Source organism: Parus major, chromosome 1 (assembly GCF_001522545.3).
Source record: "Parus major isolate Abel chromosome 1, Parus_major1.1, whole genome shotgun sequence".
Lineage (NCBI taxonomy): Eukaryota > Metazoa > Chordata > Aves > Passeriformes > Paridae > Parus > Parus major.
In genome coordinates, this window is record NC_031768.1 from 62,388,271 (window position 1) to 62,532,449 (window position 144,179).

General features: G+C 40.5%; 3 protein-coding genes across 6 annotated transcripts in view; 2 read left to right on the forward strand and 1 right to left on the reverse strand.

Moving 5' to 3' along the window:
* The first annotated feature begins 27,127 nt into the window (after nt 1-27,127).
* On the forward strand, nt 27,128-69,279 carry RNASEH2B (ribonuclease H2 subunit B). 4 transcript variants are annotated; one of them, XM_015638461.1, is made up of 11 exons: nt 27,128-27,234; nt 38,185-38,256; nt 41,178-41,285; nt 43,541-43,617; nt 46,172-46,292; nt 52,628-52,692; nt 53,888-53,993; nt 57,128-57,206; nt 57,997-58,039; nt 63,104-63,184; nt 65,148-65,891. In XM_015638461.1, exons 1-11 carry the CDS (start codon nt 27,183-27,185, stop codon nt 65,253-65,255), a joined length of 912 nt encoding a protein of 303 aa, XP_015493947.1. In that variant the 5' UTR covers nt 27,128-27,182; the 3' UTR covers nt 65,256-65,891. The 4 variants fall into 4 exon arrangements, with proteins under 4 accessions (XP_015493947.1, XP_015493956.1, XP_015493966.1 ...); XM_015638470.1 differs by having other exon boundaries at nt 46,175-46,292; XM_015638480.2 differs by lacking the exons at nt 63,104-63,184; nt 65,148-65,891 and adding an exon at nt 67,382-69,279.
* Nucleotides 69,280-105,413: 36,134 nt separating this feature from the next.
* On the reverse strand, nt 105,414-109,748 carry C1H13orf42 (chromosome 1 C13orf42 homolog). Its single transcript, XM_033513946.1, has 3 exons — nt 109,335-109,748; nt 106,472-106,619; nt 105,414-105,655 (listed from the first exon to the last, which is right to left on the reverse strand). The coding sequence occupies exons 1-3, from the start codon at nt 109,746-109,748 to the stop codon at nt 105,414-105,416; spliced, it is 804 nt and encodes a 267-aa protein (XP_033369837.1).
* A 27,041-nt stretch (nt 109,749-136,789) lies between these two features.
* The window catches only part of FAM124A (family with sequence similarity 124 member A), a 42,432-nt gene continuing 35,042 nt past the window's right edge, over nt 136,790-144,179 (forward strand). The window contains exon 1 of the mRNA XM_015628093.2: nt 136,790-136,914. Within this exon, the coding sequence (XP_015483579.1) occupies nt 136,856-136,914 (59 nt within the window). The 5' untranslated portion in view covers nt 136,790-136,855. The remainder of the gene's footprint in view (nt 136,915-144,179) is intronic.

Genomic DNA, 144,179 nt, shown 5'->3' on the forward strand with positions numbered 1-144,179 from the left:
TCCAAGCTGGCCTCACATTCCTGCTTGTGCATCACCTCCTCCGTCATAGTTGTGCAGAGAACTGGGGTGAGAAGATGATCTAGGTTTAAACCTACCCAGCAAAAACACTTCAGATGGATTCCCTCCCTAGGAAAGCTAATTTTGCAGATATGGAGGCTGCTCTGCTAGCATAGGGAGGATTGTTGTGAGGCATAAACATGTGATGGAATATTAGAGATTTCTTTCCTTAGCAATACTTTTGCCAATTCACAGTGTTCATCAGACTGTCACCACAACTAACCTAGGAGTAGAAATATTAACATTAGCCAGTAATTAGTGGGACTAGGTATTTATTTATGAAAAACCACAAATAAATATAGTTCTGTGTCTTTAGAAGAGGGGCCATGAGAATGATTTACATTTTTCTCGAAGTCTAAATGCCTGTTATTTAGCATGGAAGGGAGTTGCTACAGGCTCGATCTCACCTGTGCTAGCCATAGTTCACTTTGCAGATGTGCTGAAGGATGTTGCACATGTTAGAAGCAAGTGACTATAATTGGACCTTCTGGGAAACATTATGGGTCACCTAAATTCAGCAAAGAGTCCAGAGGGAGAAAGCTGAGCTTTAAAGACCTGAGAGACTTGAGCTTATGCTGAGCACAGGATATCAGGAGGAGGAACTGACTCTTACCAGAGGGGCCTGGAAAGGAGCCTGGCTTGGTAGGGAGAGACCTGTAAGGCTCCTAGTGAGGATGTAAGCTGGCTAAAAAGGTGGGAGGGAGTTCTCTGAAAGGTTTTGAATTTGCATTAATGAAGCTGGCTTTCAAAGGGGAAATGTTCTTGGGAAAACAGGAAGAGAAATAGGTTGAAGCAGAGCCAAAAATTAGGCTGGGTGAATAGCAGAAATCATAAATCTGTGCACAGTTTTTACCTGCTCTTGAAAAATTCCAGTCATGAAAGAAAACCAAACTTTCATGCTTGATATCTGCACAGCAACACATAAGCAGTTTCTATGGGTGAATGCTCAGCTGAGCAGCTGAATGAGAGGCTGGCTGTTGGTTAAGTTAGTGATTGCAAACAGAGAGCTGTTTACGTTCACAGGAGAAGAATGGCATACAAATATCCTACTGTTTGAGAAACAAGGTCGGGTCGGGTGAATAAAATGGATAAGACATTGTTTGTATAACAAAAGGGGCTGAGTAAGGACTTCAGAGGAGGGTGTGGATGAAGTTACATAAACAGAACCATTAATAAATCTGCTGTCAGTACTGTACACTTGCCACTTATGCATGTGGGCTGGGCAGGGGGCCAAGTGAGTACACATTCATCAGTAGATTCTTAATTTTAGCAGGATAAAACTTTAGTGTACCATTCTAAATGGAGTCCTGTATATTTTCCCTTTTGTCAATGGAAAAAGAGGCAATCTCACATGGGGACATATTCCATTGTCAAGCTGTCACAAAATTCCCTATAAAGGATGTTTATAGGTGGGTGGCTCAGAGTAGGTGCCTCTTTTCTAGATGGCTGAGTTAGGTAGATGAACCCCAACCACAGAAAGTACTTTTCTTCAGAGTCTTTGTGGAGTTTTCAAAATGTAAAACTAATGCTTGAGAAGCTGAATTGCAGTCACTAATATTGATCTGTAAGTACATTTCCATGTCCCCAAAATTATTTATTTCTACTTCTACCATATTTATGATGGCAGCTCCAACTAGATTTGACCAAAGAGGTATTGTTTTGCTCTTGATGCTCCCACGATACATGAGTTCATCCGAGTCTCCTGTTTGAAACAAGCATGCAAGGGGCCAATTCACTGAGCACAATTTATTCCAGATCCTTTCAGAAATATACAATGCTCTTGAGCCTGTACAGATGTGTAGCCAATAGGGAGCTGTTTGGCTACACAAGTTTTTTATATATTTTTCAACTAAATCAGAAATCCAAATGCAAAAGTCAGCACTCAGATGTCTACGTGGATTTGTGACTCTCCTGCCTGAGTTGTGAGGTTATAAACCGAGGGATTAAGTTCATATGTACATTTTTTTCTTTATATGACAGACCTAAGATGAATAATATTGCTCATTTACAGAATCAGAGAACATTTAACTGGGAAAGGTTTCTTTAAGCCACTGAGGTAAAACCATGGGTCTTTTGAAAGGGGCTTTAAGCTGGTTTTGGTAACCCACGGTGTCAGCATTTTTCATAGGAAGACATCTCTTCTGCTAACTCTGATGATTTCTCATGTGTGTTTTTCAGAGCCTTGTCCACTCCAGCTTAAAAATACCCAGAAATGGGACATATGCTGGCAATCCTGAGGCATGTGCTAACATAAACCAAAGTTATTTAGTAGAACTGTAATACAGGTCATTTTATTCAGTCCTTACAGAAAGCTGTATGTGAAAGAAATGGAAGACAGTAGAAAAGTGATGCCATTGGCAGTGAGCACAAAAACACTCAGGTTGCTTCAGCCCACAGAAATGGGTTCAAGGATTATTATATCTCAGGATGTACACATCAAGTTCCTGAATCCTGCCATGCCCATCCCTCTGACCTTATTGCTGTCCTCATCATCAACCCACCAACAGCTAGTCAGGTGCCCAGCCAAGTACATGAGGGTTGTGTCACGCTGCCAAGCCCTCATGCCAGGAAGGGGCGTCTGGACTCACCACAGGAAGTCCAGAAGCAAGAAGGTGGATGCAAGCCTGAACTTCTGTCCCAGTGGAGCAAGGATCGGTGGGGCTCTGGTGGATAACTTCCACCCACTATTTGCAATCATAGTTTCAACTGAGTTAAATAGTGAATTGCTGTGTTCCTCCACCCCTGCCCCTGCTGCTGGAAAACCTCTCTGAGCTGGGAGGGCAGCACAGGGCACTCAGTGGGTAGTATAAACTCTCTTCATACCTGTGTACAGGCAGCACAGCTTAAATCCAGCAGTGATGTGGAATATGGCCCAGTGTGGCTTACAGGTAGATGGTCCTTGCCTGCTGACATTAACTGCAGGCAGCAGACACAGGTATGCAATGCCACTTGCTAGTATTTCTGTGGTGCTAAGGAAAGGAGGACCGGGAATTAATTCCACTGCTGGATCCTTTATTTACCCATACTACTTACTAGTTTATTTTCTCCCTGGCTTTGTTTTGGACCCCAAATAACTCTGTCCAAGATATCACTCAATTGTGGTTTTAGTCAAGCCTGTGCCAGCTTTGCTTCACTCCATTTATACCACTCCTTAGTGCTATTCCAGCAGGCTTTTCATTGTCAAACTCCCCCATATGCTTTTATGTCACAGCCCAGGGCATAAAACCTGACCTCACAGTCTTGCTTTAAAAACAACACTTGCAGGCTTGGCCTGTATATTTTTGGAAAGGTTAGGCTGAAAATGTTACACAGACTAATGCTGACACCTAAGAGCAAGATGTGCTACATGAGGCCTGCAGGAAATCCTGAGCCAAGGTGGCATGGATGCAGTTTTCTTGGGAGAAAGCTTCTCCCATGCCTTTTAAAGACTAAAGCCAGGAGTTAAAGCCAGTTAGTGCCTGCTAAATGGACACTCTTAATCCAGTTAGACCTTTTCCCAGGGTCCAGATTAACAGAAACTAGAGATTATATCTGTTCCAATTTTCAGATGATGCTCTGACTTCCCTTTAGCTCAAGGTGCTTTTCAAATGAACCCTAGTTTTCCTTCGAATAGTGTTTGATCATATCACTGCCAGAACATATCACAGACCCTACAGCTGGGGCCGTGCTGGTACCTACATACGGAGTAGTGGTATGGAGGTCAACAGCCCATGCTGGTAAAGCTTCACCAATCCCTAAATCTCCAGGCCTCACCGTTGCTTCATCAGAGAAGAAGGAAGGCTGTGCCTTTTACAAAAGGCTGGAAAAATCCATGATGAAGTGTCAAGGGAAAAATAGGGTCAGTGTGGAAGAAAAATCTTATATGTGCAGTTAGCTTTTCAGTATAGAAAAAGTGATGACAGCCTGTTTGCTTCCATCCAAATCCCTCTATCATCTAGTCTTGGAGAGGACCAGTGTCTCTACATGGGGCACACTGTATTTTTAATCCAATTATATTATGGCTCAGTCCCTTTCCTACAGCTCAAGTTAAAGCACTAATACAATTAGACAGCAACTGAGTTTAACAGCCATAGCCATAAACTTGATGGTTTGCATAATTTAGTTGGGAGTTTCCTTAGAGATTTGCTGAAAATACTGAACTTTGGGTTTTGTTTTTGTTTTTCTTCCAAAGGTAAAAATGGAGACTATTACAAAGGCTATAAATACAAACCTAATTTCTCAAGAAAGAGGTGCAGTGCATGTTCTTATTTTGCAAACATGGTCATGAACTGCTATTAAGTTCAGTGTGGCTTTGCATCTTAGGTAAGAGCCTGCAGTTTTCAGGATTGGGTTTAGATCCATGGAAGTGCATGTGAGCCCTTCCACAAATACAGCATTATCTGTTTTCACATTGTATTTTTCAATCAGAGGTGTGACAATCAAATGTAGAATTTCTAGAAAAAAATTGAAGAATGTGAATAGAAAAGAAAAAAGAAAAGGGAAAAAACCACAAAACACAACTGTCAAACTGATGGCAGAAGTCAGGGATGGGCTTACAAGGAAAGGTGAAAATGATATGGCTGTCCTGTTCACATTATCACCAGCCAGAGGAGCAGCATGACATGGGAGCAGTTGAGTAGCTGCAATGTAGGCCACCTCCCAGATCAGAGCTATATCTGGCCCTGAAAGTACCTCACAATATAGTCCTTGCAACAGGAAAAAAAACACCTCAATTACACACAACTTCCTGGTGTTTGCTGTAGGTGATTTGCTTTTTAATGTCATTATAAATTAACATCCCACTACTATGATATGAAAATTAACCCAGATTTCATTTTCTTTTTGCTGCTTTGTTAATTGAATGTAATATGGTTTGGAGAGGTAAGCATTTAAAAATCATAATTCAATTAAATTGCCACTGCTAAGGTATGTCCCTGACCAAAGAGCACTGAGTTCCTTAGAGTGGAAATTTAGACAAAACACAATATCTCATTTTTATTCCATGATTCTATTAAGGCAATGTGCCTAAAAGGAATCAGATTCTATTAGATGGATTATAACAGGATTATAAAACACATATGCATGATTTGGTCCTGTTCATAAAAGGCAAGAGGTTGTCATTTGCTTGAATAATTGGAGGAAGTGGTTAATTTTCTTGTGTAGATCTTCATTCATGCACGTTTGAAATTGTAATGGGCTACTGGACATTTTACAATGAATCCTCTGTATCTTCACTCACCTGAATGCCCCATGGTCATACTGAAAGTTAATTGGAAGATGTAAAAAGTCTGGGGGTATAATTTTCTATTTTTCATTACAGGCCAACAAAAGGGAGGGGAGAAAAAAAAAAAAATAAGGAAACTTTTGGTTCTGGAAGACTTCATTTGAACCATTTCTAATTTTGCTTACCTATAGATTCATACCATGTGGTGGGTTATTTAGAGTTTATATTATGGATGGTTATAGTTATTCAATGTAAGAACATTTGTAAAAAAGATGTGCTCTGGATACAATACATACTCTATCTCTTCCCAAGTAGAAAAAACTTATAGAAATCTTCTCCCTCACCCCTCACAAAGATCTGGGACTCTCTCCAAGTATCTGTCTGCTTTTGCTCTGAATTTTCCACCCAGAGGTTGTGAAATGTATGTAAAGCTAATTCTGTAGGTCATACTCATGGCAGAGCTAGAACCAGCCAAACAGGGCTCCTAAACCAGACCTAGCAGTCTGCTCAGCAGGTGAGTGGGGAACCAGACAGAATGGCCAGATGGATGTCAGATTTCTGTGACTTCATCTTTGGCTTCTGCAGAACATGCACTGGTGAATGAGTTTCAGTTTTGGGCCTGAAAAAAGACGGCGAGGAACAAACAGTCTGGGTCAGCTGCAGCCTCTGAGGAGAGTGGGGTGCTGTAAAGGATCCAAAGACATCCCCAGAGGGCTGACAGATGAGACACAGGGTTGTGGCAGACCAGCACCTGTCTAGGGCAGCAGCTGGAAAGCAGGAGAGATACAGCAACACATCTCAGTCACCATTGTATGGTTACATTTAAACAACAGTGTGCACTCTTTAATGTTTTCTTACACTGCCTTGAACTTTGATTTTTCAAGTGATTTTAAATAATTTTTAACTGGCTGAATAAATAATCTCAAATGAAATATTTAATTAGACTTTTCCAAACAAAAACTATTTTTTAAAATTTCTTTTTCCTTTTCTTCAACAAAAGCAGTACTTTCCAGTGTAGGTTTTTGCAGAGAGTACTGTTTCTTGTCTGGAAGGTCAGCCCAGCAAAAAATTTCCAACAAGCTCTATGTTGAAAAAGTGGTGGGGTTTTTTCAGCCTCTGAGACCCTGAAAAGTACAGTCAGGGCTGCTGTTGCTTTTCATAGCATTTCATACTGGCTCATTTGTCTCACTGTTTATGTAAATAGGAGAATGCTAAGAAGTCTTTTCTGGACCTTCGCATCTCAGAGGTCTGGGACACTTTTTACTCCTTCATTTTGAAATCAGAGTGAAAGGATCTTTTCTCCTCTCTTTTCACTTTCTTTTCATCATGCCAAAAGCTGTCTTGAATTATGTAGATTTTGTAAAACTCCTTGAAATGTGTTTATATAAGAACAAACCGTAAAAATTGAAGTGAAAGGACCAAATCCTGTGCTGCACTTACTCTCCATTGATGAGGTACTTAGGGAAAGCCTGAATGGCAGCATGTGAATAAGGGCAGAAGAGAGATTAAATTATACTCTAGGGCAGTTGAGGCACCATGGGCAGGCAGTGCAGATTCCAAACATACTCCCTATGGATCCTATATGTAAAGGTGGACGGTTCATTCACAACGCAAAATAAAGATTGAATTTCTTGCCCACTTTGCATGGCAAACTCATGAGGTAGCTGACAGTGTTTCTGTGGCAACCATACTTGTGAAATTTGTACACTGCCAAAGAAAACACAACTCATCTTCTCTTTATAACTGTTTTCGTTATGGCTGGTGCACTGGTGCTGCCCAGTATGGCATGCGTGCTGGGCTGCGGCTGGGGAAGGCACTGGGTGACAGAATGGGTCCCCAAGCTCTGTGGTCCCCAACATAGGAAGGACATGGACCTGTTGGAGTGGGTGAGAGGAGCGCCACAAAGATGGTCAGAGAACTGAAACATCTCTCTTACAAACAGGCTGAGAAAGGTGGGAGTGTTCAGCCTGGAGAAATCTTCGGGGAGACTTTACACTTGCCTTCCAGTACCTAAAAGGGGGCTCAGGAGACCTGGAAAAGGACTTTTTACAGGGGCACGTAGTGCTAGGACAAGACAGAATGGCCCTAAATTGAAAGAAGGTAGGTTTAGATTAGATATTAGGAAGAAACTCTTTACTGTGAGGGTGGTGTGGTCTTGGCACAGGTTGCCCAGAAAAGCTGTGGGTGCCCCATCCCTGGAAACGTTCAAGGCCAGGCTTGATGGGGCTTTGAGCAACCTGATCTAGTAGGAGGTGTCCTTGCCCATGGCACAGGAGCTGGAGCTAGATGATCATTTCCAACCAAACCGTCCTATGACTCTATGATTCTTTATCCTCCTGGAAGAGAAGCTTGCAGGTTTTCAAATGCCCTCCACAACTTTGTCTTGAAGGCCACCAGAGTCCTTTTCTTTAACATCCTCTGTCCCTGTCATTGCCAACCAAGTTATAATCATATTTTAATGGGTTTTTTTAAAACAAAGCTGGAATTACTAAAATTTACTTTTTACAAACACTGCTTTCTGACTAGTCACCGAGCCCCCTCCTCTTTTGCCAGTGTATGGATACAGAGTTTCTAGGTGTAGAAAACTTGTAAACCCCAGAGACTTAGAATCTCTCCAAAGAAGACAGACAGTCTAATTGTTCCAAAATTAAAACTTATACTTTAAATTGCCAGGGGCAGATCCACAGTTTATGGAAGCAGATGTGCTTGCATAGGCATCTGTGGGAATTCATGCCAGAGGAGGAACTGGGTCTAGAATTTGATCCATTTTAAAAAGATCCTTAACAAAACAGATCTCAGTTTATGCTTCTGGGCATAAAAAAGCATATACATTTAATTTTAAATATGCATTTAATTTATTATTATATCAGAAGTAAGTAGGTAACATTTTTGGGGGGTGAGCTTTTAGCATTTATTCTGTTTACTCCAAAGAAACTGGGAGGTCATCTTTGTAGGAGACCTCTAATGGAAAGCATAAATATGCCACAGCAGAAGTCATGAAGCTAAAATAGCTCATCTTCTGATTATCCCCTATGAAATGACAGCTCAGTCATACCGTTTACAGTACTCCCAGAGTGTCCAGGGATTTTGAAGCAAGACACCGCTCTATATCTTACTCTAATTTACTGCCCAAAAGTAAATCACGATGGCCAAATCCCTACCTTCCCACTCCACGTGGCAGCTGTCCTGTTGGGGAGACCAAAGAAGCAGCTGGCTCTAAAAGCCTGCCTTGTAATGACCATGAGGAGTACCTGGAAGACACAGCACTCCCCAGCCACACCTGACTGCTCCTAATCACTCCCACCCCAAAGCCACACTATGGGGACTGTAAGGGACCTCAGCCTTCTGCTGGGGAAGAGACAGGAGCAGACAAGGGTTGCATGACTTTCTTGCCCTCCCACGATCTGTTCACCCTCACCATGTCACCACAATACCTTACCAGCACAGGACTGACCCTCTCTGGAAGCTCCCCCTTCCTGCACAGGGCTGCTCTGTGCAGAGATAAGAAGTTTCCCTACTCTTTACTGTCTTATAAACAGAAGATAACACTTGGCTTTATGAATGTGACTTTGCCTGATTTTTGAGATACTGACACAATGCATATTTGCAAAGACTGTTCCTTCCTCTGGCCATCTGAGTACAGTGTTTGAGAGAATATTTATGTTTGGATATGTGAGATCAAAGACTTGGGCAAACAAAGGCTTCAACAGAAAAATAACAAATAGAAGACACTTGTAAGAGCTGAACACAGTTGAAAGCACAATGAATATGAGGATAAATACAGGTTCCGGTGCAGCTGTATGCTTGAAGGAAGAGATCAGCCATAGACACAAGTCAGGCACAAAGGCAGAGTGCTAGAAAGTGTTTACAAAATCATGTTTGCCAGGGAGTGCCTGAAGTAGGATCTGAATGGGGTACTGGGAAAATCTGTGCATAGATGATCTCAGCCAGCAGCAGAAAAGGCAATGAACATTCCTACTGAGCTCTGGAAGGACCTAGAACAAGCCCCAGAGATTGTGTTTTCCCAGCCTGTCAGAGCACAGAGTCAGCAGCTGTGTTTTGCCAGTGTGCTAGCCAGCACAGCCTTTCCCCTCTGGTACCAGGGGACTGTCACTTTTCAACCTGTTTCTGGCTGACAGGCAAGAGATTTCAATGGAGCACTTTTCTGCAAGACAAAAGGGCACACGGAGTTACTGAGAGATTATGTCAGTGGATTTGCAGCTGATATTTGCATGCTGTCTTTTCCCCATGGTAGCTTATCTCTGTCCCAACAGAGTCTAGTTACAAGGCAAAACTGCAATACAGCTAAATCACTTCGGGGAGAAATCTCCCCCAGATCCTTACACAGGTTACAGTGGTAGCCCTCAGCTACCTCTCAACATAGATTCTATTGTTTCATTCTTTCTGAAAAAAATAGCCTAGCAGTTTGATTCTTTGATACATTTTGTTTTCTGTCAAACCTTCCAATTCATTTGCCCAAATGGAAAAGAAAAAACCCAAACAAATAAAAAACCCCAAATAAACAAACAAACAAAAACCAGGAAAAAAAAACTTCTTTCCTTTAGCTCTAAATAAATATTTTGGAAGTACATGCACCCTAAGCCTGTTCTCTGAGATCTCTACTGGCATAAGTACTGGTAAGTTCTAGAGAATGGCATAATTTGGTAATAAATTAGGAAGACAGGTAGACTTTCAAATGCCTGACTTCATGCACTTTTAGGCTTATAAAGATCAGAGATGGACAATACCACCAGAACTCATGTTGCAAACAGCAGTAACTGTGTCCACAGAGCAAAATAGTGGAAATAAAGAGACAAGGCACATATACATGCTGAGAAATCATTGCTGAAACTAATGCTGAACACAGCAAATTAGGCATCTTGAACTAAGGCACACAGAAAAATAAAAACAAGCAGAAAACAGAGGAAGAGACATCTTTCAGGAATCATATATTTTTCCCATGAAGGATCCCGTTCAGGTCACATACCTAGGAGCTATCTTGTTTACAGGAATCTGTTGGTTTGGTGCCTTGATGCTGATGGTTCTTATCTACACACTGCCTGAATGTCTGGTGGTTCTGGTTTGCATTTCATAAAAGCTGTTATTCTGAGAGCAACATTTTATTTGTGACCCATTTTGTGACCCATTGTGTTTCCAATTTCCATTGTTTTCCCACTGAAAACCCTTAAAAATACATTATGTCATTTTTTGAGGGTAAAACTGTAATCACTCGACTTTTTTATGCATGCTCACTTTTCTTATTGTTTCTCTCAGGGATCTTCTGTTAAATGAAAAATAACAACAAAATACAATTGAACAGATACTATTAAATGCTTATTATTAAATACTCAAATTTTTAAAATTACAATGATAATACAGTTAAGTGTTAGCATAGAAACCCTATGGAAAATGTGAGAGAAGCAAGGATGGTTTAGTGCTTGCACTTATGGAGCATGGCCTTCTCAATATTTCATTTGGAACAATAGGGACATGGGATATGTAATTCCACAATAAAGATAGGTGATAAACTTCTTGTTCTTCAAAACAGGGTTCAAAACTCTTCTTCCAGAAACTTCCTACTTTGCCACTCCAGGTAGGATCTGGATCCTAAAGGTGTCTATATGCAGGGATTTATCTGGGAGCATGTTGTGTAAGCTCCCATTGCAGTCAGCTGAAATCTATTTACTACTGTCAATGGAGTTCCTAAAAATAGGTGTCGGGTTGAGATTCCCTGGTTCCACAAAGAGGTGTCTGTACAGGCTGGCAGATGTGACAGAATTAGGATAGGTCTTATGGCAAACCAGAACCCTCCAGCAGCAGGATGCTATAAAGAAACTTTCAAAGGGTAATGATACCCTATGATGTACAGCAATGGCTAAAAAAAAAAAATTAAAAAAAATCACAATGTTCTTTCAGACTAGGGGCTGCTCTAGCACTGGTGGCAATCCCGCTTTGGGAAGGAGGTTATACTGCATGACCAGGAAATGTCTAGGCACCTCTTCCAATTGACATTTCTATGATGTTACAGGCCTGGCTTACTCATTCCTATACAATATAACACCTTCATAATCTCTTCATGAGATCTGTTCCATTCTTGAGTGGAACCTGAAGTCAGTGTTAACATTTTTCATGACTTTTTTTTTTCTTGAGTCTGAGTTGGTTCAACAATTCCCCTGGCCATGGGCTGTATCTCTACACTTGTAAAGGGTCCAGCACACCCTCTATGCCATGCAAATTACAATGTCTCAAGATACCGCAACTATTCGTCAACTGGATCTAATTATATGGAGGCCTTACATGAAGAAATATCTCACCAACTCAAGGAAATGCTAAGAACTTAAAGTTGATCATATATTTAAATAGTCTTCAGAACCCAGGTAATCAAAAAAAGAGCGAGTATTGATTTTAACTAGACTAAGACTCTTGTTCCATGAGCAGCAAATTCTTCCTGGTGGTGACAGTTCATTCTATTTATGTGATCTTTTGACAAGTTTGAGCTGTTAGGAAGTGTGAAGCTGTGATGCCACAAATGGAACATGACAAGGCTGAGCTTAAGCACAAGGTCCAGTTGTCCCCGCTTCTTTGCTGTTAGCTCCTTTTCTGCCTTAGCTCCAAATAGTTCTCCCCAAAGCAAACATAAGAGAGAGAGGAGCTGTAAGCAGGGTAAATGGGCCACTGATTGCTTCTAACCCTCTTTCATTTTGTAGTAGAAACAGCACTTGTGAAATAAGCCTAGAGCAGCTTGGGCTTAGAGATTTCACAGATTTACCCAGAAAATGCAGGCAGCAGAGGAAAAGGGGAAGGAAAGGTGGATGATATCAGAGCAGTAGGTGTGTTAGTTAGAAAGCACCTCAGGGCTTTATTGCATGGTGTTATGGTGAGTACTTGTACAGTTAGAAAAGCTGCATCAGCAGGAATGCAACAAAAAGGCCCAGAATAGGACATTTATATCTCATTTATCCTTTTCACCTAAGAAATTAATTTCAGAACAGAGTGAAATAACTGGATGTAATTGAACAGGCATCCAGCTTAATACTTGTGTTTGTAACATTTGATAACTTTTTTTTTTTTTTGAGAACATGGTGTTGGATTCTCAGTTGACTCATTCATTGTGTAAGTATCCACTAGATTTCCAACCACTGAGATTTATTTCTTTTCATTAAAAGTCCACATTATTATTTATATAGTCAAGAACATAAGTAGTGTTGAGAAAAGTAAGTATTAAACTCTGAGAAAAAATATTCAAATCAATAATAACAGAAGAAAATAAAAATATGTAGTACATATTAAAAATTAAAACAATTGTTATAAATATAATGGCCTTAAATGTTTGCTTTTATGTGACAGATGTTTTTAACAAAATGTCTATGTTGGCAGCTTGAGCACACTTATGATTTTAATTTGTGTAATATTCCCTTTTAGTATTGATGTCTATTTACAACATCTGTGAAGGGTCTGCAACCTGAATGTGACAGGGAAAAACTAACAGACTGCTATTGGAATCTTTCCACTGGGTCCATGTAGCAGACTATTAACAAAAATCTTAAATAGCTATTCTAATCATCAACAGCAATCTTACACAAATTATATCAGACCCAAAGGACCCGATTAACTTTAAAATGCCTTACAGACCTGAAACATAAATTTTGCTCCTCCTACCTTCCTCTGTAGAGTCAAAATCAGATCATATCACAGGCACTGGTTTTAGCTAGGCACACACAAAATCAGTTTGCAAGGCAGGCTGCATACACACAGGCAGGGTTCCACTTTCATGACAAGGAAAGCACATTTCTGAGTATTAAAATTAAATGTAATCCTCCTTTTTTTTTTTCCTGTTGCTGTTCTATAAATCTCCAACTGGAATTCCCATTCTGTAACAACCCTTTCAAACAGCTGGATCTTGGACAACATCCTGGCATAGGGAGGCATTAATATGTCATTGGAGTGATACCACTGATAGAGGCAGATAAAGGATTTCTGCTGGAGGAAAGCCAAGTCATACCAAGACAGCTTCATGTAATAGGAAAGTGTAAATGAGAGAACATGAGTTGGGTTTTTTTGCTATTAATTTCTTAATATTTACACCAAAATTTGAAATGCTAACTGTTATTATTATGTCCCAGAGGTCTTTTCCACAGAGTTCTTGCTTGTTCACGCCTTCTAAGTCAGGAGCCAAGATTCCCCCACCTTTTGCCACTTAGGCCCTCTCTTTCCCTCCCCTCCCACACATACCCTTTGTTTGACCCCATCTATACTACAATAACTATTTAATTAACAACAGTTGTTAAATTCGTTTATGGCCTGACCTTGTAAGTTTGGCTGGCCAGTTAAGATGGAGCCAAACTGTTTTATATCTCAGTCACAAAAAAGCCTAGGTAGAGACCTCAGCTAAAGAGCTTTTTTTAATAAAAACTGAAAACCAAAATGCAACAAAAGAAGGTCATTCCATTTGTATCCCCCATTGGCCCCATTCACCGTGGCTATCCAAGCTGCATTATAACCAAGTCCTTGACAACAGAGCCCGACAGTCATTGACTCCTAAAGTTTTCTATTCCTCATGCAGTAGAGGAGAAGGGGGACAGTCCTTTGAAGGTTTTTATTTAAGGCAAAGCTTTTTATTTAAGGTAAAAACTTTTCTTCATTTCTAACTCTGTTTTGCTTGACATTCGGAAGTTGGGTCTAATTTCTGTCAGGACAGCCCTAGGGTCTCTGACAAATCTGGGTCTCTGATGGGCACAGCTGCTTCTGTCTGAGCTTCTGATATGATCCCAAGGGTAAGAAATTTCTGGTGTTCCCTGCAGTTACTCCTTTCTCTCTCACTAGACATATTTCACTTCTCTGTTTCTATCTTTTTACCCTCCTTTGCCAAAATCCTCCTTATTTCTTGTGGGTTTATTTACAATTGCTCTTTCCTTTTTCTGCTTTTTGTCCCTCAGAATTTCCACATTAAATCACTTAAGAGTTGAACACAGAAGTCTTGGTTTAACAAAAAAAAAAGGTGTTAGCTTTGGTTTACCTATCTACTCCTAAGTGCATTAAATGTGGAAATCCTGCAAGGCAGAACTAAGGTAGCCTCCCCAAGGACTGATAGTGTCCTAGATGAGTTCTCTGTAATTCATAAATTATATATTGCACAAATAAATACAGTGGGATTTTCCATATTTCTTACGCTTTCTTCTTTTTCAGAAATATGCAGATAATGGTTTTGGCACTTTAGTATTTTTAATACCTCAGTGGAAATACCTTTCCCTGAGTCCAGGATGGTTCCCCAAGTATTCTGCTGCTTAAGCAAAACTGACTTGTAAAATTTTATTTCAACTGTGTGAGGAAAAATGTGACTGCAGATGGGTCTAGAGCCAGACCATAGAAGACTTAGAGCATATTTACATGGTGGAAAAGAAAAGAAAAGAAGCAAAACCTGGCTGCAAGTGAAGGAACTCACCCGTTTTCCCTCTGAAGGCAGGTTGGTTGTCGGTGGCAAGGAGAACTGCTCTTCTTTGTGCCAATGTCACTGCTTACAGAAGAGGACACAGCACTCTTGTGGGTGCTGTCTGTGAAACAAAGCCAGCCCAGGCAATCAGAGATTTATTAGTACTTTTCATGCATACCTTGGCCAAACTGGCACTTAATTTTAAAAAAAACAACAAAACAAAACAAACAAAACAAAACAAAAAAAAAAGGAACAGAGCATGGGTGGACAAATAAGACAGGCATTCCATACTGTGAATGTCAAGGTCTTCAGACATTCACTGAAGAAAACTAGGTATTCTTACTCTTAAACAGCTCAATTCTTCTGTTGTGCAACTGAGTTCAAAACAGGTTTCTTGTGAAATCTCATCTACTTCCCAGTCACACTTGTGGCTGAGCTAGCACAGTGGAACTGCCATTAGAGTATCTCCTCACTCCAGATTCACACCAAGAGGACAAGAAGGCACAAACCTTCATTTTATAGCATGCTCTTTGTTATTCAAATGTGCAAAAGATTTCAGGTTGAAATCAGTCAGATTTTTTGACTACAGGCTCCACCAGTTTCTTCTTTTCTTCAAACAGACTTATTTCAAATTCTGTTACTATCCCTTTGAATCAGCAGTTGTCCTGCTCTTTTTGTGTAATAAGCTGTACATATTCCAAAACAGTCAAAGATAATTAAATCATAAAACAGTAGATCTCTGATCCACCTGAGTGTGAATGAAAAATTAAAAACATATTTTGGAGAAAGGTTAAGGAATCGCATCAGCCACCAGTCTGGGTACTTTCAGAAGACACAGGTATATTAGAAAAGCTGAATTCAACTGGTGATACATTGCTTTTCTACAGAAGTTTGTGTTCAAGAAATTTTCATCTTCTGTTCAATTCACAAACAATGTTGATAACAGAATCAGTTCCTTTACCTGATATGAAACTTTGGACTGAACTCATCTACATTTTCATATTAAATTGTTCCAAATAGACACAAGATTTGAACTTGTATTCAACTATTCAAAAGAAGCTTTAATGAAACTAAATTAAAATTTATTCTATTTTTGCAGTATTTTTCTACATTATCTGAGCAATATTAAAGCACATAAACCACTATATTAAATACACATGTCTGCTAATTGCTATTACTTTTAGCATAGCTTCCCATCATTCCCACAATGGGGCAATCTGTCCTCCTCATCTGACCTCCATGGCCAGTTTCAATCAAATTAGAAACAACAAGACTCAAATTGGAGTCTTACCTTAGGTTTTTAACTTGACCAAACATTTAAGAAAACTGAAGAATAAACTGTCCTAGAGCAAAGTTTCCCTCTACAGTCAGTGGAGACAGGTGAATACCTTTGGATCTCCCTGAAGGCAGACCTCATCTGCAAAAATTAGATGCCTAGTCTCAGAAAGGCAGTGATCTATTCTTGCTTTGGTAGGGCAGAAACACTGAAATAAGGCTGGCTCTCTGGCTTTCTTGAATTTAGTTAGGTCCCTCAGTTAGGCAGGCTTGAACCCCTCTCAGGCATCTATAAAACAATGAAGTTTTTCTGGAGGACAGAGGTCCTCAGACAACTTGCCCTCACTGAGACAGAGACACAGTGAGCTCAGCTATGGCAGGGCCTGGGTGCCAAGAGCACACCCCAGCTCTGAGTAAGACGCAGCATGTGATGAGTCTCAGCTGGCTCAAAAAATGCAGAGGACCTGGGCAGGGGAGCTGGGGTTATGATGAGGGAGGCTGAAGAACAAAGACAGAATTCCATAAGGAACAATTTGTTCCTTTTAGAATTGGTTTGCATTCATTAGTTCTGCTGCGCAGAAAACAACTTATTCAAGTGTGTCAGTTGCTTTTGTTTACTCTTGTAAATGCCAAGTGCATTCCAAATTCAACTGCTGGAGTAATGGGTAAGCCTGTCCTTACTGTACCAATTTTTTTCCAGGACATCAAATGAAAGTCTTCTGTTGTACAAATCTATCTTTCAGGGGAAGATTTGCTGATATTGCAGTCCAAAAGCCTAACTCTTACAGGAACAGCCATTGCACTGACTCTTGCTTACATTTTTAATCTTTCTTTGGCCCCTGGCCATACTCTAAATAAATGAAACATGCCTGTATTGTTCCATCCAGCAGACAGATGATAAAAGGTCTGTTTCAGACTATGGGCAAGTCGGTCTTCAGCCAGTCACTTCTAAAGATATGGAACAAGTACAGCAGTCTTTAAGTTTAATACAACCCTTTCACATTTTAAATCAATTTACAATCTTTCTTTGTAATCAGTTTGGTTACTTCCCAAATCCAGTACAGGGGATGTTTTATTGCCAATTCTTCATTTCTGGTATGATGTTCTTGATAAGGGCTATGTCAAAGACAACAATTCTTGATCTGTACAGAATCTTTGAAACAGCATCTCACACAGGTCCCTTGTTTCAATAAACCTATGGATGGTACATAAACCTTAACAAGTTATTCTTCAATTATCTGCCTTGAAGGTCACAAAATACTGTTAATGATGTTCCAAGTAACAAGGACCCTTTGCCTCCTAGAATTTCCCTTGAGAACACACTTGGCTGAAATAAAATTTTATATATATTAACAATATAATCTTTTTGCAGTGCTCACAAAATAAGACTTGCATTAGTGAAGACACAACACTTCATAAGCCAATACATAATTCAACTGAGAATACTGATTTTCAGTCTGAATTAAAAGTAACCTGAGAGTATAGCTAGTTTCAATATGATTAACATATGCAGCAAGCTAAGAATTCACCAAATACCTAATTGCAAGTAAGATTTATTTTGCACATGAATTCAGGAGACTTTCAAAAGATAAATAAAAAACTGTTGTGAAATGAAAAGTTTTGTAAGGTACAGGACCTTAAACCATTAACTCAGAAACAACTGAAAATCCTAAATTCTTAGGTATATCTCCACATCTCCAAAGAAAAGACCCCTTTTTCTTCCTAAAAATTTCTACTGTCAGAAAAAATACATAGTCAAGGATTCCTGCATGCCTGGCTGTCTATTTGGAGCAATGGTGATCACTTTGCCTGGGCTGGTAGTTCTGGGTAAATGGACACCATGCATGCACCAGTACCTGCATTCATCTCTGGTTGTTACACAGTCTGTTTCTCACAGATGCAGATCTACAGTAAGTTTTCTTTGTGTGCATTAAGTCTTACACTTCCAGAAATGTCAAGCTCACAGTGCATGAACTGGCCTTGCCCATGAAATCTTCACCCGCAAGTCCTTGAAACAGGTGAGCCTTTGCAAGATTTATGTGACTACCGATCTGTTGTGCCTGCCTGCAGTGATCCTATCTGGCAAAAATTCTCACTGGGCATGTTATGAGCCATAGTAAAGCATGTCTGTGTCTACCAAATCAACCCAGAGTGACTTTCATGGACCCAAGGGAAGAAGCATGATGCTGACACTGTACTCTTCTCCCAAAAAAGAGTGGCCCTGTGTGGTGGGCTGACCCTGGCTGTATGCTAGATGTCCACTAAAGCAAATTTGTCATTCCCTTCATCAGCTCAGCAGAGGAAAGAAAATACAAGGAAAGGCTTGTGGATAGAGATATGGGCAGGGAAAAATCACTCAACAATTACCATCATGGGCAAAACAGATTCAACTTCTGTCAATTAATTTATTGCAAATCAAAACAGAGTAGGGTAATGAGAAATAAACCCAAATCTTAAAACACACTCCCCTCACTCTCCCTTCTTCCAGGCAAGGCTCAGCTTCACTCACAATTTCTCTACCTCTGCCCTGCCAGTGGCACAGGGGGATGGTGAATGGGGGCTGTGGTCTGTTCATCACACCTTGTCACCACACATCCTCAGCAGGATGACTCACTCCCTCTGCTCCAGCATAGTGTCCCTCCCACAGGAAAGAGTCCTTCACCAACTTCTCCAACATGAATCCTTCCTACAGGCTACAGTTCTTTACAGGTTGTTCCTGTGTGGGTCCTTTTCATGGGGTGCAGTCCTTCAGGAATAGGCTGCTCCAGTGTGAGTCCCCAGGGAGGCCCAGGTCCTGCCAGGAGCCTGCTCCAGCACAAGCTTTCCATGGAGAAGCCTCCTTTAGGGCATCCACATGCTCTGGGTGGGGTCCTTCACAGGCTGCAGGTGGATCTCTGCTCCATTGTGAACATCCATGGGCTGAACAGTTGCCTCACCATGAGCTGCAGGAGAATTCCAGCTCTGGTGCCAGGAGCACCTCCTGCCCTCCTCCCCACTGACCTTGGAGCCTGCAGAGCTGTTGCTGTCACGTAGTCTCACCCCTCCTTCTGCCTGCATTCTTTTCCCCTTCTTAAGTGTGCTGTCCCAGAGGTGCTACCACTGTCACTGCTAGGCTCAGCCTTGGTCAGCAGAGGGTCTGTGCTGGAGCCAGCTGGCACTGGATCTCTTGGACATAGGACACATTCTTACAAAAGTGACCCCTGTAGCCCCTCCTGCTACCAAAACTTTGCCATGCAAACCCAAATCACACTGCTCACTACTTACTGGGCAAAGTCTTGTTGTCACTGTCATTGTGCTGGTACAGCATCTGGGAAGTTTACTACTTGGCACAGGACTAAGCTTGGAGTTGCTACCAATTAGACAATACAGATGGTTCCTGGTCAGTGTTTGAGGCCATGCTCTAACCCTGTTTATTTTACTTCTCCTGATATCACTCACAGTACAGTAAAGAAGCCACAACCAGCAGTTATGTAACAAGCAGGAGATTCTGTGGGAACTGGTTACTCCAACAGTGGAAGAAATAATAACTTCTCTTAAATACATTTCTTCATCTGTGTTTGTATTCTGCGTTAAATGAGGCTTCTTTCACTTTAAACTCAGGTGTTTCAAACTCCTCTAGACCTGCCTGTTCTTTCTAAACCCGCTCATATCTGTGCCTTCTGCTTAGAGCTCACCCTGCTTTCACTTGTAGGCAGAGTTCAGTTCTCACACAACCACTACGCAGTCCACACTTCTGGCCCTGTGGAGGGATTTCTGTGCCTGACCATAGATGGGCATAGGCAGATAACCCCTTCTAATATACCTTCTAATATATTTAGGTTTTAGAATAACAACAAAACAATGTTCCAAATTCACCAATGAAGCTTATCTTCTAATGAATTTGTAGGTGATTGCATTTTCCTTTGAACTGTGGCATAAGCTCAAGTTCATGTTAGACATCACATAATCCATGCACATGTTAGCCATTTTACAAATGCTATTATTGAAAGCTGGGAAGCTTTCAGGAATATCTATACCTACATGTGTTGTGGTTTAACCCCAGCTGACAGCTGAGCACCCTTGCAGCTGCGCACTCACTCCCACCCTCCTTGGTCATGAGGAGAATCAGAAAATCTTCAGCCTCATGGGCTGAGGTAGGAACAGTTTAACAATTCAATCAAAATAAAATATATTAATAATACTAATAATATCAATTATAATAATAACAATATTCATAATGCAAAAGGAGAGGGAGAGAAATAAACCCCCCAAAAAACAAGCAGTGCTCCATACATTTTTGCTCACTACACACTGACTGATCCCCAGTTGGTGCCCAAGCAGTGATCTGCCGCCTCTGGCCAACTTCCCACAGTTTAAATACTGGCCACGATGTTCTGCAGTATGGAATACCCCTTTGGCCAGTTTGGGTCAGCTGTTCTGACCACATTTCCTCCCAGGTTCTTGTGCACCTGCTGGCTGGCGGAGCATGGGAAACTGAAAAGGCCTTAATTCAGAGTAAGCACTACTTAGCAACAACTAAAATGTCAGTGTGTTGTCAACATCAAGATATATTCTCATACCAACTTCAAAACACATCACTGTACCAGCTACTCAGAAGAAAATGAACTCTATCCCAGCTGAAAGCATGACAACAAGAAGGAATAATTAAGAGAGAGAAATCTTGGCTATGATGTTGATATTCCACTACCTTACAGCATTTGAACATCAAACTATGATTAAGGCATTTAGAATTTGTGTTTCTTTATCTCATAATCCTCTTCTTCTCTAAAAGGTCACTAATGTCATCTGACATACCTTAAGGTATCTGACACATGTACATGCAACTAGAGGTTATGACAAAAGACCTAAGGAAGACAGTGCCCTACTGGACCAGAAGTGGGTGGCCAGGTGCTCCCACTCTGCAACCTAATTGAACCTACAATCAGCAAATGCCATGAATTTTAGAGAGCTGATGGGCTGTCCAGAGATGGGCATCTGTTTTAGGGGGAGCTGAATGTCACCTGAAATATGTTCCTTTCCTCAGCCTGGGTGTGCACTCTCATAAAATATGAACCTGCATCAAATGTGTCTGAAGTCAGTGACCACTTACTGAGGGAGGACTCTGACATGAATACAAATAATATGCTCCCCTAAGCCTCACTTCCTTAGGAGACTGCCTATAAACACCACTCAGACTTTCCACAGTTATTTTACCATTGCTGTTGGTTCCCTGTCCCACTCTATAGATGGCAGAGAACAGAGGCCTTTTATGGCAGCCCCAGTGACAGAAATTCAGTGAGTCTTCTGCAAGACTAAGTCTGGGTTTGAAGTGCACAAACTGACCATCATTTGTGCTTCTCAAATTGGCACACAGTATTTGCTAGGAAAGAAATTAGGTCTGCATAGAATTATCTCTCTGTAGACAGTATTATAAACAGTTCTGTTCCTTGAGATTACACCTGGTGGGTTTTCTACAAGAGCATAAGCATGTTGGTTTAGACTTGTATGTCTGAAATCAGAAGTTAACCATTTTAGGTTTCTTAATTAACCATAAGGGACATCTTTAATGCTGTCTTAGTTGTTGCTGGATAAAAGAATTATGAATATGTTGCTTTAATAATAGAATTGCTGTTAGTATACAGCAGGGAGGGAAAAATAGCACAAATAAAACTATTAATCACACAGTGGTTGTTCAGAGAGAATTCCTCAAGCTGAAGAAATAAGAACACCACAGATCAACAGAAATTATGTGTTTAAAGATGTTTGAAGAGAAGAATAAGTGGCATTTTCTGAACTAGATAGATAGTATCCTAGGATTAACAGTACTTTAGTATACACTAGGATACTCTAGGATAAACAGTATTCTCACAAATGTCTGAAAAATTTAGACTTCTGTTCCTCAGTATCAAAGGAATGAAGCCTCAATAGAACAATGCACAAACATATGCATATACATATTTTATATGGAAGATATATATACATACTTAAATGGTTGTGTCAGTATAGACATATACATGTACAGTGTATCTATCCATGTGTATAAACTGTGGTAGAAAGGTATTGTTAACATTTTTTTACCTTGAAGATATGACATTTCTAATCATTGATACTCTGGAAAGAAAATTGCAGCATCAAGACTGTCAAAGTACTTTTGGCTAATAATAATAGCAAGAACAACAACGATAACAGAGCAAAAATTAAAGTAATAATGCCATCACACAGCACTTATGAGATTCACTGTAACATTCAATCTTAAGTGTTACCTTCTTTCATATCAACCTGAACAGTTTGTTTCATAGCTTTTATTCATGCTCTGCTTTTCAAGTGAACATTTGCTTTCTGAGAATGTCCTAATGGGGCTGAGAAATTTGTTGAAATAAACAGTAAAGGAAGGCATCATTATAATGTCTGCTACAATGCTTTTGTTGCGACAACTTTTAATCTGAAAATATTAGAACAGTCTCATATGTTTGGCATTTAGAAAAAAAATATTTCAGGGGCATTGTAGTTGTTGGTGTGTTGGTTGGTTGGTTTTTTGGGGTTTTTTTGGTGTGGGTTTTTTTTTTGTTTTGTTTTGTTGTTGATTGGTTGGTTTTGGGGAAGGGTATTGTTTATGGTTTGGATTTTGTGTGTGTGTGTTTTGGCTTTTTTTACCAGTCATATGGTATTATGGCATTATGTCTGAGTCATAATGAGGATATTTTGAAGTAACTTACTGCTGTGGATAAATGTATCAAGCACATTAAAGAAGTGTTGCTACTGTTCATTTCAAGCCAGCTCACAATCTGTATACTCATTCTACTTTTCTCTCTAAACAGTATACATCATTCTAGCAGCTTCTATAAACAGACCAAGGTCTGCTTGCTATAGCAACACACCTCCAATAAGGACTTTTCTAGCTGATTAAAGAGAGGAACAATAAGATTTCTGAGATCCAGCATACTCGTGTCAATAAATATCTGCTTGTGCTAACCCCACAATAAGGTCCTCATCCATCCTAGGGTGTGTTGGATGCACCAAAAACAGGAAGAAAGGGAGAATTATAACAGTGATCACAACTGTATGTAAACTGGGGCCTGTCCCAGTACAGACAAAAAAAAAAAAAAAAAGGTAGTGGGGAAAAGTTCTTTACTTTTTTTCTGAGGTATCTTCAATATGGATCTTCCTCTAGATAGGTGGGCTAACTCTGACATAAACTTATGAAGTAGGCCAGATGGATGCTATTCTGTTTCTCTCCATTTAGCATAAAAAGACACTATATAATCTGTATAAAATTAGGCAATATGAATCCCATGGTTTCTGTGGGTGTGCCTACATTTTCCTATCTAATTCTGCTTTCTTCCTTTTCTTTCTCTTAATGCCATTTGACCTGACATACTAGCAAACTTTGGAACTCAACAGGTTTCTTCTATTAAGGACAAAAATTATAATTGTTACCTGTAGGTGCACAAGGTGATGCAACCTTGTTTAGTGCAAAGGACAAAGTGATTTCTCCTCAGAGCAGGTTAGAATATTTTTCACCATTGCTTGAGTGCCTTTAAATGAACACTGTTATTTTCCTTAAAATGGACTATTTTCAATAAGAGAAATACTTGCTTAGACAAATGCTGTCATGAAGAGCTATTTAAAATAATTCTTTTCCAGCTTGATGGATTGACTTGAAATTTTAGTTAGAAATTCAAATGATGTTTTATAGGTTTGCAATGCTGGTGTGTGTTCTTTCAGGTCAATGCCATCTCTGTGTCTGGCCTCCATATTTTCAATTTTTTTCAATGCCACACATGCTTTGTTTTGAATAAAACCAAACAAAGCAATAATTTGGCCTGTGATTAACTCAGAACAGTATTTTAAACCAGATAACTTAAAATGAATCATAATTATCATGGTACATCAGCTAAAGTTCCATTTATCATTAAGCCCTTTTCTGGGATTAAATATAACCCTTACATCCCCACATACAGGTGGCCCTTAAATGTGCAGAGCAATGGATTTAAAGCTATGCATGTAAATGCTTGAACCACTGAAGCATAAAGTAGATAAACCTGTCCCATATTTGTTGAAACACTGTAAAATGAAACAAAATTATGTGGAAATATTTTTTCGCCTTTTAAACAACAGCCTTTACTCAAAAATGAATCACACTTCTTTCTATACAGTCTTTTGTTTCTTGCTCTGAGCAAAGTTTAAAACTGCCTTCACTTAAAGGTAGTGTACAGGAGGAGGAAGGAGTAAATTCTGCAGCTGAAGGTGGACAAGAGGTAGCATTTCTTTGGCACCAAAAGTAAGTAATTTTTGTTTGGCAAAAAGGGATTGCTTGCATTTGCACAAATATTTGCATTATAAGAAGCAGGCCTAGCAGAATGAATGAACAGACAACATGCAGGTGAAGTCTGAATGCAAATCAAATGGCTCTGAAATGTGGAAAACAATTGTCCTCAGATTCGGCTAGGGCTAGTCCCATATTGGATGCATTTAACTTTCTGGACTTAATGAGTCATATGGACCCAAATGAGAATACCCATGTGCATGAAATTAAGATTTGAGTATTTAAAATGATATCACTGCAGCAGTTGAGATCAGCCTAGTGTTTTAAAAGTCAGCATTTTCTTTCAGGGGGACACTACTGCAATTTAAAAGTGTTGGCAAGACTGAAGGTAAAGTATTTAATTCTTAAGCAAGTAAGATTCTAGTATCATCAGCTTTTGACTGAAATCCCTAATTAGTTTATCTTTTGCTTATAATGATATAGTATATCCTCTGTTTATAAAGGGGAACGGCATATATCAAGTGTGCATGAGTAACAACAGAAAATTTTAAATATTTAATATCTATAAATTACTGGATAATTTTTATTCCAAAACTGATGTCATTCTAGAGCCTTGTCCAGGCCTATTTGAGAATTTCCGTTTGAGACATTTCAAAGTATCTGAGAAAAACATTTCTATCTGAAAGTTCCTGGAAAAGGACATTATAGATCCCAGGGCCAATATACATCTAGAGATTGTGGGATTTGCTCGTAAATCAAAAGAAATGAACAGCTGAAATGTCCATTCAGCTCAGTTGATGGTAGGAGTACTCAGCACCTCTGAAAATTAGTTTGCTTACCAGGTGACTAAATAAGGATCTGTTGGTGCTTTGAAATATGTGAGCTTAATAAGTCAGTTTTGTAAACGTACAATGTTTGCTACATTTCCATCACACGCTACAGTCAGGGAGGAAATGGCAGCTCTGGAACAACTGCAGCTTATGCTTCTAGACTTGATCCTGACACATGCTGCATCTGGAGGCTTGCAGACTTGGATTCCTGGCTTTTCCAGAGCTTTGTTAAACTCAGTGGTGTACAACATGCTAAGACTTGTCATTTTCAGGACTAGAAGGCAAATCTTATGGAGAAACCTTTTTTTCCACATGGAAGGCTTTACTTCTAGGAAGGTTTCAAACAGCAATCAACTCTATTCTGCTCTTCCAGAAGTATTGTGCAGATGACAGCACAACTGATGAGCTTCTTTCTCTCTTTGCTAACTCAAGTAGTGAGCACAGTTTTACAAGACCCATCAGTGAATGGTGCAATCCAAGCATATACCACAGCAAATTGCAATCACTCTGAGAGGAAGTGATTTCCCTGGGGACTTCAAAACACATGGTCTTTGGCATTTAAATCTTGCCTTACTTCAATCAGTGGAAAGAAAAGTCAGAAAAATTAAAATAAAACAAATTTAGATTAATGTAATCTCAGTGATGAAGGTATATGCTCAAACTTCAGGAAATTATTTTTTCAGCCTTACATCAGCTCAGCTGTTTTGCATATGCTGGCCTGGGTTGGTTCTGCTCTGTTTTGGGGAATAGATGTTAGTATGTTTTTAATATTGATTTCATATCTCTGAGATTTACAATTGATATGTATACTTTAGTACTTTTGATAACATAATATTTATTCCTAAATCTCTGGGAAGGTGGCCATCAATCCAGTCTTGTGTGGGTAAAGCTAAGTTTACATACACATTGTACATACACGTGCGTGAAAATACGCATTTTGTGTTGTGGCTATGGCTCCTCAGTGTGATCTGGAGGTAAAGATCCTATTTACCAGGATCATGCTGTACACTGGGTAGGATGCCAGCTATGAGAGAACTGTGGCTCTGCCCTCAACCAGCCTTGTAGGACTGAGGTTCCATTGAGTGGCCAGGGCTGGCAGGCACCACTGGAGAGGGTTTATTCCTCAGGGCTTGGTCAGCTACAGTGGTGGCCCAGAGCAATACCCAGTCTGATTTTTAATACCTCCACTGATAGAGACACCACGGTCATTCAGGACAACCTGTTTGGCTAAAGACACGTTTTCTTATGTTTAAATGGAGTTTCCTTCAGTTTGTACCATTTGTGTCAAGGCCTGTTGCACTGTTAGAAAGAACAAACTGCTACAGCACTGACATGCCATGAGACAGAACAAGATGTGCCTGGGGAAGGGGACCAGGCAGAGGTAGGGCAGCACTTTTCCTGGACAAACACACTTGTTCTCATTCCTGGAGATAAGCATAACCCAGTACAGTTTAGGCATGGGAATTATGAAGCCAGGAAGCAGGCATGGATTGTAAAGAAGTATCAAGCCCACTGAAGCCCCACGACCCATTTCCAGAAAGAACTGAAAGGTCGGACTGCACTTGGTAACTAACTTACATGGAAAGTGAGAAACCTGTTTTCAGGATGGAGAAAACCTACCTACAAAAAGGTACCCCTCCCAAGCCTGGGCAGCGGCCCCTAGGACCATGAGCTGGATCAATGCTGCAGTCAGGAGTGGTGATCTCTTTTCCCCTCTCCTTTCCTTTTTCTTCCTCTCTCTCTTTCTCTCTGTCCCCCTTTAACTCACCTCTTACTTTCTCTCTTCCCATTCGCCCTACCCCTATATCCAAACCCACCGCCGTGTGCTTACACAGTAGGTCAAGGACTAAACAAAACTACTTCCACGTTAAGTGTGCAATTCAGTAATACAACTTTCTGATTGCTTGCGGACCCTGTCACTTCTGTCGCTCCTTCGGAGCCCGGGCGCTCCGTTCCCCCGTCGGGGCGGGGGAGAGGAGCGGCTCAACTGCCGCCCGCTCGGTGCTTTCCGGGCAGAGGAAGAGGCGGAGCCGGCCGAGCCATGGCCGCGCCCCGCTGCCGCCCGGCCCCTTCCCGGCCCGCCCCGCCCGCCATGTTGCCGCGGCGGGAGCGGGAGCGGCTCGATCGCGGGGCGCTGGGAGCATGCGGGGCGCACGGAGCGGGCAGCCCGCGCAGTGGGTGCTCATTGCCCCAGGTAACCCGGCGGGGTCGCTCCGCGGACGGGCGGCTCTGCCGCCCCGCAGGCCGGTGGGGCAGGAGGCGGGCTCTCGTCCCCGGGGACCGGGGCAGGTGGCGGGGCTGCTGCGTGCCCCGGCCCCGGCCCGGTGTGCTGAGGCCGCTTTGGGACACGGCCTCGAACGAGGCCCCTCACGGCGCCCGCCCTCCCCTCTCCGGGGATCCCGTTTCCCGCGCTGGATCAGTGCGTTTAATTTACGCGTGTCATTAGGGCTTTGCCAAGGGCTCTTGCCACCCATGTCCCTGGTGGGGTCTCGCTGTCCTCTCCCCGGAGCTGGCGGCCCGCCTGGCCTCCATCCCCTCAGTCCCTTCCTGCATTTTTTGAAGGAAACTGTTTAGTCCCTAAGCCACAGCTGTCAAACAGACTTCAGACCTAGGCCAGAGGGAGATCTCAGCTCTTTATTCTGAAGCAGCAGAGCTCCACATGGCAGCTCTGCAGTTGTGATATCCACTGTGCTGTGGAGGCTTTCTCTCTCCAATGCTGCTCTGAATCAGTGGGAGGATGCTTTTTCTCCTTTACATGTATTTCTGCCTAGTACCAGCTGTAAACAAACATCACAAAATGTTTTGCTATTGATGAGCGAAACAGGACGTGTTCAAATGCCACAACATAAGAGGAAGGAGACATTACTGTCTTTTTCTAGTTTGGTTTTTAAGGAAATGCAACTTCCATGATTAGCTGTGGGCCAACTTTGTACTGTATTTCTTAGCTCACCCATAACTGAAAAGCGTTAATAACCAAACCTGATAAAAAGGAGGAGTTCTTTGGAGTAATTTTCTGAGCTTTGCCTATGATGATGTGAGAAACACTGTAAATAGCACCACTGAAGGAAAGGTATAGCAAGAGCTTCGTTCAGCAAAAGTTGAAAATAAGGCAGGAGCTCAATTAATGAGTTGTGCCCGTAAGAAACCAGGCTTCTCTAGTTACATAAGAAACAGAACCAGTTGTTATGATTTCACTGATTCCTCTCTTCCTCTAGTTTCAATTTTTTGGTTCCACCCTTTGGTACATGACATGTTTGATGCCTAAGAAAGGAATTTATAAAGTGAGGAATTCCTTTTTTTAATATTGACTCTACGCAGACTAGGATTTAAAGCTGAATCTTGTATCAGATGACTGGCTATGCCAACAGATGTCCATACTGTGCAAATATTTACAAATATGCTTAGCTTATGCATGAGTAGTCAGTTCTGTGCAGTAAGTTAAATTCTTCAGTAAGTGTTTGCAGGATTGGAGCCAGAGCTTGTAACTTTCATGAAGCCAGACAGTTTGTATTACCAGCTATGCCAGCACAGCTCTGACAAAATTTATATAGTACTCCAGACCTGTAAGAAAGTTTATTAAGCCTTAGTTGAACTTCAAAGCACATAGTGATTTTTTAAAAAGTCTGTGGCTGATAAATTCAGAACTCCACAGCTGATGAGACTTGCCAACCAAACAAAACATTTCATGATTTTAGTTTTGTTTTAGCATTATTTTCAGAAAAGCTTTATTAAGTTCATGTGTTACCACCTTTCAGAATTTTGCATTTCATAACTGCGCTGTTGAATGAATCTCAGAAATTTTTCATTGGCTGCTCAGCTGAATGTGTAGTAGGAAAACCTGATTATTTTCTGGAATTAAGATGGTTGCAGTTGGATTTAGAACAAAAATGTCCTTTGACAGTAAAGTTCTATTCATATGACAATCTCTATCTTCATAATACCTGTATGGCATAATGATACACACATACGTAAAACCAACTGGTGCAAGTAAGTACAGGATCTGTTTCTGGATGTGAGTTCAGTGCCATTTGTTCCTGAGTCTACCAAAAAAAGCTTGTCTGCTTTGGTATTGAAGGTTATGAAATTACTACTAATTTCCTTCTTTAAGTACACATTTATATGCTGTTATATTGCACGGACAATAAATTGCTGCTCTGCCATTCAGAGCATGTGTGATGACTGAGAAGACAAATTTTAGTTTTATTTCTGTTTCATAGTTTTTATATTGGTTTCAGTGTTCTAGAAACAGTTCAGAAACAAGGAATCTCTTCTGTCAGGTAGAACTGCGCATGTTCTTTGTTGAAGTCATGATTCTGGCTAGAGGAATGCAGTCAGAGTGGATTTTTTACCAGTGGTGTGAACTGTTTTTAGAGGGACAGCCTGTCACTTTCTGTAGCAAGTGATTAATTTTGTCATGTTTCCAGTACTGTAAAAGTTTGGTAGTTAGTGGTCCTCTCATGCCTGCACATCACAGGACAGAGCTACAAACCATATGCTCAGCAGTTACTTTGCATGGTTTGTAGAGAAGGGTGAAGGTGGGGAGGGGAAGCAGGACTAACAGGCAGTCTTTGCCCTCACCAGCCCTTCTGCCACACCAAGGCACTTGGGCTGTTTGGCATGGGAGAATCACACAAAGGGAAGTCCAAGTAGGAAAGGGAGAGCCTCAGTCATAACTGTAATATCTGAGCTGACTGCTAAGCAACTTCAGGGTGAGATATCAAATTTTACCTTTAGATAAAAAGGTATTTCTTATGTACAAATTTACCAAGCTTGCCGTTGGCCTTGTGAGAGGTCTTGTGTTTCTGTTGATACTTGCTTTTTTTTTTTTTTTTTTTTTTTTTTTTTTTTTTTTTTCCAGAAAGACAGGACAGTTTGACGTGGGAATACAATATTTTTGTTTTCCTTTTATAAGCGTAGTGGTTCCTTGGTTAGGGATTGAACCACCAAGGACAGGACAAAGAGGGAAGTGGTGGGAGAGGACTTAGGAAGTGCTGCTCAGGCAGGATGAGAAGCGGGTGGTAAGCATGCCAGTCACTCCAGGAAGGCTGGAAGCTGCTGATACACATTCTGCAGCCTTATTGGGGATGTATAGTGAAAAGCTGAGGAATGGATGTGAGTGGCCAGGAGAAAAGAGTGAACAAACAGATGGAGGTATTGGTTGTGGAGGAAGGTGAAAGGACAGAAAACTTGGTTGTGCTGGAAGCAGTAGAGCTGTGCATGCTGGGTTTGAAACAGTAACTGCACAGTGGATATACAAGCACCAGATTTAGCCTGGGGCAGGCTAGGCTCAGAGCTAGCAGTTTATTAGTTCAAGTGCTGTGCCATGTTAACACATCTCTGCTGTTTCCAGAACCAGCTTTGCAGTGCAGCTGCTTTCAGACAGTGTCTGAACTAATAAGTCCTGGTGGACCAAGCTGGCTCTGTGTAGACCCACTTGGGTGTTTCTGTGCTGTGCTCCATGTTCCAGGGGATTTTATTAGCTTGGCTGGAAATCTGGATCTGAGCTTGCTTTGTGCAGAGTAGTTGACGTCGATGGTTAAGAAGACCTCCCGAATCTGGAGTTCTGTAGGAATCATGGTAGAGACACCAAAGTGCTAACGAGTCCTGAAGGACCACACGGGCTTCATTGGCAGATGGCTAAGTTTCCAGATAGTGCTTTCCTGCATTTCTAGTGGTCATTGGATAATCAAGGCTGTTACATTACCCATGTATCCAAATTCTTTATCCCTGAGAATGTAGAAATTCCTGTACTGCCTTTCTGTTGTTGGTCTAGCTACTGAACAGGTACAAGAGAAAAGTAGTAGCTCCTGGGGATTAAACCTTGGCTCTCTCACGGCTACAAAGTTACTAATGATGTACTTTAATGGAGCAGATTCTGCTGTATTTACAGAGTATCCATGTCCTTTAAAAAAAAAAAAAAAAAAATTAAAAATCCTGCTACTTTTTAATGTGTGTGTAGGAAATTTCTACCTGCCTTTTGAGCTGGGCCCATGGAAATACCGTTTTTTATGTGTTCTCTGAAAATCATAAGAGCTAGAAGTTATTTTCTAGACTGAGAAGTACTGCTGAGACCCAGCAGTATTTTAGGGCTATCTAAGGCAAAAGATTTTTAATTTTAGTGCTGTCTAAATCTAAAGGCAGAGCATTGGAAATCTCTCAAATACTGTGGTAAAGTCACTGTGTCCGACATAGATGTGATCTGGGCTCTGTGTAACAAATAAACATTCTTATGTAATGGCTTCAAACAGGTCTTACCAAAATCACGCTAGCTGCTTAACAGGATTGGTGTGAAGGACAGTCTCTTTTTCAGTATTCCTCAAGGATAGGTGTTATGTCAGAACTGGAACTATTTATATCCTTCACTGGTTTTAGCAAAGAGGTCAGGAATTGAAGGCAGTTTTCTAAGTCTGGTGTTCCATTCTACACCGAAAGTTAAGACTGATGTATTTAATATGTTCTGCCTTTGTCTGTGTTAGGAAAATAAGTAGGGGTTAGCTGCGTGCTGAAAATTATTCTCAACCTTTATTTTTCTGAGCTAGACAAGTTTAGCTGAGCACATTTTTTCAGTCTGCTGTTTTCTTAAACAGTAAATTGATTAGCTCTTTTATTGTTTTATGGGAACTGCCATATGAATAGAACTGGAAGGGTTGCAATGGGGGAGGGAAGTTTAACAATCCTATTATTTTTAGGAATTACTTATTCAAAAATAAAAGGAGCAGTTTCACATTAGACTTGGCAAATTGTTTGAACAAATCTTGTATATGCCAAAAGTCAAATGGAGGCAGAAATAAATGGACTGTGATGCCAAACCATGGGGCATCAGCACGCATTAAATTAATCCTCCATCCTTTCAGTTGAGACTAAGGAACTTTTGTCTCCAAGCAGTAACCGAGGAAGTATTTGAGTTGAAAATTTTGGGTCATAGTGAGAGAAGGCATCATAGCCAAAGAAGCTGTGGAATACTTAATTTGTGAAAGTAGTTTGCTTTAAAAACAGAAGTAGACAGGTTTTGCATAATTTTTTTTTCCATCCTTGCACTTTGATACAAGCTTTCATTTAGTGTTTAAAAAAATTAAATTTATCTGCTACAAAATAGATCACACTGCTGCTGGGGTGTTAGGGTGCTTGAATAAAAAATTGTAGTGAGCGTCAAAATTGAGCAGAATAATTGAACATTAATACTTTCCAGAATAATCTAGGTAAAGAACTTGGAAATAACGTTTGCAATAAACAAATGTGTATTTTTTTTTAACAGCTGTGTCAAAACATCAGAAAGCCTATATGAAATATGTGCACTTATTTATCTACCTTTTTAATAAAGGGGATGTGAACATGCTTAATTTAGGAAGTTAGCACTCTGTGGGCATATTTTACTAAACCTCCCCCTAAACTGGCATTTGCATCTCCTGAACAAAGCCTTTTGCCTGCAGGTAATTTGCACTTTTTTTTACATGTCATCTCCTAAAAGGCATACTGAGCTCTGCTGTGAATAAAGCAGATATAACTGGCAAGCTAAGGAGCCAGAAGGAAGCATAGCAAATAAAATAACTGAAAAGAGATGTTTTAATGTGTAACACCATCTCCCACTTCTGCTTTCTGCCATCTGGCTTGGAAGAGACCAACTTATGCCAACTTAGGCCTCTCTGCATATGGGAATAGGGCTGATTCAGCCAGTAATACAGCTGCACCAGTGCTGACCCTATAAATATTGAGAAGGGAAGTCTGTAGTTTTTATCCTTTCAAGTGATAACCAGTTCTTGAACTTCTCAAGAGTGACCTCCCCTTTATTCAGCTGAAACTCTGCACGTTCTGCCAAGCATCTAGACTCCAGTAATGGATGAATTAGTACTGTCCATTGCTGCTAGTGAGTCCATGAACAAGTTTTTTTTTGGCTAAGAAGTGAATTGTGCCAGCATAAGGGGAAGCCAAAAGATGCTCTCAGGCTTACGTCTTAAAATTTAGCTGTACTGCCCAGCTGTGTCCCAGAGCAAAAGACCATTCAAACTGTCAAGTCACATTTCTTTTTGAAATTGTGGTCAAGATAGAAAACGGTGCCATTTTAGATACTGTGTTTTATTGCAGAATGTTCTAAATTATGTCACATCGAACAGTGTTTCCTTGGGGCACCAAATAATAAATGTCATGATTACCAAACTGATAATCATTCTCTTTCACAATAGTTATGGCAAAAGTCCCCGTACTGAAGCGAGTACTATGTACAGTCAAAGAAGGAGTAAGGTGGTGAGGTAACATCAATTTTATATAAGTGAATAACAGCTAAGATTATTTCCAAAACTAAAGTGTGAGCAAATACAAACCCGTACCCTCTCTGTAAGCACCTGCAAAATATTGGCCGTTTGCAGAGGTGAATCGAGCTGCGATCTGTTCAGTGCTCCCCTGAGTACTGTGAGCCAAGGAAGCAACAGTGTAGATCTGTGGCTCATGTCCTGATTTCCCAGCTCTGTAAATTCATATATGATCTGGTTTTGTAATTCATGTGCACTGGTCAGACACCTGTGTCACATGTGGAGTAGGATATATTCTACACCGTCTTGCTCCTGCCGTGGGTTCTGCCTTTTGTTCCATTGAGCTTACTGATAGGATTGAAAGTTGTTTACTTCTTCATTGTGGCCGGTTACTTCTCAGCTGGATGAGTGAACTGAGCAGACTTCCTGTGGGGCCATGAGATTGCTAGTTTTGGTGGAAAAAACCAGCAGAGATGCAAAATAAGAAGGGAACCAAGTTGGGGACCCCAGAACTTTTCTGTGTGCTTTTCTATGACCTGTGATCTTTGGTCATTTGAAGCCATTTATGAAACTGTATCCTCAGTCTGTACATACCTGAATTCATTTATTAAGCTTGCAGCTAATTACCTTGTAACTTAGAAAAATTTCCAAAAATTTGGGTGATACAAAGTATTGGATTTATCAATTATTTTTTCACTGGGCTTTTTTTAGGGCATGCTGCACAACAAAGGGCATGGACACTGAATTAAAGCCATTTTCTTGAGGGTTGAGATTCTTAAAAGAACACAAATAAAATGTTTATTAGATCTAACCTATCTGTACCCTTAGGCTACATAGTTTAAAGTCTTCCATAAAATGTCTATTTAATGGGCTCCATCATAATGTCTCCATCTGACACACCTTTCATGCACACTTAGAAGTTAAGAAGGGAATGGAAAAGACTTGTGTAGGTGACGTATGGTTTAATATCTGTTTTTAAATGTAATCTTAACTTTATATTTCCAGACTTAAATAGTCCTTTTTCTTTGCAGGGTGGTAGTGGTTGGGAAATTCGTGCTCTCAGAGGGTTTTTTCCTCTTACACATTTGACAGATATTTACAGCCCTTTTGCTTGCTTGGCTGGCAGCTTTTTGCATAGGAATTCCATATAACTTGATATTAGTCTGTCATATATAGTATTCTATAAGTATTTTTTAAAAAAAGAAGGTGAATAGACTTTGCATCATCCACAACAGTTTCATAGCTCTTAGTGGGAGTTTTACATTGTTTTTCAATTTATTTATGTTGCTGTACCAGGTAAGGCTCTTTTGTTTTAATGACTAGATTCATTAGTGCCTCATATCTATTCATTGTGGAAGAAATTATTGCCAGAAATCCTTTGAAAGCTGGTTCATTTTCACTTCATTGTGTGGATGTATTTTATAGAATTTGCCTGGTTGTATGTCTGACCTCCATGAAATACAATAATCTTTTCTCCTTTTCTTCAGCTGCCTCCTGGAAGTGTCTGCCTTCTGTCTTCCCAGGCAGTTTAAAGAGTGACATGCTGGCTGAGATGCCTCCTTGAGACAGGATTGATTGAGCCCCTCTGTACCCTTCTATCAGTTTTTTATATCATTGTAGTGTATGTTGTCCTAGGAGAAAATCACTAATGACACGTGTTAGTAAGCTGACCTGACTGTGAGTCACTGTTGGTAGAGAGTGTACTGGGCAGAAAGCTCTTACCTCTGTCCCCAAGGTATTCTTGTAGAAGAACAAGTTTCTCAGGGCTGAGTTATAGGAACTGTTATAATAAGCATGGTGGCGATCATCTGATGTTTTCGTTTAGAATTTAACAAAACAGCTCTTCCTGTAACGTTATTTTTTTTCTGTTTCTTTCCCGGGAGGTGATTTCTTAAAGCTGGAGGTGAACCTTAAAATTGAAAAAAATATAAAAATCCCGACCTACCTTAGCTCTCAGTTTTGCTAGAAAATGGCTATAGTACTGCTTTCTAAGAAGTCTGTGTTTACTTAGCTGTAAGAGATCCTTGCTGAAATACAAGGACTGATAAATGTAATGGCATTAAAGAAATCCAGTTACCTTTCCTGGCTAAAGTCCAGAACACAAATAAGTTAGGTTTGGACACCTAACATCAAAAATCCCTTGCTCAGCATTTTCCTAGTCATGAAGTATTTAAATTCAGATAAATAGGGCCTTCTTTGCCCTTAAGGCCATATTAATACTGCATCCAGTTTTCCAAGCAGGCATTCTCCCAATTGCCTCTTTTTTTTGTCTGCCAACTTGACATATAGTAAAGCCAATCTATAACAAAAATATACTTCAGATGCCCTTGGAAATGGAGTGGAATATTGCCTACATTTTGAGGCAACTGAACGTTAAAGAAGCTCAAAGAAACTGCTTTTGCCTTTTCCCAGTCCTTCCCTTCTCCCTTTGTGTCTGCATGTCCCTTCAGGCAAACTATTTTCCGTGGCAGCTGTGTGGAGAGTGTGACATAGTGAGTCTGATTCCAACGCCATGAGATACTGGGACAGCAGCCTGCAACTCGGACAGTGTGTTAGGGTTTGGTCCCTGCTGCCCTCTGTGCAGTGGTGAGCCCCTTGGAGCCTGAGCAGCACCAAAGAACTCCGTGGGCAGAGCTGTGCTGCTCTTTGCATGGGGAGGAGCTCCTGGCAGGGGCAGAGGGCCAGAGTAGAGGGTGCTGAGCCTGGGATAGCATGGGGCAGGCCCAGATGAAGGAGGGTGGTTATCTGGGTTGGGAAGGTAGAGGATTGATGAGGAAGACAAGGGACACCGTGTCCCTTGGGTTTGTTATGCTCCTTAGGTTTAGTGGAGACGGATAAATTCAGTGTGTTACTAGCAGGTTAGGAAGAGAACGTCTCAACCCAGTAAAGATGCAAATGTCATTAAAAACAGCAAAAAGTTAGGAAGGATTGTTGACTTAATCGCTGACAAGATGCAACTTCAGGCTCAGCTGGACTCATTCCCAGTGTTCATCAATCTATGCATGAAGAAAGCAGAGCAAGTGAGCGCTGAAAGTTCCTTTGGGGTTTTTTTTTGTTTTGCTTTTTGTTTTAAATTTTGAAACTCACATTTACTGTGTATATTTTAACATGTTCATGTGAAACACATCAAAGTAAACACATGCAGTGTGTTTCTTTCACTATCATTAATCACTTCAGTGTTTTAAAAAGTAACAAAAAATACACTAATGTTAAACTGTGGTCAAGAATTGAAATATACACAGCTCTAGAAATTGGAAAGTCGTCTTTGCCAGGGCAAATGTAGCTTGACAACCATGTGTTTATGTATCAGCATATAAAGGAAGTCTGGCTAGCAAATACGGACTTTTTCCTTTAAAAGCCCTCAACTTATATTGAAACTTTTTGAAGCCCTTTTTCAAGCCACCTGAAGACTCAGTTGAGTATTGGAGGGGAAGAAAATTACTTTAAATTCTCAAAACAACTCTGAGGATTATTACCCTCCAACACATTTATCACTAAACACAGTTGTTTTTTGTGTCCTGTGTGTGTCTTTATCTGGGCGCCTTTTGTTGATGACACAACTGAATAACAAGGAGTAGATATGAAGATTGACCTATTTTTTTTATTTTATTTTTTTTTTGCCCATGAGGTGTTTGTGAACAGCCAAGTGTAAGAAGTCCACTTGTCCTTTTCAGATATGTTGGAGCTTTCAGTCAGGGAGGAGGACAGGTACTTTTGGTTGTTTCTACTTCCCTGTTTGGCAAACAATTGTGCCAGCTCTGTCTTCCCAAACCTGCTGGATGTTACTGAAAGGGGAAGGACAATGTGGCACTTCTGTTCCTGTGAATAATCGTGCAGTCTGCCTCTACTGCTCCTCTGCTTTCCTCAGCAGCACCGTAACACAAACATCAGCCTGATGTCTGTCAGTGCACTCTCTGGGGTCTGGATACTCATTATATGTGAAATGTTTTAGTAATTTTCCTTGCTCTGATGAATGCCTGTATGAAAAGAATTGGGGCAGAACTGGCAGTGTGCAGGCTAAGAAAGATGATGCTGTCATGGTGCTCTTTACTGAGATGTGGGAAGTTGTTTTCATAAATATAAGTTAGACTTTCCCTACAAAGAGAACTTGGCTAGAGTATAATTAACTGGGGATACTTATACATGTGTTTTTTTGTACTTGAGTCAGCATCCTTGTGGTAGCTGTTTCCTTCTTTTTTCAGTTTCACAGAAAAAATTGTACTTCTATGGCTCTGCTTTTTATTTTCTGTTTGTTCGAAGATGCAGGAAAAAGAATAACTGTAAGGGGCTTCAACCAGAGGTGCTGCATTCTCTCAGCTTCTTTGTCTTGTGGAAGGAATGAAATGCAGGCTTTATTTTTCAAGTTTATATATAGCAGATAAATAAGTGTGCTTGTTTTCCACAGAAGTAAAAACTAGAATAGGCTGATTCCTGCATAATCTGACTTTGTGAAAGCTTTAAAGGATAGTTTTCTTCCCATATTTTACCTTTTGCACTTCTTTAGTGTCCATGTTGTGCTTGGCCTAACTAACCAAAGCATTCTTATTGTCTTTGTGACTAATCAGGGCAGCATATCAGTTCATCTTACTTAACTGGGATGTCAAATTTAGGAGCTCTCTTGCCTGAAGGCTCTCTAGGGGGAAGTGGTTTTCAAAATCTAAATCATCCCCAGGTGCATATCTTTCCTGTGACAGATAGAGAGTGCCAGGAAGTCTGGAATCATAATTTAAGTGTCTTGATCAGGTAGGATGAATTTGGGCTGAGGCATATAATTTTTAGGCAGATGTGTGTGTGTGTTTTCAAAAGTGTCAATCCAATTAATTCTGAATGTCTTGGAGAAGCAGATGTGAAATGCTTCACAATTTACATGTTGATAACTTTTCTCTCTCCCCCTACAGAGGCTGCTATTGACCCCCCTAAGTCACCTGACAGCGAACCCTTGTTTACAAAACTGCGCAACCCAAGCACAGGCAAGTTCTGGAACTGTGACATCAGCCTGATAAAATTCTGGTTGATATTCTCCACCACCAAAAGATTCATATTTCGCAAAGCTGAAATAATGATGATAGGTAAAAGTCTTAAGTGCCAAAGATACTGCTGGTTATGCCAGATGTTTAATGCTGTGCAAACATTTAGGATTTCTTTTATAATTTTAATTGGTTGAACTGTTTATTCATCAGGAATATTGGCAGCACAAAAAAGGGGTGTAATTTAAGTTCTATTTTTAAGTGCATTAGTTTTGGGGAGCTTACAGGGTTGGGTGTTGAGTCCAAGCTTTTTTTTTTAAATCCAAATTTAGGCTTCTTAGCATTCATCTTATGCTATAAAATAAATAGAGTTAGAAGAAATGATTCAGTTGTACTTACCAAGCTTTTTAGGTCTTTTAATTTTTAAATCTAATTTTCTTTTCCTGGCCCAGATCATGGTGTCTCTTTTCTCCTTAACAGAGCATGAGGCACTTTGAATTCAAAATACATTGGAAAGACCAGAAAATGCAGACAATACAATGACACCACCATTCCACAATTACTTTCTTGTTGTCAGATTATTCTTTTTGTCAAGGGTTTGTAATTATGCTATGATTAATTAATAATTGGAATATGTGATACTGCAGCAGAAACTTGCAGTAAGCCTTTATTAGGGTTAATACTCCATTTGAAAAACATTTTCATGCTGGGTCTTTGTTTTTTTTTCTTTGCCTAAGCTCGTTTCTTTTCTATAGATTAAAGTTTTATGGTTTTGGACTGAAATTGACTGCTTGTATTTATATGTATTAAAATATATGTGTGTAACTGAGTCTTCAGATGCATTTTAGTGTCGCAGTATAGGAACCATACTTGTTCTTGAAAGAGGAAAATTGTCAAAAATAATAATACAGAATGTAAAGTCATTTACTCATCATGTTACCTGTTTTTTGATTGCTCACATTTACAGTGAGAATGTAAAACCACATCTATTTTCCACCTGTGTTATTATTGCCTGGTGTAGCATATTGGCTTTGTAGTTTGTTATGTTTTTTAAAGCATAGATGTTAATTTGGTTTTCTTTGTGTAAAAAGAGATGTTTACCTTGTAGAATCAGGGATCTTGGAAAAGTTTTCCGGGGAAATCCTGATGTGTACTGATTGCTTGGGTGTGTTCCTTTAGAATTTACAGGACCTTATTTATAGGCCTGCATTGACTTTCAGTTATGTAGCCTGTTATAAATACAAAGTCTGAAAATGAAAGAATTGAGAACACACTATTAATGTATTTTCCTTACCTTTGGGTCTAACAGGTGAATTGTTGATGCCTGATACTGTATAAGTAGGCACTGAAGGACTCAGCACACTATAGAATTCATGCTAACCACTTTATTAAATAAAAGTATGCTTTGTCTTTTATATAGACAGGTAAAAAGGAGAAAATTTATATCCCTTACAAAGACTATGAAGTAGGATCAGATTACAGTTCGGAAGTACTACAAGAAGCATTGGTGAAGTTGTGAGCAAAGTTTTCCAGGTTCTCCCTCCATCCTCTGGAGTTCCTGTCTAACAATACTGTAGGAAACCTGTGGTGGCTGTCCTTTTAGCATAATGACATAAATTAAGGAGCTCTACTTAGTTAATAAGAAGGGTCCTCTTCCCAAGATTTCATAGCTCACCACCGGATTTGGCTAGCACACTCACTGGTAGGAGTCTTAAGTTGTTCAGTCAGCACTTCTATGAGTAGTTTGATGTGGTGTAGACCCTTGTTGAGGGTGCACATGGTAATGATTGAAACCTCTGCTCCCCCTTATGACTACTTGTTGCTCTTCTCCTCCCCTACCCAAAAGTAAAATTATTGGAGTACTGAAATTATATCCTTAAGTGAGGTTAAACATCTGGTCAGCCTTTTGGATAAAGGGGGAAAAAAATGCATTATCAGTAATTTTTTGGAATTCACATGTCTTCCCATTTTTGCTGACCTCCCTCTGCACCTGGGGATGTCTGGGGGTGTCTGCAGACTGAGAAGAGCAGTGCTGATGTCAGCTTTGAGGGCTTACACTGAGGCTTCTCTGAGCCAGCCCATGACCTGCAAGTCACTGCAGCTTTGCAATTTATGTGCTCTGAGCAGGACAGTCTTGCTGTAGTTGCTCTTGTTTCTTGAAGATGGATTGATAACCAAGATAGAAGCAGTCCAGCCAACAGATTCAGCTGACTACTACAAGCTGGCCCCTTCTGTAGCTGTGGAATCTTTCCATTTCAGATATGGAAAATGCCAGTCCTATTTGCAATGTGTTTGTCCTCCTTTCATTGTAACCCAAAACTAATGTGAAATGGCAGAGCTGTGTTATGGGATGACCTAAAATAAAGCTTTCCTTTTCCTTTCCCAACTATTAAGGTTCTGATGGACACTTCAAACCAACTTCTTCTAGCTTCCTTGTTTACTTTATATGTCTACCCATACAGAGTCATCACAATCCATTTTGGTGCACAAAAAAAAGAATATTTCAAATTGTCCTTTAAAGGTTTGAGGCTTTTGTTCCCCTAATGCAGAGTATGATATCCTCAAGACAAACATGATGGAAGGAGAGGGAATTGTCTTGTTTTCCATCTTCCCCCTTCACTGCAGAAAAAAGCTGATTTCTTGAGTGATTTTGATTTGGGCTTGGATCAAAGGCTTTGTGTTGTAAGATGAACTATTCACACATCTTATTTATTGATTCAAATTCAGTTTCGTTTATAGAGCTGGTAAATGAACATCTGTATATAATAGTGGGTTTTGTCTGAGCTCTCTTTGTAGTGAGTTTATGTAGACTGTGTGTATGTTTGTGTGTCTGTATGTATATAAGGCACATTCTTCAAACATATTGGGTATTCTTTTGATTTTTCTGAAAGCTTACAAACACAAACCAGATTTCTTTTCAACAGGGGAAGCAACCCTTTACTTATTCAATAGTGGTGCACAGCAGCTGTTTGAAGTAAAAGCTTTTCACGAGGAACGTCGTTCCTGGTTTATAGGTCAGACTGTTCAACAAGGTGAGCTGGATAATGTGTCTTTCCCCCATCTTTAACTGATGTTTGTACACAGACCTTTCCTCTCTCTTCTAGTAAATTTACAGGTGTTTTTCCTAGTTGTTTGGGACATGCTGCATCCTATCCCCACCTTCTGATAAAATCATTTACCATATGGATTTAACCAGGGCTGAGGGCTTTGTCATTTCTCTTTAAAAGGTTGCCTTTGGCAGCCTCAATTAGACAGATGTTCATTTGTCATTTTTTGAAGGGGGAAGGAGGGGTAAGTAATTCAATTGTGTTCAAACTGAAGTGCCATAAAATAGTTAGCTTTCCTTGTCAATCACACCAGCAAGTCCTCTGTGTAAGTTAATATGTATTATCCTATGGGAAGGAAAATAAAAGGCTGGAAGGCCTTAGCTAGCCGAGCAAAGTGGTGTGTTAGAGCTCCAAGCACTGGAGTGTACGGTCTTTAAATTACCTCTGCAGTCCCCAGCCTAAGTGCTGGGTTCTTAGGAGAGGCCTGCTGTCCAAAGCTGCCATTTCAGTGTTCTCTCTGAAAGGAGCTGATCTGTACTATCCTGGACATTCTCTGACCCTGCTTACCTGTCTGAAAATGAGGAGGAAACTTGTGTAACTTGCTTGTGACAGCTTTCACAATCCCTTTTCAGTAAGGATGTTAATGTAGCAGTGTTTCTCTGCCAGCATGCCACAGACCAACATGTCCATAAGTATTAATTCAGGAGATTAAGGTATATTTATTTTATTCCTTTTCATTAGAGAAAAGTCCATTTATAGTAATAAATAAAAGCAACCCTTCCAGACATACGCCTTCTTTAACGGTAATATCCCAAAGTGTGTGCTAACTTTTAAACATCCTCTGCAGGCACATAAAGCAGTGCAAGCAGTATGTCTCTGAGCTTTTCCTTGCTCTGTCTTGGGGGTGAGCCAACAGACTGGGTCTGCTCCCTGCTCCCAATTATGTCCATGTTGTGTTCTCTCTCCCTTTCTAACCTTTATTTTGGCCCTTGGGAAACTCTTGCCTTAAGAAATCATGCCCTCAGTTTTCTTTAAAAAAGACAGTGGAAAAATTGCTCCTGAATGTTAGGGCTGCTGTATCTCTGTAACAGTGAGGAGAAGAGCAACACCAAAAAATCTGTGTGTTTGCAGTTAAAACAAATTGTCTGGTTATCTGCAGAGAAGGACACAGGTCTTCATATACCTCCAGTGAGTCTGAATCTTTAGAACCACCAAAAATAACCCTAGAGGTTCAGTGAAAAGCATTTAAATGGAAGCTTTGAGAAAGTGGCTAGTGGGTTTTCCTTCCAATTTCAATTTCAAAGCTTTTGTGTTTGTAAGTAGTCCTGATGCTTGCTTTGCCTCACAGAGAGCATCATGTCGTTAATACACATGGTAGGTCAGATATCAGCTTTGCCCAAACCACATTCTTCCCACATGATCTTTTGTTAGTTTTAGGGACATCATAATAGGATTTCCTTTGCTTTAATTATCTTAATCATGTGATTTAAAACAAAAAAAAATACATTTATTTGCTTTTGGTTTGCTAATTGCTGTCAAATTGTCATCAATTATTTGGTCTCATTAGTGAATTTCCTTGATGTTACATTGTTTCCAATTATCTGCAGTTATACAAAAAGCCTGACTAAGCCATTGTCCTGCAATGAACTCCAGATGGGCAGAGGTGTCTGTTTCAATGGGAGACCATGTTCTTCCTTTGTGTGTAACCTTGAATGCAACACACTGAGCCATGTTTTCTGATCTAAGTTTATTTTGTTCCATTAGGAGACTGCATCAGATTCTCTCTTTACAGATGAAGACAGCTCTCACTTAATTAGCCCTTGAAATTCTTTCTTGTCCTGCCTATATCTTCTGCCAGCACAGTGTTGCTTTGCCTAGTGTTAGAGGTGGAGTATTGCTGAGTATCTCTGGTATCCCAAACCAATTTCTGTTGCCCCCAAATCTGCCAATAGATGGCAGCTTCAATTTTGCTGGTTTTAATACAGTCCAGAAAAATGCAAAACTCAGAGTACATGAAGCAGAAGTCCTGAAGTAGAGCTTGTGCTTTGGTTTGACAGGGTAGAGAATTGAGTTATTTCTGTATTTTTTAATATAAAATAACAAATAGAATTTTTCTGTTTGTTTTATTGAGATATTGGTATACTTATTTAAAAAAAAATATTCACACTCCTAAAAAATATCCTAAAGACCCAAAAAGTTAATATGTTGTGTAAGCTTACTTTTGAATGTCTGTCACCTAGATGGGCGCCTCCTGTTTGTTACACCAATGGACCCCTTATTTCTGATACTTTACTACCTCATAAAGGCAGACAAAGAGGTAAGCCTGCTTTATTATTTTCTCTGGGACTCTCAGGAGAAAACATTATTTCTGACTTCAGTTCTGCAGAAGTTATGTTAATTTTACAAAGAGTAGCTTCCATAATAATGGAAATCTAATTTGCATTTAAAGCAGAATTACTTTAATACATTGAAGTATTTTTGTTTGGATCAAGTTTTTTGGTTGGTAAATTATGTTACAAGTGTCAGCTTTCAATCTCAACAAGCACTAATCACCTTCTTTTTCAAGAGAAGAGAATCTCTTTTGTCTGTTTCTGAGAGTCTGTCCCAGAACTATTGAATTTAAAATGCTGACATGTCACCAGATCAAAACAAACTAGTGCCCTTTCTGAGACATCAGTAAAATGGTTATTTTGGGAAAGGGAAAAAGAAAGAAAAATTTGGGTATTATGGAGGAGGAAGGAGGAACATTTCTGTGCCAGTTTGAACTTGAAAGGAAACAACATTTGTAGAGATGCCATGCCATGAGCAGCAATGGGATGACTGACTATCCAAGAGTTGAGTAATTAAAAAATGGCTTCATTGATTTATCTTGGGTGTTGCAAAACCTCACCTAAATATCTGAAGTATATCAAAAGTCATAGGCAAATTTACTGATATTTTTTTTTATAAGCAGCCTGAGAAAAAAGGGGCACAAAATAAAATGGAAATGTTGAATTTTTTATTGTTGTTTTTTGCTTGTTTGTTTTGTTTTGTGGAGACATTGGTTTCACTTTATGCATCCTAAGAGTTTTTGCTCTAAAAGAATTTCTACAAGGTTGCTTGCTATTTTCTGCTTTAGACTGCATGTGGAGAATGCAGGAGAGCAGGTGTTTTTTATGGTGAAGATATAAAGTCTTCCTATACCTTTGTAATAGTAGCTTACTGTTCTGTTATGATTGTTTAATTATTTGAGGTATAGGGTGTACAGATGTATTCTGTATTTCTGTGGTCAGGATGGTCCATCAGAAGAGGTCATTCATTCCACAGGTAGTTCAGCTTGTTCCCTGGGCACGACACTCTGAATTCATCATCCCTCTGAAAGCTTTATATCAAACTTAAATTAGGGAAGTAGTAAATCTCCTCTCTATGTGGAGGGGTGTTGAGGTAGCCTGAGTAAAGGACAGATGCTGCTGCTCTTCTTGTGCATGGGAAGTCATGCGCTGCCCTTCACTTTTTTGGTACATTGTTTTCTGGTTTTCTAGACCAGGCATGATGCCAGATAAATGCACAGAGCTGTTTTGGGTCCTAAAAAAGGGCAAATGCATTCCTGCAGCACCTTGCCTAAGTCAACGTATTCTAGTCTTGTGTCAAGGTTAGCCTGAATGCAGCACAGTCACTTCCAGCTTGAACTAGTGGATATCACTGGATATCATAGAATCATCCTTTGCACTATCCTTTGATTTTGATAGTGTGATGCAGGATTGCTTGGTGTGTCTCTGAGCAGAGCCATCTCCTGTACAGCGCCTTTCTTGGCTTGGGCTCTGTGCCCATGCATGATGTAAATGCAGCTGTCTTGCTTTGGGACACAAGCAGGTAAGTTTTCTATAAGGAGAGCTTACTGCAATTTTATTTTTGTGTCTCCTAACTTCTTTTTGCCACTTCATTTTGCTATTGTGTCTTTTCCCTTTTAAGGAGAAAGCACCCTCTAAATACTTTCTTTGTTCTGCTTTTTGTGTGTTTGTTTGGGATTTTTTTCTTGTTCTTATTGTGATTTAACAATAGATGGTTACTTTTATTAAGCCCTCTGAGTGTCTAGCAAGAGAATTAATTAATAGTGAAAGCAGTGTACCCCAAGTGGGTTTTTTCATGCTGACCCATATAATGAGTTCAGCCTTGGCTTCAGAGACTGCACACTCTCTAAGCATGAGAAGCTCATACAGTCTTTGTACTGATGCACTAAAGGATCTTTCCAAAGGGAAAGTTGCCAGTTGTGCCAAACCATGCTGAATGATTATGCATTGTTTGGCAATGGCAAAATTTGTTTGATGGTTCTGTCATGTGTGGGGCTATTTAAGTTGTGCCAAAATCACTTTATTTCCCTACTCTGGCCAAACTGGAATTGACTTTGCGGAGGTGAAAGGTTAATACTGTGTTCCAGAAGCTGCCCTTCTCCTTTGAGATTTATCTTTGTGGAAGGAAAAGCAAAATTTGAATGGAAGTTATGACACTGGATTTAATCCAACAGGTTTTGGTCTAAAACACTATTGGCACACACTGACTGCTGTGTCTTATGTCATCTTCCAAAAAATCCCGCTGTACTTCACATTAGTTTCTCCCTGTGTTGTTTTAAATTTGGCCTTTTAAGTGCAGTGTTTGAAGAGTTCAGCATTTTGCAGGTATTTACTGGTCTGAAATAAATATTTATAGCTTGCTTTGTAATCAGTTTCTGAACGTGTCATGTGTTACCATTCAAAATACGATCTTCTTTAAATCCTTTATTTTAAAACTATGGCCATTGCATGCATATATATTTATATACATATGTGTAGTGTGTATTATATGTGTCTTAACATTTTAGTAATGCTTTTGTAATCCCTTTGATGTATTTTCAGCAGCAAGGAAAGTTCCAGCCACTTGATCAAGTTGTGCTAGACCCAGAATACCCTAGCTGCCCATTGCTGCTGAAGTGTGCAGATGTTAAACAGTACATACAGCACGTAACAGAGGAAAAAGGTGAAAAAAAGGGATGGGAGGAGGGAGGAAAAAAAAAAAAAGCCTCAATTTGTTAGTGTCACCTCATTACAATATAGATTTAAATACTTTTTTTTTTTTTTGCTTTACCAAGCAACCAAAGTGCTGGACACAGCTGTACTTTAAAAACAGAAGCTTAAGCTTAGAGCTTGTCATTGCAGTCTTGTGAACAGAAATGTGTGGATCTCAGACTATCTGCTGCAGCTCTGAAAAACTCACGCACTCTTGTTGCTAGCTGTCATAAAAATGATAAACCAATCAGAGCTGGCTTCTTGACATCATTGTATATGTTGTGAACTCTCTTTGACTTGGATCAGAATTTTACTTCTCTCTAAATTCTTTATTTGGTGTAAGATAGTCTGGCATGGAAGTGGTCCATTTTACTTTTTTTCATCCTTTGTCACAAAGCATTGAAACAAAAAGTTGAAAAAAATCTGGAGAAGAATGAGTGTGCTGCTGAGAAAGGAGAATACAAGTTTTCTGGCTTTGCATAATTTAGTGTTGTGGGTTTAAGCTTAAAGACTTAATTGTTTTAAAATACAGGAATTGATTTGGATGCGTAAGTATATGAGAAAACTCAAATGGAAAGTTAGCAGGCTATCAATTCCGTACATAGTTTCCTCAACCTTTGCTCAGAATTCCCTTTGGTGTGGGGGCTTTCATTTTATTTGAGGACAATATATGCTTTCTAGGGAAGGGACAGGAACATGACATTATTTTTGCAGGTTTGCAGGTATGCAAAATGTGCAAGACCTCAGTTTTTATTTTCAGTCCTTTAAACAGCATTCTACTTAGGCTTGCTAACTCCATGATACGGAATGGAGATTTTCCTACATGCACATGGAGATCTACAGGAGAACATACAGGAATCTTTTGCACCACCAAGTGCAAAACTAGTTAGTTGTCTGAGTCTTATGCACTAGAGCTTCTCCAAGGAGTTGAGGTTAAAGAGAAAAGAACAAATGAGAAGAAATACTATGACGATCTGCAGATAATTGGAAAGTGGCTTAAGGAAAGGTGATGAAAAAATAAAGTCTGCTAATTAAGAGATCACACCTCCTCCTAGCTGCATAGAACATTAAGGTGTTTGTGTGGGGCAGAAGTTGGAAGTTAGGTGCACAAGTTCAAGTGTTTTGGGCTTGATACGGTACACGTGCAGTAAGGTAGGCAAGTTGCATTTGAACTTCAGGGCAGGACATGTTTCTGTTGAAAGTGCTCACTCTCATGAGGGAGCACAAAATCTAGGCAGCAAGGCTGTTGTCACATTTTGTTTGGGACTGGGGTAGTTGGAATTGTGTGCTTCCATAAACACATAATTGTGAAGTAATATTGCTATTCCTCCTGCATTTCCAAAAGAACCTACAGAAACATTTAGTTACATTTTGTATAATTTGGACCAAACCATCTTTTTCTTTGGGTGAGTTCTGACTTCTGAGAAGGCTTCTTTAGGACAGATGCATCTGAAGTGCAAAACCCTTTTTGCCTTCTCATGGAGTGACAGGTATTTCCATTAAAAAGTATTTTTAAGCTTTCAGGCAATTGCTGTGTCCTAGAACTTGTCTAACATGTGATAAGTGGCCAGGGTGAGAGAAGACCTATTAAACTTCTGTGTACAGAATGACACAATAATCAAGGCTGGAAGAAACCTTCAAAATGGTCTAGTCCAAGTGTCAATCTAGCACTACCATAATCACTCCTAAACCATATTTCCAAGTACCACATCCAGACTCCTCTTGAATGCTTCCAGAGACTGTGATTCCACCACTGACCTGGGCACTTTATTCCAAGGCCTGACCACTCTTTCAGTGAACACATTTTTCTAACATCTAATGTGAAGGTCTCCTGGTGGAACTTAAGGCCTTTTCCTTTTGTCCTTTCACTTCAGACATAGCAAGAGAGACTGACTCCCACTTTAATGCAACTCCTTTCTGTTTCTGTTAGGTGTAGAGAGCAATAATGTCCCCCCTGAGCCTCACTGAGAGGAAACACCCCCAGCACCTTCAGCTGCTCCTCATCAGACTTGTGCTCCAGACCCTTCCCCAGTTGCCCTTCTCTGGACACACTCCTACCCCTCAGTGTCCTTGTAGTGAGGGGCTCAGAACTGAACACAGGATTTGAGGTGTGGTCTCACCAGTGCTGACAGGGACAATCCCTGCCCTGCTCCTGCTGGCCACACCATTGCTGATAGGAGGCCAAGGGTGCATTGGCCTCCTTGGCCACCTGGGCACACTGCTGGCTCACGTCCAGCCACTGTTTCAGATGCCTTTCCTTTCCCAGATTCCTTTCTGCTGAGCAGCTTCTCAGCCCCTGCCTCCAGCCTGCAGTGTTGCAGAGGTTTGTTGTTTGTTGACCCAAGTGCAAAAGCTGACATTTGTCCATGTTGAACCTCATGCCATTCAGTCTTAGGTCATCAATCAAATCTTTCCAGATCCCTCTGCAGAGCCTTCCTACCCTGCAGCAGATCCACACCCCTGCCCAGCTTGCTCTCATCTGTGAGCTGACTGAAGGTGCACTCATTCCCCCTGTCCAGATCTTTGATAAAGGTATTGGATAAAGAATTGGCCTTGGGATCACCATTAGTGGCTGGCTGCCAACTGGATGTAACACGATTCTCTGTGCCTGGCCATCCAGACTGGCTTTCACCCAGTGAAGAGTGCGCCTGTGCAAGCCATGAACTGCCAGCTTCTGTAGGACAGTGCTGTGAGAGACAGTATCAAATGCTTTCCAGAAGTCTGGATAGACAACATCCACAGCCATTCCCTCATCCACTAAGTGGATCACATTGTCATGATGCAGGTCAGGTTGGTCATCCATCTGAGAAGGTGAAAAATGGTGCCACATCCTTTTGGCTGTCAAACCTAAATCTTCATAGGAATTTATGGTAAGGTCTGGATTATTTTTTTGAAGGAGCAACTTCCTCCAAACAACAATATAGCCTTTGGGCAGTATTTATGTTCCCAAAACAAAAAAAATATTTGCTATAGAAAAGATCTTGTGTCTTGATCTAACTTCCGTACCCATTCTGATACTGTATTTGCAGTTGTTATCCATCAGAGCATCCTCCCATTAACTGTATTATGCTAGACAGTAGTGAAGATGCTTCACTGCCTGTTTTTTTTTCCATTTTAGGTAATATATTATGTATACTTATAAGTTTGTGTCATTTTTCCAGCAATTTATATTAGCTTTTAAAGGTGTGTTCACTTCCTGGGTTTTGTTTTGAATTGCAAGGTGAACAATCTTTTGTCATGAAAGCTGTACACACATGCACACATCAGCTTTATGTGATGTTCTTGGATTTTCCCAGGCATGTACCTGCATGTATGTGCTACTTCTTTTCTTGCTCAGGTTTGGATTGGGTTACAGTTGTTCTTAGGATTTCTTTCTTTTTTTAGAACACCAAGAGTACTGTTATGCAACAAACCCATTGGCACCTGCTTGCCTGTCATGCACACATCACCTTTCTGTTTAATCCACTTCTATGTGTTTCATATTCTCATGTCTTTTATTGCTTGTAAAAAATACCAGCATTATGACTTCAGGTACTCACTCTTTTCTGGCTCTTAAGACCTGTTGTCCATTTTGTAGCCTTTCTCATTTAAGGAGTAAAGCATTAGGGTAAGAAATATCAGTTGTGTTAGGGCTTCTGCAGCTCTGTTCTGCTTGACAGAACTTCACAACATCATTATTTCACTCTTCATTTAGCCTTAAGACATTTAACATCTGTCTAACAAATTCTTACCCCAGAGCACTCACAGTTTACGCTTACTGAATTAGCAGAAAATCCACCTTCCCTGGCCTCATTCTTGAAGGGCACTGAAAATTCATTTAGCTGAATTAAATTCTGAATTACCTGCTTTAGTAGTTGTGGAAAGGGTGTGTTACAGCTCACTAAGGCTATGGGTGAGGCAGGTTGTTTGCTAATAAATTCTGACATTGGATTGAATGTACAGTAGAGAAGGGTTATGAATTTCAGTTCCAGAGTGTTACTCTTTGTTTCATTTTGCAAGGCAAAAGCTGCACTGTGATCTTGTCTGATGTGATTAACATGAAGAGCCAAGAAAACTTACCTGATTAGAATAACTAAATAAGATTGCCAAGCTTGTATTCCCAGAAGGTAGGAAAAAAGGGGCCATATAAGTTTCAGAGTTATGGAAAACACTGAGAAAATGGATTTTAAAATGTGCTTTAGGCAGTTTGCTCAACAATACATCAGGGAAACTTCCAAGTCTACATAGCGATTACCCGATCACTGAACATATTATTTAATTGTAGAACCACTTATATTCCATCTGTATTTCTCAAACCCAATCTTTCCAGATGTCTCAGACCAGTTTTATAGGCACCAGACACATTAGGGAACAAAAGGCTTTCCAATATATACTCGTATTATCAAACCTAGTCACTAACTCTCACCAATATCAAATGTGCATCACATGTTAAATCCACGTTCCAGTATTGAATCCTTTTGTCAGCAGTTTGTGACTTTCATAACTCACTTTAATTCTTCAGAGGTCTCAAATATTGTCAGTTTCTAGAGTTTAATAGTCAAAACTGTCAAGCACACAAAATATTTTCAAACAAAGTGATCTCTGAAGGGTTCAGTGTAATTATTTTTCACATGTTTTAATGAAAATGGCTTCACAGTTCTACATTTCCTTTCCCTGAGTCACTCTGAATCATGCTGTTGTGGGGGAGTCTGCCTGGGAATCCAGACTAGAATTACTTTACAGCATGGGTTGGGGATGATGCCCAGAGGATGTCCCTTCCTCGAACTTTCGTAGATAAGAGAGGAATCCATGAATTGTACTCACTGTACTTGAACCCAAACCACGTTAGCCCTTTGAGAAGCAGGTTCAAGTATCCAGTGTTTCTCCATTTTCTGTTTCTTTTCTTCCAGAGCCATTTAGAAGCTTCTAACTCCTAAAACCTGCAGCCAACAATGTCACGGCTAATTGTTTTACCTGCAGCTCATCATAAAGCACAGTGTATATTAGTGTATTTTTTTTTCATTTTTGCTCTGAAGAATTTTTGTATTTTGCTATTGTGCATCTGCTGAGACAGATTTAAACTTTTATCTTACAAACAGCTTTCCTCGACCTCTCCATACCCCCTGCCATGCACACAGAAAGAGCACATAATAGTTCACTATTTGTGTGCAATTTGGAAGAGCCAAGATAAACCCCAAAGAAGGAAATGCTGAAGGAATCATAAATAATATGTTGTTGTTTGCCAGGGGAGAAGGAAAATCCATGAAATGAGTGTTGGAATATGACACTATATCAGTAAATGACATGAAACAGATGTAGGTATTTATGGGAACAGTATTCAGGAGATTAAAACTTATTGAAATACCTGTTAAAGGAACACTGAAGCAGCAGGCTCCAAAATCTCCTGTGGAATCTTATTAGGCATCTGATTCCATTTCCCAAATGTGGCTTTCTGTGAGTGAATACTGAATTTTTATACTGAAATTCCCTGAGCCTTCATAATTTTCTCTTTTGCCTGGGTGTTTTGAGCTTGTGTGTCTCCAGATAACTGATCACATGTGAATAACAAGTGTTCATGATGCCCTCATTATCACAGGGGAAGCACTCTCTGAAATTCTTATATCATCAAGTTAATTTGTGTTGCTCCATAAATCATGAGTGAATCATGTACGTCCTCCCACAAGGAGTGAGTTTTGCTATTTTGGATTCTGTATTTTTTTTTAACATTATATTGAATTATGTAAAAGGGGGATAGAAGTAAAAATTCTGCTTTAGTCACTGACATGAGAGAGGAGAAGTGACAGGGAAAGGATTTGTTGAAAAAGTGGATGGTTTAGCTTCAGTAACCAACTCTGTCCTGGCCCCTTACTAGGTGCTGGAATTCAGTACCTAAAAGTTTAAGATAATCTGTTTCAAAAAAATAAATAGTGGAATCAACATTTTGTGTTGTGAACTAGGAAGTTAAAATCACCAGTGTGGTGACACTGGGCAGTGAAGTGAAACTACAAGAGCTTAGAAGAGTCATAGTGAATTTAGGGAACCCAAAATTACACATAAATAAACAAAATCTGTGCTTTTCTGGATTAGGTACTAAATAAAGAACTGTTAAATTGTTCAGGCTTGTTCATATCAGCTCAGTCTGTTTTACCAGTTGGTTTGGTTTTTTATTTGCTTCCAATATTTTTGAAACTTATTGCCCTGATATCAAACATGTGCAAGATGCAAATTAACTTTTATATTGTATCTGCAAGTTAAAAGATTTTAAAGGTATTGAAAGTGCAATCCAAACCAGACATAACTTTTTTCCCCTTTCTTGTTTTTTCTCAGAGATTGGCAGTCAGAAATTCCACAAATACAGCCAAGAGAAGACACTGAAGTGGTTAAAGAAAAAGGTATTGTGTTTATCTTTTGCTTTAAAAATTGCTATATGTTTAAAATGGAAATGCTTATTAGCTTGTTCATATTTGCATTGTTGCAGTTGAAGGAATGTGTCCTGTCCAAGAAGGACAGACATCACAGCCAAGTTGTTCCACTTGGGAATGTGATCAGGCGTTAGAGATGTTAACAAGCTTGTTGCATTTCTCTTTTTGATGGGACTGGCCATGAAAGAGGCTTATGGGGTGGGGGTAGGAAGAAGCTGTCAGCTTATTTCTGTAGCCTTTGCATAAGGTGAGGGGCTTGCTTTTGCTTTGTCCCTTTCATAGATGGGCAAGAGGAGAATTTTGATTGCTACAGCTTCTAAATTCTGCCAGCTTTGAAGCTGGCTAGAGCTGTCTTGGTTTTGTGCTACAAATGTGTTTCCTGAAGTTTTGGCAGAGTTCACTCAGAATGGTCCTGGTTTGGTTGCTATTATCCTGATCCAGCCATGCTGCTGTTCAAGAGGTCTGTACAGTATGCCAGAAATAAACTAGTGTTACAGCTGAACTTGATGGGGTCTTTGTTCTGGTATAAAGAAGGTGAATTTCATTTTACTCATGCACATGTGCCCTCAATACAGTGCCACTCTAGAAAAAGATGGTATGCATCATATGATGAAGAGGCCTTGTCATTTAGATTAATCAATGCAAGCACAAAATCTGGTCCACTCTCTGCAGTGATTAGGCATGGGAGTGAATACCTGTTTTGCAATGATTACCTGAATATTTACATGGGAACAGCTACCTGTTTGTGTTGTTGAAAATATCTTCATCTGGCAGTTCTCTCTCTATTGGATCTAGCACAGTAAAGTCCTTAATCCTTGATTTCCACCAGGACTGTCTTTGCCATCCTAATGAGCTCAGGAGTGCTGTCTGAGCAGGTGCATTTCTCACCTGTATAATCATGGCTGTTGGGTCTGACCAGCTCAGCTCATCTTAGGGTGATGCAAAAGTGGTGCTGTGTTGCCACGGCAACGTGTTCAAAGACATGCTAGTTTCTTTGGGTTTTTTGAGCTCATCTGCTAGTCATTACAAATGTATATTAAATTTCACCACAGTCCATAACTTGAGTGTTTTATATGCTTGAAACAAAATTACAAGAGCTTTGTCACTGCATTAACATGTGCATAACAATACTGATACAGGCATTTCATTCTTTGGTTTTCTGTAGGTTAATCAAACAGTGAAAGCACTTAAAAGCAACAATATATCAGTAGGTGAAAGGGTGCTTGCAAGTACATTTATCAACAGTAAACAGATTACAGATGCTCAGGAAGGTAAGAAAACTAAACATAGTAATGAATTCTATTTTTGTGAAGTCACATAAGCAGAGATAAAATACATGATTAGAAAGTAAAATACATTGAAATTGGCCTTTGCAGTAAATTTATTCCCTGTACAGAAAATTCCGTATAAGTTGTGACTGTGTGGCTTGGCTTTTCCAAGTTCTTTGGTATCTTCATCAGATGACATTGTAATTAACAGTAGGTCTGAGCTGGGGTTCTCTTAACTTCTCCACAGTTCAAGGTGGAAACATTTTTCTCAGTGAAATATATGCTGAATTGCTTTGCTGAACTGAGACTGTGTTAAAGAATAAATAATATAATGAACTATATTTATAATATATATGAGTTCCCACTCAGTAGTCTGTGTTAGAACCTGATTGCTTTCATTATTATTTTTATTATTTTTATTAGGATGCATGGGATATTAGCATGTTGCATTCATAGAATTCTTCAAAATGGTGAAGAGATCTTACGAAGTCATGGTCACAGAGAAAAGGCTCCTGGTCCAAACATTACTTTATGCAATTAATGTATGAGTTGGATGATTTTTGTGGATGCACAAAATGGTGTTTTACCAGCCTCAACCCACTACAAATACACAAATGTGTCATTATTAAGGTCAAAATTTTAATAATAGGTATATTAAATTGTAACAATCCCGTTACCAAAAAGTCTGGTGGGAGCCTGTTTGCTTCTATTCACAATTTTGCTGGGAAGGACAATGTCCTGAATGTTACTGATGTGAAATTCTATAAACCTGAAAATGGAGTCGGAATAAAATCTTCAGATGTTAATGAAAATTAAGAACAGTTTAGAGCAAGATGAACCAAAGAAAATTTTTTTTTATTACAAAGACATTCAGAAGTCTTCATGCTGTTGAAAATTAAGAAGAAACAGAGCAGCTTGCTGACAAAGTGGAAAATGAGCTACCAAGTAATGATATTAAAGGAAGCAACATAAATGAGATTTAAGAGGCAAATAGACAGTTTTATAGAACAGAGATTGTAATATATTGTTTTTAAAAAGAGACAAAATTGCAAAACTTGTGACTTTAACTTCACAGTAGCTTTTCGTTTTTTTCCCAGCCCCTACTTTTTTAAAGAAAGGGGAAAGTTTCAAGTTTAAATCTCTCTGATAACCTGGCAACAACTTGACTATGCTTAAATACTTTTTCTCTGAAATTTAGAATTAAATTTTAATCTGCAGTGGTTTTTTTTCCACCGTGCTCTTTATTTATAGTGACATGGTTATAATAGTCTTTTTAAAAAACTTGAGTTTTCATGTTTGACAGAGCCCCATTGAAATTTGGAATACTGGGGTTTAAAGTAGGTGAGTTTTGGAGGTACTCCCACTGTGGCAAGGTGAATGACAGGAAGTCAAATGGACATTACTCAACACTTATTTCTAATAAGACTCATTTTCTTGTCTGATCCTTTCATTGCTGTGACAGTGCAATTTATTTCTGTAAAGAATTGCTTTCATAGGGGTATTATGAAATTTCAGTACCTTAAAAATAGGTGGGCATATGTAGTTAGCATCTACAACTGTAGGGCAAAAATAGGGGAGGATATAATGAGAGCAGAGAGGTAGTAGGGGAAGTTTATCATATGAGACTTGATTATTACATTCAGAAGAAGGGAGATGTGCAAGTATTCCTGATGTTTGACAAAAGGTTAATAACAAAGCTACACTAGGGTGAGAACACAGACTCCCTAGGAGGCAAATAGAGGTATTTTTAAATTGGTAAAGGAAGTCAGTGAAGATTGCTTCGAGTCAGAAATGGAAAGGGAATGGATTTTTTATTTAGTATGAAATAATAGCAGTTGACTGGGACTCACCATTCAGTGTCATAATGCAAAGAGTGAAATGATGGGAATATTTTTCTTAAGCAATAAATTGGACATATTAAGTGCTGAGGTGAAATTGTCTTGCATTGGAATTATTTCTTGTTCTCTCCTGACCCTAAAGTGGGGTTAGAGAGTGAAAAATCTTTGATTAACTAAGCAGTGAAGGAAGGAGAAGTGCAGATAGGTGATAGTAAGAATTTATTATCAGTATAGTTGAAATGTGTTTGCTGCTGTCAGTTTGTTAATGCTTTCTCCTTCAATGCCAGTTTACATTGGGCTTTTCAGGTTAAAAAAAAAAAGAAAATGGAAAAAAGAAACAAAAGAGAAATTTATCTTTGGCACTAAAGAACTAGTTCTTTTTTACCTTAAGGTTGGTATACCTTGTGCTTCTGAACTCTCTAAGTGCATAGGCATATGAACACATAAACTGGCCTGTTGGAGTTGGAATTCATAGGTGAGATTTTACCTTAATATCTATCTGGGAAATGCTTCCTGTGCATGGGTGCAGTTACTCCCTAGCAGCCTCAACAACAGCAAGTTTAAAAAGTCCAGCCCATGATCAGTAAGTGCTTGTGTAGAACGTGACCGGAAAAGATGTGGTTTAGGACTTCATGTTATAAAAGGACCACTTTTTTTTCCCCCAGTGTCTCAGAAAAACATTTATAGCAGGAGTGCCCTGTACTGAAAACAGCTTCTAGTAGTTCATATTTCCACAGATAATTATCCTGTCTTGCCAGTGATGTTTAGATAGGCCTTGGCATTTTCTATAAAGTACTGAAAATTAAGTACAAGACTTTGAAATAGACTCATTGTCTCATCTAATTGTTTTCAGTTGAAGCCAGAAAATGTTCTTTAGTACTGAAGCCCTTGCCAAATAATTGTAAGATCCAGATGCTTTAAAATTAATGATTGCATGTTCTGTTGAGTCAGCTTTTTACTTTTGCAGGTTTTTAAAATTTAATTTCTCCGGAAAAATACATGATATCTAGTACTCTCAGAAAGTGAAGAGCTTTTGTAAAGTACATGCAGCAGATATTAATAACATGTGCTGACAAAGTGAGTGCAGTAAGTCTTCGCTTTTTAAATAAACCTACAAGTGTCATATAACATAAACTACTCGACACAGAGAAGCATCACAGTGTATCCATTAGGAGTCTGTTACTATTGATTCAACCTTGTGCCTCATGGTAGTACATGCAACATGGCTAAAGCAACAGTGACTGTGTAACATGAATATTCTTTCTCTCCTCCTTTCCACTCCCTGACCTCTTCCTGAAGATTATGTACGGTATGCCCATGGGTTAATATCAGAGTATATTCCTGAAGATCTGAGTAAGGAGTTGTTAAAATACTTGGGGTAAGTATTGTTCCTGCTAGCTTATAGTTTTCATGGCGTGGATTAATGTCCATTTAATCACTTCTGTTGAATATTAAGATTTATTCATCAAAGTTGCAATGAATGGCACAATGAGATTATATTTGCCACACTTTAAATGTGATTTTTCAAATGTACATTATGGGGGCTTTTTGGCTTTCCTGTGGTGTTAGGGACTGTGAGCTGGGGGAGATGTAATATTAAAGTCAGATATGTCTGTTACCACCATTGTGTGATGAAACCTTGAGTAATGTATCCTATTTTAAAGCAAGTGGGAAGAAAGTCCAAAAAAGCAGTTTGTCCAGAATTGTCAAGCACAAATAGCAGAGCCAAGAATTGAGTCTTTATCCCCAGTCCTCTTTCCTTTTCCCTCTCACTTAGTGCTGCTTGGGTTTGACATACTTATCTCACCTGTGTTAGTTTGTATTTAAATCTGGAAGGTGAGCCAACATCCTCATCCTGATGTTCTCTGCCAGCAGCAGGCTTGGCTTGGATCATCACTAGGACTCTGTACGTACTCATCAGTTCAGTTCTGTTCAAAGGCTTCTGTTATGGTGGCCTTTGGGAAAAGTGTGCAATTTGCAGCTTGAAGCCTCATAGCTGAACAGTTTCATAAGTCAGATATACAGTCCATGAGCTGCTTTTTTTTGCAAGTGTTTGCCATGTGTGAGTAACTGATAACTAAACCAACTTTGATGAAGAAGGATTTCCAAACTTTAGATTGTGCAATTCTTCTGTCTTAATTTTTAATTTAAAATCTTTTGTTCTGCAGGCTCCCAGAACTTAGAAGCCCAGCACCAGAGCCACCACTGAAGGTAGGAGAACATTAAGATATGGATACATGAGTTTTAAGTTAATTTTTCTGAGCTATTATTGAAATTGGACCAGACCAAGCACTGGGTACAATACATTAAGTAAGGTGAAAGGCCTTGTGAAAAGCCAGTCTAAAATAACACAAGAAGTTTACCAGGTCACTCATATTTTTAATAAAGGAGTATTTTGGTTGATTTTCCTGTTTAAAAAAAAAGGGGAAAGAAAAAGAGAAGCATATTTTATGGTTTTGGTCAACAGTCTTTTTCATATGTGTTTTGCTTATTTAGTTTTATTGAGGTTGATGGGACAATATGACCTCATAGGTTTTCTTTCATATATAATTTTGGAGGACCCTGAAAGGGACCTCCTGGGTCATGGATTCCCAGACAACGGTGTTGGATAATCTCTCATACACTGACCATTCTTCACTTTGAGTCTCATTAGGATTTTTTATTTCCATTACTTCTCTTGGAAGAGTGTTCTATAACCTCATTCCTCTGATGTTCAGAAACCTTTCTGTAAATTCCACCTTGAGTTTCTTCTTGGCCAATTTATTCCCCTGCCCTTTTGTGCTAACTTTATCATTGTTTTTTGGAATTGAAATGGCTCCTTGCCCTCCTTAACATTAGTTTTCTCAGTGTGTAAAGGGAAAACATATATGCTTTGTGTTTTCATTTTGAGAAGCCAACTTGGTTGTGTAAGATGGGTTTTTCATTCCCTCATTTTGGAAATTTCTTTACAGCTATTCCAAGATGAATTCAATTGTTTCAAAGCAGGTGACCAGAAAAATGTGTAATTATTTCTTATAAAACCTTTACTCATGCAATATGATAGCATTCTTCCCTTCTTGTCTTAACTAGAAATACTTTGTCCCATTACAGACTAGAATCCCATTTGCCTCTATTGATGTGGGATCAGATAGCTCTCTGCTGTGCTGTGAATAGTTAAGGCACACAGTTGGGTTTGGTTTTTTTTCTACTGCAGTTTTTACTTGATCAGTTCTCAGATTTATAAGAAATTCATGCAGTGAGTTTCTGTGTACATGACCTTTTATTTCTTCTGTACACTTAATCTGGTTTTAATGTTTTCAGTCTTGAAGGTTCCCTGACTTTTTTTCACAGTGTTAAAAGCTCTTTAGGTGTTCATAATGCTACTCAGTGGTGTACATTCAGCAAAAGTTAGCATTCTATTATTATCTTTAATTAGTAATTAACTAAATCTCCATCTGATCCAATGACATCCCTTTCTGCATTATTTGCCTTTGTTTCCCTTTTTCCCAGTTTCTCACCTACCTTAAACTTCTTATGCTGTATTTGTTTTCTGTAATTTCAGCTGCTTAAGTGGCACCATGTCAAGTCCTCTGGCAATCCTTCACATTCTGTCACCATAAAATGTGTTATATTTGAGAAAATAAAGACAAGTTAGTAGGCATTGCCTTGTTTATAGGCTGAGACAGGCTGAGAGAGTTGGGGTTGTTCAGCCTGGAGAAGAGAAGGCACCAGGGAGACCTTAGAGCACCTTCCAGTACCTTCAGGGGGTTACAGGAGAGCTGGCAAGAAACTTCTTGCAAGGGTATGTAGTGACAGGACAAGGGGCAATGGCCTTAAGCTGAGAGAGAGGGTAGGTTTAATCTAGATGTGAAAGTAGTGAGGCACTGGAACGGGTTGCCCAGAGATGTTGCGAACTCCCATCCCTGGCAGTGTTCAAGGTCAGGCTGGATGGGGCTCTGAGCCATCTGGTCTAGTGGAAGGTACTCCTGCCCAGGGTGGGAGGGTTGGAACTAGGTGATCTTTAAGGTTCCTGCAAACCCAAACCACTCTATGATTCTGTGTTTCATTTACTCTTTAATTATTCTTCCTTCTTTTCACTTTTTTCCCCTCTCTCTTCTTGTGACTCCTACACTACCACTTTTTCTTCATTCTTACATTAGAGATGGGTCCTTGGCTATTCTGCACTAATATGGTCCCTGCCTGATAGAACATAGGCCAGGTTCTGCCTCTCATCATGTAATTTCTAATGCAGTCTTCCAGCTGGATCAGCATATTGAGTTTGACTTCTATCTTGAATAGAGTGGTTTCTATTCTCTCTTCTGTCCCTGTACATAACCTCTTCATCTTTATTGAAAATGATTTACTGAGGCAAAGGAGTTCTTCCATTTTGGGTCCACACATAGGTTAACTTTAATATATATCCAATTCCTACAGTATAACAGCTTCACTTTCTCTTTTTTAATTCTCTTTTTGCCTCTGTGGCTAAACAACCTTGTGCTGTTTGTTTTAATTTCCTTTCCAAGGTCTAACTCTGCTTGACTTTTTGGCAGTTCTTAGTCCCAGTATTAGCTGACCCTTAAACCAATCTTTTTTTTTTTAATATTTCTTTTTCCCCCAGTCTATTTTTTTCCCCATCCATTGCAGAATTCTGCTTACACCTAGTGTCAGTTGGATTTTTTGGAGGATGGATGGGGGTGGTGGAATATTTGTGCATCTGTGTGAGCAAGGAGCCGCATTTATAGTGTTTAGTCTGAGAAGCTCTTTCATCCAAGATTTTCACCTTGTTTGAAGTAAAAGATCCAAAATCACTTTTTCAGTCTTTTTATTTTACCTTCCAAGTGTCTTCCTCGCACATCAAGTCCCTTTGCTCTGCCTTAGACAAGTAAGGCATACGGTTTGCAAAGTTTGCCCCCCCTGGAACCAATAACCCCACTTTCGATTATCCTTTCCATTTAAGTTAAACTGGGCAGCCTTTGTCTGCTGAAATGAAATTACATACCACGCTGGCCTTTCCTACAATGTCCCTGCTACTTGCCGAAACAAAATCTAAAATAACCTCATTTCTGGCTGGTTCAGTGACTGTTCTGTTTAGCAGCATGTCAGCTAGCACATAGAGGAATAATTGAGCCCTACTGTTATTAATAGCGTTTGTTCTCCAATGGATATCCATAGCTATGTTATTTCCATGTGGCTGGACAGTTGTTCTGGCTGCACAGTTACTTGGCCCTTTGATTCAGTTAAGAATTATCTTTATGCGTTGTAAGAAATATTAAGCAGACATCAGGAGCCAACTGATAGTCATTAGCTATATAAGCATGTTAAAACAACTGTATTAAACTGCATGTGATGTACATTCCATATTGTGTACGAATAGCTTTTATACCGTTGGGATAGTTCTGAGAATCTATTTTTAAAAACAGTTTTATTTCAGCAGTTTGGTTGCAGAGGAAATGAGGCTTAGAACTGTTCAGTTGTTGGGCAGTGAGATTTTGCTGAGGATCTGATTAATTTCCAGAGCACTGACCAGGGTGTGTATGATGTTTCTGTGTTTAAGTCTTTGCAACTTCAGAGATTAAAACACTCCTTTATTTCACAATCTCAGAGGAGCAGGGTAGGCTTATACATGGAAACTTCTAGTCTCCTTCAGACCATTTTTAATCACTTGTGTTGACATGTCTCTTCATGGGGGCAAGGTGTATTAACAGACATAATATATGATTATTGCAAAATAAGAGGTTTCTAACAAGCATTTCCTGTTGTGGAAAAATAATTGCAAGTTGGGACATCACATTAGGCTCTGAAGTAGCAAATTCAGTGATCAGCCAAAAAGCAGCGACACATTCTCTTTCTTGAGCAAGAACAAACTGGGTACAGCCTTCACTTTGTGATTTAATGATTAAATCAAAATTGCATGTTCTTTGTATTAATGTTAAGCCATTGATCTTGTGTTGTAATCATCGCACTGTCCACAGTGCGATGTCCTCAGCACAGGGAGTCTGGCCATTGGCAGATGATGAGAGACATTTACAAAGAATATGTAGGCTTTGCTACAACTAAACAGCAAATGTTTTGCTGAAATGCAAACGTTTTTGTTGTAAGTTTTAAAAACTTGTTTATCGGATTCCAAAAAGAGGAGAAAAGTAATTCTTCATTAGATTGTCATTTGAAAATGTAATCACAGCACAGTAAACAGCCTCCTAAAGAGGCTGATCCAGATTCCACTGAAATCAAAAGAAAAGGCTGCAGTTGGATCTGGTTCTAAGAGCTGAGAAATCTAGGCTGCAGACCTGGCTTCTGTGCCAAAGAGAGAGAGGGAGGGGGAGGGAGAGAGAGAGATATCACAAGCACCATAAACACAATGAATAAAACAGGATCTTAAAATGTATGGTACCATCCAAGTTGCTTGCAAAATCACTCTCTTTGGCACAAAAGCTGGGAAGGCCGCGGTCTAGATTTCACAGGATATTAAGGACAGGGTAGTAATATCAGATATATAATAATAATAAAAATACAGTGTTGTAAAAAACTACATACTTTTTTTCCCTTCTGGAAACATACCAGAAAGTTTTCACCTTTAAACTAAACACATGCTCAGTTTATGGAAAGAAATATTCATTTTTACAGCCTGATCATGTGAAGTGCCGAGAAGCATTCACGTGCATTATTTCTGAAGTTAGAAGGCACACACAGCACGTGCAGAGTCAAACTTCTTAATGTACTGTTGGATCCAAGTGATGAAGCAGTCAGTGGAGCTGGGGCAGTGTTTCACTGTTGCCAGCCTGTAGAAACAAATTAATTCTAAAGGCTGTGAACAAACAGACAACAGACTACATGATGATCTAGTGTGATGATCTAGTGATCACCTAGTGGTGATCCAGCTTGTGTTGGCAGATAGCTACAACACTGGAGTTGCTGCACAGGTCCATGAGATCATGAGCACCACACTTCCTTGACTATCAGGCACTAACTTCCAACAGCTGCTCCAGAAAGTTCTCTAAATTGACACCAAAGTCACAATCATGGCTGATTTCTAGCAGTCGTTCTTCAGAAGGCTAGGAAGAAAATGCTTCCCCTGACACTGAATGCTCTCTTCTGAATGCTGTAAAGATGGTTTAAATTCACATGTAGAGAAGACAATTGCAGACAGAAATCTTCCACTTTTGCTGCAGATTCTTCAGTTGAGTGCCAGTCCTATTTTGGTGCTATGGTTACATTTTAAAGCCAAAGCTTTGAACTTCCATGTGTGTACATCATAAAAGTGGTTGACAGAGCAACTTCCTCACTCTAACATTTCAGAAAAGGAAATTGTCAGATGTCCCTGTGGAACCAGGAGAAGACTATACTAAATTTAACAGCGACAATCTGAAAACCAAAAAGGTAAGCAGGCCTTGCATTCATACATGCTTTGCTGAAGTGTAGATTAATAGCAAATACTATCACAGAGTGCTTAACTTTCTCCTTCAAAACACATCACAAATAAAAAACAAATACAAAATTGTCTGTCATCTGTAATTATATCTCTTTGAACTTTTCTTTCAGGCTTAATCTGACTGACAGTTTTAGTTTCCTATTCTGAACTGTTTTATACTATTACTGCTGGGCTGTATTTCAGCAGTGAACATTTCAGTGAGCCTTGCAGACTCAGACGCACATGTTAAGGTGCTCAGCTAATGTTTGCAAACCTCTTTGAGATCTTTAGATGAGAAATCCTATGGCTTAATGATAGCAACTGGTAAATTTCAGTTACTCAAAAAACAAACGAAGATTGCAGCATTTACTTAAATTCCAAGGGACGCTAGGACAGGCTTTATTTTTACCTAGAAATATTGCTTGTGCACTTACTTATGTCAACTTAATGAAGTTAAATCAACACAGAACTTACTGATTGCCAGCTCCAACGCATGTTTGGAGGCCAATCCAAATCTGAGTCCAGCGGTGCCTGCCACTGTACTATTCCTAGGAGAGCAACAGAGATGTGAAAAGAAATAGATCCTCTCTGTGTCTGCCAAAGCTGTGAGGCTTGTACTGGCTTATTTCTCTGAACATTAAAAGAAAATGAATCTTCCTCCAATCCATGGGGAACTGAAAAGGCCCGCTGTGCTGGTCTTGTGACCTTCAGTCTATTGCTGACTACTCGTTATCCCTTTGCAAAGAGAAGCAGCTGGTGACAGATGCATTCCTTCCTCCCCCCCAAAACCCCAGTTTTTTTGTTTATTGCACATTTTAGTTTGGAAGTAAGAGGATTGCCCCCTAAGTGAAGGTGATAAATCGTTCAAAATATGCATATTTCCCCCCTCCCCACAATATATACTATTGCTTTTGAACTTAGCATAAAGATAGAAATAAACTGAGGAGAGGTAATTCATTTTAACATTAAATATTATTCACTTCTGAAATAATGAAGCACATTGATGAGAGAATCTGGGAAAGAAAAGATAGCCCTTGGACTCTGTACAGTATACTACTCCTTTTAAAATACTTTGGCAGTGGTTTTGTTTGTAGAGTAACACAGACAATCATACAGTTGTTGCCTATCTCCATCGTATCCATAACCAGCTAGCCGATCCCAAGTACTGTTATTGGGAAGTCCTGCAGACTGAGGAGTGTCATAAAGAAAGGTCAATGCAAAGTTTTCATAATAGGGAAAGCAGCTAGAGATTTAAAACATAACACTTTAAAATACAAGAAAGAAAAGAGGTCAGCTCTATAAAATGTGGTTCATAAAATGTGTTTTAGGTGTAGATGTCTGGGAAGTTGTCCCAGTGGCCTCAAAAGTGCTTTGCAAACGTTAGTTACCTTCTTCATTACTAGTTCTTACATCTCTTTTCCCTTTATTTCACTGTGCATTGAGTCTTTGATAGTAAATCAGTGTGAATTATTCATCATCCGTAATGCAGGTCTGTAATTCAGCCTGCTGACAGCATAATCATGAGATTGAGTTGGAGGGTACAGAATGCATCTGTTCTATTGCATGCATTATTCCTCTTAATCTACACTCAAGGATTATCCCAAAGAAAACATTTGATTTGGGATACGTCATTCTGCAGAAAGGAGAGATGTTTCACCTCCTTGTCCTTGTAGTTGGTTTTCTGTCTTTGTTTGAGGTTAAGTAAATCATGACAAGTATACTTCAGTTTGAATAATCTCAAATTTGTTTTTTAACGTTTTCTTCCTACAATTCAAAGCCTGCATAACATTATCTTTATGGCTGTACTACTAAAAAAATTCTAAAAAAGCAATTCAACTTATCGCTTGACTTCTGTGTTTAGGAGTTTGTAGCATCTGTTTCCCTCCTATGGAGATGCTGTTTAACTGTTTCTGTTTATCATTTCACTCACAGACAAACACCAAGATGTCTGCAGCACAGAAGGCTCTGGCCAAAGTTGACAAGAGTGGAATGAAATCCATTTCTTCTTTCTTCAGCTCCAAACCTAAAACATCAAAATAAAGACTTGTTCTTCAAAGAATTTTATACAGTGGTTATTTTTATGTTAAGTTAAAGATGTCTCCTGGAGTTTTTTGTTAGTATAGTGTATTCAGGGCATGTCTGGGTATGTGGGGAATGTGATGGAGAGGTCTGTGAGCTGGCAGGGCACAGAGCTGTTGGGTCTTGGTGGGACAAGGCAGCACCATGATATCAGATATTCCAGCCTGGATTGGGAAGATGGCTCAGCTGCATTAATATTGTGCTGTGAGCTGAGAAGCAAGGCTTAGCAGGGTACCGTACTGTGCTCCTTCTAGAGCAAGCCTAGTCAAGCCCACCACAGAGTTTTCTCCATTACACTTCATTCTAGGCTGAAAACTTGCCCCACTTCAATGATTTTTTTTTTTTAATTCATATGGAACGTAATTTTTTTTAAATTTTCTGAAGTTTTTTACCCACTATTACACCAAAGTAGGATGGCACCATTGCATTTTTATTTTGACCCAAATATTAGCGCTGATGCAAGCCTTGTCATTGTTGGCGTTTTATCAGAGCAAAGACACTCTCTGTATGGGATTTGGGTTGTTTTCAATCTACTGGAAACAAATGGCAATGAATGTCAGTGTACATGTAATGCAATAAAGTGCTTTGTGTAACAAACTTGTGTTTGCTGTATGCTTCAAGAGTTAGGTTGGGTTTCAGCACATTTTTTAAGTGATTTTGGTATTTTCCTGTGTATAAATTTTAATCCTTAAAGACTTCTGGCATCTCTTTGGCTTTACGTGATAAATCTCTTAGCACATAGCAATATAGGGGTATTTTTATGTTTAGTTCCAAGGTCAAGAGGTCCTTACGAAAATAATCAGGGAAAAATTGATTTAAAGGCAAGAATGGGTGGGGTGTTTTTTTTAAAAATCCTGTTTGGCGTTGGATTCAAAATCTTAAGTATGAGTGTCTTAGATAAGGTTTAGTTTTACAAAATTTGCACAAGGTAGGACTGTTACTCCAAATGCACTACCCACTCTTTTCCGTGTTCTTTCATCATTACACAATATTCCTGTGTATTTAGAGGGATAGCTGATGTTGCAGCTTCCCTCAATCACAGAGCTAGAAAAATCTGATAGAAATGAGAGGCCTTTGTGCTGATTTCTTATCTGAGGTGCCAGGTTTTATTTTTTCTTGCTCTATACATGCCTTTCACATCTTCTACTGTGCTCAAGGACTAAGTCTAGAGTTCTTCCCCTGTGCAGGGATGCATTTTGCTTTTGTGCCACATCTCGACTTCAGCTGTCAGCTATGCTGTAACTTACCAGTATAATAATTTTATTAGTGACTATGCTTTTGGTTGAGCAGGAATTTGTGCATGACAAAAAAAATAAGCCATTTCCAAAAACCATTAGAGCTTTCACATGAAAACAAAAACTCTTTTCCTTTTGGGAAAGCATGAAATGCATTTAGTAACCTTGAAACTTCCTCAGCTTGTAGCTGTAAGAAGTTATGAAGAGCATATGGTGCCAAGTGCATAAAACAATATTTCCTACCACAATAAGGATTTAAATATAATTACCCTGCCTGGCCAGCAGTAGCAGCAGGTCATTATGAAGTGCTGCTTTGCTATTTCTTCCTTGATTAGCATAGTATGGAGCAATATGCCAGCACTATTATAGAAATGTGGTCTTACTTTATTTCATTTTCTGGGTTAACATGACATCTCTACATGTTCATGTAAATATCTGATGAGCTGTGATGCTTTTATAGTTGTTTGTTTGGGATTAAGCAACTCTTAACATTTTCACTCTTTTAGACTGCATAGCAAATGGGTTGACATTAGTGGGCATGGAAAACATGGAAATACAAGCAATGACTAAGGGACCCTTAGTAAGGGTCAAACTGGCACATCATTTCCAGTCTTAAGTAATAAACTTAGTTCTGTTTGTAGAAGTGGTTGGTGATTTGAATATTTGCAGTGGAAGAGGTGGCATAGTTGGCAGAATTTGCATTCAAGATCTAAAATCTGGAAGGGTTCAGTTTGCTTGTTTTCAGGTGTTCAGTTGCATCTGACATGATGTTTATTGAAACAAAATTAAATGCATGGATGGCTATTTGAGTAAAATAATGTTTTTGACTAGGGTTTTCTCTTTCCTTTGTAGATGCCTGAGAAAAGACGTGCAAAGAAGAAATGAAAGGGGCATAAGGAGACTCGCTTATATTATTGTAACTTGCCACGATCACAAAGCTTCTTTTGAAGGCTTTTTTTACACACTTTCTGAAAAATAAATGCTTGACATCGGGCATCCCCCGTTCCAAGAAAAAGCAAATCTCAGCAGATTAGCATTGTTAAATATGCTGTGTGTTAAACATACACTGCTTCAAATTTTATAGCTTAAACACGATTGGTCTATCGGGCCCTTCCAGGAAAGCACTTACGAGAGCATGCCTAATGTTAAGCACATGAGCAGCGATCCTGAAGTCAGCCGTGTTGTTCATGTGGGTAAGTGCTTTGCTGGATCCATGCCTGAAGCTCTGTTAGGTGCTGAGCATCCTGATCCATATCCAGCAAAGCACTTACATCCATGCTTATCTTGAAGTGGAAGAGCCAGTCTCATATTTGTGCATTAGTGTTCACCATAAAATCTCTCTTGGCACAATGACTCATATGCTTAAAATTAAGCACCTGCCCAAGTATTTTGCAAGGTCAGACCAACTGCATTCTTGAGCAAGTCTTAAAATACTTGATTTTCTATGAAATTTTTTGTGGTACTAATTTTTTTTAATTGAATGTATGTTTATAGTGACCATAAGTAGAAGTTTTAGAAGCTGTATAGCAAGATATGTTTGTATAGCATGTTCTATGCAGTTTTCTATTTTCTTTTTCAAAATCTATTCAAATTCAAAAAGTGGCTTTTTTGGATGAGAAGTCCAATGTTCAGTCATAAAATCAACCAAAATAGAAAAAAATCCAATGTTGACTCTTTTTAGGACATTTACATTTTTAAAAATAATTTCACCGAGTTTGATTTACACTATTTTGTCCAATGCTGACCTGTGTTACAGAAGGTGTCACCTAGCTCAGTTGTGTTAGGTGTGGACAGTCTGACTCTTAAGTGCTAAAGCTTTGGGTAGGTTCTGTGTTCAGAAGGGCAGATGAAGAAGCTGTATTTTTAATTTTACTTCTTTTATTCTAAGGGACTGAAGCCTTACAAACATGTATAAAATAACATGTACATAACATTTTATGTGAAGAGCTAAACCAAAACCTATGTAATTCTTCAATTTAAAAAAAAAAACAACCTAATTATCCTTTTTTTAATTAATGTGACACTTTTTGTGGAGTGAGCTTCAACCAAAATGTCAGCCTGAGTCTACATAAAACATGCAGAAAGTGGATGCTAATGAGATCCTGAAGTGATTTGTGTCATATGCAGTCTGATGTTCTTAACTTAAATACCTGTATATCAAACTTCTATTAATATATGACCCTTTCCTGGAGAGCTTTTTTAAGTTAATAATTGACAGGATTTTGAACATAATTAATGTTTACTTCTGTAAATTCCATCTGTGACCCCAATTCACAGATGTCTAGAGCAAATGACCAAAATTCTTGGTAAAGCTTGAATGTATTTGAAGTGTTCTAGGTAAAATGTAAAGGAATATTTTACATCTCCAGCAAATTTTGCCTAACTTTGAGTAAAGAAGAGCTCCAGAAAGAGTTTATTATGACCTTGCTGAAAACTAAATTCCAAGACAGAGGCAATAGCTTATTCAGCTTTCTTTTCAACTGATTCTGTTCTGATCTCTGTTTCAGAATATGAAAAACCTGAACTGTTAACTGTTTAGAAATCATAAATGAAGGAAAATGTAATCTGAATGGTTATTTTAGAAATTTGCGCTGAATTATTTTTGTTAGTCTGGTGAAGAAATGTGCACTTTCCCTTTTTAAGGAAAAAATATTTGATATCATTTATAGGAATATTGCAAGAATATTATATGCATCCAAAATGAAATTTCTATTTTTCTAGCTTACATTAAAAAAACTCCTGAAGTATGAATTAAAATTATATATATATATATATATATATATGTCAGTATATGGTTCAGTATATTGTTACATATTTTTGTAAGATTTTATTTTTAATTCATGTACAAGAAAGAAATAAATGCCTTTGGAATAATTTGTTGATTATTTCTTCACTAGTATCACAGAGAAATGCAAAGAGAAACACATTGCAGTCAGGCTACTGATGCTGTTACCCTCCACAGGGTAGTCGTGGTCTGAGTTGGAGGAATCTGGATATAAATATGAATATGAAGGTTCATTAAAGATTCAGTGATGCAATTAGGCTAATCTCTGAGGACCTTGCTCTACAGGTGTTCTAAAGAGAACCCATCTCTGTGTATATATAGTTGCTGGCCTACATATTCCAGATATTTCCATTTTCATGATCATGGTGGTGAACCTGAGCGATGGAGGGATGATGAGAATGGAGGTGAAGAGAATGGTGTGATTATTTGTGTAACTGAGTACATATTTTGCGTTCGTCATCATCACATATGTCATTTATAGGTGCTCCATCACAGAACAACACAGAAAACAATTATCTTCCATGTTTTTTTAATAGCAGACAGTTAATAAAACACAGATGAAAAGCTGTTCCTCTGCCAAAACATTATCCCTGTATCACCCTGATATTATAAGTGCTGACATGAGGCTTCAAGGCTGTTAGGATAGTTACAGCCATTTCATTTATAAAATCCAGACAACAAGGGGCAAAGCAAAGGTGATGGGTATTTTATTTGGCTGTCAAGTTGGTTTATTGGTATTAATAAAACCAAACAAGAAAAGAAGTAAGGTTTGGATCATTTCATATACCCATCTCTCACCAGCACTTACCTGAAGATAGAGATGTACCAATGGTAACAACAAAGCAATAGGGCAGCATCTATTTAAATATGAAGTAGCATTTACACTTCTTAGTTCATCTCACAAGGCTTTGCAAAGACTAAGGAAAACAGCACATTGTTTTACATTCTTAAAGAGCTTCTATAGCTTCTATAGAGATTATGGTCATTGTTTTGTTCACCATTTCTCTTTTTGATCTGAGAACCTGATTCTTTTTCAGAAGATGCTAATTTGTTAGAGCCTCATCTCCCCTTGACCTCAGGCCTAGTGAGCAAATGGAACCATCACCACTTCCACTTGAATTCCTTGTGCAAGATGGCATTTCTACAAGTTCTTTCAACACAGTTCAGACTTGATTCAGTAAGGGTGAAAGTGAAAAAAACCCCAACCTGATGAACTTTCTTTTCTTTTAGTCAATGCTACGCTAGAGAAGCTGAGCAGAAAGATTAGAGAGACAACAATGAGGATGGAAATGAAGAGGAAGGCAGCAATACTAGCTCAAATAAAAAGGTGGTGTTGAAACTGAAGGAAAAGTGAGGACAGAAACAGTGGAAAAGGAACTGATGAAGTCCATGTGGAAAAAGACCAAAATGAGGCTGGACATGAAAGTGACAGCAATCCTGGTGCAAATGGAAGCAGCTATCTTTAATTTCTGCTGAATTTCTCTACCTTTATTGCATCAGTTATGCTTTGGCCTTGCCAGGGACCTGGTACCAGCTGAGTGGGCATGCTGGATTCAGAGATTGGGCTGCTGTTATCAGCACTGGAATTTGCTGCTGCACCTTTCCTTCAGATGCAGATGCAGCAGCACTGCGCTCAACCCTGATGTTTCTTCCCTATGCGGTAGACATCCAGGTTTCATGCCCTTTTCACAGCTCACATCATCTCCAGACAGCAGCAGATGTCACTCAGCAGCTTGTTTGATGTGCACAAGTCCTTACTTGTATTTCACCCTTCTCCTGACTTCAATTCTCAGCCTCAGTGTCATGTCCCATTACAGCATCTCTTGATACCACATCCTTTCTTGTATTTCAAAATATCTTGGTGCCACCAGGGTCTGTAGGCTCCTAATGAGCAAGTACCACTTGCATCAAGTTACTGGTTCTGTCAAGACACCTTCCCAAAATAGAATTTTGGCTGTCTTCCTTCATAGTTGCATGGAATAAGAAGTGGCTACAATTATAAGTTGCCCTGGGGGGAGCTTTTGTCTTGACAAGGAAAGAAATTGTTAACATTAGGAACAATCATTCACTGGAACAACCTTTCATCTGTTGTGGTAGAATCCCCATTACTGGAGGTTTTCAGGAAGCAGTTGGACAGGTTACTAGATATTCTCATCTAGACTCTTTTTCCATGAATGGTTGGGCCAGACAATGTTTTGAAGCTACTTCCAGAACAGGCTGTTCTATAATTCTGTGAAATCTGTAATGGATGTGCCACCACTTGCAACAAGAGTGCTATGTACCTTTTTCCCAGCCCATTGGTTAGAGTGAAGCTTTGGCAGAGGAGACCTTCAGGGAGGATTATTTGCTGTGGATTTTATTTCCAAAGCAAGTTGTCCCTGTATGCACATGCCTGACTTGAGTATTTCCCTTCCAGGACTATTCGTTAGTTATAAACAGCATGGGTCAAATGATCTACAGAGGTCAGAGAGTTTTGTTGTTGGTTTGTTTGGGGGTTTTTTTTGCAGGAAAATATGGGGTGGGAAAAGGGCCCAAAGGCTGCCCAGGAAGGTTGTGAAGTCTCTCGCTCTGGAGATATTCAAAACCCACCTGCATGCACGCCCATGTAACCTGCTCCAAGTGACACTGCCTGAGCAGAGAACTTGGTCTAAATGATCTCCAGAGGGCACTTCCAACCTCAACAATTCTGTCACTCTGATAAGACTGGAAATAAGAAGCAGAGCTAGGAAGGGCAGAGAGAAGAGAGAGCTTGAATAGCACAGGGAAGCAAAGAGGACCATGGTTCAGCACTTTCCCATGCTCTCATTTTGTCTGGAAGTCATGCTTTAAATGTTCTTCTTTACTTGTGCCAGTGGTATGTGTAAACCACTAGGTAGCAGGCAACTACTAGAAAGCAGTAACTCATTAGAATGGACATGCTTCTCCATGACAAGAAGAAAATGTTACTGGATCTTTTTAAGAGAAAACCACCATACAAACGAGTTTGCCAGTAGCACTTGCAAGGATCAGAAATATTCCTGGTGCAGTTTGCCAGGGCCTTTTTCAGCAGTTCTTCGTAGAAAACTGTTTATTTTTGCAGTGTATAAAAGAGTCCTACTTGGCTTTGAAGCCACTGAGAGATGAGGTATCTGTCCCAGTGGGCTTACAGAATAACTATAAACAGTGACATTCTCAGATGTCCTCATACTTGTGTCCATGTGTTCTGCTCCATGTGTGTGTGAGTATTTTCAACTGTGCCAAAGTATAACCACACAAATCCTATTGGGCAGAAAGGGAGTTGTGTATCTGAATTCTGCCCCAGGGTTTGGAAGCACTGGGCTTGGATTAAGAGTGTGTATAAACAGTGTTTTTTGGTTGACATAACCTCATTAGGCCATTATGCTCACCTGGTCTCCATGAGCAAAGGGAAGGGCTTGGGAAGGAACTTTAGTGGGTAAACACCTGGCTGCACATCTGGCACCAACAGGAATCAGGCACTGACAACTACGGAACCCACTCTGAAGACTGAGACCTGCTAGGAACAGATGGGACCCATCTGACAAAGTGGAGAGTTTGCTCAAGTGGAGAGTTGTGACAGATTGATACAAGCTCAGGAACAAAGCAGGAAAGATGCAGAGAGGGATTATTGTCTATATAAAGGAGCCTTTTGGATGGATGGAGCTCCTCTGTGGAAGAGGTGGGCTTGCTTTCTTCCTCCTTTGTGAGGTGGAGAACATAACCACTGTCTGTACCCCAAGTTGTAACTTTTTTGGGGGAAAGTTGAATAGATTGGAGTCTTTCATTCAAAATCTGGATCCTACTGAGGATTTTGCAGTTTAATATCCAAGAATCACATTCTCCCTGCTGGCCACAGTATTGTGGATGGTGAGGGTAGTCCATCATTCATACATTGAGCCCACATCATACCTTTTTCCTGTATCCATTGCTTCCTGGGATGGCCTGTGCTCTTTACACCTTGTTTTGGCTGTGCTTCATGGATTGCTTGCGGCCCATTGTCCTGACACTGTCACTAACTTGTTTACCTTCTTCAGCACCCTATCAGCTGCAAGTATTGCTAGGAAACATTTTGGACATTTTTCAAGTTGTTGTAAAAGATGTATTTGCAGAGGGCCCAAAAAAGGTCATGTGTCCCTCCACCCCAGCCTCGCTTGACAGGAACCCAGCTGATGCTGGTTTGATTCCCCTTCTGCACCTGCAGGGAGCTCTATAATTTGTGTCTGTTGGTTCATTTTTCCCTCCTGATCTGTGGGACACTGCTTTTTCCCTCCTTTTGACAAAGCTATGTGGTATTAATCTACTGCTATAAGAGCAGCACTTGTCTGTCAGTGATCTTCAATCTCTTCAAGGATCGCTTCCAGGTCTCATATGGTTATCTTCTGCAGGAGATAGAGAAAGAAAGAAATGAGACGGGAAGGAGAATGAGGAGTGGTGTGTCTTAATGAACAAGAGATTCCAGGCAAGGAATTAAAACTAGAGCCTGTGACCAGGGTTGGTGAGTGGGCAGGAAGAGGTGGAATGCAGGAAAAGAAGGGTTCATGTCCTAAAGCAAATGACATCAACACTGCTTCCCAACCTGAGAGCTATGGCAGCAGGCACAGTTGCCCACTGAGTCTTCTTGGGCTGCAGAGATGGGGTAGGGTCTCATGTTCAGCAGAAGTGCCCAGGTGTCAACAAGTGTTTCTGCTCTGCATCTCTAGGAGCAGCAGACACTGGATATCTGCAGCCAGCTGGACCCAAACAAACATCTGTGGGCTTTATTCCCCTCTCTCATAGGTAAAGGGGACCTGAATGGCCAGAGGAGGAGCTTAAAAGCCCCGACAGGCACCCAACAATCTGGTTACACTTCTTGCTTTGCTCCAAAACTCCACTGAGACATGGGATGATAGACATACCTTTTTTGCCTCATGGAGAGGAGAAAGGATAGAAATTTATCATTTTCCCCTATCTCAGTGGTTTTGTGATGCCTTGTATTTTACTGTGAGCTCCTTGAGGTAACAACCATTTTTTCAGCCATCTTCATGTAGCTCTTGGCTTACAGAAGTCTTGATCATTAGTTATTCATCTCAATCTCAATTGTAATAATTTTGTTTTATTCAGGGCTACAGGATTTGCCCATCTAAAATATCCAAGAAACAAATAAATTCTCCTTGAAGAGTCCTAAGTGCTTTTCAAACTTTTCTAGAAATCCATAAAAGTGAAGGCTTGGTTTATGATGTACACTGCTGTGCTTCTTAGCAGACCTTTTTGTAAAATGTGAGGATTTGATTGAAATATTTTTTAAATACTTCGTTTTTTTAAGATATTTTATTCCTTGGGCCCCAGATTTCTATTGCTTTCAACTGGGCACAAGTACAGCCCTTTCCCTGAGCTAACTGGCTCCTGGCTTTGGATTGCTGTTGGTCTGTTACACCCGAGGGAGTAGTATGAAGCTAATGACCAAGGGCAGAGGAGAGTTACACAAAAGGCTGCTGAATAAAGCCTGCAACAAACCAAAAATAGCTGGGGGGAGGTGAGAGGAGGAGGAGGGAAGGCGGGTTGTGCTGCAAGAGGCTCAAGATGGGCCCTGTGTGCTGCATTACAACAACAGAGCCATGGGGGATGAGCAGAAGGTTCCCATCCCTAGAGGATGTATGGCACCAACCTCAGCACATATTCCTCACCAGGTGAGGGATTCCACAGCTCCCTGATCCAGGGACACCACCTGGCCAACTTGGCTAGGGGGCTGATGTTCAATAAACTGGGAACCAGCATGGCTCTTTGCTCCCACAGCACTTGTCTTAGTAGCTAATTAGACCAATTCCTAAGTAACTGCTACAAATAGTAAACATGCAGTAGCATCCTGGTTTAACCAGGAGTTGAAGATAGTGTTGAAAGCATTTATTTGTGTTCTAAAAGGCTGCTGGAAACCTCCTTTTCAAGGATGAGTTAAGCAGCCTCATTGTCATGTCACTTCTGCATTTTGAAGTTAAACAGCTCCATGATCTATGAACTCAAATCACACAGTTAATTACCTCACATTCCCCCTTCTTGCTCCCCTCCCTCTCCCACTTTGCTCTTGAAATACATTATATTTCTTTGGCAGTCCACTGAGAACAATGTCTGCTTTTGTGACAGCAACATTGCCAGTGGTGTAAAAATCTATGCGTCTGTCAGGTTTCCCCATGTGAAACATAATTGCTTAATTTCCATTTGAAAGTACATCCCTGACATTAGAACAACGTAGACACACCAAGGATAACAATGATTTCCTGACACCTACAATGGGGCATAATGTGGTAATAAATATGTGTGCAAAATGAATGCTCCGAACACAGAGGGAGCAGGTCTGAATTTACAGCTGCAGATGAAGTGTTCCTCAGAAAAAAAAAATAATAAAAAGAAAGAAACCAACAGATTAGCATCAGTGTGAGTCTATGTCAACCAGATGGCTTGCTATGGAAAAAGAGCTTCCCTGCTTTATTCCAGTAACCCTGGCTAGCAGGCTGAATGTCTGAGATGAGAATTAAAAAATGATCTCATTCAGTTGGTTTTTTTTTTTTTCATCCTTGCATACATACAGTTTGAGCTGGAGCAGAGTAAAAGCTCTGAAAAGAACACAGAAGTTGTCCCCTAATGGTGGCATGTGATGGACCAGGAAAGCTCCTGGACAAGGGTTCAAGCATACCAAAAGCACAGCAGAGAGCACTGCCAGGTGGGAGGCGGGGAGCCCTCAGGGGACAGCCACTGGGTCTAGCCAGGCATCTACTCTGCACCTTGAAATGATGATATGCTTCTCCCTCTGACTTCTCCCTGCTTCAGATGGTCCCTAAAATGGTTGGAGCAGAGGTCATCTCCCCAAAGTCCCAGTTCCTAGCATCATTAGATGTTAGTGTGATGCCAGGCATGGCCTGGCATGTTGGTCCTAGCCTGCCAAGACTGGGCTTGGACTGGACCACACTGGCAGTTCATGTGGAGGCAGCTACACCCAGCTGCTGTCTGGTCCAAGCTACTTCATCTCATTTTAGGCATTTAACTGAACACTTAGCTAGGAGCAGTTTCCTTCAGGGTCACAGGGGACAAAAACACATCTTCATTTCAGTGTTGACAAGGGGTCTGGTGGTGCCTCTCTCTACAGACTGTGGGAAAAAGTCCTAGTGTAATAAGACTCTCAGCTTGGCCTGAAGTGAAATGGGATGAGTCCAGGCTCAGCTGTCTCCCTTCGGGGTGGTGAGTGCTGTCCTTTGCCAGAGCAGGTCAGGACATCCTCACTGTCAGACTATCTAAATCACACATGGCTTCTCCCCAGAGACACTGCAGTTTGACAGCTAAGGAGGGGACCTGTGGCTGACAGTTTGAAGAAGTCCAAGTGCACTTATCTTTACAGGCATTTGAGACCCAATATGAGATTTACAGTGTTGGTTTGATGCTAATGTATCATCTCACAAAAGCTCTGGTACAATGGTTCCTAGGACAGACATCATCTTTGGACAACGTGCTTCATGCAGCAGGCACTTTTGCTTGGAGTTTCTGAATTTGAGTTAGAACTAAGTGCATTTCAATGACACTGTGCTGAGAGTTGTCCTACAGAGAGGTTGTAAAAATAATCAGGGTGATTTGACCTCTCTTATCTGCAACAAATGATGGGTTGTGACTGTGCAGCAAGAAACAGGAGATGAGAATCTTCATTTTCTCTGGAGAAGTTGTGACACCATTTGTTAAGATCTTCAAGGCTAGGGCACCATTCACAGGGCAAGAATTGAATAGTTATTTTTTAGTTTTCTTTGTTTAAATTCTGTTCCCAATGGAAATTTCTCACAGTAAGAAATGAGGAGGATGTTTAACTTTGATTTGGTCTATGGTACAATTAATGTGCATGGAATAACCAATCCTTGATTCTTTACTTGTCTTTGGCACTGAATGAATGTCTGTCATTGTGAATATCTACGAAATTACTGTTTTAATGACCTGTTTGCTTCAATTAAGGCCTGGCTATTATCTTTCCAAAAAGCAGAGGGTCGGGGAGGGGGAGACAGAGCAGGAGAAAAAAGCTGATCACTAAGACGTGTGAGTAGAACATTTAAGGGGCCAGCTGAAACTGAGAGTGGATTTGGAAAGGCTGTGTGATGAATCTGTGACATTGCAATATTTCAATCATCACATTTCAGATTCTGGTTCATGCATCATTTGCTATGAAAGTTTTGAGATTTTAATCAGTTTTTCAAGAGTAAATTGATACAGCCTAATCATTTAGAATCTCTGGCACAAGACCAAAGTGTATTATGTTAAGTGTATGTTATGTATTATAAAAGCTGCTTGCTGAAAATTAATTGAGTATTCCCGTGCTAGATAATGTTTCTCCATTCCCCAGAGCCCATCCCTTTGCGTGCGAGTGTTTTCCCAAGTGCAATGCAGATGCCAGAGAAAAGGTGAATATATAACATATGTAAAAGACTGGCTCAGTTTGACATAGCACAGTATCAGGCCTGCTAACCTCCCTGACTGGATTGTGGGGTTGTTTATTTGTCTGCATGATGTGTAGGGGGAAAACTTTTGGGAACAAAATGACAGAAAAATGCATTTTCCATAGAAGCAAAATATAAGAAAGTCCGTAAAAAAATGGAAATGTGTTTGCATTTCTTCTGATGACCTATGTGGACTTGGCAGAATAAGTAAGTAAATGACAGTTAGCAGTCAGTGTGTCTAGGTAACAAATGTGCCATCACACTGTGTATTGAAAGGCTCACGGAATTCCCATGTTGTCCTTGCCCTGCATCCTGCTTGACCTGTGGCAATGCTGATAAAAGGAATGAGTTCCGAGATGAGAAGCTGGGAACACCTTTGATTTGCCAAAAGCCAGCAGTGGGTGGCCACCAACATTATTTATCCTCTGTGATGACATTTGTGCTACAAAACATTTCCATCAGCTGAAGTTGGTTCTCAAGGGGATTTGGGTTCCTTTTGCAAAGAGTGATTGTTTTTGGAACCTTCCCTGTCTGCCTACTACAGAGGAAATAGGTTCAAATACCCCTTCTGCCTCATGCACAGTTCTGTGCAGGGATTCCCAAGATGAATCTTCCCACCATCAGCATGTTCTCCCCACCATCCTGGTCAAAGCTGTCCTAACTAATTTATGGTTTTTCATCATTCTCAATCTCAGGCAAAAGAAGATGAGTATTTGCAGTCTGCAGTTAGATCTCATTTCCTTCAGCTCCACTCTCAAGTCCTCCTGATAACACATTTACTTCCTTTACCACCTTTTAGAAAGTGGAAAAACATGAACACCCAGAGCATGTCCATCCTCTCATCCTCTCCTAAGATATCAGTGCAGGTTCATTAGCCTCAACTGGGCAAACCAAAAGTTTGAAGCTCATTTGTACATATCCCAGGCAAGAGGCCCCCCTCCTCCTCACCCCCCTGCATTACTGTTGAAGTCCTTCAGCTACAAAGAGAGGAGAAATGCAGCATTTGTCTTGATAACTTTGCCTAGGACACCTAGCCTCCCCCCTGGATGTCTGTCTTTCCTTCTTTGACTTTTTTAAAGCCCCAAGGCAATGGAAGGAAAGCATTTGTTTAGGGTCACTTCAAATTCTTTACTCAGACAGAACTAATTGTTTCATTCTGGAGAATATTGGGAATTTCTTTTTTTTTTCTGTCTCAGTTTAACGGATAGTCTCCACCCCAAGTGGTAAATCAATAATTCTCGGTGGCCTTAATTTAGGTACACCCATTACCAGTGTTTCTAAGATATAGTTCATAAGATGGAGGAGAGAGATAGCTGGAAGGAGGTCATTCAGCTCTCCTGAGGAGAGAACATCTCAGAGGACTCAAACAACTCCTTTCTGCTCAGAAGGTTTGTAGTTCTTTGCCTCCACCCATGGCCTGGTTTGTATCACAGAAATGCCAAAAGTACATGCGCTGGGTGCACACACAGCATCTCTCACGGACTGAGCAGGGAAGTCCCACATCCCCTCAGGGCCCTGTTTCCCTCCAGGCATGCATCTGCAGTTCCACTCTGCTGTACTCTCTGGCCCCTCTTTCAGAGGACTACCAGCTGGCCTCCTCCGCTGGCAGCTTGCTCATCACCTGGGGCTCACGAAACAGCAGAGGGGTGCCTTGTCAGCCGGCCCTCTGCTCCCAAAGGAGTCCTCCTGCAGTTTAGGGCTGCAGCCTTTTCCCTGCTGCCTCTGACATGCTGTCTTTGATAACTGGAGAAGGTACTTGAGTGTCCTGTGGAAGAGGCCTTATGCTCATGATCACAGGTGATTTAACACTACAGGGAAATGCGTTTCAGCCACCAACTCTTATAATTAGCATAAATAATCCAAACATTTATTTGTCTAGTCTCCATTTGTAGAGGCATCCTTTGGTAAAACAGTGAACAGGAAATAGAAATGAAGTATCCAAGAAGGCAAAGTACTCCTTAGATTCATAACTGATATCCCTCTTCAATTCTTGGAGTGAAAGATCTTCCCTTTAGGAGTAACTGAATGATTTAGTGACTATGACATCCTTGTCTTCTCCCTTTGTGTCATTGAGACACGGACAACATTCCTCCATGAATAGGAAGCCAAGCTCTTTTTTTCCTATCTAGTGGAAGAGCTTGCAGAACTTCTTTGGAATATCCTTCAGTGATATTGGAGTCTTAACACCAGATGCCAGAAGACACAAATGCTTCTGCTTCATTTAACACGTATCTGAAATGGCACAACCAGGCACAAAAGCTAACAAAGACCTAGAAGCTTGGCCTGCTAGAGGTGAACATCTCCTTCCTGAGAGTTCTTCCTGTTTCTTCCTTCCTGTTGCTGGCTGCTTATTCACCATATGGCTGTGGCCATCCAACCACTCCTGGTCCCTTCCTTGCCTGTCCCATTGAGCTGGTCCTCTGGGAATTTCTCTGATCCACTACAATGCAATTGACAAGTCTCTTGTTTCTCCAGCCCCATCAGAGCCCATAGGCCTCACCATAATTATTCCATTCCTCTCTAAATTCATCTCTGCATTCTTCAGAAGTGTGAAGAGATGAGATGGCGTCAGGATTATCCTTCTGTCACGTATCTGGAGCTCCTACAATGGAGGATCTAAATTGCTTCAAGGAGAAGCCAAGCTACCATGAGCTGTTTATAGAGTCTGACCTTGGGAATGCCTGCAGCAAGAAAGGAAGAAGTCATTGGCAAAGTATTTACCTGGGTCAGTGCTGACATCAAGGAGTGACAGAACCCATTGCCATGAGATGCAGGTTTTAGGGCTATTAATCATAAGTGTATGCAATTCTGTAGATTCATGACCTCCAGCTTTTCCTTCCCTTTTTGCAGATCCCTCAAAGTTTTTCTAAGGGAAAGACACATTGCTTTATAGTGAATTTGAGTCCACTAACAAGAGGCATTCCTGATCTCAAAGAATTCAGGTAGAAAATCTCTGCTATAAGTAATAACTCCTAGGTACTCCTTGTTCCAGACTTTATAGGATGACACAACCTCAGTTTCTTAGACAAGGTATTACATGGGTCACCTACTACTGGACCTCCGGCTCATCATGCTTAACTTTGTACTCTGCTTCACCTGTGAATGAAGTCAAGGATAGTGAGCTAAAGTCCATGGTCAGTCTTACTCTGAACTTCCTGTATCACACAAAGGACTTAAATTATGGCTCCAGATCCTGCTTGAAGTCAGCTGCCCTCATGCTGTATATTTTTTATTAAAATAGTCTCTCATGAATGTCATATTTGCAAATTTGCATATTTGAAATTTGGGTCCTCTTTCCTCTTTTAAAGGGCAGTCACACCATCATGACATTATAGCTCATCTTGAACTTTATATTAGCAGCCAAAGAGAAAGGCTGTAGACTGTATTTGATTTTAAAAATATAGGTAATAAAACTTCATCTTTTTTTTCATTTTGGCACTCAAGAGCAAAAGCACTGAACACTTCTGTTTACCTTTATTACACAGTATTGGCATTCCTAAGGTCTGGACTGAAAACTCATCATCTTTTTTCATTAAAGTGCCTAATATCAGACTTTCTGCAATTTATTGTTCCTTATTTTCCATGTATTATGACAAAACACTAATCCTAGAATGTCTATTGCCATTGCTAATTGGAAAGCCACTCTACATTGTTCCTTTTTTTTTTCATTCTCCATTATGGCCAACTGGCTTTAGTTACTGGCAGATAAAAAGTGAGAACAAAAACGAGGTGTTAAAAAAGTGCCAGGAAAATCTCCAAGCAGTCCTCAGTGTGAAGAGTTCCAGCTTGTCAGCCACCTCAGGAGAAAACTCTGGTAAGGCTGACGAGACACTTTCTTGAGAGCTGCATCCCCCAGCTCTGGGATCGCCAACATTAGAAGGACATGGACCTGCTGGAGCAAGTCCAGAGAAGGGCCACAAAGATGATCAGGGGGCTGAAACACCTCTCCTATGAAGACAGGTGGAGAGGACTGAGGCTGTTCAGCCTGGAGAAGAGAGGACCTTCTGGCATCCTTCCAGTACCTGAAGAGGGCTTACAAGGAAGCTGGAGGATGACTTTTTACAGGGATATATAGTGATAGGAAAAGAGGAAATGGCTTTAAACTGAAAGAAGCTTGGTTTAGATTAAATATTAGGAATAATTTCTTTACTGTGAGGATGGTGAAGTGCTATCACACATTTCCCAGAGAACCTGAGGATGCTTCATCCCTGGCAGTGTTAAAGGCCAGGTTGGATGGAGCCGTGGGCAACCTGATCTAGTGGGAGTTGTCCCTGCCTGTGGGTCGTAACCAGGCATAAGAAATGCATGTGAGGTGGCTTGAAGGGCCATATGAGATCAAAGAAGTGGAGTGCAAAACCCTGGGAATTATTCCCTTCGGTTTTGTGACCATCACCCAGCAGACCAGAGCTGCGGGAGCTATACTGTAGAAGCACAAGGTCTTAGAGTCACTTTTTTTCCTTTGAACTGTCTGGCTCTTCTACCTTCAATTCTCCATGTAGCCAATAGCTACAATTTTATGATGTCTCCAGGACATCCCAAGGTCTTCAAAAACACCCTTGAAAACTTGGTAATGAAGGTGACTTTGATGTGAGGCTGCTGTGAGGCAAATGCCTAATAGAGGGATGGGTGATGCCTTGTTCTGCACAATGTAAATGGCCCTCATGGTCACCTATCATCAACCCATTAAGGTGTGAACTCTGCAGTGACCAGACCAGATTAGTACTGTATTTAATGGAGTATGGTTTTATTCACAGTGTTTTGTGTGAATAAGGACAAATCAGATTGTAAAACTGCTTCAACTTGTGGGTCCCACATGGTACAAAATTGGAAATCTGGTGTTTAGCATGGCTTGCTGTGGTGGGGATTTAGTAGTGGTGCCCTTTAACTATGGTTGGGTTTAGCACTAACATAAATACATCTGCCAAGTACCACTGCTGCTGTGCAAGCTTACCAGCCTTGAGCGAAGACTTTCACTGGCATCAGCAATCAGGAACATCTGCCCTGGAAACAGACAGGGCTCAGGTACAAACCCAGGTCAGCAAACAAAGCCACAGCTTACACCTCCAGTCTCCCAGGATGAGGTAACTCATTAAGGATATGGGGACTACAGTAGCAAAGCCAAAGGGAAGGATTTTAAAGGGGTTTAGTTCCCTCTCTCCCAGGTTAATAAGGAGGAGTGGAGCACATAAATAAAGTAGAAAAAAAACTTGGCCCTCAGGGATCTATTTGCTATAGCATTCAGATGACGTATGACCTGGCTTTACTAGGCTCATCTGGATCATCCTCAGCCCACCTCCCCTTGTGTGAAATAAAGTATCAGGACCATTTTAAAACAAGCCTCTGATGAGCTCCCTGCCAGCAGTGCCGCTAGTGGTAAGCAGCTGCTCATCATCAGAGTGCTCCATAACAGTTACCACTTCTCTGACCAGGCTTCCTACACCATCTGCCTCCTGGAGGGCTTAGAGGAGGAGGAAAGCAGGGGTGACAATGCATAGTGCCCTGAGGAGCCAGGAAAACACGGACTCAAAAGCAGGAGGGAAGAAAGACTTTTAAGAGCCAAGTTCTTTTACATTTTCTTTTCCTTTAATGAGTACAGGCTTGCTTGGATCCTCACATCCACACAAAGGCATGTGGGTAGTTGCCAAGTTGGGTTTGTGTGTGCAGCTATCACAGAGCTTATGGAGTAATGGATCCAAAAAGGGATTAGAAGATTCAGAGAGGGTAAGTCCATGGTGGCTGTTAAACTTGGTGGTCTGGACTCATCCCCAGGCCTAGAAAGCCTTTAAGTTGCTGACTGCTGGAAGCCAGGACAGGATGCCAACCAGAGCCTGGGTCTCTGCATTTCCCATTCTTAAAGATCTTCCCTAAGGATTTTCTACTGCCTCCTGCTAGAATGCTGACCTAGACAAACCTTTGATCTGACCATGTTCTGCCAACTTCACGTTGTTATTCCCATATATAACATGGGCATGAAGAGTGGGGAATGAGCTTAGCTGTCCTCCTCAGTCTCAGCATGTTTAGTGCTTCTACAGGATATGTGTTCCTCACATGTGCTGGCTAGAGGCTGGTGGCTGCATGCATTGAAGAGGAATTCATAAATTTGTTGCTGTTTTTACAGTCCTGAGGTTAAAAACACAGTCTTTGCCAGAAACAATAGCCTTTTCATCTCTCTAGATGTGAAGTGGGATCCTGCTGACTTGCTTACTGCCATGAGTGCTCCTGCTCTGTCAGAATTTCACTCTAAGGTGAGGTCCCATCCCTGCATGCAGTGATATATGAGCCAACAAACAGGCAAAGTGTTTGCATCTGGACCAAGGTTCTGGGGACACTTCACAGTACATTGCTGACGTTTGTTTGATTTACTGCGGGGTAGGAGTCAATGCCTCACCCACGGGTATTTCAAAGACAGGTCACTAAGCACGTGATGCAGTGAAATCCTCTCCTCTTGGGGGCAGAAATGTGTTAGTCAAAGAGAGATTTTGTCTGCCTTCCACTGGCAGAAGGTAGGGTGTACATGGCCCAGTGAGACACTTCCGTCTGTGCAAGCATAGGCTGCTGCATGTGAAGGTGAGGGGCAGTCCATATTCCAAATCCTGGGCCTGGAAAAAGGCTCAAAACCAGCCATTTGAGTCATGTTTCTAAATCTAAATTGTCACTTAAGCTTCCCTTTCCTACACCCCATAGAAAATTTATATTTGTGCTCCTGACCCACTGCCAAGCTCTTTGCCTGCTGCTTTGTCCTTCTGCATGTCTTTCTAGTGGTTTACCCAGATTGTTTCAAGACATGTTCCCCTATTCCTGCCTCTGAGTGCTTGCTGGCTCTCCTCTTCCCTTCCACCAACACTCTCAAAAAATATTGAGGTAATTGCAACAAAGAAACTTCAGCACTTATGTAATTCTGTATGCTATTCACACAGGTTTTGTGTTGTGTCCTCCAATTCCAGGTGTTTGGTTACTATCTGTTCTGGGCCAGGGCAGTATTTACCACATTTTACACGTATGGTTTCCACAGCATGGTGAGGCATAGATCCCATTTTATGTCTGCTGCATCAATTTTCCTCCATATCTGCTCTCAAAAGACATCCTGCTATCTTATTTTCGTATCATCCAGTGTGTTCACTGACAGCCAACAGGAAAGAGGAAAAGAAGGTATAGTTGGGCACTGGGATATGAAATTAATCTCTTGAGGGATTTTCTTTAGGCCTGAAATGGAGAATAGCTGAATTAGTTGACACTTCAAAATAAATTGAGCTTGCTACCTTTTCCCACAGTTCAGAGCAATATTATTTTAGCTGCTTTATATAGGGCCAGCAGGCCTCCTGTATGAACCTTTCTGTTCAGCCTGGCTGCAGGGAGGCTTTGATTTCATCCTCAGTTGCATGCAGATACTTCCCTGAAAAGCTCTTTTCTCTTTCACTTCCTCTTTAGTTTCTCTTCTTCCATCTATTTTAAAGTTTATAATTTAGCAGATTTCTGCACAAGAGGAAATGTGGAAGTTAGGATAAGGAAGACTATGCCAACATGGGAACCAAGAGTTATTGAAAGGAAATTAAAAAACTGAAATGACAGGGCACCCTCATTACTGCTGCATACAGTATTTTGATAGCCAGGGCAGCAGTACCCAAGGCAATAGTTTATTGTTCTATGTCAGTTTATGCTGTAATTGGTCCTGGGAGAAAACAGCTTTCTGTGTACTATGCTCTTTTATAGAGCATGGCACAAAAGCCCCTGATACTGTCAGCCCCAACACTTCAAGGAACCAATATACCACTGTTTGCTACTTCTGATAAGGATCTACCTGCAGTGGAAGAGATATCAAAAACCTCATTTACTCTGACAAAGAAAGGATACCAAAAAACTGGATGGAAGAGAAGATTTCAAGATATTAAAGTGCTGTACAAAAGAATTCAAGCGGAGCTCAATAAGTAGAATTCAATAACCCCTCAATAAGTGTCTCCCAATGCACAGCACATGGGTAGACAGCTAAACCCCATGGAGTTCTTCTGACTCCCTCCCTGTACATGTAGCACTCTGCCCAGGCATGTCATCCTGCAGGATTGGGGCTCAGCAAAACCTTTTGTGATTCATATTTCATTTAAATACCCAAATTTCATGCATAAACCAGGAAAAAAAATGAGCTGGTAAAAAAGAGAGTGTGAGGGTCCATATTTGTGGATTCTGGTCTGACTTGTTCCGTTTCTACCAGGAAATTCCCTTCATGAGTGCCAGCTCTGCAACCATTCGGCCTTTGCTCTTTTCTGGCTCATACATCATCAGTAGGAAAAAAAAAAATACTGCAACTGGAACTTAACAATTCCACTGTGAAGCATGAATCAGAAAGGAATCCAGAGTTCTCTCCTACAGCTCCATTAGCTCTGCAGTGCTAGTAAAAATTATTTGTTGCTAGCAATTTATTTGAGTAGAAGAGAGCTTTGCAAGACTTCTCAGAAAGGAATCTGCTCTAGACATTTAAGGCTTCATTTGCACACTTATTTTCCTGTTTGCTATTGCACTTTGCAGTAGTTATTGATGGTGTGAAATATGTGAAGGTGTTATATGTCAAGCACAGCAAGCAGCATTTCGTGACTTTATTTAATGAGTATTTCTGTCTGTTCTTGTGAGAGCATGTGTCACTAATGCCCAAAGCAAGTTAGAAGGATTCCATGGTGCTCAATTCTTAAAGTGCATTACAAGAGCACTTTTTCCTCTTTATCTCACAAACTGTGCACGGTTTCCTCTGCAGATAAACCCAGAATTGTTCTGTGTTGCATGATCTGAAGTGATGTCCAGTGTGACTAGGTTGTAAGAGCCAGATGAAAACCTCAGGTTTACACAGGGAGCAAAGTGGACCATCTTCGATCCACTGGGTCACTACTATGACAACTGCAAACCAGAGTTTAGGATCCTGAGGGAAAAAGTCCCACTAACATCAGCAGAAGTTTTGCCCGGTTGTGGAATGCAGAATTGGACTCTTTATTTGTTCACTAGTGAAGGAAGCAATGCCACAGTAAGAAAGCTGTTCTTGTAAGTTATTTATTGCTGAGTTTAGGGTTGGTTAGGTTTTGTGCCAGGTACTAAATCAATGCAGGTCATGGAAATTTTATTTTTAAGCATTGCTCTTTTGGATGCCCCAAAAATTGCTTTATCTGTGAATTATTCTGAAAGACCACAACCAATAAAAAATGTGTGAATCATAAATCAGAAACAACACGTTCCTGCTGGAATATTCCTGAGTATATAAATTAGAAAACCAGAATCAGGACTACTAGGAAATGGGTTCCTTTTTCTTCTGCAGGTATGGGTAAACATAAATCTGAAGTGCTTGTTTTAAAGGGAGTTGCCTCAATTATTCCACAAAATCTTTAGGTACCTGCAAAGAACTAATGTTTAGGTTCTCTGCATCCTGTATATATTTTGCCTTCTTTACCACTCTCTTCTGTGCTTTCCCTTCATTGGACATTCAAAGAAAGACTCATTTGTCCCGCATTTTGCACCAATCTTGCAGAACTTCTGAGAAGAACTAGAGAGGACAAGTCCAAGATACTCAAGGAATCTCTAGATCCTCTGTAGCTAGAATTTCTCCAGGTAGAAGCCTGAGCAGAAAGAGAAGAGCCTGTCAGCAAAAAAAATCCAAACATGGAAGCTGGTGGATGTTGCACCCTTTCCAAGTTATTACCTCACTCAGTACACCCAGTTGCTCTGAGGGGCCTTGAGCCCATGGAAATCTGTCCAGGCAGGGAAGCACGCTACTGCTGAGAGGTCTGGATCTGTCTGCCAACAATTGGCTCTTGTGTGAGTAAAGCAATTGCTAGAAATTTTACAAGGTGAGGGTTAGGAGAATCTTACTCCTCCATTTAAGCACCTGGATTTTAGGTGGTGGGTGGAAATATTAAGTAATGTGAAAATAATTCTCTTCACATGGTATGTGTGGGTGGGTGGCAGTGTCCACACCTCCACTTACAGCTTCCCTTGATGTCTCACTGAGACATGCTGGATTATCTCCCTGATTCACCTACCTTTTTCCATTGACTCATGATGATTTGAATGATCTTAGGGACATCCCCAAAATTAAATCTCCAAAGTAACCTGCTGTAGATAATTCCAAAATTACCCTTGCTGTATGATTGCTCTAGCCAAAAGTGATGGTTACATCAGGTTCTGTTGGGTTAGACAAAAGAAAAGCTCATCATAAACCCAACCCAAATGAACAAAACACACACACAAAAGCATCAACCATCAAAGAAAACAATAATGAAAACATTTACTTTTTAAATTCGATGGACACTGACAAATCAATCAAACTTGGAATACATTGAATTCATCATATCCACTGTTTGGAAGGGCTCCCAGACAGAATAGATATTTGTGATTGTCATAACATTATAGAAGAGTACTGTGCAAGAATCAAATTCTCATGAGGAAGAAGTCAGCTCTTAGACGTACATTTCTCCATAAAGGTTTCTATTCTTATTTGACTAAGTCAGTCATAGACTTTGACAACAGATTTCTGTAACTTGCCAAAATTCTATTAATTGATTTGATAGTTGAAGAAAAGCTTTCTGTAAGTATAGGAAAGATTACCATCTTTCCCTGTTTGGTAGCTGAATTACACTGATGGAAATATGGACCTCTCCCTTCAAAGTTTCTTTTGACATCCCAGTCTGAGTATTCTAATATCCTCAGCCATGTTGGACAGAGTTTGGGCCACTTCTATTTTGCATCTCTTTATAGATTGGATTTGCCTGAAGAAGTGCAAATGTCAAGAGCCACACAGGGGACCTCATGCTAAAGGCATAAATTTGCAGCATTAACTCCAAATTCACCATCACCATTTTGTGCAGACACGCTGAAGCTCGGAATTCTAATACAAACACATGCACACTGGGCAGCAAATTATTGTGTGCTAAGCAAGAAGTAGTCAGACACCTCTAGCTGTAGTGGCTAAAAAGGGCTATTTTAGTAGGTGTTGTATGGGACTTTGCTGAGCTGGTATATTCCAGTTTGAAGATCAGAAAATGCACATTCCAGAAATGTCTTCCTTTCCCGCTACAAACTCTCTACTTCTACATCTACTTCTTCATAACAAGGTTCTCTTTTAAAAAGCTTTGTACCAGTGGTATCAGGCATGAATTTACGATGCAAGTCTCCTAGGTGGAGTTCCCAGGCAAGGCCTGTTCTTCATGTGCAGCCATCTGTTTCCCATCATCACAGCTGCAAGTGTCCCTGATGACACTTGTATGCCCTGGGTGTTGTAATTCATCGCCTGGAGAAAAAGAATACCTTGGGACTGCTCTGCTAAATGCACTGTTACAAAGGGAGCTGCAATGTGTAAGACCATACATATCAGGAGAAATGGAGGACAAGGAAGGAACCTCCAAGGAAGGAACCAAGCTGATTCTTTAAACTTTCTTAACCTAATGTGTTTTGGCAGCATGACATACAGCACATTCTTTTTCTTTTCAGCCTCCAAATTCCTGGATCTTTTCCATTCTTCCTCTCCAGATGATTAGAAAGCTCTGTCTCTGCCAGGTGCCACTGGTTCATCACAAGAAGATTTTATTTTTTTTTTGCCACATCATGAGATGCAGTGTCAGGGAGTTTCACCTTCAGCTCCTCTAGTTACACCAAGCTGCAAATCTTGAGGGAACATAAGGGCATACTAAATTGCATGGGCTCCACCCAGATCATGCCAGATTATCCTTTAAATAAAAGCATGGGTCAATGACACTATTAGCAGACACATTTTTCTCCTTCACAGCTTCCCAACCCATGGATTAATGCACAATAAAAACAAAACAATCTAGCTACGCTTAACATTATTTAGGCACATCTATTTGAACTTATCCCAAGACTCCTTGGAAGGAAAGCTGAGGTAACAGGCTGGTATAAGCAGCTAAGGAAAGCCCCCCACACCTGCAGAGGTACTCTGTGTCCTCAGGTCATCACACTCCCCAGCAGACAGAGCTGTACCTCATTCACTGGAGACACTGTATTCTCTTTTTTCTCCACTATACTCTCTAGAAGTAGACAATCAACTCCCTTACAGTCAACTCAGGCCTGGCTGACGCACCTGGCCACAGAATAGAAGAAGACCATATCTAGCCATCTAGGAAGAGTTCTGTACACCTGAAAAGCTTTTTAGGAAACAAATCCTCTCCTTGCTGCCACCTTTTATCTCCAGCCCCTTCCCTATGACACAATAAAAGCAGGACTTTGTTCATGGATGAGAATGAAAGACACTTGGAATGTTTTCCAGACATTTTAATCAACAGCTGTCATTTTCATGGAGACATGGACAAAATGTTCCAAAAGAAGAACAAAAGTAGAGCAAACCTCATTTGTAATGATGCATGCATGAAAAGATTTTTAAATGTGTCATTGGCAACTTGACTTTGCTCCCATTGAAGTCAGAACTAAAGTTTTCACTGGGAGCTGCCATGGCAATGTAAAGAAACAATGAAAAAAACCCATACCATATCAGAAAATTGCATTTAGGATCTCAAGTGCTTGGAAATGGAGGTTGCTAATTGGAAAAAAAAAAAAATCTAGCTGATATTGTGTATAATATTTGAGTTTATATGAAACATATATTCACAAAACCTTCAGTTGCTTAATCATTTTGTTTGTTAGATTTGTGTTGTTTGGTTTTGTTTGGGTATTTTTTTAATCTTCTCCTCTCTCTGATTTCTTCCACAAAGACACAAGCAAAAAGATATTTCTAAGCTTCACTGAAGGCTGTTTCTCCCTGTGTTAGATTAATCTTTTCCTTTTGCTTTGAGAACAAAGTTGACAATACATTTTTTTCCTGCTCAAAATGGGGAAGGTAACTGGCAGATGGACAACAGCAAACTATTTATATAAACAGGCCCTTGAATTTCATACACTTGATGTGAACTCAATATTCATATCTGTTTGCTTGATACACAGCTGAGTGAATGAAATTTATGAATAGGGATTAAAAAAAGCTCTATTTCATTAGAAATGTAAGATAAGAACAGTGCATATTTGCAAATACGTGCAGGAGAGGAGAGGAGAGGTTGAATGTTGTGCAACCCTGTTTTTCAGCCCCACTTTGGAAGAGGGGCCTGTTGCTGCTATTGTCTTGAGGAAATATCTCAGGAGACCAATGTTTATATCAGTACTGTTCATGACACATTGAGCCACTTAATGTAGGGACTTCATCACACAATATAAGCACAAGAGTCCCCCTAAGTTCCCTCTGTAATCAACAGATAAAGACAGGCAATTAAAAAACTCTGAACTTCTGCAGAGGGTGTTCTGCAAGATCTTCCTCTCCCCACTGACTGTAGAGGAGTTCTCAGCCAACCAAGTCCTTAATTTTTGTGCTTTAATCTCTACCAGATTTGTGACTCCACAGACACCAGACTTCTGACAAACTCAGCGCCTTCCCTTGGGAAACACTAATGATGAAGATGACAGAGCCCCCGTCTCCAAGCCATGAAATACATCTTGTTTTAGGAATAAGTTGATTTTCATTTCCCAGGTATATTAATGCAAGCAGAAAGTTGACAATGTGGTGTTCTTCAGTTTCCAACACGAGGTAGGAAAGAGTGCATCAATTTCCCAATAGGCTGGGGCAATTTGCGCAGGTAAGGAGCCAGTCTCTAGACTTGTTTCTCTGAAATAAATGTTTAGTTCCATGTTAACCCAATTATACTGCCCTACTGCTTCATCAAACACAGACTAGGAAGCAAATGCACAGCAGTATCTTCCATCTTCAGCCTCAAGCTCCTCTGAATCACAGGATTAGAAATAATTTACAAGTTCCCTTTACAAGAACATAATTAGAAAAATAGAGACACCAAGACCATGGAGAGGATTTTGAGAGGCATAAATGGTGCTGAAAAAAAAAAAAAAGCCTTGCTGAAAGTCTTGAATGTCTTTCTGTTCTTTGTACCTTCATAAATCTTCTTTATTTGTAATAAACTGGTAGCAGAGCCTCAACTGATTAATAAAAAAATACTTTTATTTTCCACAAAACAAAATATCTTAACAAAACTGTTTTGTAAAAATTTCTTAGATTTCTTTCATGGGATGATTTTTTATGTGAAAATAGAAAACAGTGGTTTCTGGAGGTTGCAGTAAGCCCAGAAAACTAGTTTTGTGAAAATGGTGACAGAAAAAGATCCTGCACATAATAATGCAAACATGTTTTTTTATTGCTATACAAAACTTCTTTGTATAACATTGGAGGCTGTCTCCCTCCTGTGACTTGTGAGATTACTCTTTCTTCATTACAAATATTCCCACGGACACAGAAGAGCAATATTTGCAGTTCATGTAGTTTGGTAGGAGTGGCACTGCTTTGCCTGCCACAGCCTATTGAAATTCTGTGGCTGACCAGTGGAATAGTTCAAAAAGAGGAAGAAGAAGACACCAGAGACAGTCACCCAAAACCACTGAACCATAATACATCTGGGAATGTATACAGATATGTATTGTACACGAATCCTGGCACATTCTAGATCAACGGTGACATCAACTGGGATGTGTTCGTGTATGTCCGTGTGTGTATAAACACTAGTGGTGGTAGTAGAGCCATCAGCAGTGCTTACCTAAAACCTGAGGAATTACCATTCTGACAGTAAATAGTTTCTTCCTCTTCATCATCATTCCAGATATCAATGTCTCATCTGACAACAGCTATCAAAGTTGTGTTGAGTTTTTTCACTTCAGACACTTCTCTGGAAAGCTAATGGGACCATTCTTGTCTCCTAGTTCTATAAGCAATCACAGCAATTATATAACTGCTGAAAAAACAACTTCCTTTCAGGACAAATGCACACAAAATAATTGAAAGAAATGAAGGGGGATCCAGAATACATATTTTCCTGAGAAGATAACCCAATGCACCACAAACATAAGTTAAGCAAAAGTCTATGACAATCAGAAGAAAATAAACTCACTGCATATCATGGTCTGGCTGCACTTAGACAAGAAAACTTCTCTCACCAAATCCAAACTCTGCAATCCTTGCATAAATCAATGACATCACCTTCGGTGACTCACTGCTTACAATATTTATATTCAGCAGGCTGTCTCCCTCGTGGGAAAGTGTCTGCACTGCTGAGACCCATAACTCATTCTGGTCCTTGTACAGGAGATAAAGAGGATGTTCTCTCACCTTCCCTTAATTTCACACACTCTGCACGATATCCCAGCAGGATTTCTTTTCTCAATTTCATGTCAATGTTGAACAGAGCTTTGTCTGCTGTGAAACTTCAGAATGTGCTGTCTAGGGAACTGCATAGAGAAGAACATATGTGAGTGTGCACATGTTCCTGTGTATGACATGAATCATCTTAGTAGACTGTTTTAACATGATGCACTTAGATAACACAAAGGCTGAAAGATAAGCACTTACTAAACATGAGATGGCAGTGGTGCATGCAAGATTAATTTTGCTTCAGTCTGCGAAAGGGTGATGATACGTTCTTTCATTACATGCTCATACACTTATTCTCAAATACTCTCTTGTACATTTTTGTTACATTTTCCCATTATCTGAGCTGGTCACCCCACACTGCCTTTATAGTCAATAAGAATAAACAAGCATTTCTGCAGGGCAATTCATCTCATCTGAAAATAGACATCCAAAATATGACAGCTGAATCACCCTTGAAAAATACGCTTCAGTCATTTACACCTGTATAAAACACTGTCACTTGCCTTGATTTGGCTCACAGACAATTGTCCTGTGTGAATGGCAGGATAAAAGACAATCCAATTCATTCATCCCCATATCCCTCTTTAGACTTCAAGGCTCTAATGTGTGTTATCACTGAAATATTTCTGGTAGATGAAAAAAATGCCGAACTGGAACAGAAAATTGTAAGCAATCTTCCTCATTTCTGTAAATCATTGAATGCACCTCATTACCTTTACGAAAGACTCCATTTTCTAAATTTCTGTCTATTCTTGTTTTCCTCTTTGGGCTGCTAAACTTCTGCAGCACAAGAAATACTACATGCTTCTCTCCCTCTTTGCACTCTTCCTCTTGATTAAAAATTTCCACTGGCACTTACTGTTGAAGAACTCTGGCAACAGACTGCAGATGGCCTTCTTTAAAAGCAGTGATAGCTTCATATTATGTCCTAATGATTAAAGTAAATTATTCTATGTCAAATCCCACCCAAGGTTATTGATTAAACATATTTTCCCTTCTCTCTCTAGTTCAATCTACATTTTAGCTCTTACCTGCACATCAACAGGAAAATCAAGTATGTAATATGCCATGTAATGTAACAACTATAGCAAGATATAATAATGATTTATATTCCTACAGATTTTTAAAACTCAAAGAATAGTAGTCAAGACATAATGATTCCAGATTTACACCAGAAGAATCAAATTCAACATCTGGATCATAATTTCATCCAGAGTAAAAAAATTCAAATCATGAAGCTTCTGTGTGCATGTGCTGGGGCAGGGTGGAGCATGGTGGGGGGGTGTGTGCAAGATGATGTGTCTTTCTGAAATGGGAACACCAAGCAATTTATGATTCTGTTCCTAAAATAGAGAGGAAGTTGTGTCTCACACACCTAACCAAAAATTATAAACAAAAAATAAAATGTTCATCCAACTCTTTAAATATTACTGCAATTTTTTTTCTGCCTGCGGTATTTATAGAGTATCTGTCACTGCATACACCAGCTGCATAACCACTGCTATTTGGCTACAATCAAATTAAAGTCTTAGGACTAAGAAAAGTGACCATTAAATTCTGGGGAGGAGTAGAAGGGGTGTGGAGCTGAAAAATTGAAATATTTGGCAATATGAATTCCTGCATGTGACTATTCTTTCTCAGCAAGTGTCCTCCTCTCAGTCATCCTGAGAACAATACTGTCAGAGCATGCCTGGCTAGGTGCAGGACAAGTGAGACAGCACTTGCCTGGCATGACATCACAAAGGCCTCCCCTGGGAAAAGAGCAGGGAAGAAGAATTTCTGTCTGTCCTCCTTTCCAAATGAAAAGACAGTGAATTTATTCCAGAGCAGAACTTCCAAAGACCTATAGACACTAAGAAAAGCTTGGACATAAAAGCTGCTGGTGGATTCAGCATGCTACCTGTTTGACCTAGGAGATATATATTGAGCAAAGATCAGGAAAATAAGCTAACCTACTGGAATGAGACATCCCCTTCCTTCTGTCTACTTCACAAAGATTTCTATTTATATTGTTAATGAAAATCAAGGGTAGTTTGGGGCAAGCCCCACAGAAGGGCTGCTTCTCTCAGGAGCTTTGTTTGTCTACAGGGAGAACCAGGGAAGGCTGTTGATCCTGTGCAAGTGTGAATTCAGAGAACAAGGACTGCTCTTCACACAGAGGTGCTGTGCTCTCCATGCGCTGGGCAGTCATGGCCATGTTTCCATCACTCTGGAGGGACAGCCTCAAGGACAGGCTTAAAGGCACCTGAGACTGAGCTCCTCCTGAGTGAGCAGACAGGGTCTGTGGAGTTCCTTCATTCCTGGAGGAGCTGTACACATCTGGTCAGCTGAACTACCACACATTTCACCTGATCCATTGACTGGATCTCCATAACCCTGGAGCGTAGACTTCTAACTTAGGTGTGGACACTGACATACAGAAGTCTGAACTTCCTAACAACTCAACATCTTGGTCTGACTGCAGGGTCTGCCAGGAGGCACTGGCACAGATGTGCTCTCCAAGCCACACAGAAGGAGCAAAATGTCTTACTCACATGTGTTACTTGAATCAGTAACATCATCTTTCAGAGCACAAGTCATGAAGATGTTTTTGATTCCTGCCTAGGTTCTGGAGAATATGGAGCACAATGATTCAGGTAACATACAGGTAAAATCAGCCAGTCCATTTCCCTCTGAAAATGATCCTGTCAGTGATAGGATACAGGGGAGCCAGAAAGCAGGACACAGCATTCTTGGAACTTCTTGATTTTATAAAAGGAATTTCCAAGGAAAAATAAGAAAACTGGATCAATCCCTGTCAAGAGGTCTTTGGAGTGATAGGCTGAGGGGAACACAACAGGCATGCAAGGGCTCCTCCATGCTTTGTCCAGGAGGTATGATTCCTCAAACAGAAACAGAAGCAGAAAAAATAGCCACATGAGGAAAGAAAATGTAGTCCCTTAGTCTTATCTCTTTAGAGAGTCTTATCTCTTTTATCCTATGTATTTTCAGCTAAGTGCAGAGCTCTCTTCTCCTCATGGGTTGAGAAAGAAGATCAATCGATGCCACAGATAAAAAATTACACAGAATCATCAATGATTCATCAGAGTATGTGTCCCTCTGCATCTGAGGAACTTCCAGAGGGCCCAGACAAAACCTTGGTCCTAGTGTGTCAGATGCTACAAAAAATCTGAGTAAGAAGGAATCCCTGTCCCAGTGGGAGCAGAGAAAGGCTGAGAAGGAAATGGAGATAGCAGGAGTTGATAGGGGTGTTTAACACCAAGATGTTCTTATTTTCCTAGTAGAACTTCTGAAAGAGATAGGTCCTGCCATGATTGCTTTCTAGATCTTCAATACAAATGGCATTAAGCAGCCAGGAGTAAATTCAAACACCTTCCCAGTGCAGCTACTGGCATTGATTTAATTTTCAGTTCTTTTCTGATTGCCCTGTAAGCATCAATAAAGCAGCATGAAAACTGCAGAGGGCGAGACAGAGATATATTTAGGCTACAGTCAGGCTGAACTGCTCTGAGATATCACACATGTTGAAAAAGAAAGATTTGTGGTTCATTTCACCTACCTTTGGATTGCTAGAAGTCCTGCATGTAGTCAGAGCTAATTGGCTACAGCCCTTTATGGATTGTGAAAGGTATTTTGAGAAGGTGATCCATCCTACCCATCCTAGCCCGAGATGAATACCCTGCATGAATGGCTATCAGCCTGAGCCATGGCTTGTGCTGGATGCACAAGTCCTTAGCTGGTAAGAGCCACTCCAGGCAGAGTTACACAGATTGAAGAGGAGCCCAGGTACCCTGCCAAGAAGAGTTTGCATGTCTGAGATTCTTTATACCTAATAGAAAATTCTTCTATCAGTCAGTCCACTTTCTCTGCATGCTCTTGTATTTTGGCTACACCTATCATTAAATTTTTCTTCCTGTTCTCCTGATATTAGTGCAATAAGCCAAGGAAATACAGTTACAGTGGGAGGTGAGGGGTGGGGTTGGGGGGGAAGGAGAAATAAAACACACTTGCATGCAAAACCGTTTCAGAGGCTGAGAGCAAAAAATCAGAGCACAGGCAGTACAGCCTGAGTGTTTCTGGCGAGCTTGCAGGCACAACACAAGTAAACATCTGAAAGACAAAACTACTATCAGCTCAGCATAAAAAGCAAGCTGCCAGACCCAGAAAAAAATGAGAGTGAGGCCCAACTTAAGCATGTGTGTGCACACTGAAAAGAGCCAGAAAATCCCTACAAATGTCACCATCCACTCTGGTTTGATATATGGGCCCCAGAGGCCAAGAACTTGACTCTCAGGTCTTTTTTTTGTGTAAACTGTGACATCTCAGACTCACATCAAGAGTTTTCTATATGTTTTGGCTCAATATCTGCACCCAGTTATGTTGGTGGAAGGAACTTCAGATTCACACCAACCTAACAGAGTTTATTTTACCATCTGTCTGTGTTTAGTCTTCATATTAATAATTAAGTCAAGCAATGTAGATTGGGTTGAAAATTCCTTCCTGAGGAACGGAGCTGTGTGCTGTGCAAACCACCTAGCAGGCACTGAAACTCTTGTTTCAGAGATTGCTAGCAAGAGACCTAACTACTCATTTTTACCTTAGTATTGTCATTGTTAAGCTGTGCATTGCCATGGGCCTGTTACTTATGATTTCTGCTGAATAAGAACACTCCCCAAAAGTAATGAACTCAGTTAACGACAAGCTATGAACTCATTGAGGATTTTTTAGAGCTAAAAATGTATTTTCTGTGGTTGCTTAATGAAATCATCCTTCCTGTCAATGAACCAGGGCTGTGGAGGGATGGGCTGCATGAGTTTCCCAGTGGAGCATTTCCTAGCCCATGCCACCGCACAGGGTGGAATCCCCTTCCCTGGCTCGGGAAGTTCTTCCAGTCAAGGCCATCTCCCTCAAAGGATAGCTGGCATTTGGTGTGGTGTTGGCTCACAGCTTTCCTCCACCTAGCAGAAGGTGGAGGGTCACCACTGAGCCAAGTGGGTCTCTGTCAGCTGTTGTCTGCCTCCTGACAAAGGCTGGCCAAATGAACAAGTCTGTTTTACCACACTTGACACATGAAACCCCAGCAAGGAAAGGTAAACTTGGTAAATGGTAAAGGCATTCTTAATCTCATGGGCAAATGAATCTGTCACCACTGATGTGAGAAGTCTTTGTCTCTTCTGAGTTCTTTCCTGATTAACACCAAGCACAAGTCACTCAGCTGCTGTGGGGATATGACTCAGCACTGAGTTTTGGCACAAGCTGCTCAGAATTAATTATAATTGTGAAGTGCAGAGCTGTTGGGACCCCAACTCTATTGATAATTCTTCTCACCACGTAATCAGATTTTAACCCCCTTTGACCCCATTACAAAAATCCTCATGGACCAGCACTTCTCTTCAGGAGGACAAAATACATGAGTTTTTAGCAGGTGTTTTCACCAAAGATGTCTATAATGACATTTCAGACATGAATTGATAAATCCATACCAAAGGAAGGGAAAACACTAACATATTGTACCTCATGGAATAAGAAGGGAAAAACTCATGAAATGCTAGTTAAAGTGTGATGGCAAGCCTCTAAAAAAAAGAACAGTGTCCTCGTTTTTGTGTACATTCATTTTTTTAATAGTTCTGCTCATTTTGACCCCCAGTCCTAAATTCTTGACATCAATAATTCAAGTTTCCATAAACAGCTAATTTTAAAGGAAGAGTGTGACTAAAGACAGTTACAAGAAAATAATCTCTGGGCACTTTGAATCTTCTTAGAACCAATATAGCTGAACTATATAGCTGAACAGACTAAAAAGAGGAAATTAATCAATCTCAGATTTGAGTGGAAGGCAACTGGTATTTTTGGGAACACCACACAAAAATTGGCATATTTATCTGACATTCAAAGCTTCCTGTTGGATTTTTGTTCTCTCACCTCACATTTTCATGTTAAACAGTGATTCTGGAAGAAGCTCACCAGGGTTAGACTGTCAGCTTGCAGCTTCTGCTCTCCTCTCTTTGCAGCAACCAAGTTACTCTGGCTCACTGCTGTTCCGGCACAGCAGATGTGTTTCTTCTCTTCTTCAGGTTTTTTTCTTTTTTTAATAGTACATCAGTTTAGAATGCCTCTTTCAAGAGCCCTCAGTCATAGCTGTGTGAATATAAGAGCAGCAGCATTTCTCAAATTCACAAAGCATTTATACAAATTCTGGTTTTGTGAGTAACTGAACTTTGAGGAACATTGTCAATAAATTCTTGGGGCTCAAATTAAATGGGAAGATCAGTAACAACCACAGCCCTACAGAAAGAGAGCAGCAAGGCCTGCAGGAATCTGACAGAGGTGTGGGACAGTCCTTACTCTCAGAATGACACAACTCCAGGGCTGAAAGTTAGTAGGCTTACAGGCAGACAGACTGGGATAATTCTGGACTTCTCATGAGTCTAATTTAATTCCTAGAAGTGAAGCTGTGTTTGCTCAAGCTTGGCTGCAGACCAGTTTTTCCAGAAGGAGTCAGGCTCCAGTGCATTTGTCAGAGTCACTTTACTCCCTCTGATGCTAGTTACTTGCCTTCTGAAAATCCCACTCAGGGTGGGAAGACTGCAAATCTTTCCCCAAGTGCACTCACTTGGGATTATTCAGCTGTAATTGCAGGTCAGCTCTGCTTGCACCAGAGTCCTTCCACCCAACTCTTCACTTTCCTGGCACAGCAGTGATCTGTATCCCTGATGTGAGGGTGGTAAAATCAATTCTGCATATTGGAAACTGAAAAGTGAAGCTATTGAAGGGTAAGAATGCTATGAATCAGTTCTCTCAGTGAAGTGATACTGCAGCTAGCTCTAACTTAGGAACAGCATCTTTATTCTTGATCAAGCCCCTTCTCCCCTTGCTGTTCCCCATACAAATACCTGAATATGATGGCAGGATGTTTAAAAGGACTCAGGGTCACACCAAGCCACAACCAAGCACAGTCTGAGAACCTGCATGTGAGCAGTGCCAGGGCTGATCGGCCTTTCTAATGCAGGGAACCTTATTAGTCTGAACATTTTGAGACCACAGAGCCATCTAAATCTGCCATTGCTGACTTGTAGTCATATGCAGTGCAAAGACATTTTCCATTTTTTTCCCTTTAAATTAGTATTTTGGCATAAAACAGAGGAAAAATATTCTAGAAGTTTAGAGTTCATGCCCTAAATATAAACATACCCCTGGAAGACACAGCAGCAGCTGATGCAGGAGCAGGTTAGTTTTTGACTAATCAAGCTGCTTGGATTAGCAAATTCTGGAATAACAGCATTATAAACCCCAAGAAACTGGAAACCTCACATATTGATTCTCCTGGGCCTTGGAAGAAACTCCAGAATCAGGTCAGAACCCTTAGCTCAGACCTATCTCAAGACAAAACTTCTGAATCTTAAATTCTTCTGCTTATTATTTTTAATCCATTTTTGTATTTTCTGTACCTGAGAGTTCATTACTCCTAGTGATGGCATTACTTTGTCTATTTGTTTCCAAACACAGTCAAAGGCAAGTGGTCACCATCTCAGCTATGATTTACTGAGGTCTCAGTGTCCCCTGTGATGTCATGGCTGTTTACATCCTAAGGAAATCATCTCCCTGGAAAAGTAAACTCATTTAAAGAATTAATGCTGATTGTATACTGCCAAACAACTGCCTGGGAAATAAGGAGCCCAGAAGTGAATAACAGATACACACACACTGACTTGACTGTCTCTTGATGAAGCAGAACAAAACTTCCCTTTCATCCTCAGTTCTCCTGTTGTTCACAGAAATAGGATGGTTGCAGAATAGCTAGGAATGAACTGCCACCGTGTGGCCAAGGCACAGTTTTAGCTACCCTTCTAAAAATCTTCAAGAGCTGATGCTGTGACAGCCCCCAGCACTTAATTGTGAAAGTTTTGTGCTCAATCACACATTTTACTTCGGTGTCCTGTGTCATGTCTCCCTATTAGTGCCCACAAGCTTCTTGGTTAAGTTTTGCTCCCTCCTCAATCTCACTTTAATAAAAGGGTGGAATACATCACTTTTAATTCCGTAGATTCTTTTTATATTTTCTCTAACAGGTTACCTCATTTTCTGTGAGGAGTCAAGGTATCATAATCACTGAGTCATTCAGGTGCTGATGCCTGGTCTTGCCTTATAAAACACGGGTAATATTTTAATATGACAAGCCTAGTAGTAGAAAACTTGTCACCATGCACTAAATTGCTGCTAATCAAACAACAACCTTTAGCTTCTGCTTCTCAGTCTGGTCTGAAGCAGCTGAGCTCGTTTGTCATGATTTGCCTTCAAAATTCTTCTGGAACATGTTTTTCTACCTGTTAAATTCACAATAGTTAGAATCATTCCATGGACTTTATGCAGCTTGGTTTCTCTTTAACATGGGCATAATTCAGAGCTACAGGTCCAAAAGTTGGCAAAAGCCTCCTAAACACAGCCTGGTCAGCTTCATGCTGCTTTCGTCTCCTTGTGGACCTGCCCCACCACCAAATCACAGAAGGCACTCTCCCAAATTTACCCAAGCAGAACAACAAACTGACCCTACAGCTGTGAAAATTTTCAAGACACCCACTAGGTGTGAATCTAATATATTTAATACACCCCCTCAAAGCTGGAGCAGCAGATAAGCATGTAATTTTCTGTGCATTACCTCGGAGGACTTCCTGCATTACTCAAGGCGATGCTGACACCTTCTGCCTTCATCATAACTTTATGGCACTGCAAGATTCAAACAAGAGCATACACCTTGTCCAGCTGCCAACGTTCCATTAGCTGCCTGTATTTCTTCAGTTTCTGCCAAGGACCCACACAATTTCACCTCACTTACATGCATCGCGATTACACTGTGTTGCTCAATGCAAAAGGACCAAATTATTTTGAATCCTCCAGGACACGATTTCTTCAAGAGAATTCACCTCTCTACAGTTGCTGGATTCTTGCATGCAGTGTTTTTAGTTTCTCAAAGACAGCTGAGGATGGGGCGTCACAGAAATTTGTAACCAGGGCCCCTTCAGAGCTAGTACTCGGCAAAGACACAAGCTAGAGGGATCTGACATATCCTAATACTTCAACTGAACTGGATTTGAAACAAAATATGAGATGTTTTCACAAAGATCTTGTCTGTTCTTCCAGCACACTCTGGGAAAGAGGTTTTGGTGCTGCAGGGAGCACTTGCAGGCAGCAGCCTTTTGATCGATAAAGCTCCTGGTTGATGCCCTTCATTACCACAGCCTGGGGGAAATGTCCCAAAGGGCTCACTAACAATCACTTCAAAAGATCTAGGTCATACAGAGCTCTGCCAGTCATGAACAACTCTTCTGTGTGATTGGCATTGTCAGAACACCTCTAGGAGGTGCTGAATTTCTAGGATGCAATGCCTAAAAATATCTGCATGTTGCAGCAAGGTTATTTAGAGGACACAACCATGACAGAGGGAATCCCTTCAGTGTCCATGCAGAGAGCTCTGCCTGCAATGCCATGAGGGAATGATTCAGTGCAGATGGGGAGCACTTTTGTAGGGCAGCCAAGTGCACCTGGCAACTGTGTAGGAAGCTGCCTAGGGTGAGCCAATGCCAGGCAGGGGCAGGGTTCTGTCTTGGCCTAGTACAGTGTGTGCTGACATCCACACTAAATCCTTCTCTGAGGAGACAGCTGACACTGGCGATGGAGATGCTCCCCTTTCCTCTCTCCTGCTCCCTTTCTGCTTAACTGCCTGCTCTAGCACAGGTAGCACAAAACCCCTTAAGCCTCAGTTCCTGCCTCCCCAGACAGTGCCCTGAGATGTAGGGACTGCTCTCCATAGCTCTGTTGGAGCTGAACCATGTTCAGTGAGGAGCATACAAAGGCTAATATGTTAGAAGAAGAGGGAAGGTGACTGCACTTACGGGATAGATGATAGAACATGTTATCAGAGAAAAATTGGTTTATTTTACCCACTTAATTAGAATTTCCTAAGATGATGACTGGCTTTAAGTGAACTTTAAGAACAGGGGGAAAAAGAATCACAGAACCCAAATAAAAATTATGAATCTGATTTTCCCCACTCTGTCTCTTATTCATGAAATCAAACCCAGTTTCACACTGAACCTTCAGTGTTGGACAGCAGGGGGACCCTTACCCCCTGCCACAGCCAGATGAGCAGAGATGTCTCTGTTTTACAAGGACAGACAAGAGGTTACAGGGAAGGTCCACATGCTGAAGCAGTCTGGTTCTGCACATCAAAATGCATTCTTAAAACAATAGCGAAGAGATCAGTTACTCCAATGCATAAAACCTTGGCACTATGAACATGAAACACAGCCCAGGGCAGAACAACATTGGAATCCTTTTCTTCTTTCTTCTCATCAGTATTTTAATTATGCACATGCCTGTTCTGTTATAGTAACTCAAAGAAGATGGTGAGATTTTCTGTCAGCACTCATCCATGTTGCAGGTTCTAGTAGCAAAAAGATGCCCACACACTCAGTAAAAATGTTCCTCAGCAACTTCAGTATGAAATTCTGTTTGGAGAGGAGATTCAGGGTGACACAGTTGCCAAAAATATACCATTTTGAGCACTGTCCCCCTTCTCTCACACATACACAGAACTGCAGCCTTGAGACATGCCAGAACCTAGGGGTGTGTTTGGAACATGCTGTGCTCTGGCTATCCCACCTGGCTGAGTGGAATTTAACAATCACATTCAGAGGCAGAATGTTTTAAGGGCATTTAGCTCAGGACAGACAGTACAGGACTGGGGAGGTACAAAGGCAGCAACACAGTAGAAAGGATACAGCCTATTGTGAAAAGCACCAACATCAGGGAGACAAAACATAGACCTTAATTTAAACTTTTTTTGAGTATGTATCAGTTATGTTGTTTACACTGGTCATTTTCAAGAGGATGCAAACTAGGCCAAGAGCAGCAAAAGCACCTCCAGAATTTAAGTGCTACAGAAACAATTCCTCCCTCTCCTTCACAAACATCACTAGAAAAGAATCAAAATGCTGTAATCAAACAGGAGATGCCAGCTCTGAGTGGAGGAACATATGTTATTTTGGCACTTTCCTACCTTATGACAGAAAGTGGCCTAGATCATTAAATTTGGAGAGATACTTGCAACCCATGGCAGAAATGTTTTTTGAATAACTTAGTCCCAAAGAGTGGGAACACAAATCAGCAGGAATTACCACCTGCCAATTACCATGTTCTCTGTGAGGGTACAAGGTTCATGGAGGTTTTGGTATATCAGATGGGCTATATTGATGGCCAGTGCCTTAGGAAATTCATCCAAGCCTGTGGAAACAAAAACTACTGATCATAGAAACAAGAAGACACTAGCAAATCACCAGCTGGTCACACCAGTGCTGCCATGACCCATCTGTCATAGTCCCGTACCAGCTGAATGATGCAAGATGAAAAAAAAAACCAACAGGGTAAGCAAAACCTTGATCCCAAACACCTTATCAAATTCTTAAGACAAAGTATGAACTGGATAAAACAGGCAGAACATGAGTGTTATTAATTCCAAGTATCACATGGAATACATATCACCTATAAGATTCAGAGGAACACTTCTAGACTGCATTCATCCCAATATATTGTCTTTAATGATGGAGTTGCAGAATTCCAAATATTTGGTATAATCTAAAGGTGATGTGGTGGCTTTCTCTGCAAGTTATCTTCTGCCCCTGAGAACAACCTTTGTTCCAATTTATTCACAAAATGTTCTCCATGACTTTAAGCTTTTCTAGTGTACACTGGGGTGTCTAGATTCATCAGCTGGGTGTTAAAAGAGATGAAAACTACCATATGGTGTAACCGTATGAAAAAAGTTGCATACATTTTTGCATGCAGTGAATATTTTGGTGTATCCAACAACAGAACCATTTCCAGCAGCAAGCAGAGTACAAAAATCACTGGAGCACACTATTCCCCCAAACACAAGTTTCTAATGCTGATTCTCTCACTGTTTGCACTGCAGACCGAGTGTGTCTTGGTGCTGCTGTATACTCTCAGAACATAGAGTCAATGATGGCACGTACAAATTTTCATAATCAACAGGAGAAAATTCTGCTTCACTGCTCTGACATTGGAAACACTGCTGCAAAAGCTCCAAAATATTTGCCAAATTCCTTGAGCTATTTTGCAGTACTGGAGTCAGAAGAAAAATTACTGCACCAGGCAATCTCTGAATCATTATCTGTAACAGCACTAGAAAAAAGGCTTGTCAAGCTGGAGTTTCCCCCCAAGCTGAATGACAAAGCAGTGTTGTTAGGCACAGAAAATTTGATGAGTCAAACCCTCATATGAATCCAACATTGGAATATTAAAATATGTCCCCCCACAAAGAACCTTCAGTGACTGCACAGGTCACTTCTAGAGTGCAAGTGATGGATCAGTGGTAAAAAAGAAAATTTAAAATGCGGGTCTGACATGCCCTGTTTCATATATTCTGTCTCCAAGCGAAAAGGGAACATTCTTCTTTCAACATTCTTTCTTGCGTGTTTTAGGCTTAAATTTTAAAGTGTTGTATGCCCCTTCCACAGCTTTGGGCAAGTACATGGGATGTCTTTCCAACTTCTTCCTAGAGCCAGTGGTTCTCCGCTGACTGTTTCTTTGAGATTGGTTTGCAGCCTTAGCTGCCTGGGCAGTATCTTGTGAGTATCTCCGGGGAGCACGAAGGATCCAGTTTGAATGCAAACTGTGTTCACTTGTACTGGTAGCAACTGAAAGACAGAGAAAAATCTGAGATTAATAGTTTGTGGGTGACATTTTTATCTGCACAGTGAGGGTGCAGGGTGCTTACTAGGTCCTTCCTGGAGCTAAGGTCAAGAGACAAACCTTGTTTCACTGCAGGATATCACTTGGGTTGGGATTAATTTTATCTAGAATTTTAACACCTGAAGTATACATATGTATGTGAGAGCTAGTCCCTTCAAATGCATTCCTTGGGCACAGCTAAAATGACCTGCTCCAGATATTCATGTCAGCCTGAAGCAAAGGTGAAAAGTATCTGTATCCCTCTGCTGATTATACAGGAGAGATGATGACCTTAGATTGGCACATCTTCATTTCTCTGGGCAATCCCATCCCATCTGATAGAACCCCCCACTTAGTTAGCCCAATCACAAAATTACCTATTTTTTGACAGTTTTTTTCAGTTTGCCCTGAAAACTCAGCTTCTGAGCTTGCTGACATAGTTTTCTAAAGACTTTCCCAGGACAGTGACTGTAAACATAGATATGTGTACATTCTTTCTGATAGACATCTCTCATGGCCAGTGCGGTTGGGAAGGTGTTATCCTGACTATCCAATCCCTGGCCATGGTCAGAAACCTATAAATACCGAGAGAAAAAATAAAGTTCTCTCCTTCCTTCAGCACACCTCGAGCCGTGTTCATGTGACCTATTTCGTATTCAGCGGCAAAAACAACTGATTAATTAAATAAATTAATTTTTAAAAAAACATGCTCTCACAATGCCATTCTTCCCTCTACCCTCTGCACCACAAAAATAATCATATTTTTCTGGTTTATACCGCACCATCAAAATCAACATCCACATTTGGCAGATCCACATCAGGAACTCTCCTCCATCTCTCTGAATCCAGGTCTGCAATGACTGAGTCAAAGAAAGCTATTGCTTCTCTTACATCTGAACTGGACTGTGGGCCTCTTCTTTCCAAGGATGCCTGTTGATCAGACAAAGGCAAAAAATGTTAGCCAAGGGCTGGGCACAATGATTCCTTAATGAGCAAACTCTATATGAAAGATGTATCTAATGCCACAATTCAGGCCGTCCGAAAAGAAACAGAGGTCCAGACTACTCCACAGTGTAGAAATCAAATGCAGGACAGCAGTCTAACAAATATCCATCCTGTTGCATGCTCAACAAGTACCTTCCACTTGGGCATGACTGGCCCAAAATCCCTCAGAATTCATGCACCAGGCCATTGAATTGGGTGGCTAAGTGACAGCTGGGCTTTGTGGCCAAATTTATTCTGCCTAGCACTAGGCTCCTAAGGAGACACACATCAGAAATTTAGTCATGCAGGGTTCCTTCTGTAATTAATGCTGGGCTCCAGTACCTTCAGAAGATGAGTCAGGCCTTAAGTAGGCTGAACCCTCCTCTGCAGGCAGCTCTTTCTCTCAGTTGAAAAGGAATTGAGGGGTAACTTTGTTACTAATTTAAGCATCTTATTAAAATGCCTAGGTTAGGTGAAATTAATCCAGATCTAAATTGCTGAAGTCTTTTTGAAATGAAAAAGGATGGTGTGTGCTAAAATATGAGTCATTCAACACTGTGATAATTCCCACAGGAAAGCCACACAGTTTAAAATTAGGAGCCTGTCTTGATGAAAAGCAAATGCCTATGTATAAATGTTGAAGCAGTCATAAAACCTTGGTTAGTGATTCTGAAGGTACATATGGGATGAATAATTCTTGCCAGGCTCTACCTAATGAAAGGACATATCTTTTCCTTGCTAGTCCAAGTCAGGTATATTGTCAGGCTGCAATACCAACTCAGAAAATTGCTACCCTGGGTTTCAATGAGACAAAAGGATACGGGCCGTGTCACACCTCTGAAGGACCAACCTGTTCCCTGTTCTGTGGAGGCAGAGAGATGAACTAGCTGATTCCCCTCCTGACACTATGGGTTGATTGACATCCTCAGAAGTGGTAAAAGATAGCTGCTACCACACATCTACTGGAAATAGTGACTGCTATTATGACTAAGCCCTTATTGGTTAAAAGGTATTTTAAAGAAATGCCTATGTGCTCCCAGCATCTGACCCACCTCTATTCTTTTCTTCTACTAGACACAAGTGGCACATTTTGAATCCATGGTCAGTCTGTAGTCCAGGACCCAGGGATATTTGGATCAAAACTCCCATGAGGACAGGTTTGTCTGGACAAATTTCCTTCCCATAAATCATGCAGCAGTTTAGAAAAAGAAGTGAATTTCCACTGACAGGTAAATTAACAAGAACAAGTAGCTTGGGACAAAGCCATTCAAGCCTGGTGATAACACAAACCTTGCAATCTGTGAACACAAAATGTATAGTTAAGAAGAATAACCTGAGTCTTGTAAAAGCCTTCTTGACTTCTCCCTAGTTTTTCCAAAGCCAGAGGTGTGCTGCTGTGTCCCTGCCATTTGTGTTGGCAAGAATGATTCATATGGATGAATCATTCTGCTGGTGTTCCTGTCTGTTTCCAAGGGGATGGTTCATGGAGTGAGCATGCCAGTCAGTACCAGGGCTGTTTGTACACAGGGGCTAGCTGGCCAAAGTCAAATAACAGCACTTAGCCTCAGACCGTGGGAGATCCAATTATTTGCCAAAAAACAAGTTCAGCTTTTGGTGTTTTCCTTAAGCAGTATTTTCAGCAACAAATCTCAGAAGTTCATGAACCATTCCAACACTCTGCTGTGACAGAACATCTAAATATGGTAGCAACAGTATTTAAAGTTAACCTGGCCTAATCATTAAGTTCAGCCATACTTTCCTTCTTCCCACCATCCCCATTACTATCCAGCTTAGAAACTGCACTGGGTAACCTGTGAGTCTCCTGTTGAAGTTTTGTTTGCAGTCACGTTACCTAAACAGATCATTCCACTTGCTGCAGTCCTTTGTTTTGTCCTCACTGAATCAAGTCTAGTCAAAGTAACCACTGAACTGTTTAGTGACAGGCAAACCTGTAAAGCTTTTATTTCTAGGATACATTAAAATAATCTGCATAAAATAATGCACCAGAGATTATATTCCAGTCTCATTTTTGTAGTATCATTACAGTAAAGGTTGAAGGATTACGCTGTCTAGAAGTGACCCAGCAACTTATTCATGAACAGAAAAGGAACCCTTAAGAATTCCTCATGCCCCACATCCTACCAGTAGAGCTTGCACCAATGCTAAATGTAGCACTGACAAGTCAACTGACCACTCAAAAAAATTTCTCTTCATTTCAGTGAATTAATAATTATTTTGTGTAAGTAATTTTGTCAATAAGAAGACTGCCAAGAAATCCAGGGATTACTACACTTGTCAGTCATTAACAGGTATAAGTAATCATAGTGAAGTATTCCAAGCTGCTTAAGTAGAATGTCAGAGCTTGCTCTTTCATAACATGTTTTCTATACTCTCATAACTTTTTCTTTTTCCTGCTTTCTCTCTCCCAACATTTCCCCAACCTCAAACATAGACATATACATTTCCTTCCGTGACCAGTCATTCATTCCTAATTTTACACTACTTAGAAAGAATCTTATCATATTTAGCAACATTTCAAATGATGCAACAGTAAAATGACAACTAGCTGAAAACAATAAAGCAGAAAATCAGTATAGGTGATATAGCTCTGATGATTTTGTTGCTTAACACTAAGCACATGGCAAAAGTTTTGGAAATTACCTTAGAAGACTCTTTGGAAGGAAGTGGAAGGAATGACTTTTTTCCAGTTTTGGATGATCTTGTGGATGCTGGAGAATCTGGGGCCATATGCATGGATTTCAAGTTGTTGATGTTTTCAAGGTATTTTTTCCTCAATGCTAGCAGATCCTGTAGGTACTTTAAGCAGTCCTGAGTTTTAGAGTACATCCAGTCTCTGTCTTCCTCTTTTGGCTGAAAGCAAGAGTCGATGCTAGTTGTACTTCTGCATTTTTTTAGAGGTTCACTAACTTTTTCCTGCTCACCTCCAAGGACGTACATAGAAGTGCTGCGGATCAGTCTCACTGCAGAACCTGCGCCATCACAGTAAGGGATGTCATCTGTCACGTTTCTTCGCTGGGAGTTGGGGTGAAATATAGAATGGATCTTTTTGAACATAATGTGTCACTTTCTCCCCTTTTTATTTTTTCTCTTTCAGCTCCTTAATTTAACACTAGATCTGGCAATCAGCAGCAATTACCTTTGCCCTTAGCAGACAAAAAAAAATTGCCACTTACTGTAATGAGGAGAGAAAAGAAACCTATGGCTGCACCAATTGTTTTCAGTCTAACATTGTGAGAAACATGATGGTAATGAAAAAATATCTTTCCTATTCCATTTGTGTCAATGAAAGAGTTTTGTCCTTTCCTCGGTTTAAAGTGTAGTTGAGGAGGCCAAATATCATTCTTCGACCTTTTGTTTGGCGTCTGGTCCCCATAAAAAGCATCAGCAGGGAGGCAGGAATTCCCTCTCCCGCTGTTTCCTCGCTCCCCCGGGTTCCCCTGGGCGCCGACTGCGGGCGGCCGCGGGGCGCTGGCCGTGGTGCTGATCCTCTCCGGCCGCCGCCGAGCGCCGCCGGCAGCCGTGGGGAGATGCTCGGGAGAACCGGCTGGAATCAGCCTCCACAGGGGCCAAAGCCTGGGTGAAGATAAATAGTCTCTGTCTAGTGGAGTTCAGCTGCTGAAAGAAGTCGCTCTGGGTTTCACCCGGCAGTAACCAGGAGATGGCTTCGGCTACCTGATCCCACAGCGCTGCCAGAAACCAAGAGGATTCAGATGTCAGGCTCTGTTACACTCAATACAAAGATGCCCTGTGTAAGAGATGCTGTAAAATAAAACACTCTTCCAAAGTAGTGCTCTGGCAAAATATTGCAGACAGAAACCTAAGAATTTGTACCTTTCCACATTAGTTGTGCCCCTAAGTTGGTGCAAGAACATTCAGTACAGGGTGTTCGGTGATTGACTTTTGGCTGAAAGTACTGACAAACTTTGACTATTTATTGGCATACTCGAGACATGGCTAGTATTTATGACTGTGTTCACATGATGTATGCTTTGGAGATAAGCAGACAGTGAACTGAGGCAACCAACAACTATTTAAAAACAAGGAGATGCCCAAAAGAGTTTTCAATCAAGTTTGATGAAAAGAGTTTTCGTATGTGATCCTGCCCAAGCATTGACTGCTTGAGGAAAAATAATTATTTTTAAATCAAATAGGTATCACCCTGCAAACACCACTGAGCAAATTTCTTCTTTTGCCTCTGGAAGTGCTAAATGAAGTCTTAAGTATCCTAAGATCTGCAGGATCTCAACAGCAAAGCTAGGTTGGCACATACATGTATGTCTATTGCTTTGGGAAATCCAAAAACTGGGTAATAAACATACTCCACAACCATCTTAAAATGTTCCTTTTATTTATAGCTAAAGTTAATAATTACTTATAACAACTAAGGATTGAGGCAAACCAGTTTTTGCCACTTTTGCTGCCTTCTAATAGTAGCAATTCCCATTGCAGCTGAAAGCAGCCTAGAGATTGTTCTGAAATACAGTCAGCTGTTTGGTATCTAGTACTTGTATGGAGGTATTCCATTATCGATTCTCTCCAAAGGTCTACTCAATCCCCCAGCTAGGCAATAGGTTAAGATGACTTTATGTTAGCATAGCTCATTAGAACTATGAAAAAAAGATGAGCTTTCTCTCCAGAATTACCTGTCTAAGATAGATAAATATCATGGTCATCAATACTAACACAGTACAATAATAATAATAATAATAATACCATCTACATATTGATTTTCAGAGTAAAAGGCTGTCCTGGGTGGGTGAGGTAAATATCTTCCATAGTCATTCCAGGGAACTAGTTTACCAAGTTAAGAAAATTATATTTTTCCAGAATAACCCTAATAAAAAATTACTTCGATTTGCTACATGGGATACTGGTCTTTTCTCATAGACATGATGCACTACCTCTCTCTTAGTTCAAAAAACCCATAAATCAAGAAAATCAGTGGGTTATCAAAGAAATATTGATAAAGGCTTGAATCAATAAGGTCATTGGGAACTCCACTGAGAAACTGCTTACATTATCAGACACTGCCTTTCAATTGCAGATTGATTTATAAGCTCATCTGGGTTTATAAAGAGCTACAGGGTAAAGAAAAAACCTGAACCAACCAATCAACCAGAAAACCCCCAAGGTTCTTTTGATGAAACCACAGGAAAAGGTACATCTGTGAAGAGTAAATCTGATGTGATGCACTGGCATTTGAAAAATGTTTCATACGGGCCTTAGCTTTTCCCACCCTACTTCAACTGAATACTGAAAACATATGCTGACATCTCACTAATTTAAAATAAATAAATAAATAAATAAATAAGTTTTCAGGCTCTAAAAAAGTGCTCCGTTTCAAATATGTTCATTCTCAATTTTTTTTAAAGCTTGCTGGGCCACATTCATTCTGTGCCAACATATGTGTCATTCCCATTGTTCATGGTACTGTTAAAATAAGGAATATTAATAAATGCATGAAACAATACAGTAACTGCATTATATAATAGAATGTCATTTGCAGTCATAAAGGGACATTTATGATTATTTCAGACATGAATGTTTTATATTTCAGATATGAATGTTTTGTTCTATGCTTTGATAATGGGCAGTGAGAAAATCTCTCCTAATGTAAAAATTAATATTAATCTGTTTTCTTCAGAGAATCCACTGTAATTTTAATAGCTCCATGGATTTAAAATTCAAAGGATGAAATAATGGATATACTCTACTTTGTTTTCTAAGAAGCAAAATGCCCTCATAAATGTCTTTTTGAGATATTTTCCTATAAGGCATTTGCTTTGAAACATGTTTCCCGGTTACTGTTCCATTTATTTATACTCAAACTCTGTTTCCCACATACCTGTAAGTGTCTCTTTTTAAGTAAATAACAGAGCAATTATAATTCAGCCACCACCACAGATCACAGGTCTCTTCCCCAGAGTTACTGCTGGGGGCTCAATATGCTACTGTTATCTAAGACAGCTGGTAATTAAAAGTGAGGGTCTTGTTCAAGAATGATTTCCTTCTGCACAGACACTCATCAAATGCCAAATACGGCTGAAGAGAAAAATTTAATTCTCTTAATTCAAAGTTCTGAATTAATGGACAGCTATTAAATCATAAATAAAGACCTCCCAAAGAAAGAGCTTGTGAGAAGCAGATCAAATAGACCAGACTCATCAAATAGACCACACTAAATATTTAATGGCATCTAAGATTACTGGCTTTGACAAGGCAGTGCTCACACCTTGCTTGTTCATTTGGCTACTTGAATCTGACTTCATTTACTCAATGTTTAAAGTCACTTTTTTTCCTATTACTGCTTTCAACAAGTCTGCTTTCTTTGCAGCTACCAGGGTGATCTAAGTTTCATTTAACAGCACCCAATCACTCCAAAAACTGTTTTGGCTTTTTTTTTTTCTAGCCCTGGCATTCTGTCAGTTCTTGATCCATCATGACTGGATAGGAAAACCAAGTTAGAAAATCCAATATATGTGATAACTAAATTAACTATACAGTTGAAAAAACCAAAACAACAAAAACCCATATAATCAAATGTACAGATAAATATATGTAGGTATTTTTACCAATAAGTAATTTGTCAAAATGCATTTTTATCTTTTGAATAACATGACAACATGTATACAAATCTATCTACCCGATAGTTAAATTTCATCATGACTGGTACAAAATAATGTCAAATAATCCTCGAAATAAAGTTATGATTTCAAAGAAGATCTTTGACAAAGTGTAGATGACAACATATACTTTTTCTATCATAAACAGATTTATCAATCTGTTGTATCATGACAGATAGGAAAATAAGTTTTATTATATTTTTAAAATTAAAATGAAACACTTTCTTTGCTTTTAAAGAAAAAAAAATCCACACATAAAATATGTGAGTGGATAGTAAAGTTACTGAGGCTTGTGCTATTTTAGCTGGTTCAGAAATTAGAGCACAGTTGTCAGTCTCTGCTGAACTCTTCCATGTCTATATAGCTGCATAAAAAGTAGATTGTTTGGATAGAGCTAATTGAGAGAGTCCAAACAGAGGAAAACAGAGTAAACAATTCATCACACCAAGTATCAACACTTTGCTCCCTAGTCCCTGACTATTTCATATATTCCCTGGAAGTTCTGCAAAGACACACACACACACACACAGAATCTGTTAAATATTTAGGAGAAAGACAACAAATGCAAGAATGATGAGACCACAGCTCAGTTCCAAAAAAAAAAATAGCATCCCTGGCTGCATATGGTATTAGTTATGACACTTAGTGTTTCAAAGATCACACATACTTGAAAATATGAGCTGGTGGTGTATTTCCAAATGCTAAATCAGGTACTGATGATCAGTGCTTTTGGAGGGTGGCAAGAAACATCCACTATTAGAGGTGCAATACCACAGGTTCCCACCTTTCACTGGCTAAAAGGGAAGAGGGAAGAAGAGCTGACCTTGTTATAAAGCAAAGAATCCTCAAAAATGGTTATATCTTCTCTTTCAGCCCACAGAGGTAACAGTCTGTTCTGCCTTCCCAAAACTGCAATCAGGAATTGCTTGATATTCTTCCTCTTTTGGGAAGAAGTTTTCGCAAAGTATGGGAAAGGAGATCAATTCTAATACCATGCATTTCAAACATCTATGACTGCTTCTCTTAAAATGGAGAAATAAGTTTCTTGAGAATGAAGATAAAGATTTTCATTTGAGCTGATTCAGAGGAAAATGCAGTGAAATCTCTCTGTGCTGCCCACTTGTCAATCTTGATTTTTAATGGTACAAGCTTGAGCCGTGTCAAACACTAACCTGTCAAACCAGCTGAGTCAGAATATTGACTCTCCTATCAGAACATGAAGAGGTTCTTTTGTAAATTTGGAACACCATATTCCATCTAACCTAAATTTTAATCTAAGTTATACAATTTGACTTAGAATGCATGCACTCTCCATAAATTTTCACCCCATGAAAAATTTCATTCATTGAGCAGGTTTTGCTGCAGCATAAGCATAACCTGGGACCAACAAAAGCAGTGACTGCACTCCTACCAGGCATGAGTAAATAAAGAAATGCCAATCCATGTGCAGTGACATGCATGGAAAATGATTACACAAATGAGATATCAATTTTTTTAAATTATTGTTATTATTACTATTACTGGGAACATTTTTGTATATATTCTGTGACAAAGCAATAAGATGAATGCTATTGAAATACACCCTGCTTTAGACCTATGTCTACAGCTGTTGTTTGGCAGCCTTTTCAGAGGGTGAGAGGTTATCCCCTGCTGTATCTAGCCTCCTCCCTCCTTTTGTTTCCTCCAACAACCCTGCTATCATTAAAAACGCCATCTCTGTGACAAGCTTGACAAGGGAACTTTGTCTTGTCTTCTGTCACACAGGGTCAAGGAAACAACCAGTTGGCCTTGCTTGTTTTGTTGGAAGAATTCATGTCCTTTCAGCCAAAACTCTGTTAGGACCTTTCAGAGCTTTGTTAGCCTTTGTTGAATTAGATATTGTCTCGCCTCTTGAGTCCTTTGTTCCCAAGATGGCTGAAGAATTATGGTGATGTCCAGCTTGTTGCCTGTCACATCCATCACCCATCGATGGAGTGTTTGGCAGGTGACTGTGATAAATAGCCAACATTCCTTCACGATAGCTCAATGAGGAATGGAGGTCGTAAGCAGCAGTTCTTCAAATTGGTTTATATAAAGCAAACATTTCAATGACCTGTCTGTCTTGATCTTTAACTGGATCATCTGTTACTCATTCCAGCTAAATTCTAATACACAATAATCCTTCCCACAAAGGATGTCCTTAGGAGCACTTATGAAGGCGATGGCATATCTTTGTAAAGTCACAGGGCTGCCAGACTCCATCAGTCATTCCCAGGCAAGGCCTACTCATGATGTCTCCAGACTTTTTCATAGGCACTCTTGGATCTCTGCTTTCCATACTTCTCTCCTTCCTGCTCTGCTAACCCAGTGAAACAGGGCAAAGCTAATTGAAGTGGAGGAGCGAAAAAGGAGCAGTTTGGCTGGGATATCTGAGAAAGAGGGGCTCAGTGCAAGTGAGCTCAGTGCAATTTGAGTTCTAGGGAAGACGGAAAGACAGAAGAAACACAACTTCAGCATTTACCAGTAGTGGGGTTTTTGCACGCTAACTTTTTTCTGCTCACATCACAATGTCTCTAGGAAAAAATACACCTGAATATAGCCAAAAACACAGTGGCCCTGCCCTGTCCCTGCTGCCCCAACATATTTAATAAAATTATTATTACTAGTATATTTGCTCTAAGTTTCTTGAACACATCTCCTAGCATATCTCCTTCAGCACCTGTGGAAGCACTTCCAAAGTGTAGCAACTTTAGTCATGCTAAGGAACACAAGGAGCCATCCAGGGCCCTTTCAGCAGGTAGAAGCTGCCATGACACCTTACAGGAGCAGAAATCTACAACACCATCACTACCATGAGTGTACCTCACCAGCCGTCTGCTCCAACAGCTGCTGACATGACTCCATGCACTGTGAGAATGGAAAGGTTTCCACTGATAATAAGTAGCTCCCTGAAGAGAAGAAACCCAAAATAGACAGGATAATTATTAACCAGGTTTGCTAGGAGCAGTTTTTGTTGTCTCTCTCTGAGTGGTCAGTAAAGAAGCAGGAGAAATGTTTTTCTTTCACATTTTTCAGTTTTAACATAAATTGTGGTTGCTTGGTAAACATGAATTCTCTCTCCGTGAAAAATTAGATCTTCTGCCTCTACTCACTTCCCACCTACCCAGCCTTCCACTGCCCTTGTAACACAGCCCTGCCAGTCTGTATTAAGACACATTTAAAGGATTGGGGAAGGAGAAGAAGAGGTGGCTACACAGCCTTGCCTACCACTTTCAAGCTAAACTTCAAAGAGCATTTCCCTGTACTCACTGTGAATAGTCAAATCACAGACACAAGTGTGGCTATTTGCAGGGGCAAAGAGAGCTCATTTAGAACCTCTGAGGAATTTTCAATCAATTAGCACCATCTACCAGAGTAGCTGACCTATGATGTGGGATCTAAATATGAGGGGAAAATATCACACTAAAGCAGCGGCTGCAGCTGCGCAGAAGCTGCAGAGGCCCACTGACATCCTGCTGGGTACAGGGTAGCTGCTTTTTTGGGTATCTAGATTCAAAAAGTCCACATGAAGCCCTTTGGTGACTTGAAGACTTGGACACTTGAGGTGTCCCTGGTGTAGATCCTGTTTGCAGTGGGTCCACCTTTGAGACAGCTCACCAATAATACTGAAGAAAGTAAGATGAAAATAATTAAACTGTTATCTACTCAAATTCTTAAAACAACCTGGAAAGTTTTAACAAAGGTGGGATTTCAGCCAGGTCAGAAAAAACACTGAGATATAGGCATGGGTGGGCATGGATGGTGAAATGGGTTTGCAGTCTGGTAAGGTGTTTACAGTAATCTGCAGAGCCAAATTGCACTTTCCAGGCTAAGATATCTGTTAAATTCACATAGCTTTCAAGGCGGCTTAATTTGTGCTCAAAGGAACATGGAGACTTTTTTATGCCCTGAAATGTGGCAGAACATGTGCCTTTGACCCAAGGTGGGAAAAACACGGAGATGCTGTGTTTTTCTCTGAGACCTCTAGGTCAGGCAAGAGGGAGAGAAACTAGGTTAACTGAAACAGAAGGAAATATTTATGTGAACCCTGGTGAACTGGAACAGCTGAGTCTTACAGACCTGTAATCTGAGCCTCAACACAAAATGAAAAGGACAGTAAAAGTGGCAAGGACTGAGGCAGCCAGCATTCTTCATGTGATTTTTTTTCTAAAACCATTATTCAGAAAAAGTATCTCGAGGAAACTCGAGTGGTAGTTACAGAAATGCACAGGCCAAAGTTACAGATCAAATGGCAGCCAGAGCTGGCAGCAGGCAAAGGTCACTGCACTTCTGAGTCAAAACAGACTCAGCAAGAATTTCATGGAGAATCTTCAACACATCCACTGGGGTTAAGCAGATGCAACAGGAACATCCAGAAAAATTTGCTGCAGTGGAAATGAACTGCAATCTATCATCTATAATTCTCCCTGCATAAAAAGAAATCCAATTGTCTGAAAACATGAGGCAGCAGAAAGTGAGTTGTTATTTCAATTTAATTTACTTCAGTTCACCTTATTGACTTCAACAGTATGCAGAACACTATCCTTTATCACTCTAGCGTCACTGTTCTTCATTTTTGGCATAGTGAATATGGTTATGGTTATTGATGTGCTTATGAAATATGCACTTAGATTTCTTCACAGTTTTCCTGGATGTGTGTCTGTGGTTATCCAAAATTGTTCTGTTGTGGCTGGCTGGGGTTTTGGGGGGAAAATTGAGGTGGTTTCAGGGGAAATAGGTAGGCCACCCTCATAAAACCAACCTTCAGAAGATCACCTCTTTCTTTGCAAAGATCAGTGCTCTTGTGGAGACTGTAATGTCATTGTATTTCCCAATAAGTGCTCTATTTATCCCATTTCATTGACACATCCTGGCAGAAGTGATTATATTGTTCTTTTTACTGTGCATGACAGACACTTTTTGTTTTTCTGAAAAAGGAAGCCTGAAAATCTAGGTTACTGTGCAGAGACCAGGCTTTGCTTTCTGCCATGCCTGAGCCTGTGGGTCGGCTCACAGCTCCTGAAGTACCTCAGCTACTGCCAGAACATCTGCAGGATGTCCTGCCTGGCCTTCAGTAAAAGACAGCACCCACCCCAGAGAATTGTGCTCCCTTCTTGTGTGAATTGAACTGCTTGTCCCAAACTTCAGAGATGCAGGGGGCTGCCTGCCTTTTTTCATTGTCTTTCTCTTCTCCTCAGTCTGTTATGGCTTGGAACGGGAAGGACGATGCTCTGAAGGACCCCAGCACTGCTCGTTCCCATGATCTGCTCCTTTTGCACCTTTTAGTTTCACCACTAGATGGGAGCCTCGACCTCCAGAGCTGCGGCATCGGACTCCCGGCCACACCGCTGCACACACGAGCTTCTCAGAGACATGGTTTTTTACCTGCACTAACTCAGATATTGAAATAACAGCACTCTCTGGGCTAAGACATTTCTGTAGCTCCTACACGGGAGGTATGAAGCTGTATAAACCTCCCAGGTGTGGTGGTATTCTTAGACAAATCCGTAGAGATCACTACAGCTGTACCTGTACAGGTGATACAAAGCCAGATAGGATTGGCCATGGATAAACAAAGGGAAGAGAGTGAAATCGCTGCTTCCCTCCAGCCTCAACACAGGAGGTAATCCCTGGTGCTTCATAGCTGGCCTCACACTGAGGTCCTCAGGGCAGCCCTGAGCTCCCAGGTCATAATATAAACAGGAGCTCTATACTTCAATTTTCCCACAACATTTCAGGCTGCAAGTACCACATAAATGAAGAGTGAGTTTTCAATTGCTGATGTAAGAAATTACTTGCCAAATGATTTTTTATGAATGAATACTTTTTTTATGTCTCATTACTAAGAAGCTCAATGTGAATTTTTATGTTATGGATTCAAGGTGCTTAGGATGCATGGCTCTCATGGGAATATTCTCTGACTGAGGAATAGCTCTCAGTAATGGGATATGAACTGCTGAATACTCACAATTATGAACTCAGAATTTGCTTCTGCAGAAAACTCATGTTGGCTCTTGGCCAATATCAATGAGATCAATGGGAGATATTCCTGCTCCCTCATGCCAAGGCAGATGCTGAAAACTCCACCGCTTTAGGAGACTGCAAATTAATTTTAATACTTAGGCAAAGCAAACAGAAAACACAGTTTATAGAAAATTGCTTAGAGAGTCAGAAGATTGTTTGTGAAAAGAATTTCTGATGTTCATGCATCATTTGTCCTTACTTTTATAAGCCTATAGAAAGCTCCTCGTTTCTTGCTCTTCAATTATTTTCTTAATAGAAGTGCAGGTATCTGATGTAATCTTGCTGTATGTCTGTGGCTGCTCCCACACACTGTACAGCCACAGCTGTAATTTCTGCAGTGGTGCTGAATTCAGCACAGTTCAGGTGATATGTTACGTATCTACATCTGTAAAGGAACATCAGATTGTAAAAGGTCAGACCCCCAGCTCTGAGGGCAACAGACACAGCATGAATTACATCTACATAAATGAATTCTCTTTTTTCCACCAGAATATCTGGGTTCGCCTTTTATGCCAGCTGGAGAGACTGTGCTCCTGCCCAAATTGTGATGTGTGGTGTATAGTGGAGCTCTACAAGGTACAAGCCAAAACTGCCAAAAAGTACAGAGCCAGTGTGGGCTATCACAGTCTGGTCATGATTGTACGGGGACTGAGCCTGTTCCACCTAAAAACCCAGGCACAGCTCTTAAAGGCTGGGCTTTGAGCTGGTATTGACAAGCTAATTCAAGGGATTTATTCACATTCACTGGAGTCAAGGAATTGGGACACACCAGGACAGAGCAGTACAGGTTAGGAAAAAAAAAACCTATGGATTTGTTTTCATTATAAAATACCTGGGAATTTCATATTACCATTTGTAAATGGATTGTGTGTAACACAGAGATCAGAATCAACACTCTGATGGGCCTCAAAAGCAGCTCTTTTCTCTTGGGTGGTAGCTCTTCCCTCTAGAGCTCTGCTTGGGATTAGAATAGTGCTGTCATTACACTAGATGTCATTAATCCCCCCTGTTCATATAAGTCAGTCTTTTTTATAGTGCTGCTTGTTTTTATTAGTTGTCTTTTTTGGGGTATTGGGGCTGAAGTGAGGAGAAGTACAATCTCTGTGAAGTAATTGCATTTTAACAGGCAATAATGTTGCTTATTGCAGGAAGAACATCTTATGTTTATGAGCTAGCCCACACCACATAGCTGTTCCTTTAAAAAATAAACTACTTAAAGTTTACAGGTAGTGTATCTAAGACACTCCAAAACCTTTACTTTTCCTGTAAAATTGTTTGTTTTGTGTAACCATGATAACACTGAAGATGATTATAACTGAAATGCATATGGAAAAATCTTGGGCTTGGGCATGGTGTCTTTTCCTGCACATTCCCATTCATTCCCTGGGTGACAACATTGTCCTCCATCAGCTGGAGCTTAGGGCTAAGCTTGCCTCATGTTGAGAACTACAGGACAATAGTCTGAACTAATAATATCCAGCTTATATGCATATTTTATATGGTAACAATGAAAGGAAGAAGCTATATCTGAATGGAAGAAAAAAAAAAAAAAGAAAACATGAAACACCATCTGATAGGAATCATGAGTGGATGCACTATCAGAAAACACTCTGAATTAATATCTGAAACTAAATGCATGTCAGATTGCCAGTACCTCTATAAGAAGTGCCACTTATTGTGAAATCCATTTGGAGGAAAAAAAACAAAGGGCTCATTCTCATCAGTTTCAGTACTGATTTATGGGTGATGTCACTATTTCATCACTGCCTATTGTGGCAGGAATTGTGTTTGTTGAATGGAAAACAGCAAATAATAAATATCTAGTGAGCTTCTATAAACAGCACCTTTTTGTCATACTAATAATTTTCAGTTTTCTGTGATTTGCGGATACTTGAGATTTTGCAAGTGGAAAATCCACACAGGCAGAGTGGAATCTGCTATATGTGAAAAGGTGAGAATGATAGTCTGATGACTATAACTTTAATCTATAATTGGTATCAGTTTTATTTTAATCTATAGTTATAACACAGTCACGTGAACATTCATTGAATGGGCCAAATTGCTGATTTTTTTTCATTTTATTTTATAAGTCAACTGCTGCCTAGACATGCACCAGATTCAATAGATTCACAATCTGCTCCTTAATCTAATTACTAATAAAGGTGTCTGCAGAAAACTTTCTTGGATTGCTGAGTTTTACAAAGTTTATTGTCATTTTACCAGGCAGAGATATAAGTTAAAGGCTTCACTGATTCCAATGTCTGATACAATTAGGTTAAGGGCATGGAGCCACTGGAGTGTGGGGATGCAGGCAGACTGCTCTGTGCCCAGGAGTCAGAGCCATGGTCATATTTGCCCTTGCTGTCAAAGAGAAGAGACCAGCAATGACAACAGTGGCTAGAGGGATCTTTCTAGAAATAAAAACTGGCAGGCTCTCTTGGTGTTCTCATGCCCGTAGGCAGCTGTCCTACAAAGTGCTCACACTTCCTAGAAATTCCAGCAGGTTTTTCTGGGCATGGGCAGAAAACTTTTCAGAAAAAAAAAAGAACAAAAACCCCACAAACAAACAAACAAACAATCAAACCAAAAAAAAGAAACAACTTAGTCTAATGAAAGATATGTAATGCTGTGCTCCTCATGTCTGAGTCTTTTCTTATGTATGCAATAGCATGAGAACATTAAGAGAAATCACAATGAGGCCTCCCTGTGAGAGAGAACTCATCTCAAATGACTTTCATACCCCTGGAAAAGCCCCTAATTTGTTAAACTTCTTTCAGCAGCCTCCTAAATATGCGGCTTTTCTCCCCCATTTTCTTCCAGCTCATCACCTCCATTTTTGTGAAGATTTTTTCTTAGTTTCTATCCACCTGCTTCCAAGCTGTATTGTAAGTCAGCTGTAACAAACTCAGTATTGGAATGCCTGGCTAATTGTCTTCCTCAGCCACTGTTCTGGCTATACAATGGCTTATCTCACTCATCATGCACATTTGGGACCAAGACCAAAGACACCAAGTTTAATGTCACAGATACCTGTGCACTCCTGCTGTAAAGGTTTCTCTTCGACAAAGGTGTAGTACAGAGAGTTTCCACCTTGTACTGTATCCTCTATCATGTGGACCTGCCTGTGGATTAAATGGAAATTATTATGAAGTGATACTGAGAAAGAGCCTGAGGTGCGAGCATGTATATATATATATATATATTTATATACATGAAGGCCATTATTCTGAGTGCACTCAGATTTCAGCTATTTATAGACTGCTTCTAGACTTTTCTTTTCCACAAGGCAAAAAAAGACTCTCAGTCATTATCCTGTTCTTGTGTAATGCAGAAAAGGAAGTGACTAGGAGGGACTGGAAAACACACAGCATATGGGGGGAAAGTTCTCCTCATTAGTGAGAGGATTGATCACCATGTGACCACTCATGCAAGGGTCAGACTCTGCTTTTTCACTGGCACTGAAAGCCAGATTATCCAGTCTGTTAGGGATGGTCCCTACTGCATAAGCATGAAAAAATTTCAAACAGTGCCTTAAAGAGCTAGAGATAACTATAGAGAACTCCTTAATGTAAACCTGTCCTGGTTTCATCTGGAAAAGAATTCATTATGTTCACAGAAACGCTATGAAGGTGGAAGGAAGGTAAGTGGATATTAAATGGCTCGGGTCCCAAAGCAATCTGTGTTCACAAGGCACTGCACTCAGTTTCACAAACCTTGTTTCCAATGCACTGCTGGATGACTTCAGACAGCATGATTTGGGACCTGAACTGCTAAATCCACACGGCTTGGATGTACCCACCAGCTGTGGAATCTCAGAACTCCATTCCCTCATACAGACACACCTTCCAACATCTTCCTTCCACAGGTATGGATGGAAAGGTGTTAGACATGGACTTTAGTCAGCACCACAGGACTGAAGGTCACAACAAGGACATTTAATTGTGAAGTGGAAAAGGAAGTGCTTGATAGCTTTTTAGTAGACAGGCTTAGAATCCCACTGACAAAAGCTAGGGTGGATTTCTATTTCTCTACAACTAGCCCCTTTCTTTTTGTGCCCAAGTGTAACTTCAAAAGAGCAGAAAAAGAAGCCCATCACTTAGAGAGGTATGTTCTTACAAAATGTCACTTGAGCTGCTGGAACTCAAATGCCCCCAGGAGATCTGAGGCACCTGACTTCTACAGAGTTTGTTGTAAAATGAAATTCAAATAAACACCAGTAGCTCCTTGTCACACGACACCTGCCTTCTTTGTGGCTGCTTTCCATATCCCCAGCCACCCTGCTGGAACTGGTCAGCTGACCTCTGAATATCAATAAAAGCTCATGTCATAACATGACCTATATGTACAATGCAGCATTCCAAAAAACTGTTTGTTCAGTCATTGTCATCTAGAGTTATTTGAATTTTCTGGTTCAGGGCACAAAATCCACCTTGCGGGTACACACGTGGGATATTGGTTTCACTAACTCTAAGTGGTGATGTTAGCTGTTTAAGATACAACCTACTTGCCAAAAGCATGCTGCCTACTGCTTGGATGAGAACAGATTCCTCTGCAGATGACTCAGAAGATCTATTTCTCTTCCCTGACTTGGAAAGGAGTCCAGAGGGATACATGTCACATCCCGGGTGTCTAAACTTCATCAGATGGACCGCTTGCCCATGAATCTTCTCTGAGAACCTTTGCTACATGGGAGAAAGGGAGGTCTCCTGACACACAGACACTCCAGTGCTGTTCAGGGCAGCAGACAGGCAGCCCACAGCCAAGGGCCCAGCTGCAACAGCCACAGCAATACCCCATCCCTTGCTCCCTGGGCAGGCACTCAGGATCAGGGGAGCTCCTTTCTATGAAAGGGATTTTTGCCAAGCTGCGATGCAGAGGAGGGAGGGCTGGGCTTCAGACATTTCTTAATTGAATGGAAAAAGAAAAGAAAGCCAAGTTTTAAGCGTGGAGTTCTAAAATTAGTTCAAATAACAGTACGATGAATATCATGGAAAGGTTTCCTCTTATAACCAGATCTGTACAAATGGTGAGAAAAGCAAATAGCAATGTCTCTTCTTATAGATTAAGTAAACACTCTGCTACTGAAAATGCTGTGGAAAACTGAGGTTTTTTAGTTTAGTTTTGTTTTGTTTTTCAAATAAAGATATCAGATTAGTAGCAGGATTCATAGTCTTTTAGATTTCACTAACATATGAAAAACAACAAAGACAACATTCTTACAATTCTTCGTATCTTCTTAGTACTGTGTAAATTTTACCTACCCCTTCAGCAAATCCTCCCAATGTCCCAACAAGATCAAACTTTAACCAGGCACCTGCTCTGTGGGAAGGTTGTCCAGCCTTTTGCCTCCCCTACAAGGTGGGTAGATACACCTGTGCTCTTTGGTCACTCACAGTAGAAGAGAAAATACAGCAGATAAACCACTATGTGGCTACTGGACAGTAAACCACTGCTATTTTTTATTGGCTGGTGAAATATTCCAGAGCCCACACTCGGTTCCCTGAGCCACCTACTGCACTTTCCACAGCCATTGCAAAATTAGTCACAAGCTACACTGTAAGCTTCCACCATTATCACCCATTAAAATTCTTCTTTACTTAGAGAATGTTTGAACATGTGTTATTATATCACGGGTGATATAATCATGGGTGACAATGTGGGTGGGAATGTGAATAGGACTTTTTTGGTCCATTTATTTCTTCCACTGTCCAAAAACTTTGCCAAAAACACAGGAAGGGAAGCAATCACTCAAACAATCCAATAAACATTTTCTTCATGTGGGTGATCTCATGATACTGCAACCACAGTAACTATAGTAGTTACTAAATGAAACTTTTCTTCCTTGGTAAATGATCTTATCCCACAAGAAATGTTTATCTAGCAGAAGTAGGCAGCATGCTGAGGCAGTTACATTCACTGCAGTTTATAGGTAGTATTATAAGGGTTCTTCAAGAATAAGGAATTTCGAAGTATCTGTAGAGAATACTATCATAAGCCTGGGCACTGTTTCCCTACCACCCCCATGTTTAATTATTACTAGAGACACCATGCAATGTGAATCACCGTGAAGGTGCCTGTCTTTCTCCACTAAGGCAGGCAGATGTCCAGATCTGCTTAGCTTCTTACTTAAGAGTGCCCCGAAGATGTCTCTTATGAAGCAAAATTCATTCTGTCCAATACCTGTTCAGTAAGGTCACTGCTTACCTTTAATACAAAATGGAGCTGCACACTCATCTTCACTCAGAGAATGGCTCCCTGCTTCCATATACAGAAAACTTCTTCTCTTTCAAATCTTCTTTCAAAGAAGTAATTTTCTTTAAATATTCTCCAAATGTAGACTACTATTCCATCTTGTGCTTGTCTTCTGGGCTGGTGATTCATGCCTCTCATTTTTACCTAGAAATTAACACCATTTGGTTCTTTGGACAAAACCTGCCTGTCTCTCTCATGTGTTCAGCACAGACTTGTGCAGGGGAAAAATGGAAAAATAAGGTGACATAGCCTTTGCTTACAGAAGTACAGATTGTCCTCTACTCCAGCACTGCCTTATACTAAATATTCTCCAAACTTCAGCTGACTTTATGAGGACAATATGAAGATGCAGAAACTCTTAGTAAGAACTATTTCTGCGGTGCCTTGTTTTCCAAGGAAAGCAGTGGAGTTTTGAGGAAGATCAACAAAGAGGGTAGAAACACTGAAGATGAGATAAAGGAGGTCAAGGTGTGGCAGTTAAAAAAAAAACCAAGGATATTTGTAAAAAAAGTAATCTCCTTTGGGCCACAAGTCAAAATAAAGAACAGAAGATGGAAATCTATATGAAAACTGGAGGAAGATAGAGGAATGGTGCAACCTTGGATGGTATAAAAGCATTCTCTGCTTTTCTATCAACCTCTCCATCCCTTTCTCACATGCTCAAGAGCTTCCTTATCCTCTGCAACTGACATTTGAACTAAAAGCTCATATATAGAGCAACAAAAGAGTTGCAGATTTTGAAGACTACTGAGCATCTGCATTGTCTGTGGACAGTAAGCACTGAACATCCAATCAGTTTTATGTAGGAACCTAAACACAGATGTAGACACCTGGCTTTAAATGGATGAGACTGAAAGTGATTGTCTAAATGTAGGATGAGATTTTATTTGATAAATCCCAGATGAGTAAACTTGGCATCTTTATCATTACTCCATGAACAGAATTGCCAAAGAGTATTTATGGGAGCAACTTCTGGACAAGCTGAAATAACTTGTAAAATTTATTTTCACATCCTTTAAGCAAAGACAAGTGCTTAAAATTATCTATTTGACTTTTCTATTTGACAGACTTGGAATTAAATATTTATAAGTTCTTAGACCTTTTTAGTCTTTCAAAAAACTAAAGAATTTTTTCTAGTCTTCATATCTATAGCATTATCATGGAAAATATCTGGAAAATAACTATTTATGAGATCAGAATGCTGTTCATAGTACATAGCAGTACCATTTTCTGAACAGATAAAACTAATGAATAGTGTTGCCTTAGAGTTAAGATCAACGTTGCATTTTCAGACAATGAACATAACTGTTCCATTGGTATCATGATACTCAGTTTTGTCCAGAATCCATATCTAAACGATTTCATGGAAGTCACACACCATTTCCTTGAGTATAAACAACATTCCTGAGACAGGGACATGCTGGTCAGCTTCCTTGAATATCAAGTTAAAGAGAGAGATGATGAATTTATTCCCTATTCTCCATGGAGTAGCGTTTTTTTACATGCTGACATGCTGTGATGAGTACTTTATGATGCATAGCAGACTGGCTCTAATACCACTTGATCCTTCATAAATTAAGTGGCAAGAGGCAGCAGCCTATCGTGTAACTCCATTACTGGGATTTGGATTAAGAGTGTCTTGCACATGTTATTGTCCTTCTTTTAGCTGCTACATGTTAAATGCCTTGAGAATAGCACTTGGAAACCTTTTCCCAAGTCATCCTTTTACTGCCCATCTGGGCTCTCTGAAAGGATCTATTTGCCACTGAGCTTCATGGACCCAAGTCTGGGGGAAAATCCAGCCATCAGCAGAGAAAAGGAGTAAGTTTAGAAAGAAACTTTTCTATTTCATGTCCATCTGCATCACAAAACCTGATCCTGACTAGTAAAGTAAAGGGGCTTTTTTTGCATCGGTGTTTCTAAGTTCACCTGTAAAGATTTTACCTGTTATACTCTGGCAGTGTCTGCTTTCACAGGAGATCTGTTACAGTAGGTATAGCAGCAGGCACAATTACAGTCAGACCTTTCCCTTTCATCTTTGAGAGTTGGTGTGTTTTAAAAGCTTGAATGCAGTTTGCATTCTTATGGATTATGGAGGCTTCCTACGGGTTATGGAAGCTTCCTATGGGCTGTGGAGGCTTCCTATGGGTTATGGGGCTTTCTGTGGCAGCACACCCCTCCCAGCCTGGGTCACACAGCCCCTGCACACCCGGCAGACTGGCCACGTGAAACTTTATAGGAACCAGTAAAACGACTGGTGAGCAGAGAAATGAGTGTTTAGCCGCCCTCCTCCCCTCTGCCAAAACAGAGGAGCCAGACTGATGCTGTTATTGCAGCTGTGGCCCAAGGGAAACCAGGCAGAGGGCCAGTGGGACTAGGAGGGCTGTGGCGAGCCAGGCCAAATCCTGTAGTGTGATGGACAGAGGACACGTTTCAATCTGACTGTCATGAACAGGACCTTCCTCTTCCTGAAAGACAGAGCATTTAAATACAGATGGGCTTCCTTTTACTTTGATTTGTGCATCAAACAGCTTGGAGCTGAGAGGTGCAATCAGCAGCACTGATAGCTGGATGTTGCCTCTGATGTGTTTTCTGTGCTGATCTGTGTAGAGGATGATACCTACAAATCACTGGAGGACAGCTCCAGGCAGCAGCCCTGCCAGTCACTAGTGTGGAGGTTCTTGCAGATTCACCAACAAGTTTTGCTACATCAAAACCCCTGACTGAGGCACATCAGAGCTGGGAACAGCAGCCATTAGATGTTCTGTCACCTACACAGTGCAGAATTCCATGGGGAGTAAAATCACAGTGTAACTGCTACCAGGACAGCTTTCTTGCTTCATTAAGATTTTTTTTTTTCACACCACCTAGCTATGATGCCCCTAGAATGCTGCTAGTAATCATAGAATCATCCACATTTTCTCATAGCCAAACTGCTGGAATATAAGAAGCAGGATAAGTTCTGATCCACTTTGTACACTCTCATGATCCCTGCCCTTGTAACATATCAAAGTTGCATCTGGTGACAAATCATGGAAGTATCTTTAGAAGTTTGTGCTGTCCTTATGCTTTTCTTAAACATCTGCTTCTGGCTACTGGATGAGATAGATGCTGGGCTAGATGGGTCTTGGATATGACCTAGCACAACTATTCTAATAGTCTCTAATAAAAGAGGATTGCAGAGGAGCCAGGGAATCCAGGAGGCACTGCAGTTTGAAGGAAAGGCACTCATGTGCTTCAGTGATGGGCAACCATCCAGAACACTAAGGTAGATGGAAGGCAATAAACTCTGGAGATAAGCAGATGGCTCTCAGGCTACAGAATGAGTTTACAACCAACACTAATGGTCTTAAGCTTTTTTATGAACTTCTTGCAAAATGCCCGAGACAGCTATTACATGTCTGAGCTTCTTAAACATCAAAGATATTCTTTAAAGTTGATTTACACAAGCCAAAAAAAATTATGTAATTTTTAGTTAAAACTTGCAGACCATAGAAATAGTATCCAAATTTCTTTCCTAATAATCCTTTCTGGCTAATGTGTTTTTGGGCCAAGTTTCTGCCCTTTATACTTTTATTTGGCCCAGTTACAATACTGCAAATCTTTCAGTGCAGTTTGAGAACAGCAGCTGAAGTAAAATTGCATCTGGGCTGCTGGGGTCCTGTCCTCTGCCTTGGAGGAGCCATCCACTGCCAACCATGCTTCTCTGTCCTTCTCTTCTGTGTTGCTGCTGGACTTAGTGCAAGGAGAAGTTGAGTCTGTCCAGGGAAGTAATGTCTCTGAGGATGAACCATTTCTTCCTTTAGCTAGGTTGGTTTTCAGTCAGATCAGCTCCTTCAAATTCTCCAGGTAGTGTTGAGATGAGGAGGTGCACATGCACAGTCAGGGGCAGGAGAGAAGGGCAGATGTGCATCCTCCCTTTAGCTGAATGTTAGCTGCTGAGTGGCTCTGCTGCACAGGAATGAGACCTCCTGGCTCTGTGGGTCACTGGATGAAGCAGCTTGCAGGTTTAGTTGAGACCTTTAATATGATCCATAAACTCTCAGAAAAGACCATCCTGGTACAAATGGATAAACCAGAAAAGTGGGAAATTTTACATTCTTTCAATGATTTATCAACTCTGATAAGACATTAAAAAACCTCCTGGCCCATATTTTGGGGCAGAGTGTTTCTATTTAAGTCCCAATGACTTTCTTCCTATGGCTCCTGTACAAGACTGCTTTCATTCCTTGCCAGGTTTTGGTAGAATCACTGAATGCTTTAGGTTGGAAGAGGCCTTAAAGATCATTTAGTTCCAACTCCTCTGCCATGGGCAGGGACAACTTCCACTGCACCAGGTTGCTCAGAGACCCATCCAACCCAGCCCTGAACATTTCATTACTGCCTTCTAATACTCTCAGCACAGGCAGAGAGATCACACATCCAAGGCATGAGAGAAGGGATATAGCAGCCACAGCCTCAGCCTAAGGAGGGAGGGGAAAGGAAGGCTGCACAAAGCCACTGGACACAGGAGCTCCTACACCAGCCAGAGCAAGTGGGACTTTAACACCTCCCTGTACACCAGCACATCTACTCCTGCTTACAGATCTCAGAAGTGGAAACAGAATCAAATACCTTCTAGCAAAAATTGCTTACATTTTATTTCAGCAATCTACTTCACTGTGTTTACCGTTGTTTAGACTACGCATACAACAGGCATTCTTGATGTTGGTTTGATATGTCAGTGGCTAAAATTCACAGCTACTGGATGAAAAGTTTTAGTAAAAATATTTAAACCAAGTAGAACCACCTGACTGCCTATCTTATGATTAAAAAATTGTATCAGATGTAGGTAATTTAAAACTTTTTTTTTTTTTTTAAATGTGGTAGAACAATTAGGAAATAAAATCTCCCTTGGAGATCCAACAGTGTTTTAAATGTAGCTGCTTTCCAGAGTAAAACGTTTTACTGTCATGACCAGCTGCAAAGGAAAAAAACCCTGAAGATCATTTTCAATTTCAGAAGAGTCTACATGTAAAAGCTGCTGTAATATTTACTGCTGCTACCATAGGGGCTTAGTCTTTTCTCTTTGAACATCAATGGGTACAGGATTGGTCCTTGAAATGTTTTCCCTGCCTTGTAAAGCACACTATTTCATGAAAAAAAAACTTCATTTAATAGGAGTTGTCATGGTTACCAGTATAGGAGTGCTTTTCTGAATATAATAATCATTCACTGAGTATATGTGAAGGGTTCAGGGTGCTCACCAGAAGCCAGAATTGTCTCACTGACCTCATAAAAGTGACAGCAAGTCCATTGCCTGTTTTCCTGGTATACTTTTCACACATGGGGCACCTCATGACACTGGCTAGCACTTCTTTAAATGTGTCAGCTGAAACATTTTCACTGTGCTTTAGTCGATGTGTGCCAATACACTCTTAACACTTCCATCAACAGAGAAATGAGGCAAACACTCAAGCATCACCAGTCTCATACTCTGGCTCAAGCCTTGCCTCCCTGCCTCAGCAAGTCCACAGAAGACATCCCCATACTCTGTCAGCCAGCACAGATCAGAGTAGTCTCTGGCCAAGTGGGCTAAGATTACCTGGAAATGTGCAAATTTTTAGGCCTCTACCCATCCACTGATATTTTGAAAGCACCTCTGTATTCCTAGAGAAGGTAGAGATGGCTTTGTTTGGATTGTGCTGGTGCTCTCTCTTCTTGCAGAGCATCAAAGAAGAGGTGCAGTGTAACACTACCAGCTGGTGACCAGAAAAGGGGAACTCAAGTGCATGGCCTCCAGCTGCCTTCACACAACCGTGGCACGTGGCCCTTGCTCACCAAACTTTCCACCTTCAGGGCTGCCCAAACTGGTGCTAAGCCCTTCTAAGTTCCCTCACACCAGTAAGGGCTGGGTCAAAGTTTGCAGCAAAGCCTCACTTCTCATGCTTTATCTAGATTGTCAGGACTGGTCAGTGCACTCACAGAGCTTGGGGACTGATTCAGCATTGCCTGGAGCAGAGGCACTGCCCTCGAGTCCAATCCTGGGTGTTGATCCTGGCACCTCCACACAGCAAACCACTGATTGCATCCGCTGGAAAAATCTGCCTGAATGGGATCATTGCAATGTGAAGGCAAGATTAATTCCTAAAGTCCATACTACAGAGTCACCTGGACTTTAATTCCCCTGGAAAGGGCTTTTCATCACCCACATGGGTTGAGCCTCTGACCAGAAGCCTGAAGAGTGATGAGGTGCAGCTCTGCTCCCCCTTGTACTCCCACAGAGCTCCGGGCTTCAGGATGAGACTGAAAAGGATTCCAAATAGTCAGCTTCTTATGGCAGTTGTTACTGAGTGCTAGAAGTTTTCCATAAAAACATTAATATACTAGAATTCAAGTAAAAAGGAGTAATTTGCTTATAAAATGAGTATTTGTTGTACTGTACCATGAACTTGGGTAGGAGTGTGTGTGTTACAATTTTCAAATGAAACTTAAAAGAGTTGGACCTGGGAACCAAGCTTCCTTAAACTTCACTGAAAACCCTCGCCTTGGTGCTTTGAAGAAATAGGTTTTTATTGCACAGTTGTATTTTAACTCAAAATTGTCAAATTTTAGGAGGTTGGGCGTCTGGCTTGAGACCTACCACAAATGAAACTGACCTTATCATAACCTTTAAAAATCCAAACAACCCAACAGTCTATGTGAGAAACTGCCACAACTATTTTGGCAACATTTACCAGTCTAAAAGTCAGCCTTTTAGGGCTGACCTAGCATGAAGAGTGAACCACATGCCAAGCCATAATTTTCCTTCTCATTCCAAAACTGCAATTGTCTCATTTTTTTTTTAAACCACAACTCAGTGTCTTAAGTCCAGCAGTGAATGTTAACAAAGCCTTGACCTGCAGAGGGCTAATTTCCACAGGGGCCATTAAAGGAGAAAAACTTTTCTATAAATGCCAGATTCTGTAAACTGAGAAGTTCATCACTGCAGTACCTAGAGTAGTGTGGAAAGTGCCAGGAATGGAATCCAGAACCCCATATTCGAGGGTGAGATTCTGCCTCCAGAGTCAGGTAGTAGAGGGTGGAGACAGCACAATTTGAAAGGTTTTAGTTGGGAATGAAAAATCCCATCCTTTAGCATTTTTGTTATTGCTTTGTCTGTGCTACTGAATCCTCTGTTAAGCTAGGTTCTTGGTCTGTCTCTCAAAAGCCAAGAGGACGCTCTAATTTGTAGCATAAGGCCAGAAGGAACTGCAGTGGCATCTGTCCCCTTTTGTTTTGGGATTGCACAGAAAAAGAGAGAGATCACAAATGCATGAAAAGAAAATAGTAAAGTGCTTTTTCCCCCAAGAGAACACTCCTATCACCAGAATTTCAGTTACATGAAAAGGGACACATTTTTATCCTCTCTCCCTGCCCTGCTACACTCTTTTGGTCACATTCCATCCTCCTGGCAGGCGCAGGAAAGATGACACCCCAACAGACAGAACTCAGGGAGAAGAGAAGATATTGAAATTTGAATCCAAGTGTGGATTCATCAGGGAAATGGGTGCTTTTGCTTTCCCTTCTTTTAGTCCCCATATGATCCGATGCGGTTCATCTTTCAGCTTTCCAATCTGCCTTTCCTCAGCTGGAGGCTGCAGCTATTGCTCTCCTGCACCGTGCTCTCAGTCACTGACACCATTGTGTGAGGAGGGAGGATCTGCTGCCTGCACTTCTGTTCTGTGAGGGCAGAGATTATAGCAGATGGAGGTTGCAGTTAGGTGCTGCTTAACTTTGCTGATACAAGCTAAGATGGTTAACCTTGGGCAATTTGCACATACAGCTCCAGATAGATTGGAAGTTTCCTTTGGAAGGTAGACACCTCCTGATTACCCACTGTGTAGGACTTACCACAGTACTAGATTTGAGCACAATCATAAAAATTGGCTTTGCATCCTCTTTTAAGTACCTTAGGTCCTATTTTAGATCTGGATCTAGGCACGGGAACTTCCTGCAGAACTCATGCTCATTTCACATCCTCAGTGTTTGGTTTTGACAATGGAATGCTTTACTTTTTTGGCAACTTTGGAGATCCAAAGTCTCCTGATACTTTTGTGTCTGGGTTCTTGCCACCGCTGCTATTAAATGAAAGGCTTGAAATTTGATGAAATTTAACTTAGAAATATTTTCGCTATTATCTTTGCCTTTAAACTGGTATCACAGCATCATAAGTATAATAAAGTAATTAAAACTTACTTCTCTTTTTTCAAGAAAGAGTAGAGAGGACCTAATTTGAAGTACAGGTAACAGAGAAAATGTAAGTAAGGGGCAGGAGTTAACACCTCATTCATTAAAATCTTTTAAATGCTTGGAATTTAATGCAGAGAAGTCTCCTTTTCACCATAATTATGTGAAAGACCAGAATAAAACAGAGTTAAATGGGGCAAATATATAAATAAGAGAACCTACAGTTTGCGGTAGCTTTACTTACTATCTTAATTATATATTTCCTTTGAATGTTTCATTTTTCCCTCCCTGGGACAGATGGAATAAATTAATCTTAAATGCAGCATAAAATCTATTCCAGATCCCCTCATATGCCAGTGTTTAAACAAAACTAACTAGAATAATAAAAGTCAGAAATGGAAAAGATCTATTAGCTGACCACCTAAAATTTTATATACAGAAATGTATCAATTTAACTAAACCTATTTCTAAATATTTAAGGAGGTTTGGTTACATCTTAAATCAGTTCAACAGTGGCTAGAGTCAGTTTATTTCACTTTGAAACCACTCTTAAAAGCAAATAACAGTGACCTGCTTTTAAGCACAGTTGCACTAGCTAAATAAATGCATGTGTGTATGCTAAGAATCAGAGAGACAAGCAGCACTATCCAACCCTGGTAGAAAAGACTACCAATACCACTTTCGTGGGGCTCAGGTTCATCCCTGGCCATTGCAGTGATGGAGAATAAAATGTTTACCCAAAACAGAGCCCTGAGATGGGAACCAAGAATTGTTGCCTCAGTTTTGCCTCTGTCTTGGGAATCTCCCCATGACATGGTATGTCTGAAAGTATGAATGCCTCCTACCTGAACCTGGTGATTCAAATTTTAGCAAGATGAGAACCAGACAAGCACAGCATTTTAGTCCCAGTCCAAAAGAAATTGTATGAATTTCATTTTGTGAGTAAATTGTTTTGGATGGCAGTTTACCAGTCACAAAGCATAGAATAGGTTGTTTCCATATGTTCTGAATTACTTTGTAGGTGCCTACATAGGACTGTTCTGTATGAGCCCCATTTACAGCATTTTGTCCAAACTAGCTTTTAACAAGTTGCTGGGGAAGGATGGAAGAGGAATTATTAAGGGGACTTATTCCATACATAAACCATATTTATGGGAATGTTAATGTAAAATCCTCCCCACAAAACAAGAAATCATTTATCTACTTTCAAAATTACATGCATGCAACCACTGCCAGATAGACAAAACAGATCAAAAACCAACTTTCCTATACTACGATTTTTTTTTTCCCCCTAATTCTTGATGAATAGTAGAAGCTGAAAATTTCCTCTAAAAACCTCTGAAGACACTGAGGGGGTTGACCTTCTGTAATGCTGAGAGGCCACAGGGCAGCATGTGAGTTCAGTGTCTCTCCAAGGTGGAGCAGCAGGAATTCACCAGTTTCATAATTTGGGGGTTGATACCGACTTCTTGCTCCTACGACATGGCAACATCATCTCGACAGCTCTTCCCAAGGTGTTCTCCTTTCCTTTTATTTCACAAGGGTCCTACCCACACCCAGATTATTTTAGAGTACCAGAACCATGCACTTTTGGAGACAACAGTAGCATGAACTACACCCGGCCTGTAAAACAGTGCTAGGTCTCACTATTAATTTGTGCTGCCATATAGAACTTGGGAGACCTCTGGCAGGCTTGGAATGAGGGACAGCAGTACCATACAATGTAGAGTTGGATATAAAAGTATTGCTGGCAAACTAAACCAGTTCAGCATTTCTTGGACCTACAGAAGGTTGTGTGGTATATTTTTATATTCTGGTCAGTTTTATGTCTTTAATTACAAGATTTTCGCTATTTTTTTCTTTTTTGTGGGACATAAATAAGAAAAAGTATAAGAAAATAATTTTTTTATTAAAAAAACTTTTTTTTTTACTTCCAATCACTTTCTGCAAGTGGCCATTTCCTGCAGCTGATAGAAATTTGGTGTTTGTTAGAGATTTTTGAAGAAAAAATTCCAACTCGTCTAAGCATTTTCTACAAAATATTAAAGGAAGAGGCCTCCAGTTTCGGGCTAGATTTAATTGTCCCACAATATCTACATTGTGGGGAACACAGAGCACCTCATTCTAGTTTTGTGCTTGAACCTGATTCAGAAAAGACAACAGCCAGTTCTCCCAAAAACTTAAAAATCAAAAGTTCTGCCACAGACTGAATGGACTCAGTGGATTAAGGGAAGATTTGTTTTTTTTGTTTGGGATTTTGTTTTGGGTTTATTGTTGTTTTTTGTTTGGTTTGGTTTTTTGTTTGTTTCTGCTTTTTTTTTGGCTGGGCAAGACCTCGGTTCACACTTATATGGGCGGATATTTGTATTTTTGTAAGTGGTGGAGAAAGAGATAGCTGTTCACTTCCAAATATGAAATAAGTAGACATGCATGGCATGACGCAGGAGCACACCCACAACTTTTTCCTTCACTCTCACCTTATAGACACTACCACTCAGCTTTCCTACATCAGCATTCAAAATACTTCTACCGGTCCTTTTGCATCATTACAGAAATTCTTATCGGCTTGGAACCACGCCTGCTTCTGTGTGTAATTTCTAAGTTATTGTATTCGATGTAATGAACAAGTGCCAGGCAGTACTGAGGGAGGCTGGAGAAAGCTCAGCACAGTGAAAGACTTCAAATAAAAGGCTGTAACAGCGGATGTTCCAAGACAGGATTGACAGCGAGGACGTCCATACATCCAACAGCCTCTCTTAACTTCCACTGGACACGGGGGGCTGCACCTTTACCCTGGAAACACTGCGGTGCCCCGGCGCTGCAGTAGTTTGTGGGCCGGCAGCCCGTGCCGGCGGTGTCGGGTGCCGGGCTCTGCCCGCGGGCCGGGCGCGCCGCAGGGAGCGGCAGCGGCAGCGGCGGGCGGTGCCTCCCGCGGCGCGGGGCGGGGGCCGGCCCGCCGGAGCTCCGGCTGCTCCCGCTGCTCCCGCTGCTCTCGCACACGGCAGGGCGGGCGCGGAGCCCCCCAGCCCCGCCGCCATGGAGAAGCAGCCCGGCGGCGAGGACGAGTGCGTGGACTCGGGAGCGGAGACGGGCGGGTGAGTGCGGGCGGCTCTCCCGGGCCGGCGGCGCCGCTCCCGCCCGGCCCGCGGGGCTGCACTTGTTGCCGGCGGCCGCCGCCGAGCGCGTCCCGGCAGCGGCGGGGCTGGGCTGGGGCTGGGGCTGGGGCTTCGTGTCTCGGGCAGAGCTTCCCTCCAGCAGCATCCCGCTCAGCGTCGAGTCTCCCTGCCTCGCCTTTCCTGTCCTCCTGGGACTCGGTCCGGCGTGACCCCCGGGGAGGCGGGAGGCATCACCCTGCTCCCACTGCCCCGGGGGGATTCGCGTTCCCCGTCGGTGAAGCAGTCCTCCTGCTACACACGGGATGGACGGCACGGAGAGGTCGTGGCTGTGAGTTCGAGCTCCAAAGCATGCTGTGATGGCTCGGCGGTGCGGCCAGCGCCCAGGGCTTGGTGCCTCACCACCCCTGTATCCCAGGGGATAGACCTGGCCTCTCCTTCTGGCAGTGACACCCAGACAGCATCAGGCTGTCTGATGAGAGAGCTGACTCCTTAGAAGGACTGTTTAGCAAGTTAGATTAGCAGGCACCCTGAAAGTGTTTTGTTGTTGTCATGATTCTCGTTGTGATACCATGCTAGCCTGTGAACTGCTGTAAACTTTGCTGGTAGTGTCATCTCAGACAAGGGGACTTTTTTTTTCCCCCCTGGCTCCATGACCCTGCTGCCAGAGGTGTGCTGTGTTTTTTTAGCTGGATGAGTTCTCCTAAATGAATGGAGCTGCAAGGATGATCCATGGGATCTCCCATTCAGGTCACACCTTCAGCCCATTTCTGTAAGCGAGAAAGGGAAGTGCTTTCAAGCCTGTCCTACATGCTGCTGCCACGGTATCTTGTCAGGAATGGCAGCGAGCCTTTGCCCCTCCTCCGGCTCCGGAAGGGCAAAAGGAGGTTGCATACTCCTGCCAAGGCTATTCTTTCCTGAATCTTTCTTGTCCTCCCTTCTTGCTCCTCCAGCTGTTTCCCTCCAAGCTTTTTGCCTGGTGCATCTTCTTTGGCCTCTAGTCTGACTCTTGCAAAACTGTAAAGCTATTCTTTGCACAGTGGTGTCAGGTGCACAACACCAAAACTGAAGGAGCAATATTACAGATAAAATTTAAAAGATGAAAATGGCATATGGTGATTTTTTTCATACATCCAGCTAGTAATCCAAATAATTTTTTAATCTCTTTTGTAGTCTGAGAAGTTAAGGATTTTTCCCATCACCTTGTATTGTGGGCCCATCTAACAGTAAAAGCTTTAAAATATTTTATGTGGCATAAGTTCCAAGGAAAAAAAATCCAGGCCTCTTTTCCAGATACAGATTAGTCCCTGTGAGGGACATGGGTGAAAGGAAGACAAAGTAATCAGTGAACTCATGCCTGGTTCAAAGCTCAAAAACCCCTTGACTGGTCAAGTCACTCTTAATTTGCTGTGTTTATCTGGAATGGAAAAACCTGGGTTTCCTTGGGACAGGCACTTGGAAGGATTTGACCCAGCTGGTGACATTAGCCTTTAGACCTCGGGGACCAGCGTGACAGCTGCCTCTGTCTGGTGTTGATGAGGTGCTAAAGCTGACGATTTCATGAAGCATCTCTGTCCCATACATGACACTGGAAAGTATAGGTCAGTGGAAGAGCCTGTCTGAGGACTCTGAACAAGGACACATGGCAATTAATAACTGCAGTGCTTTGGACTGATGTTTATTTTGAAAAGCAATGGGTCTCTGCATTTCAATTATTATTTTTAGTTTTGTTTAGCAGCTATTTAATTCTGATAAACATGTTGCGTATGTCTCCTTCACAATGTTTATATTTCAGCTTTCTCACCAAACCAACTGTTCACAAGCACTTGCTTTTCCCTCTAACCAGAGCTGCATTTTGCTTTGTCTCAGTCCCATCACAGCTATTGCTAAATTGAACTGTATTCCTTTTTCTCCAATTACTCAATGGTAAAAAATTTAAAAATAAAAAATAAAAAAAATAACTATTCTTAGCTTCAGCAGTCATCTTCCGAAAGAGCAAGGAGGAGCAGCCGTCAGAGTGATTCAGTAACAGTTTTGCATGGAGTGGTCCCTTTCTGTCACTCAGGGAACAATAGTGGATAGTGACTGTAGTAAATCCAGGCACTGCACGCCCCTGTCATCTCAATGATTGTACATAATGATGTGTGAGCTCTTACACGGAGCCTGGGCTGCTGAAGCTGCTTAGAGCAGCTGACAAATTTAACACATCAAGTACTCCACAGGGCATATGTTGCTTAAGGTTTTGTTGTGGCTGCCAGCTACAAAAGCAGGCAAAACTCTCTGCAAGATCAATTACAATTCAAACCCTTCATTTTCCTAATCCTTTGGAAAAATATGTTCCTCTTACTGCATTTGCCTTGGTAAATAGGGTTGGCAAAGAGTCTGCTGAGCAAAAATAGCATATTTGGAGTTCCTGAATCCAATAAGAATGGATTGAGCTGGTTTTGTCAAGTACCTAAATAAAGGGTGTAGAACGTATAAGCCAATTAGTTTATATTGGCTGTTTATTAATGAGATTTGAAATAGTTTGGCAATCCTTGATCTGAGAGACTTTGCCTATACAAGTTGTAGCTTCTCAGGAAACATATTTTGGGAGTTTTTAGTATAAAAAAACTTATTTCATCTGCTACTAAAAACTCTTAGTCCAGAAGTATGTAACACAGAACTTTCTCTGGTAGTAGTATTAGTAGTGAATTTGTACTATAAAACCCAACATTTTAGGAAGAATAGAAGTCTTTCTTTGGTTGAAAGAAAACAGAGAGGAAAAACAAGTGGAAGAAAGATTGAAGGGAGGAGAAATGTGGATGTTTACAGAACTGTAGTAAAATGGCAAAGAAAAACACCAAAGTGAGAAAAACAAGTTACCTAAAATGAATTGTAGAAATACTAATTTTAATGTCTTCTTCATTTTACAAGCTATGCAAATGCTGTTATTTCACTGTCTTTGAACAGCAGAGCAAAGATGACAAAGTAAGACAATTCTGGAAGTTGTTAGGCATGCCTGAGTGTGAGGCAACGAGACAGATTGGCTACCACTGATATAAAGGACAAAGCATCAGCTTCATTCACTGTATTCAGGACTGTTATCCCAAGTGAATGTGGAAAACCAGGTAGTTTCTCAGTTCTAAACATTAGTGTTCGAAATATTTCAACATCCATGACAGTTCCCAGCAGAAGTTCACTTGTTCAATGAGACAGCTGTAAGAGCCCATGTCTTATTAGCTTACTGATTGTCTCAAAGTTTGCCTAAACATGTAGTTTCTTTCCTCACTTTAAAGTCATTTAAAATTTTGCGACTTTATAACTTTTAATTTATTTGAATTTGCAACTCATCCACTTGTTTTTCAAATAAATTATTAATCTTTCTAGAGAAAGTGGGGAGGCATTGCTGAAGTACCAGGTGGGGAGGTTTTTTGTATAATTAGTTTAAGATGTAAATATTGATGATGCAAACTGAATTAAGTTGTAGTTAATCGTTGAGTATTTGATGAATTTTAGGGAGGAAGGAAGGTTATAGTATTTTTTGGTAGTAGGTAACAGCAACAGAACAGTTCAATAAGATATAGAGAAATCCATTGCAAAACAGAGAAACAATAGATATTTGTAGTTTATGACACTGTACCATGCAGGTATTTGTAACATATTTTAGCAAAATCCATTTCTGTTTGGTCACAGTTAATTTTCATGGTGCACGTTGCCTCCTTTATATTTTCTCCTGTCCCTCATTCCTCATATTAATTTTGCAGAGATTATGTTCATTCTTGGAGTGTGCTATACTTCTTTGTTGGTTTTCCTTATGACTTTCCCTAGCTGCATGTGTGGTCCTGGCCAAGTCACAAATTATTTGAGACTCTGTTATCTCTTAAGCAGATCAAAAAAGCCTTTATATAATTGTTGCAGTTCAGTAAAAGGTGTGAGGTTCTAAAACAGAAAATACACTTTTTAGTAGAAGATAAGTCAGGCTATTTATATTTATATCTAATTATAATATAGTATTAAAAATCTTATAATATATAAGATATTAAATATTCATATTCTAAGTATGACAGTATAAAAATATAAATTATATATATTGATATATTATATTTAATATAAATATACAAATATGACTAATATAGTATATAAATATACTATAAATATATAAATATATAAATATAACTATAAATATATTGAAATGTAATCTATATTAAATATAAATATGAACACACACAGCTATATATATATATAAATAAAAAGTTGTACCGCACTTAGAGGTAAAATATCAAGAATACTGTAATCCATGTGTGTCCTCAGTCAGAATGGGTCACTTAAATTATCAAATGAATAGCTGAATGGTTTATTGGAGTGAGAGGCTGCTTTCATGTCTCATGTTTCTGGCTTTAAGGAATTAAACACTCATGACTTTTTATGGCAGTCCTTCAAACTGACATGTCAGTCTCTTGTCACGTATTTCATCCATCTATGAGAAACTCTCAGGAACACAAACCACTGTTGTTGAAAGCTATTTTAAGGCCTTTTTTTACCTTGGGGCTTCCTTTGTTTTGGTTTGGGGTTTTGGGCGTTGTTTTGCTGTGAGGTTTTTTGCTGACACTTTCACTTCATATATAGACCCATCAGTCCAGATATGTCATGATACTCAAGTTGTCTCTGATTTGACATTCAAATAATGTAAAGTTGAGCTGTTTGTCACAAACTGGGGTTGAGGCACCATTTCTAGCCAGATTTACTCTGTGAAATGAAGCTGTTTGGTTGGACATCGGGGCAGGCAGACCTGCGAGTGCCAGGCACTGGAGTGAGGCACAGAAAGCAAGGCTGAAGCAGACTTTAAATCACCTTCTGGAGGCCATGAGCTCTATGCTGATATCTGTAATTTTTAGGTCCCAGCAAGCAGCGAGGTTCATCTCCGCTGAATGTAGGTGTGTGAGGGTATGATGTTTGGTATAAATCAGGCTTCTTCTGTTGTTAATTAAGAGAACCAGGACCTCAGGAGAATAGGTCAGCCCCTAGCCTGGGATGGGTGGATAACATGCCACCTGATGCCTCCCTCTGGGAGGGCTCTGTGAAGAATCACTGAGCAGGATGTACAGCCAGGTGTGCTCACTAAAGCACAGGGTGGTCCTGCCTCATCAGGGGCTTTCTGGAAGATGACAAACAACTTTTCAAACCTTATACAACAAAGGTGTCTGTCCCATGAGGTCTCAAACATTGCTGTTGGTAATAAGCTCTGGAGTGTAGTGGTTAGAGCCTCCTAATGGTAATCTGTCATCTCTCTTTGTCGCTTTCCTAGAAATTCAGAGCAAGGAGTTTAGAGACAAGTTGTTGTGAGTAATTCCATTTCATCCTGAGTGCACAAGCAGAAGTACCATGAGGGTGCCAGATTTGTGCTGGACTGGTGAAGCAGATCGTAATCTGACCTGCAGGAATTTGGTGAGAAGAAACCCAAGACAGAGCTATAAAACCAAATCTTCTAATTCGTTCCTGGGGCTTTAACTGCTGTAAAATACTCCCATGTGCCCTGTGGAGCATTTTCTGAGGGAGGGAAGGAAAAGAAGCTGTTAAATACAGTACTTAATATGAAACAGTGAAATGTGCCACAACTCTAGGTATAGAAGGCGTGGGAAATGTGACTCCAGCAGGTTTCATTCCATCAGTCCTAGGCAAGCAAAGGATGCAGAGAGCAGAAAAGGTTGTTAACTTTCTACTATTTCATTTTGGGGAGTGGGATTAATGAGCCCTTGCAATGGAGACCATGGGCATATCGGGGTATAGTATTATGTTAGAATTACTTGAGATGTGTTTGTTTTATACAGCAGGCTGCCTTCAGAGATGTTGCACAGCTCAGAGACCTTGGTTCCAGCCACGCCAGTGCATTAAACAGCACACAGGGGTGTCCCTGAGCAAAGGACAGAGTTGTCCATATTGTTGAATCCTTAAAATGGTTTGATGGCATCAGTTTGAATGGGGCCATCCAGCTCTCCTCTATGTCTTTCCTGGGTATGTTTTACCGTGGGCCAGGAACTTGTTTTGCCACGTTGCCATGGTTTGGGGATCATTCCCAGCAGACTATTGCCAGGATGTTTTGGAAGGCGAGAGGTTTTACTGGTGCAGGTGGAGACTGTTTCACGGCACTTGGCCTCTGTCCCAGGCAGTTCCCTTGGGAGTGTTTGTTTATGGCTGCAGCTGACAGTGCTGGAGCTGTGTTGAGGTGGTGCTGTGCCACAGCTGATCCGTGTGCCCAAGGAACCCAAGCACCCAGTGATGCCGGAGTAGCTGCATTGCTTGTGTGAGCCAGAGCTGTAAAATAGCCATGTTCTTACCCAGAGAAACAGGCTTACAGTGTTTTTATGTACCATATTCAGCAATAGTGCGAGCTGCACTAGCAGCTTCTTGCTGGAACTCAGTGGAATGCTTCCCTCTCTTGGATATTTTGAGGTTCTGAATCAACCATCAGCAGTGGGAGGTGCACAGAGATCTCAGAGGATTATTCAGTATCTTTTGTGCTCCTGATGCTCTTACTAATAATGCACAAGTCTGATCCTTCAGTGGTGGTAATGAGAGCTGAGGTCCCACCTTTATGACAGGCTTCCACATTCCTGTTTGAATGTCTCTTGACATCTTCACAGCTCCTCTTTGCTGGTGGGCTGACCATTGAGCACACATTCTATGCAGACTGATGTGTCTTTTGACTGAGCTATAAGCCTTCCTTTTCAGTACCTCACACTGTTTCAATACCCCGTTTGATAATTTTTCTTCTCATTATGTGCCTATAAAGGGAACAGTCCTCTATTTGTTCCCTTTCTGTCATGGATGTTTTTTTCCTTTTATCTATAATTTAACATCTATCAGAGGAAATAGCTTGCTGCAAGACCATGTAATAGGCCTGGAACCTCTGAGCCCCAGTGTGCTCCCAGGTGTCACCATTAAAGCACATGAGTGCTTTACTCTTGAGTTATCCTATTGAGAAAATCCTCTTCCAAGGGAAATGATAGAAGCCAATACTCAGGATGTTTAAAACAGGGATGAAAAGAACAGAAAGGAATACAGTTACTTGATGTCCAAGAGCCTGTATGCCCCAGGAGATGTTTATTTCAGTACTTCATTTTTCTAATGCATAATTCTGTCAAAGGGTATGTTGTGTGTGCCAGTCTAAAAAGCTTAAAAAACTTATCCTAGCTTCAGAATTTTGTGTCTTAAATAGCTGACTGTAAAGAAAATAAATTTAATTTATAAGCCACTTGCCAATGCAT

Excerpts from the sequence above, each read along its gene's own strand:
- RNASEH2B (XM_015638461.1), top strand. The coding sequence starts at position 27,183 with ATGCGGGGCGCACGGAGCGGGCAGCCCGCGCAGTGGGTGCTCATTGCC. Across the intron at positions 27,235-38,184 it reads GTGGGTGCTCATTGCCCCAG|AGGCTGCTATTGACCCCCCT; the intron begins GTAACCCGGCGG and ends CTCCCCCTACAG. Across the intron at positions 53,994-57,127 it reads GATTACAGATGCTCAGGAAG|ATTATGTACGGTATGCCCAT; the intron begins GTAAGAAAACTA and ends CTCTTCCTGAAG.
- C1H13orf42 (XM_033513946.1), bottom strand. The coding sequence starts at position 109,748 with ATGTTCAAAAAGATCCATTCTATATTTCACCCCAACTCCCAGCGAAGA. Across the intron at positions 106,620-109,334 it reads CTTCCAAAGAGTCTTCTAAG|GCATCCTTGGAAAGAAGAGG; the intron begins GTAATTTCCAAA and ends TCTGATCAACAG. Across the intron at positions 105,656-106,471 it reads TGTGGATGTTGATTTTGATG|TTGCTACCAGTACAAGTGAA; the intron begins GTGCGGTATAAA and ends TCTGTCTTTCAG.